The 144,179-nt window shown below is 39.5% G+C and overlaps 8 protein-coding genes across 16 annotated transcripts; 5 read left to right on the top strand and 3 right to left on the bottom strand.

Annotated features, from left to right (window-relative positions):
- Positions 1-3,167: 3,167 nt before the first annotated feature.
- LOC140757774 (uncharacterized) lies at positions 3,168-9,481 on the top strand. Its single transcript, XM_073093649.1, has 11 exons — positions 3,168-3,564; positions 4,575-4,652; positions 5,431-6,037; positions 6,111-6,327; positions 6,816-6,972; positions 7,284-7,451; positions 8,060-8,160; positions 8,301-8,326; positions 8,421-8,657; positions 8,957-9,003; positions 9,148-9,481. Exons 1-11 carry the CDS (start codon positions 3,526-3,528, stop codon positions 9,328-9,330), a joined length of 1,860 nt encoding a protein of 619 aa, XP_072949750.1. The 5' UTR covers positions 3,168-3,525; the 3' UTR covers positions 9,331-9,481.
- Positions 9,482-13,524: 4,043 nt separating this feature from the next.
- On the top strand, positions 13,525-32,578 carry eag (potassium voltage-gated channel protein ether a go-go). 4 transcript variants are annotated; one of them, XM_073073173.1, is made up of 15 exons: positions 13,525-13,933; positions 20,385-20,488; positions 21,088-21,208; positions 21,675-21,787; positions 22,621-22,751; positions 23,867-24,010; positions 24,923-25,318; positions 25,563-25,986; positions 28,343-28,542; positions 28,708-28,960; positions 29,256-29,467; positions 29,612-30,058; positions 30,171-30,434; positions 30,586-30,717; positions 30,922-32,578. In XM_073073173.1, the coding sequence occupies exons 2-15, from the start codon at positions 20,410-20,412 to the stop codon at positions 31,030-31,032; spliced, it is 3,027 nt and encodes a 1,008-aa protein (XP_072929274.1). In that variant the 5' UTR covers positions 13,525-13,933; positions 20,385-20,409; the 3' UTR covers positions 31,033-32,578. The 4 variants fall into 4 exon arrangements, with proteins under 4 accessions (XP_072929274.1, XP_072929284.1, XP_072929294.1 ...); XM_073073183.1 differs by having other exon boundaries at positions 13,526-13,933; positions 22,621-22,752; positions 23,877-24,010; XM_073073193.1 differs by having other exon boundaries at positions 13,526-13,933; positions 23,867-23,989.
- Positions 32,579-34,104: 1,526 nt separating this feature from the next.
- Positions 34,105-45,359, bottom strand: Akt (AKT serine/threonine protein kinase). Its single transcript, XM_073073213.1, has 7 exons — positions 44,688-45,359; positions 42,261-42,429; positions 40,794-40,991; positions 40,142-40,396; positions 38,800-39,003; positions 37,342-37,662; positions 34,105-36,712 (listed from the first exon to the last, which is right to left on the bottom strand). The coding sequence occupies exons 1-7, from the start codon at positions 44,978-44,980 to the stop codon at positions 36,638-36,640; spliced, it is 1,515 nt and encodes a 504-aa protein (XP_072929314.1). The 5' UTR covers positions 44,981-45,359; the 3' UTR covers positions 34,105-36,637.
- Positions 45,360-50,103: 4,744 nt separating this feature from the next.
- LOC140742323 (protein stoned-B) lies at positions 50,104-67,249 on the top strand. 2 transcript variants are annotated; one of them, XM_073073235.1, is made up of 16 exons: positions 50,104-50,200; positions 51,215-53,545; positions 53,621-55,146; positions 55,241-55,409; positions 55,535-55,686; positions 55,843-56,011; positions 56,168-56,383; positions 56,635-56,779; positions 57,149-57,277; positions 57,683-57,788; positions 58,417-58,585; positions 59,601-59,715; positions 61,114-61,277; positions 62,430-62,584; positions 63,288-63,495; positions 64,041-67,249. In XM_073073235.1, the coding sequence occupies exons 2-16, from the start codon at positions 51,246-51,248 to the stop codon at positions 64,177-64,179; spliced, it is 5,862 nt and encodes a 1,953-aa protein (XP_072929336.1). In that variant the 5' UTR covers positions 50,104-50,200; positions 51,215-51,245; the 3' UTR covers positions 64,180-67,249. The 2 variants fall into 2 exon arrangements, with proteins under 2 accessions (XP_072929336.1, XP_072929327.1); XM_073073226.1 differs by lacking the exon at positions 50,104-50,200 and having other exon boundaries at positions 53,447-55,146; positions 55,846-56,011.
- A 1,382-nt stretch (positions 67,250-68,631) lies between these two features.
- On the top strand, positions 68,632-76,434 carry LOC140742333 (uncharacterized). 3 transcript variants are annotated; one of them, XM_073073245.1, is made up of 7 exons: positions 68,632-69,000; positions 70,048-70,138; positions 70,425-72,893; positions 73,054-73,348; positions 73,430-73,712; positions 73,948-74,053; positions 74,408-76,434. In XM_073073245.1, exons 2-7 carry the CDS (start codon positions 70,070-70,072, stop codon positions 74,420-74,422), a joined length of 3,237 nt encoding a protein of 1,078 aa, XP_072929346.1. In that variant the 5' UTR covers positions 68,632-69,000; positions 70,048-70,069; the 3' UTR covers positions 74,423-76,434. The 3 variants fall into 3 exon arrangements, with proteins under 3 accessions (XP_072929346.1, XP_072929361.1, XP_072929353.1); XM_073073260.1 differs by having other exon boundaries at positions 73,433-73,712; XM_073073252.1 differs by having other exon boundaries at positions 68,632-68,875.
- Positions 76,435-77,531: 1,097 nt separating this feature from the next.
- Positions 77,532-97,405, bottom strand: eEF1gamma (elongation factor 1-gamma). Its single transcript, XM_073073272.1, has 10 exons — positions 97,281-97,405; positions 97,016-97,165; positions 96,848-96,914; positions 95,570-95,712; positions 94,854-94,994; positions 87,653-87,820; positions 86,830-86,972; positions 86,239-86,408; positions 78,817-78,959; positions 77,532-78,070 (listed from the first exon to the last, which is right to left on the bottom strand). Exons 1-10 carry the CDS (start codon positions 97,290-97,292, stop codon positions 77,933-77,935), a joined length of 1,275 nt encoding a protein of 424 aa, XP_072929373.1. The 5' UTR covers positions 97,293-97,405; the 3' UTR covers positions 77,532-77,932.
- A 174-nt stretch (positions 97,406-97,579) lies between these two features.
- Positions 97,580-108,001, top strand: CanB (calcineurin B). 3 transcript variants are annotated; one of them, XM_073073552.1, is made up of 7 exons: positions 97,580-97,747; positions 97,981-98,020; positions 98,420-98,455; positions 101,256-101,419; positions 102,433-102,567; positions 103,005-103,130; positions 105,688-108,001. In XM_073073552.1, exons 1-7 carry the CDS (start codon positions 97,745-97,747, stop codon positions 105,706-105,708), a joined length of 525 nt encoding a protein of 174 aa, XP_072929653.1. In that variant the 5' UTR covers positions 97,580-97,744; the 3' UTR covers positions 105,709-108,001. The 3 variants fall into 3 exon arrangements, with proteins under 3 accessions (XP_072929653.1, XP_072929645.1, XP_072929662.1); XM_073073544.1 differs by having other exon boundaries at positions 97,582-97,747; positions 103,005-108,001; XM_073073561.1 differs by lacking the exon at positions 98,420-98,455 and having other exon boundaries at positions 97,587-97,747; positions 103,005-108,001.
- A 607-nt stretch (positions 108,002-108,608) lies between these two features.
- Positions 108,609-109,565, bottom strand: mRpL14 (mitochondrial ribosomal protein L14). The gene is made up of 2 exons (XM_073073572.1): positions 109,306-109,565; positions 108,609-108,925 (listed from the first exon to the last, which is right to left on the bottom strand). Exons 1-2 carry the CDS (start codon positions 109,487-109,489, stop codon positions 108,657-108,659), a joined length of 453 nt encoding a protein of 150 aa, XP_072929673.1. The 5' UTR covers positions 109,490-109,565; the 3' UTR covers positions 108,609-108,656.
- Positions 109,566-144,179: the final 34,614 nt, after the last annotated feature.

Raw genomic sequence — 144,179 nt, forward strand, 5'->3', positions numbered from 1 at the left:
AACCAACCAACCAACCAACCAACCAACCAACCAACCAACCAACCAACCAACCAACCAACCAACCAACCAACCAACCAACCAACCAACCAACCAACCAACCAACCAACCAACCAACCAACCAACCAACCAACCAACCAACCAACCAACCAACCAACCAACCAACCAACCAACCAACCAACCAACCAACCAACCAACCAACCAACCAACCAACCAACCAACCAACCAACCAACCAACCAACCAACCAACCAACCAACCAACCAACCAACCAACCAACCAACCAACCAACCAACCAACCAACCAACCAACCAACCAACCAACCAACCAACCAACCAACCAACCAACCAACCAACCAACCAACCAACCAACCAACCAACCAACCAACCAACCAACCAACCAACCAACCAACCAACCAACCAACCAACCAACCAACCAACCAACCAACCAACCAACCAACCAACCAACCAACCAACCAACCAACCAACCAACCAACCAACCAACCAACCAACCAACCAACCAACCAACCAACCAACCAACCAACCAACCAACCAACCAACCAACCAACCAACCAACCAACCAACCAACCAACCAACCAACCAACCAACCAACCAACCAACCAACCAACCAACCAACCAACCAACCAACCAACCAACCAAAGGCTGATATAGAATTTCCAAAAGCAGTGAAATAGGCATTTCATTATTTTTATCCAGAAAGTCAAATACAAAGTTTCATAGTAGGTGTTTGCTTCAATGTCCCTGTAGTTCCGGGACTAGAATAGGGCTACGGTATCCCCTGCCTGTCGTAAGAGGCGACTAAAAGGGGGCTTCCGGGGTTGCGGGCGGCAAGAGTGGGAGCTCGAACCGCCCGGCCAGCGGCCCCGGGAAGGACGACGGTATGTGTGGTCGCATACCGTCGTATACACCAGATGGTGTGGCGAGCGTCAAGCTCACCTGGGCGGAGCCCGACGGGGCAACGCGCTTAGAGGACTCCGGTTGCGTTCCTTTGGAGATCCCGGAGCCCTCAACGCAGCGCAGAGGACAGCCACCGGGGGGGTTTTAGTGCGGTAAAAATCCCACATAACTCGGCGTCGCTCCCACGTTGTCGGGTACCTTTTGAAGGTTTCCCCCTCGACAAAAAAAAAAAAAAAAAAGGTGTCTGCTTCAAAAACAAAAGATGTTCAAACAATATTATCCTATTTTATCCTCGTAGTGTTCATTTACGCTATAAAAGGAACCTATTTATTAAAGTCCAGCACGCTTAAGTTCAGCGGTGTCCCTTTGCGTTGATCTCTGGCTCATTTAGTCAAACAGTCATCTCGATGTGTATATACGAGTATATATGTACTGGCTGACCCGGCAAACGTTGTATTGCCATATAAATAAAAAAATGTTAAAGGTGAACAACTCTTATCACTTGGGGTAAAAAAATAGATAGTGGCCGATTCTCAGACCTACTGAATATGTATATAAAATTTGGTGAAAATCGGTGAAGCCATTTTGGAGGAGTACGGTAACTAACACGAGAATTTAATATATAAGATATATTATTTAATGTATGTGTAATCTCCTCTTAAATTCCTTTATTTTGACACCCTACTCGATAGGTTTGGTTAACTTTTTTTAAACGTGTCAGTATTTCGCGAAAAATCCACCATTTACGGTTTATAAAATATGTAAGTTCAGTAATTCAAAGTTTCGGTCATTATTTTACCTCGTTAGAGGTAGAATTTCATTACTTTTATCCAACAAGCCTGATACAACATTTCATAGTGTTTGCTTCAAAATTGACGATTGTTCAAATGAACTTTTAACCCTTATTTTACCCTCTACGGGATTGATTTCTCGGAGGGGGATAAATAAGTGCGTCCTTGTTCCTATCCAGAAAGCCAAATACAAAATTTTATAGTAGTTGCTTTAAAATTAAAGAATTTCAAAAAAACTGTTTTCCCCTATTTTACCCTCTTAAGGGTAGAATTTCCAAAATGCTTTTCTTAGTACTTATTCACGCTATATAGAGAACCTATGTGCAAAATTTCAGAACTGTAAGGTCCTTGGTTTAGGCTGTACGTTGATTTCTGAAAAATGAAAAAGTCATTTAGTTAGTCAGTCAGTCAGTCACCTTGCTATTTTATATGTATACAAATATGTTTTTATAATCTCCGTTTAATTTCCTTTCATTTGATACCCTACTGGATAGGTTCGGTTAACTTTTTTTTTTATTGTGTTACTATTTCGCGCCAAAAATCCGCCATTTTCATTTTTTTTTACTAAAACCTATCTAAGGACACTCGGGTCATTGAGACAAATATAATGACACCTTAACTGTTGAAATTCATCCAGCCGTTTGTTAGATCGGATCAAATAAAGAAAGACAAACATACAAGATACGCGCGAAAAACATAACCCTTCCTTGGCAGTCGGGTAAAAAGTAGAAAAGTAAATAAATTCTAGTGTAATTTAAAAATTTAATCATGTTTAGAAGATTAAATAAGGCATCGCTCGTAAACTGTATTTTTTTTCGTTATATTATTCGTTATGAAACAAAGTCTTGATTATTTTATTGTTGTTATGATGAAAAAGGGATAAATAATTAGTTTTTGGTAATTCTAAGTTTCTTTTATTTGAAAGTTAATCGATTATGGTTTCTTTCAAATGCTTTGAAGCCGCAAGCTCTAGCCGTCACGTGGTCGTACTGCTGCATACAAATGTTAATGCGATATTGGAGATACTATATCTGTTTCCTATAATCTTGCACCACATTTTTCGTATTTTCGCATCTTTTGCAAAAGAAAAAACACTTTATAATGTATTTATAGTTCTGGTTTTGCACAATAAGTCTAGGAAATATTTATAAAGTGGTTATTTAGCCTTTCCCATGATGTAAATAGCGATGAAACCTGAAAACGTTTAATAATACCTTGTGCATACAGTTATCATCAATATTAATACAAATCACGCTACGTGACGTCTAACCACGCTAAAGAGCGCGTAAAATGGCGGCGATCAAATGTGTCAAATTTTATTGATACTTTAAATATTTTTTAAAAAAATATTTCAAACACTAATAAAATTGTTTATATTTTTTAATATGTTAAAACGATGTGATAAGTGGTTTAAAATAATAAAATAAAAATGTGCATATTCCCTATTGTGACGACTATATATTGTGTGTAATATATATCTCATCATTGCCCACCACTATTGTCAAACTCAAGTCTGTCAGTGTGTCAAATGTCAGTTACGTTTAACAAGAATTACTATTATTTACGATCATAATAATACTGTAATTCGTTTATTAAGAACGACTATATTCGCCATTATTAGTACTGTGTCTTATTATAGGATAAATATACTAAAGTCTGTGCTCTTGTGGTTCGCGTGCAATTCAAGTTCTCCGTGACAGTGCATTCGCAAGGGGAAATACCACATTTAGGTTATGGTGTACTGTGGTTTAAAGTTATTGTTTTGTAGTAAAGTTTTCTGTGAAGTTAGTTATCAACATTAAGCGTCTTTAAGTCAGCGATAATGAGCTCGGGCGGCGTCGTGCAGCCGCTGCTGTTGGAGGTAATAATGGATAAAAGTTCCTTATTCTTTCTGAGTTAAAGTTTATTAGTACATTGTGTGGACAGTAACATTTCGATGTTATCGTTGAAATTAGGTTACTACGATAAAATAAACAAATCATACACTAAACTATTAGTTAGATGTAGATCCAAAACCATTCCATTTAATAGTACATTGGCTTCAACATGCTTCATGTTGGATAACAAGAACATTTAGTTTTCGTCTCATTAAGAAGAAGATTATTTATGTTGAACCAATGGAATCACATTCAAAACTTAACAATTGTAACACAGGTTCACGTGGTACATCAGATCGGATTATAATGTTTTTTACATAATTATGGTTAAGGCCAATGTCGCACAGTGTTGGTAAAGCTATGACATACAAATAAATATTTTATTGACAAGTTGAACCACAGGACTTATACATGTTTTTGTTTTTTTTTCTTTTGACAAATTTGACAGATTTGTAAGTGCTCACTATTGCCTATGAACATCTATAACTAATTTCATATAGAATGTTGCCCTTTTTGAGAACTAAGACAGTCAATAGGTAAGTCAGACACCTTCCACACCTTTCTATCTAAATGCAAGAAGTGCTTGCTAGATATAGTATAGTGTGGTAGATATGTGGCAGTGGTATTTTCTCAGTAACTTTACAAATTCTACCATTTCAATGAAGGTAGTAGAACCTATTGTGGTTAGACTCCGGCGGCACCACCAACACACCTATTTATGCCTCATAACAGCAGCGTTAAATGCTGTTATGAGGTTAAAAGGGGACATACTTTTCCTAGGCATTCCAGCTTAGTCCTCAGGGGTAGCAGTGCATCTGTGGTCGACCTCAGGTAGGAATATCTAATCCTATCAGGTGGACTGCATGCTCGTCTGCTACTCCTATATTGTATAAAAAAAATCTTTTTCAAGTATATTAGTACTGGTGGAATACAGTGGATGGGCTATTGTTGCACAAACAATGTAGCTACATGTGATGATCATGAATTGTTGCAGGGGCAGGCAGCTGCGGCGGCCGGCGCGGCGCTGCACGAGCAGCTGGTCTCCTACACTGACACCATATGCGGAGCACTTGTGAGTGTCATTACTTGTTGAAACTATAATGGTCTTCTGCTACAGTAATAAGTACATAGAGATAGTTGTATTTTGTTTTGTGAGGTAACTTAATTTGTTTATTAATTCAATAGAGTAAATTATAAATTAAACATTAAAAATGTTACAGAAATTGAACAAAACAATGTAAAGATTTTATAAATTTGTTATATTGTTATATTAATATAATATAGTCAACTCTTAGTTCTTAGTTAACTCAGAATATAAAATCAGTTGTAAATTTTACAATTTAACAATGTTATTTGTATTATTAAGGGGTAATAATATGGTTGTTATCCATTATGATTTGGTTAGGATATTTTACAATGTAAAGGAAAATACCAGTCATCGCAAATGGACAAAATTCACATACTACTACTACTAATAACTGTGAAGTAGAAACCATTAAAGTAGAAATTTAAGGGGAACTTATTTTGACAATAAAATTGATAAAAATGTTATGTAATACTAGATTGATGAATTAGCATCTTATAATTTTATTACTTTATTTATATTGATTCCCACAAATGCTGGCCTTAAACTAATTTAGCTCATTTTTTTTTAAATCAACTTTTGCATTTATAAAACCAGAACAAAGATTAAGTTCTGGGTACGATAAAGATTCTACTAACGTAACTACCCATTCTCTACAATAAACATATTTTTCATTGTAAATATTAAGGGGACACCCACTTTTAATCGTGATTTTATTAATTAACTATTGAGATTCCTGGGATATTTACTGTGCAAAATGATGCAGTCGCAGGAAACGCGATCCGGCGTGTGGGGCGAACACTCGTATGCCCGCGCGCGGTCCGGCGCGCCCTCGGCCAGCGTGCGCGTGTTGCTGGCGCAGCGGCCGCCGCCCGACGACGACCGCGTGGACGTGACGGCCGCCCCGCGCCCGCCGCCGCGCCTGCCGCACGACGACCTGAGCGACGACTCCGAGCCCGAGCCCGACGCCGACGAGGACGACGACTGGGAGGGGCGCGTCGCGGCGCACCCGCCGTCGTCGGCGCACGCGCGCCTGGCGCTGGGCGCGCTGGGCGTGCTGCGCGAGGCGCGGCTGGCGCGGCTGGCGGCGGCGGGCGGGCGCGGCGGGCGGGCGGCGCGCGCGGCGGACGTGCGCGCGGCGGCGCGGCGGCTGCGCGCGCTGCTGGCGCCGCTGTGGGCGGGGCCCGGCGCGCCCGCGCTGCGCCCGCCCGCCTGGCTGCACGCGCAGCTGCAGGCGCACCTGCCCGCCGCGCACCGCCGCCTCTACGAGGACATCCTGGCGGAGCTGCGCCGCGACGTGCCGCGCCTGGCCGACCGCCTGCTGGCCGCGCGCCTGCCGACGCCCGTCGACGACCCCCTCGCGCCCGATAAGTGTGAGTATGAAAGCATCCTCGGCGAGCCGGCGGCCGAATGCGGGAAGACGTAATGACTTGTGCGATCGCGCAGGTGGCGAGTTGCGCGGGCCGAACGAGCCGGGGCCGTGGCTGGCGTGGGTGCGGTGCGGCTGCGAGCGCGCAGAGACCCGCTGGGAGCGGCGGCTGGGCGCGCTGCTGCACACGCGCGTGCTGTCCGCGGCGGGGCCGACGGGGCCGCCGGAGCGGTGGGCCGCCGCCGTCATGCACTCCCTCAAGCAGGCGCTCGCCGATGTGATCGAAGATGCAAGGTGACAACTCCGGCGACCCGATTTTTTATTATGAGTACGAGTGATGTCGTATAATCGATTATATAGATGTTATTAATAGTTAAAAAAATTATATCTGTTGTTTATAGAGTACGGCAGTTCGTTAAATTTAAATTAATTCACTCACAAAAGAATACATAGTAATATAACATTGATAAGATCAGTCCTATCAATTATATGCATTAACATCAATTCGTCACTGTCCCACAGCACAGGTCTACTGTTTGATAAATTATATTGTTTTTAAAAAAATTGGGTAATATCGTTGTTATTGAGATTGAAATGTTTTTTTAGCAGCACTATCTATTGGTATAAGCTATCGACTTTAACAATAAATGTTACCTATAAAATCGTTACCATCTACGATCGTTAAAACAATAGCTGCTTTACTTTGTCGTACTAACGTTCGTCGGTATACAGTATCGATCGATAATGAATACTGACTTGTACATCGTCGGGCGGCGGCGCAGGGGGCGCGCGGTGATCGTGGGCGGCGCGGGCGCGGGCGCGGCGATGGCGGCGGCGCTGGCGGCGGGCGGCGCGGCGCTGGCGGGCGCGCTGCTGGTGGGCGCGGCGCCGCACTCGGCCGAGGGGCCGCGCGCGCTGCCCGACGACGCGCTGCACGAGGTGCGTAGCGAACGACCAGGCGCTAGTAGGATCGAAGAGGTCCTTTGCTCGGATGAAGTCTTCATTTTACCATAGATTAGTAAAGATTGCTCACTCCTAACAAAAAAATGTAACCAGTTGTGACGATTGAAATTGTCACTGTCATCTATTTTCGTGTTTGAAAAATATTTAAAAATGTAGTTTATAGATCATTTGCGAATGAAACGATATTTCCTACTTTTTGTTCGATTTCGTGCTTTTGCACCACTTACGTATTCACTAGTGTAACAGTAACTCATATATAGTATAACACGTGTGCGGCGTGCGCGCAGGTGTCGGTGCCGACGCTGGTGGTGGCGGGCGGGCGCGGCGCGGGCGAGCTGGCGGGCGGCGCGCGGCGCGTGCTGGCGGTGTGCGGCGCGGACGCGGCGCTGCGGCTGCCGCTGCGCGCGCGCCGCCGGCTGCGACTGCCGCAGCACGCGCTCGACGCCGCGCTCGCTGTGAGTATGCGCGAACGCTCGCCGGGCCGTTCGAAACGTTGTTGTCGCTGTCGTCCTATCCCGCTTCGAATTAATCTATTAGATTGACATAGTCATCGATCGACATAAATTATTGGAATGGATATATCTTATTCTCCCACAATTTATTTTTTTGTTTTTTACCACGTTTTTAACACGCTTTTTTATTAGTTTGATCTGTATGTATGTAACTATGTAACGTAATCTTTGAACTCGATTTCTACCCACTTTGAACGGCCCGATTAATTTGAAATTTTGAACACTTATCGAGAACCGATGACAATACATAATTGTTCTCAAGAATTGTCAAGACTTACGGTTTTCCTTGTGCAATTTTAGCGTGGTTTTTAGTTTTTATATATTTAATTACCAACTTGTTAGTTAAGGTTAATTTACAGATAATTATTATTTATTTGTCATTCACAATTTAGTCCAATGACTCCTTGTGTCCTGACGGACCTGTACGGAGAAGATATTGAAAATAACATTTAATTTCAAAAGGAAGTCGTAAAAAAAAGGGAGTGAGTAATAAAGTAGGCGGGTATTCATTTGTATTGTAAAATAGATGTTCGCTCTTGTGTATGTTCCAGGAGGAGATGGCGCGCTGGGCGGGCGCGCTGGGCGACGCGCCGCGCGACGCGGAGTACGCGCACCTGCCGCCCGCCGCGCCGCCCGACGCGCTCAGCACCGGGTCTGGCGCCCTTCCTACACCTTATTCAGATTTAAATACTTTTGATCACGTTTCTTAAAAAAAATATATAAAAAGTTCCACATAACTTATGTTTACGAATGAAATGATCGATCTAATCAATGTTGAATATATATTTACAGGATAAATCGAGCGGTTGAGTTTGTAGGTGAGTATTCTTTTTATGTTTATAATTTTGCACTTAGCATGGCGTGTACCGGATGAGTTGGTGGTTTATTTGCGTTTCCCATTATGTATGCCAGAGGGCCGGGTGGTGGCGCGCGTGTCGGGCAGCACGCCGCTGCTGCTGACGCCGCGCCGCGCCGCGCCGGCCGCGCCGCCGTCCGCCCAGCCGCCCGCCCTGGCCGCCGCGCCGCTCGCCCTGGCCGCCGCGCCGCCCGCCCTGGCCGCCGCGCCCGAGCCCGCGCTGGCGGCCGCCGACATCATGCAGCTGCCCATCGTGTTCGCCGACGATGACCCCCCCGCGGTCGCGTACTCCGGTCAGTACCTTCATCAGTTAATGACAGTTTTTAACCGTGCCTGAGGGTTAATAAGGTTTTTTCCCGGATTTACATTATTGTGTTTCCGATCAATTAATGAATATTTCGTTATTAAACTTATACAATTACTCATTTAGAACGTTCTATAGTCGAATCTGCCCCGAACGTTCAGTCTTTAAAACGTCAGCTTTAATTCTTTTTTTCAAGTAGATCGTAAAAGTAGTAGTAATTGTTGCTATAGACCTCACAGCGAAGCTGAATTATGAAGAGTAAAACAAATGATTGATTTTTCACCACAGATTCTAATGCGGTCGACAAGCCAGTGACGGTGACTAGCGGTGCGAGGGTGAGTGTCGTCGGAGCTTCTTCGTTTATTTTACATCGGTTATGGTGTGGTGCCATTACTTGTATAAATATTTTATTGAAAAATAATTGTTTTTAAGCCAGCCAGCAGGCGTATAATATGGTAGTAACAAAGTTCTCTGTGCAGGGTGGCGGCGCTATTCGCTACACGCGCGTCATCGTGGCCAAGCGTGGCGCGCGGGGCGTCGGGGCGGGCGGGCCTCTGCGGGGGCCGGGCGGGGCGGTGCGCGGGGCGGGCGGGGCGGTGCGGGGAGCGGGCGGCGCGGCGGCGGCGGCGGGGCGGCGCGGGCGCGGCGGACGTGCGCTTTGAACGCAGCGCAACGCAACGCAGCGTCCTGTGTCCCGTTCTAGGCCACGTCTACGAGAATTAACTATCTAAACTAGATACTTTACTATTATTTAGGCACTAAGTGAGATACAGGCTGATGTTCGAATACAATAAAGAAATCCATTTTATTGTGCTTTTTGTTTTTATTTCCTAAATGTTATTTTATTATTAATATCTGAACCCAGAAAAAAGAGGTCTTCGTCCAGGTTACGAGATGTCATTGTGGAAACAGCCATGTTCGGCGAAATACAAAACACCTGACTCGGCATTCTTTGTGCCGGCACCTGTGGCTGCAATCTTCAATCGGCAAAACGACCTTCTATTAATTATCAATCTTTCAAATATTTAATCTGTCAATTTCAATGTTGACAATCTCTTTGGCATACTTTGGTAGGAAAAATGTAGATAGAGGAGTGGTTAATCTGAATTATTCAAAGAATTAAGAAGTGTTTTTCAAGTTTTAAAAATTAGGTTAATATTATACGATTTTAGACAAAAATTATCGCGGAATTGAGATATTTTATTATGTAACGGGTACTCACGATATGCGTTTTTTATCGGCAATAAATCATATATTGCAAACCGGTACGGGCCGGAATGTGTACATAAAATACCAGATCTTGAACGTACTCGGAAAAAACGTGAAGTTACCTGTGGGTCAATAACGTTCTTAACAAAGTGTCGGGACGTAAATGTTATACCGAAATGTGTTAGAATTAAGCCGCGTAATGACATACGAGGATCCGAGTCCATTCTACGTACCGCGAGTGAGAAACTTACGGAAACAAATCCGAAATAATCGTTTTATGTTGGACTGAATTCAGTGTGAGTTGCTGATTGCTCCGTATATATCTGGATTGCAGTGCAGTTTTCGACCTGATTGATCGTATCACTTTTTAACCGAGTTCAAAAAGGAGGTGGTTATTAATTCGGCCGGTATCTTTTTTTTTATGTATGTTCACGAAGGTGTTCACGACTCCCGAACTAGCCGACTTCAGAAATATGTAGTAAACCAACATTATTTTTAATTATTTTTTGTAGTGACATAGAAGTCGGTTGTATTTTTTTGTTAAAATTTTTTCTACAAGCTAAACGTACCGCAGAATTATGTCAACAAAAACATAATCACTACTCGTAGTTGGAGGTACTTCAAAAACAACAAGATCGTAATACCCTCGGAAAAGTTGATATTTCTAAAAATGTTATTCATTTGTCAAACGCCGCCGCCTTAAATGTACTGAACAAAGGGCTCAATTTTGCATTGACACCGAAGCATATCCCGTATGAAAAGATAATAGGAAACATCGAGGAGACTATTAATAGAAATAAAATACCACCAAATGACGCTGAGGCTCTCAGACAGGATGTCTCCATCATACTAAGGCAGTCGAAACCCCCATCATCCACGTAACACCCGAAGAACGGTCGGCGATTAGGGAGTTACGTGAAAACAAAAACATACTCATTTTAAAATCAAATAAGGGCCATGCGACGGTCGTTTTAAACGTTGCGGATTATGGGCAGAAAATTACAAACCTTTTATGCGACTCATCCATTTACCAACTAATCAATTACGACCCGAATGCTAGAGTGACACGACATACGCGTAAAATTATTCAGGAATGTCAGTCTATATTAAGGGAGGAAACTGTTAAATATTTACTAAAACCCCGTATAATAGTACAACCACCTAAACTTTATGGCCTACCAAAAGTTCACAAATCCGGCGTCCCTTTAAGACCTATAGTCAGTCAAATTGATTGATTCCCGGCATTTCGTGAATATCGTAAAAGACATTAAGCTAGAAAAAAGCGATTGTATTAGTTTTGATGTTGAATGTTTGTTTACAAACGTTCCAATCACTGAATGTCTACAGGTTGTTACGGATGGTTTTCGTATCCACACAGATTACGTCAAATTATTAGAACACTGTCTCCGGTCTGGTTACTTTCTGTATAATGGGGCAATATTTTCTTCAAATAAATGGTGTAGCTATATGGGCAGTCCAGTCGCTCCAGTAGTCGCAAACATATGGATGGAATACTTGGAGGGGATAACCATTGCTACTGGGCCTAATTGCATTAGAGTTTGGAGAAGATGACGTTTTTGCCATCTTAACAGGAGGACAGGGACAGGTAGAAAGTTATTTAAATCACCTGAACTCTGTACATGCCAGTATAAAATTCACTTGCGAAATGGAGGACAATGGGAAGTTAGCATTCTTGGATGTCGCATTAGAAGCCCGCCCTGATGGTACATTTAGTCACGCAGTTTACCGGAAACCTACTCACACGGACAGATACCTACACGGCACTTCACACCACCACCCAAGACACATAGCTTCAGTTACAAAGTCCCTTACGAACCGGGCCTATGAATTGTGTAACAAAGACCATTCGGCGCAGAAGTTGGAACACCTGGATAAGGTCCTGCGTCTTAATGGCCACGCACCTATAGCCAAACGACCAGAACGGAGTAATAAAACAGCGTAGTAGAAAGGCACTCCGCATATTTTCCGTATGTGAAAGGTGTCACGGACAATAAAAAGCATATTTACGCGTTTTAAAAAGCTCGTGGCCTATCTTCGTTCCTCCAAAGATGCTATTCCATACCAGTGCCCCGGGGTCTATAAGGTTGACTGTAGCTGTGGTAGCTCTTATATTGGGCAGACAAAACGACCTATATCACAACGTATTAAGGAACATATCAGTGCAGTCAAAAAGAATGACCTGAAGAAATCTGCGGTAGCCGAATACATCCTTAGTTCAGGTTCTAACCACTGGATAGAATTACATAAACCTCAGGTGATCTCCACAGAGCGTCATTACTTTCCTCGTTTAGTAAGAGAAGCAATAGAGATCAAGAAACATCCTAGGAACTTCAACAGAGAAGATGGTTTTAAGTTAGCCCAAACTTGGAATCCAGTGGTTAGTTTATGCAAGTCACAAATAGTACAAAGTAGGTTTTTTTTTTTTTTCGAGGGGGAAACCTTCGAAAGGTACTCGGTGCCGTGGGAGCGACACAGAGTTATGTGGGATTCTTGCCGCACTAAAACCCCCCCGCAACCGGAGTCCTCTTAGCGCGTTGCCCCGTCGGGCTCCGTCCAGGTGAGCATGCCGCTCGTCGCACCGTCTGTTGTACACGACGGTATGCGACCACACATACCGCCGTCCTTCCCGGGGTTGCTGGCCGGGCGGTTTGAGCTCCCACTCTTGCCGCCCGCAACCCCGGAAGCCCCTTTTAGTCGCCTCTTACGACAGGCAGGGGATACCGTAGCCCTATTCTGGTCCCGGAACTACAGGGACAACAAAGTAGGTACGGTGCGTAAGGATACTGTTAGTGTTGTGTGTCGTGATATGGAACCTAGAAAAGAAAAACGAACTAGACGTAGGGTAGATAGATTAATTTACCACTAGTACTTGTCAACGGTGTCTCCCACCACCGTAGTTTCGCCGTGACCACGATCCATGCAATTGGGTCGAAATATCGGTAATAAAAAACGCATATCGTGAGTACCCGTTACATAATAAAAATAGGTTAATATTGATTTAATAATAAATAATATTTAGTATTTTCTGATTTTCAGCTGTTATTTCAAACAATTTTAGTATGACCAGCTAGTCAATAAGTATCTGGTACAAAATTATAGGTTCATGCAATAAGTCGTTCTCCGTGCCCATCTGATTCCATGGCTAAGAGGTCGTACGGAATGAGGGCAATAACATTATGGTTTTCCCACAGCATCAAAATTGTCGTTAATGTGGGTAGTAAAATATTGCAACCGCCCACCGGCGGGTCGAGCGAGGCGCCACGGCGGCTGCCCCGGCGGCGTCGAGGAAATCCAAGTAGGTGAATACGTCGCGGGAGAGGCAACGCACCCGGCACGGAGCGAGCATCGCGGCGTGCCCGCGGGGCAGTCGATAGCGGCCGACGACGTCACTCGGCGGCCGTAAGCGGCTTAGCGGCGGCACGCGAGCGGCCAGCGCGGCGCGGCGCATGCGCGGCCGCGGCCCCGGCGGCAGTGTGCCGCGCGCCGCCACGCCGCGAGTCCGTCGCAGCGCCCTCGCCCCGCGCCCGCTCCGCGCCCGTCCCGCGCCCGCCCCGCGCACGCCGCGCGCCCACTGCGCCAGCACGCCGCGCGATCAGCGCTCCCGAGCCGCCAGCGCGAGCCGCCGGCGCCGCGACCGCCGCCGCCCGCGCGCCGCCCGGAGCCCGCGGAGGGATGTGAGCGCGCCCCGGGCACGCCGAGGCCGCTTACGTAACGCGGCAGCCGGCGTGGCGCTGCGGCCCCGGGCCCGCGGCCGCCTCGCGTAAACACTATCGATCCGGGCCGACCCGCTGCACGGCTCGCCATGCGATCGTATTATTGTAGTTTCGAGGCGCCGGGCACGACTCGCGCCTCGTCCGCTGAATCGATGTGACCTCAAATCACGTGAGCGACCTTAATGTCAGGGAGCAAATTATCCTTCGTTCGTGGTTATAGTAAGCGATGCCGTGAATTGACTCGAGTTTGGGTTTCATCAGTTATGTCGATTACGTTCTATTGTTAACCCTAGGGTTTTCATCCATCGTTTGGAAAACCTAGGTAAGTGACCGCTTCCTAATGCTTAATCATGTATCATATATCTAGAGACACATAGGTAGATACACGACAACCATCAATAATTAATTACGACTTTGAATATTCTAGCATCTATTTACCTGTAAGATTGGTGTTCTAAATTAGCGTTGCATGGAAAGAAAAGTGGAAGCGCGAGTTACGTCCTCAATTCATAATGAAATGTATTGATTGAACTGTTTCCTGATTTGTTCGTCTATAGAGAACGTAAGAATAAGTAGTATTAGAAGCCTACAATATTACTCCCTGGATTACCTACCACAATTAAAACAGTAATGAGATGATGATATTTTTTTAATTATCCTCTGTGAATGAAGACTGTGATGAATTACCATTCTGTGGTTCACAGAGGCACTGTAGACCACTGTAGCCACTGGTGGCGTTATGCTTAATTAACCTGTCCAATATAAGATCGTGAAGACCCGCGAGGAATACAGCCCGAACGTAACGGTAACAGTATAATAGGTAATAGTTTGTAACACGATTTATATTTTATAATATGTATGGATAGTTTAAGCAGACACTTCAGCACGTATATACTTTAACAACAAGTTCATGAAAATAAGTAGTAAAAGTAGGTAATATGAAACTCAAATGAACGTGCAGGCCGACAGATCAAAAAGAAACGTCGTCATAAGTGAACCTATGCGGCACGGAAGTGAAAAGTGTATGAAAAACAAAATAAGTGTGTTGTTGATATGTAAGAATTACATTACCAATTACATTACCTATGAAATAAATTAAGAAAGTAGCACCATTTCCGCGGACAAGTCCTGCGGTGTTAAAAAATACCCAGGGACGTAACTGGAAAACATTAAAGTTGTGCGAGAGAGCTATTTAACTACTTTGCTTTTATTTTAGTGCTACAATAAGATGAAGAGCTTACAATAAGATGAAGAGATACTATTTAATTACTGCTAAAATCCATTTATGGGATGATTTTAAAAGAGCCCCTCAATGCACGTCAGTGGCCGCTTGTTGCACGCTCTCAGCGCCGCGCTCGCGTCTCCGCGCTACGAGAGTGCTACGCCGAGCTGCTACGACAACTACGCGATAACCATCTTTCATACCTCTCTGAAGTTCATAATTTCAACACTTCTCATCAACTCAACGTCTCAACGTGTCGCGGACCCTTTGGCAGTTCAAATATAATTAAAAATACAAAAATATAGTAATAAATATATAATCTGTTCAAATGAACTGGTAAAAGTCGCTTGTAGATTAAGTAGGTATTTTTCATAGCATTATCATTTTGTTATATTATTAACTCAGGGTTTCCATATTATTTTTGACTTGTTCTATCTCGTGGCCTCACTTCGCCTAGCGGATCCGCCGCAGCCGACTATTCGGTCTAAAAATCCTCAGATCATGATAAAGAATACGCGCATTGGCCCCAAGTGCAAATAATTTACTGAAGCGGTAAAAATTCAGATCGACAAATTTGAAGCTAGTCCTTGGCACGTGTGGACCTGAAGTCTGCACGCGACTCTCTTGCAGTGCTCCACTCCAGCATATCAAATACTGCATGATCGATACCGTCTGCATAGCTACCACTACGCCATTACCGTATTACTGTTTACACATAATATTGTTACAAGTACATTAATAATACACCCCGCTGCTGCCGCCGGACAGGTAATTACACAGCGCGGAAATGACTACCGCATAGGTACGTGTGACCTTGTTCAACTATAGGTTGTATGTTCTCTATACACAACTCTATCACGCTCGACTTGACTGCTACAATTTTATTAAGACCTAGCACTATTGCTTTTAGTATTTACAATTTCAATCTACAACTGTAAATTTCACTAATCATTGAAAATATTCTGTAACAATTTTATTAAACTATAAACTTTTTTGACCACTTAAAAGTAAGAACGCTCTAATCATTTCTTCGCAATCGCCGCGGGTGAGTTATTGTATTTTTGTTGATTTTTTCAAGACTCACGAGATCGCAGTTTTATACGGTAAACAACCGCCGCGGTCACGTAGTGGCCGTAGGACAGAAAGAGATCAATACATGTTGGCCATCATCACAGCGGAAACAGCAGATAATCGCAGAAATAAATCGCAACGTGAATACATCACAATTTGAAATTTTCATATTCTAAACGGTTTTATTTAGCTTGGCCTGTGTGTTTGGGTCAATATTTTTTTTATGATCAATACCATACATTGCTAAGGAGAGTGGCGTGATGACTGCTTCTTGAAGGTCCTAACCTTGCGAATTATTTTTAAGCTTTTAGTACATTATTGACATCATTATATTATTATTTTTTTCAATAAAAGCGTTTAAAATATATGTTTTTACTTATTTTATTCTATGTGAGTACGTACGGCTCCTCGTCCACGCGTCCGACGGAAGAAAAAGTTTCTATAAGTTCTAAGCCTTGTGTCTCTACAGGCTCATATTTATATTTTTAATATTGTGCTTGTAGTAATAATCGTCTTATTCAATAACAGTACTAACAATTGTGTCTTTATCAACATTTTGTTAAAATCATATTACTTATATAGTGTACTATGATTCTGTAAAAATGACAAGAATATGTAATTTTTACAAAATCTCAGAAACGTTGACGTCTACCTGCACGCGCATGGCTATTGCTTAACGGCATTGCAATCGATTACACTACTTAGTAACAAGAATAGTAATTATGCCTACAATAATATGGCTTCAGAAGATCAAAACCCACCTCAACCTACCTACCTACTACTAAGTATTTGCTAAAAACACAGTATAAACTAAAAATATATAATTTAAATTATAAATAAAACACCATTCAGTAATGATAAGAAAAATATTTCTTGTTTATTTCCTAGTAAAGTTATGACCACTTTGTCCGTCTGTCTATTACCGTCCGTTTAGTTTCTCAGTTTTTGATCGACTACCGCGAGAATTCTGAGAGGCCCTACCGATACATAATAACGATATTGTGAGACTCGGACTATATCTCTACAGTGAAGAGCTGCTCCAGCTTAAGCCGCGGTGTCAAACACTCGTAAATGTGCATCAGATATAAGTCGACTGAAGCTTATCTTAAAAGATACGAGTTTTTCTACATAAATTATATTCTAATGTTTGTGCCATAACTGCTAATACATTGAGTTGGTTTAAAAGACCATTCTACATTTAACGCAAAAAAATCTCTGTGGTTATAGAATCGATTAATTGAAAATTACCATACTTATAATAGTGTTATGTATTTGAAAAAAGAAAAGAATATAGAAATAGCGCCAAGTGACAATAATTGTAAATACCTATGTGGCGCTCGACCTATGTACCATAATTTAAAAAGCAAAATCGACATGATAATCATCGAAGTAAAAATGTAGATAGAAAAAGAATTATAGACTCAAACGTTGATCATGTACCCTATCATACATTACGTTTATTTTTTTCTATAAAAAAATCTTTACTAACAGTATTGCAATTGAGTCAAAACTAGACGCAAGTACTAGACGCAACATACGAGTAGAATTGTCGTGTGGTTGTGATCGATCGCCGTTCCCGTAGTGCGCGCGTAGAGCCCGCGTAGCGCGTTCGTAGCACGGCTATGCGCCTCCGCCCTCCCGCTGCAAGGACCTGTGTTTGGTATATTTATGTTTCCTCCTTTGATTTGAAACATATCAAATTTATAAATTCTAAAATACATACATATCTTTAAATCTCCTCAGGATTATAATAAGTTACATAAGGTATTTTTATATAATTTATAAGGTAAAAATTGTTTGTTGTTAGACTGGAGGAGCTCTAACATTACCAGATAATAACTACTTCTTTATATATTACTCGAATATTAAAAGCAAGTGAGATTTCCGATTACTGTACAAGAGACCCGACTTTGCCTAACTAAAATCTAAATCCTTAGCCTAAAATCGCGTACCCTTAATAGCATAATCCCTATGTACCAGTAATAATGTGGTTGCATTTCATGCTATAAGAATACAAACTGAAGATTCTAAAAATATTCTGATGACATAATAAATTTTACATAAACACCCATACTAAATAACTATATACATACTATAACTATATAAATATACACTCATCTACATGTTACAAAGCGTTCGCCACCGAGTCTAATGAAAATTGAAGAAACCATTTCTATTGGTAGGTATATAAATCTTAATAAATAATATTTACCCCTAATATTTTTCTCAGAGCACACTTTTTAAATAACTTCTTATATACATAAAAAATATATATAAGTCGTTCGCCTTTTCTTAAAAGTTCGATATAAGTATAGTGACAATTTAGTGTGCGGTGGTATGGTAGTGTGTGCGCGGAGGGTGTGTGCGGCGCTGCAGGGTTTCCGGCCTTCGCGGTAATCGCGCCGCCTGGCCCCGTGCACTCAAACAGACATTCAATATTGTATGTCATGGGATATAAAAAATATTTTCTGAATAGCGTTTCTGAATATTCGTTAAACTTATAATATCCTTCGAGTCCCATAGAGCTCAAAACTATATTAAAATTTAAACATTGCACTTGAAGCCTTGTACCTTTTACTAAAAAGGCTGTGCAGAATTGAATTAAGTGTAGGTTGCGACAGAATGAGTAATATAATCAGTTTAAAAATAAGTAAACCATAACATATAAATATCTTTCTAACAATTATAACGATAAACTTTATTGTATGCTGAACAATGTTTTTATTAAAATTTAAACCAAAAGTCTAAAAAGTATTTACCTATATCATGAATTTAATCCACAATACAATTAAATCAAACTTTCACTAGTCTACTCTATATCGGGTGAATTTTTCAAATAGGCCTTCAGGGCCAAATCCGAAACTATAAGGATTACCGAAAAATGCTGAAAGGAGTTACGAGGCCGATTTTGATAAAAAAATAAAACTGTATCATTTCTTTTTTAAAATATCTTTTTCTCTGGTCGGGAATTAAACGAGTTCATTTTTTAAAAAATACACCCTCTACTTTATTCCACTATCTGATAGTGTCGCTTATAAGGATCAAATTCTGGGAAACAATGTTATGTGACAAATTAAGGGAAAAGGAAAATTTTAAAGAAATTACATATTTTTTTCATACATTGACATACTAATCCTTAAGGATATATTATACATAACATATAACTTGTGTATAATCCTTTGGGACTATACATAAAACATAACATCAAAGAATTTGTTGGTTAATCAACTAATTATTCGATGTTATGACCATTAAGCTTAGTATGACGAAGTAATACGTTGGCAACTATGATCCCGCTGTTTTTAGGCTTTATTTTTTAATAAAAATTGATAACGGATTAATTAGTAAATACTTATTTTTTGTTGTTTACAACTTCGTTTCAACGCTACGATGTGATTTTCTATATCCCTTTGCTTAGTAATCACTCAGATTTGACTCGAAAAAGTCATTCTTGGAAATTGACAACTTTACATCTGTATTAAACGTAACTCCGCGCATAGCAATTTGAAAATCCATTATAATGGTCCTAAAAATAGCCTTAACTAAGTCGAATATAAAAATATAATATCTTGCAAAACAAACGTCCGTTTTCTAATGATTTGAAACATTAGACCAAAAAAAATGTTAATACGCGAAATATTAAAATTAATGAATGGCGGGAACTTAACTGCCAAATTAATAGGGAGTATTTATGTATTTACTTAAAATTCAGGCTTTACCTTTATTTTGTCATTTATCATTACTTCCCATAATTTGCTCCTTATAAGCAACACTATCAGATAGTGGAATAATATAGCGAGTTAATTTTTTTTTTCAAAATGAAATCGTTCGATTCCCGGCCACGAAAAAAGATATTTAAAAAAAGTAGTGATGCAGTTTTAGTTTTTATCAAAATCGGCCTCGTAACTCCTTTCAGCATTTTTCGCTAATGCTTATAGTTTCGGATTTGGCCCTGAAGGCCCGATTGAAAAATTCACCCTGTATAGGTAAATAAAGAAAGAAAGAAAGAAATATTTATTTGTACTACAACATTATGTGACATAAATAAAAGTAAACATAATTTTAAAGGATTAAATGATATAAATTAAATATTTTTTTTCATATAAGTACAATGTATCTCCATTAAGTAATAATATTTTAGGTAATAGTTAGGTAATTCTTACATAAATAATATTACATAGAGTACACATGTAATTTGTGTTGTAATCAGGGAAATAGGGAAATGTAGCCACCATTTAGGAAAGATAGGTAAGTAAATTAAAGGTATCAATTGTTTTTTCATCTTACTACTCAGTTTCAGCTAATTGTATAATTTATTATAATATTATCACTTATCAGTGTAAGTTATCAAATTTTAAGTAGATACATACATGTGTGTATATTGTACATAGTTAACGCAAATGAATAAAGAAATACTTAAAGGAAAGTCGTAATGTGCAGCAGTAGGCACCCAGAGAGTGACGTGCGAGGCGTGTTGCAGGCGGCGGCGGCGGCGACGCGGCGGCATGCCGGGCGGGCGCCGGGGGCTCGTCGCCCCGCAGAACACCTTCCTCGAGAACATCATCCGCCGCTCCTCCTCGCAGCGTCAGTACACTATAACATATACCAGTTACGGCAACCGCCTTTCACACACCGACCATGCCGGCCCCGCCAACGATCCACGCTTTCAGGCCCCATCCAGTCATATTGCACAGTACTTAATATTCGACAAAGATAGCACCACTTCCATACTATATGTGTCATCTTAATAGTAATTGCGTTGATATGTTCTGGATCTCACGACCGTAAGATGAAGCAAACATACTTAAATAAGTCGTTCTAGCTCCATGCTCAAGAGCCTATGACCGATTTCAGTTTGACTTCAATTGACCAACTTCGGACAACTATCTGTGGGATGCGCAGATTAGTAAGCATCGTATAGATGCCCACTTCTGCTTCTTCAAAGGGATAGTTGATCTTAGACACATAACTTAGGACGAATCTGTAGCCGTGTATCCGAAGACGCAATTCAGCAAACGACTGATCTTTCCGACGTCGAAAACATGTAACAAGATTAAGTAAAAGTACTATTTCCATAATGTTAAAAACTCAACCACGTAGAAAACTGTTTCAGCATATTATTCAAGTTCCATAACGATAGCGTGCATGTGACAACTTGAATTTATAAATTTGTCTGTGAGCAGCCGACAGCAGCTTCCTGCTGGCGAACGCGCAGATCGTGGACTACCCCATCGTGTACTGCAACGAGACCTTCTGCAAGATGAGCGGCTACAACCGCGCCGAGGTCATGCAGAAGTCATGCAGGTACGTACTGCGCCTACTTCAATGCTACGAACATGCTTAGCTAATATTCAACATGATCGATCCGAACATACATACTCTATGGACTATTGAAGTTGTTTTTCTTCTTATGGAAGAGAAAAATAAGGTCAATATCACAAATGAACATGTGGCCTGCATATAAATGCGCAATCTCATTTTGTTATTTTTGTAACGAATGCATTATTCTTTACAAGAATAGCGGTAGTAGAGTAGGTTATCTCGAATTCGATTTGATACTGTCTCCTTTTTGCATAGGGTGAGTACTGGAGGATGTAGGTGTGTATAAAATATAATTTAAAGTTTGCTTAACAAGCTCTTATCACCTTTACAAGCTCTGAAAACCCAAGCAAGCTTCAAAGAAGAACTACACACTTCTTTGAAAGTTTCTGTTTATTTGATCATGTTCGGTGTGGTGGGTAACTGACAAGCGTTTGTTCGTCGGCGGCAGGTGCTCGTGGATGTACGGCGAGCTGACGGAGAAGGAGGCGGTGGAGCGCGTGGACCGCGCGCTCGACCACCACCTCGCCGACCAGTTCGAGATCCTGCTATACAAGAAAAACCGTAAGCACAGGATTTACATCTTACCTAGAACCAACTGTCTCACCATTTATGCTTGTACTGACGTTTATAAAACAAGCAGCAGTGTGTCCTGAACTGGTCGCATTTGCACCTATTATTTTACGAAACACATGGCTGTGGTAAAAACGAAATACGTATACGTATAGGTACATGATGGTATTAAGTTTTCGAATGATATGACAAAAAAATATATTTATTTATTTTATTTATTTATCTATTTATATGTTAAATTACCGAGGGTCGTGCTCAGAACATTGTTGTGAGGGGTCGTGTACTATGTTTTCGTTTGTTTACATCAGAAGGGTTTTTGAAACAGTTTGTTTACTGGCTAACTCTGTGTAAAATAAAACCAAACGAGGGTCAGTTGACATTAAGCTAACGGTCGCGGGGATCGGAACATTGCCAAAAATTAAATTTGTTCATTTAACATGCCCTTTTATATGAGCCAAAACATCCGAACGGAAGGAAGACATAGAATTTAATTTGAAACATGAGCCACAGCTGGCTACTGTAGCATTATTTTTGTATACTTAAAGTAGATAGATAAGTAGGTACTTGTTACTTATTTAGTTCCATTAAACTTAATGGAACTACTTAAATAAGTAATCTTGGATTATATTATCTTTGAGATCCTTGTAGATACCGGTTCTTCCTCTGATGGAACTGAAGGATCCGTCGGCATTGTTATACTTACTTAATCAGTAACAAATGCATGTATTGCAGCGCTTTAAGTGCATCCCTATCGACTACAATTTTTATAATAAGCAACAAGGAGTGATGAGTGGTGAGTGTTGAGTGGTGTGTGGTGTGCGCAGGAACGCCGCTGTGGCTGCTGGTGCACGTGGCGCCCATCCGCAACGAGCGCGAGCTGGTCGTGCTGTTCCTGCTCACCTTCCGGGACATCACGGCGCTCAAGCAACCCATCGACGCCGACGACCCCAAGGGTGGCAAGTATCCATTCTACACTCTACTCTTATGTACACCGTTGACTTATAATGAGCCAACAAATACAATATGATAAATATGATAATAACTAATTGTAAAAGGTTTAGGCAAAGTAAAAACAAAATAACAAACTCTACGTTTAAGTAGCTTCTATTATGGTACATTTCGGAATGTCACATACCTGTCTTTATACTTAAACCTTAAACAAACATAATTAAAGCTTTTCCCTCGCAAAAATTCCAAATCCTAGGTAGGTATGAATACAAAAACAGTTAAATTATGTAGATGAGAACTGATGGTTCGAATGCTTTAATGCGCATCTCACTCGGACTTGACCCACTTATTTTTTATGGGAACAGTGTCATTGCGTCACGTTAGTGGACGACTGGCACGCTCCTGCGACGCCGGAACAATCACTTATCCATGAGATGGATGATCCGTTATGAATTCTCTGATAATACTACATGAACTATCACACGGTTCTCAGATTTATACCTTTAAATAATAAAATAGGTATCTAACAATCCTAACATTTACATTTTACATGCCATTGATACTTACGTTTGTTTTGATTAATAAAGTAGATCCTCGAATAATTTAATTGGAGCCACAAATTAATAAAAATGCTAATTAGACTTATTTCGGTTAGCTGTGGTCGGGAACGTTTCAACTTTCAAGTTATTTCCAGAACGTAACAAAGTTGGTCAAGTGCATGTCGGGTCATGCACGGTGGTTTCCGATATTTATATTATTACTTTTTTATATAAGTTATGTTATATTTAAAATGCAATTTGTGTATCATGAACACTTCAACACACTACTAACCTATATGTATATAGCCGTGCTGCCGGTGCGTGCGCGTGTACCTGTTGTAATATTTATGATCTTGCCCTGATGTGCCTAAAGAAGAAAAAATTAAAAAAAAAATCGCAGCAAACTAAAATGTATGAAGTACCAAAAATAACTGCATGGAAATAACTTTGAAATAATACGTTCTCTAAGCGAAATCATTTTATGTGTGTCTGTGCGTGTATGTGTCTGTATGCATGCGTGATCGTGTGTGTTGGTACTGTTGGTCGCTGTGCTGAGTTTAACCGGTGGTGTGTTGTGGGTGCGGGCGGCGCAGCGGGGCTGTCGAAGTTCGCGAAGCTGGCGCGCAGCGTGACGCGCTCGCGCTCGGTGCTGGTGTCGGCGCTGCCGGCGCTGAAGGAGCCGGCGCGCCAGAGCCAGCTCGCGCATGTCAGTACCCCCGCACACCATGTAAACAAGCACGCTCTTTCTTCTTACCTTACGCCCTTGGACCGACAATCTACCGCCGCTCGTCCTTTACACACTCTTATATTACATACAGATATTACTTTTGTAACCGCGAACTGTATACTTATCTTTATGTTACTTTCGTTTTACTTTTTTGCATGCCCTGTGATTTTCGGTCCATTCCTAGCATAAGTGAATATTAGCCCTAAGTATGCCCATATTCTGTTCATCCGATTTGCCTGAATCAGTACATTTTAAATCTTTCAGATGCGATTCCACTCGATTTGCAGGGTGAGAGCCATCCCAGAGAGCTATTGGTCTTGTTTTATCGATTGTACGATACGCAGCTAATTGAATGATTCGATTCACTGAATGGAAATGCAGCTCACAAACGTTTTGAAGGCTTGAAAGCATGTTTGAACGCTAAATGTATGTACTTAGTAAGTTTTTGAACCACTTTTTCACTTCGCTAAAACGTCCTACTCCTTTTAAAGCGAACACCGATTGCACCTCGTACTATATTGACGTTCGACTCACTAAGTATATGACACTCTCTGACACTGTGGTTCGCGCATTATTAATATTATTGCATTCTTTATAAAAATATGCTACATTCTTCGTTTATATTGGTTGTAACGTGTAATTGTACTCGAGAAACGCAGCTCTTACCTGTAAATACTTTTGCTTATGAACACCGCTCAATTGATTTGTGAACTTATGTTCAAATTGGGGGAACTTTACTTAATGCATTCTTTTCAATCTTATGTAGGTAATATCAGGTATGTTAATATACATATTTTTTTGGGGTATGGTTTGATGGGATTGTAGTAAATCACACCAAAAGGGTAAGTACTAGGAATTGATAATTGATGATTTGCGAATGTAAGGCGCTAACGCGAGGCGGGTTGTCGGCAGGTGATGTCGCTGTCGGGCGACGTGCTGCCGCAGTACCGGCAGGAGGCGCCCAAGACGCCGCCGCACATTCTGCTGCACTACTGCGCGTTCAAGGCCATCTGGGACTGGATCATCCTGTGCCTCACTTTCTACACCGCCATCATGGTACCCTACAACGTGGCCTTCAAGAACAAGACCAGCGAAGACGTCTCCCTGCTAGTCATCGATTCGATCGTCGACGTCGTATTTTTCATCGACATCGTGCTAAACTTCCACACGACGTTCGTGGGCCCCGGCGGGGAGGTGGTCAGCGACCCCAAGGTCATCCGCAAAAATTATTTCAAGTCGTGGTTTCTCATCGACCTGCTCTCTTGTTTGCCGTACGACGTATTCAACGCATTCGACCACGATGAAGACGTAAGAACTATCAGCATATATTATACGAGTAGACATAATACAATATCAACGACTAACACCTTCATTCATCAAACTCAATATTGGATAATTATATTACCAATGAGATCCAATTTAAGCGTGCATCTTTCATAAAGGGCACCATAGTGTAGATACGTAATAAATTTCATGAGCATTGTAAGTATAATAAAATGATAAGTGTGTGAGAGGATCCAGAAAGCTGTAGCATTAAGATGTGTTGTCGCAGGGCATCGGCAGCCTGTTCAGCGCTTTGAAGGTGGTACGCCTGCTGCGGCTGGGGCGCGTGGTGCGCAAGCTGGACCGCTACTTGGAGTACGGCGCCGCCATGCTCATCCTGCTGCTGTGCTTCTACATGCTGGTGGCGCACTGGCTGGCCTGCGTGTGGTACAGCATCGGCCGCTCCGACGCCGACTCGGGCCTGCAGTACTCGTGGCTGTGGAAGCTGGCCAACGTCACGCAGAGCCCCTACTCGTACGTGTGGTCCAACGAGTCCGACGGGCCCGAACTGGTGAACGGCCCGTCGCGCAAGACCATGTACGTGACCGCGCTGTACTTCACCATGACTTGCATGACCTCCGTGGGCTTCGGCAACGTCGCCGCCGAGACCGATAACGAGAAGATCTTCACCATCTGCATGATGATCGTGGCAGGTGCCGGAATTCTTCTGTTATTCGCCGGAGCACGCGCGGGCGGGGGCGACGTGCGCGCAGTGCCGCTGCGCCGGACGCCGCTCCCCCCCACCTCCGCCACTGTCTCCCCTCCATGTCCTCCCGTCTGCCATCATACTTTCATACATTTTTTTTTACCCAACTTAATTTGTTTTATTTTTATTTTCATTTTCACTGGTAACACTCATTCAATGATGTGCTGCACGGTGTGTGTGTAATGTATATAATGTGTGTGAGCACGTAATTATAGTAACAAGATTGAAATCATTGCAGGTATTCTCCCACTGATATGGAAAAAATCATATAATTCTCAAAAATCTTAATAGAATCTGACTCAATATAACTACAAAACTACATTTTTCGAGTCAATCAAACTTCAGGGAGAAACTGATACGCCCATCTCTTAGTCTTTGTCAGTTACTACTTATATCAGGTACTCCAGTTACTAGCTGTAATACCAAAGAAATATACAGGGTGAATTTTTAAAACGGGCCTTCAGGGCCAAATCCGAAACTATAAGGATTAGCGAAAAATGCTGAAAGGAGTTACGAGGCCGATTTTGATAAAAACTAAAACTGCATCATTAGTTTTTTAAAATAACTTATTCCCTAGCCGGGAATCGAACGAGTTCATTTTGAAAAAAAATACACCCTCTATATTATTCCACTATTTGATAGTGTTGCTTATAAGGATCAAAATCTGGGAAGTAATGATAAATGACAAACTAAAGGAAAAGCCTCAATTTTAAGAAAATACATATTTTTTATATTAATTTGGCAGTTAAGTTCCCGCCATTCATAAATTTAAACATTTCGCGTATTAACAATTTTTTGGCTCAATGTTTCAAATCATTCGAAATGGACGTTTTGTTCTTCAAGAATTTATATTTTTATGTCCGACTTCGTTAAGGTTACTTTTAGGACCATTATAATAGATTTAACTTTCTATGGGCGGAGTTTCGTTTAATACAGATGTAAAATTGACAATTTGCGAGAATGTCTTTTTCGAGTCAAATCCGAATGATAACTAAACAAAGAGATATAGAAAATTATATTTACTGTTGAAACATAGTTATAAACAACAAACAATAACAATTTACTATTTAATCACTTATCTATTTTTATTAAAAAATAAATCCTACAAACGGCGATAATTTACTTGCCAAACTATTACTTTCTCATACTAAGCCGTATGTCACGGTTATAACATCCAATAATTAGTTGATTAACCAACAAATTCTTCAATGGTATGACTTACGTATGTTTCTAAAGAATTACACATAAATCATTTGTTATGTATAATCCTTAACGATTAGTATGGCAGTGTATGGAAAAATATGTATTTTCTTAAAAATTTTCCTTTTTCTTTAATTTGTCACATAACATTACTTCCCAGAATTTGATCCTTATAAGCGACACTATCAGATGGTGGAATAATATAGAGGGTGTATTTTTTTTAAAAATGAACTCGTTCGATTCCCGGCTAGGGAGAAAGATATTTTAAAAAACTAATGATGCAGTTTTAGTTTTTATCAAAATCGGCCTCGTAACTCCTTTCAGCATTTTTCGCTAATCCTTATAGTTTCGGATTTGGCCCTGAAGGCCCGTTTTAAAAATTCACCCTGTATATAGGTAGGTGAGGTAAATAGTCTTCTTAGTACAGGATTTTCGGTCAAATTCCTAAATGAAAGGGTACCTATATCGCAAAGAAGCAATAAAACTGCGATCAAACAAAAAAGTCAATTAAACAAGTTATACAAGTAATATACAGGAAGTAAATTTATATTTTGATTACCAGATTTTTATATTTATAATTTGATATTTTTCTCATATATTTCTACTTGAGTTATGGATACTCTACTCTCACTCTGCGTTAGCTGTTTTCCTTATAAATTCTGTCATAAATCAACAGATCTTTATCCATAGAAAATATTGGATTTATTAGGCGTCTATTTGGTTATTTGTTTTGGTTGGAGTTGAATGGGCGTGTTATTTTATATTATGTTCAATACCTTTCCCTATTCTCCCCGTGCAAGCCCACGAAGTGTCGGTTTCAATTTCGACATGGTGTGTGTACGTGCGCTGGCACTGAACACGCTAAGTCTCGTTATACAAACCTACCTTTAAAGAAGACGCGAATACGACCGACTTGGAGGCAATGATAGTGAGGAAGAATTCACGTATAATCATCACATCATTGCTTTCAAGTGTAACGTGCAAGGTACGAGTAAATTGCATTGCAGCTAAAAATAACTAGCAAATAATCCGATATAAGTAGATCGTAATCGTCTAATTAAGCCAACGTCGTAAGTAATCGTTTAGCGTGTGAATGTTCGCAGCGCTGCTGTACGCCACGATATTCGGCCACGTCACCACCATCATCCAGCAGATGACGTCGGCGACGGCCAAGTACCACGACATGCTGAACAACGTGCGCGAGTTCATGAAGCTGCACGAGGTGCCCAAGGCGCTGAGCGAGCGCGTCATGGACTACGTCGTCTCCACCTGGGCCATGACCAAGGGGCTCGATACCGACAAGGTAAACAGTAAGTTTGGCGGTCACGAGGTCCTATAACAACGTACGGCACGAACAATTCTTTGATCGATTATTTCAGGAAGTGAAGCCTAAATAGGAAAAAGTTAAAATTCTTCAAATGCCACCTCGACGTTCGTTCTCGTTTACTTACACTCGTGCGGTACGCAGGTGCTGAACTACTGCCCCAAGGACATGAAGGCGGACATCTGCGTGCACCTGAACCGCAAGGTGTTCAACGAGCACCCGGCGTTCCGGCTGGCGTCGGACGGCTGCCTGCGCGCGCTCGCCATGCACTTCCAGATGTCGCACTCGGCGCCCGGCGACCTGCTCTACCACACCGGCGAGTCCATCGATTCGCTCTGCTTCATCGTCACCGGCAGCCTCGAGGTCATCCAGGACGATGAGGTCGTCGCAATACTTGGTGAGAATGAGTTCTTTACGCATTTACTACAATATCGTAACGCATTCTGTCGCCTATTCGAATAGCGATATACCTTCAGGAAAGGCGATGATTTTACCTATCTACCATTTACGTGTCCCTCAAACAGAGTTAGAATTTTTGGTGCAGTAGGAACGGTAATGCCACCGAACTTATCCACTTTTTCCAGAAAAAAAAGATTACTTAAACTCTTCTTATATTGAACGTTGAGCCATAATCAGCACTGAAACGAGGCCTGTCGATGGCGTAACAATGTGCGGTGGTATGGCGTGTGCAGGAAAGGGCGACGTGTTCGGTGACTCGTTCTGGAAGGACAGCGCGGTGGGGCAGTCGGCCGCCAACGTGCGCGCGCTCACCTACTGCGACCTGCACACCATCAAGCGGGACCGTCTGCTGGAGGTGCTGGACTTCTACCAAGCCTTCGCCAACAGCTTCGCGCGCAACCTCACGCTCACCTACAACCTGCGCCATCGCCTCATCTTCCGCAAGGTCGGTCAATGTCTTTTATATTTCTATACGCCAATATCGTTTAGATCTTAGTTATTATTCGATTTCATGTATAAACAATAACATTAAGTACATCATTTACAATTATATTTTACTTTATCGGTATGTGCATGATTAAATGCTCAGGTGGCGGATGTGCGTCGTGAACGGGAACTTATGGAGCGGCGAAAACGCGAGCCCCAAGTGGAGCAGGCGCAGGATCACCTCGTCCGGAAGATCATCTCGCGGTTTCGGCGCGAGCGCAGCGTGGCGGCCGCGCCGGGCCCCGCGCCGCGCCCCGCCGCCGCGCCGTCCGACGCCGAGCGCGGCGAGGGCGCCGACGAGGGCGGCAAGGCGGGCGGCGCGGCGGCGGCGGCGGCGGGGGCGGGCGGCGCGGCGGCGGGCGGCGCGGCGCGCGGCAAGTGGGGCCGCATGCTGTCGGGCGGCTCGCTGGACGCGGGCGACGCGCCGCGCGCCGCCTTCACGCGCTCGCTGTCGGCGCGCGACCGCCCGCCGCCCGCCTCGCTGGCCGCCGTCGCCGCGGCGGCCGGCGACGCCGCTGCGCCCTCGCCGGCGCCCACCTTATCCTTCAAGGTGATCTCTCCGGTTACCTTTCGCATTCGCCTTCTTCGATTTTGCAAGCGGGCTGCATGCCCTCCGACTCTTATATTATACGTGTTTTGATGCATCTACGATAACTCCGTAGACTGCATTTTCACGCGGGCGAGCCGCCAGCGTGTTGGGTGTGGCGGTGCGACGCGACGCCATCGACGAGGAGGCGCCCTCGCCCGGTCCGCCCACCGCGAGCGCCGCGGCCGCGGGCCCCAGCGCCGCCGCGCCGCCCGCGCCGGCCGCCGCCGCGCCCGCGCCCGCCCCCGCGCCCGCCGCCAGCGCCGCGTCCTCGCACGACGCCGCGCTCGCGGAGCTTCGAAGGGACGTTCGTACAGAAGTACAAAGGCTGCAACAAAAGGTATCCGACCGCCGAGAATAAATATTTGCGTTTCATTTTTACATTCTCATTCCATTAACACTCAAAAATAACGAGACCTTTCTAAATACAAAATTAAACTTGCGCGTTGAATCAATAGAACGAAGGGTATCGAACGATGGTTATTGCGTAGTTGGGCCGCGTGGAGGAGCTGCTGACGCTGCTGGCGGCGCGGCTGGGCGCGGAGCCGCCGGAGCCCGAGCCGGCCGCCGAGCGCGCCGACAGAAACGATTTCGCCTCCAGCACAAGAAAACGAAGATCGAAGGTACTCACAATCGATTATAAACAAGGTGATCTCTAACATCTCAACCTACCATCAAATTCGGAAACACGTTTGAGGGCGTAGGTACCTATATATGTTTATTTGTACTGACTAAATCCTCTTAAAGTACCTAATCGCTTATCAGAACTAATTTCCACGAAATTATTTCATGAAAATGACCTGTGATATTTCGCCCCCCACGAGCAGGGCCGAAGCAAAGGCGCCGCCCCGCAAGCGCCGACGCCGACGACGCCGGGCGAGTCCCCCGGCAGCCCCCCGGGCGGCGGCGCGGCGGCGCGGCGGCGGGAGTTCGTGTAGCGCGCGGCGGCGGCGGGCCCCGGCCGCCCGCGCGCCCCCCTCTGCCCGCGCCCGTGCGAACCCACAGACCTTTAGTGAACAGCTTCGTTACGTACGCTATGTGTTGCGGTTGGTGACTTAACTTTACTAGATCCGGTGGCCGAGCCCGTCGACGCCGAAATGCTGCGACTGCGGTCTCCCAGTGACGTTAGTAGAATGTGTTCTGGTACGTCCCAGAAACCACGGCGCGATCTCCCGTCCTCGGCCGACGGACTTGTGAACCCCGAGTGTTGTCGCTGGAGCCTAGTGTATATCTTGTAAGCGCATGCCCCTCGCTCCCAGCAGCCGCTCTGTACATAGCCGCCCCCGGCCGGTGCGTCGCCGCCTGCTTCATCGCTCTTCACCTTGAAATTACTTGTATTTTTTTATAGAAATTTACTGCCTATAAGACAAAAAGGCCTGAGTATTGGATGTTAATAACCTACATTGCTTTACATATCCAGTAGGTAAATTCTCATACATCGATCCCGAGATCATGTATTTTTCGTTAATACTGAAGTTTCGTTTTCGTTAATATGTACTAAAAGGATATCCATTTATTAGCGTAAAATGACAAATGAAAAGATCAAGCATGAAGTTGTTTTGTGAAGGAAGGAGGCGAGAAGCGGCGGCGTCGTGTTAACTGCTCCTACCGCGTAGGTTAGATTATCCTTATGTGATAGAACTTTGTAAATGTATTATAAGTGATACACTGACATCACGTTCTAAAAGCAATATTTCCTCACATTTCTTTCACTATTCGTATGACGTTATCACACAAACGACCAAGTATTTTCTTACGAACGAGTATATTGTATGAATACAGTTTATCGACTCTATATTAATATTTTGTACGCTTCCAGTTGACTACTTATGATAAAAGAATTTACCTACCTTTGTAGACGAACCGATATTATGTATTGTGTACCTTCCTATTTATTCTTGATTTTAAAAGATGTTAATAAATTCAAAGGTTTTTTTCAAAAGTTAAGTACTTAATCCTATATTACAATGTTTATCTACTTTGACCACCGACTTCGATTCGGTTATACATATCTAAGAAAAATGGCGCAATATTATATGATAATAACGACAAATAACGAAGTTACGTAGAAGTTGTAACGGTACAACGCTTTGTACAATGTGCGATATTAATTAGGACGAGCATCGACGCGACCGTCCGCAGCGCCTGTTGTTTATGAAATTATTTATTGTTAACGTTTTTAAAGTTTATTCGAGAGCCGGAGACCGCGAGCGGCCGGCGGAGCGCCATCTATCGCTCGCACGCCGTAGTAGTCGACCAGCCAGCCAGCCATAACCCATCGCGCACCCTAATAAACACATTGAACAACTTCAATGGTCATCGTATTGAAGGAACTTTATACTGTAATGAACCACACCGTCCTACCGAGCTCCGGAGCTCGTGTGGGCGCGGCGGCCGCGCGCGGTCGGCGGCGGGCGATGTCGCCCCACGCTAAGCTGCAGCTCCTATTAACTTTTTATTGATAAATATATTGACACTACAATTTCTACGGTGTTTTATTACTCAACGATCACGACCAGTATCCCTTACACACCCTCTTACCAAGAGTGACTTAATAAGATAGCATCCGTGAATTTTATATGACCTCGCTCTCGTTACTCGTAAGACTTACACGTTTGGAGGTCAATATATTCATGAACAACTTCGAGAGAAGTCCTGTCCTTAATAACCGCTGTAACAAAGACATTACCCATGTTCTCATAGACTTCGGAGGCTCTACCGCCAGCGCCACACCTTTTCTGCTTAATAACAGCAGTATTCTGCGGTTTTGTGCTGTAGTAGTGTTGTAAGAGACATACTTATCCTAGGTATTCCAACTAAGTCCTCAAGCGTTCAAAGAGGAATCTAATCGTATCTGGAGTTGATTACAGACAGCCATAGACTGCAGTAGCCATATCAACTAGACTGCTTACTCGTCGCATAGGTACTTCTAGATTATAGAAAAAATACACAGGACCGTTTTAATTATCCGTTAATCTTGCCTTCCTCATAAACGTATGTCAAACATTCGGGTAGCACACGTCTTGCCGTCAGCGAATTGTGCATGTTCATTATCGCATTACGCAGATTACTTCCAACACGCTCCGCCGGCGTTGTAGGCGTCGTTGGGTAATCGAAATATAATATGTACAACAACGCTGTTCTTAGTTACAAGCAGATAATCTAATAAGTGTTCTATCGACGCCTACATGTTAAATTACTTTCAATGTCATCGTACCTATAGAAGGGTAGGTAAAATTGGAAATTACAATCGATCCATTACTGTAAAAATCCAATAATGATACAGTAATTATAAAATAAGTTTATAGCAAAAACACAAAGTCTCAAAAACACAATATTTAATATACCTAAACTATTCGCTAATATATTGGAATATTATAGAGGATGGAAGTTTACTACCTTATCGTATATATATATATATAGGATATCTAGAAGGGGTTAGTGTGAAGCTAAATCAAAGGTCGTGAGGTCCCAACACTTGTCCTTCGGCTACCATCTTGAAACTCCTCTATCAAAATACTTAGTCATTTTCTGTAAAATGACTAGAATAATTCAATTTGAGGCTCTTATTGTTCTTACATTTTTGTGTGTGTTCAGGCAAACTATTCAGTTTGCCTGATAGAGCGTACAATTATGTTTCAAGATGGCCGCAGGCAGAGGGCCAAGAGTTGCGACCCCACAAATCAGAATTTACAACCCCATGACATCCAAAAAATAAAATTGCATCCTCTGACCATTGCAATCCAAATGTAACATTTTAATGGACTAATTCGTTCGTCATCATGCCCGTTGAAGTTATTGTGATTCGAATGTCCAAAAAGATTCTCAGTTGCCAATATCATAACTACTCAGTTATTTAGTGCAGCTAGACTTAGTTGCGTAACGAGTATTGAAACTGGTTTTATATACATTGTACACGATCAGCTGACATTGTACATCGACAGCTTCTCTACTGTTCTGCAGAACACAATACGCGAGGAGAGGTCGTAATGGAAATAAAACACACGCAGTTTAATCCTAAATTTAATATATACAAAAGGAAACGTCCGCCCGCGCCGCGCACCGCCGCGGGCTCTCGCTTATTTAAAGAAAATTTCATTTATAGTTTTATTCATAACTCAAAGCCACGTATGCTGTATAAACAAGTTGTTTATTGACTCGGCTATACATGAATGTTAAAATAATAAACGTGAACTATATTTCCAAAAACATTTAACATTTCAGAATAACGAGGAACGACGCACGGCCCCCAACTGCTCGTCGTAAAGCCAACAATAAAATATCGACGACAAGGCTTAAAAATTAACTGGGGTGTATACACAAGTACCTATAAATAAATCTTATATAATTTCATAATATAAATTTCTGATTTGTGTAGTACCGGACGTCGTCCTAACACAGTTACATGTGGAATAATTTTCAAAGGTCACAATATAAAAGCCGATATTAATGAGAAGTTAACATAGTTAGCGATGACAATGTACGTTGGTACGGTTCAATAAATAAGCACTCGACCCCGAAGCCCCGAGCGGCGCGCACGCGGCCAGTGCGCTCGTCCGTTCCTAAACAATAAGCATTTAAATTACATTTATGTTAGTGCATTTCATACTTGGGCTTAATAATTTTACAATATACAATTTATTTATCAAAGGGGAATCAACTAACCTACCGTTACATGCCGCGCGCACCGGCCGCTGCCGCGGGCGGAGACGTTCATTCTTACAACTTTTTACATGTGCATGTGTTCAGTTATTACATTTCATTTAGGTATCGTAAATGCAAGGCGTAGTCATACGGATTCATGCAAACGTTGTTTATTATTTTAATGGAAGTCAGTGGCCTCTACATCGAATAGACCGCAGCCTCATTCTCGAGTTCCAAGTCACGGACAATTCGTCGTTAACTCGTTCTTTATACAAAATCAGTCAAACTAATTCCCTGACGGGACATTTATCAAAAAATGCTCTACTAGCAAGTTAGATTAATCACTTTAATAGCTTCTTCGTACTAGCCACCTGGCGTCAGTGTCCATGCAACGTAGTAGTTTCGTACATCCGAGCCAGAACTGTGTCGACAATTGTAGTGTTTTGTCTCCATCAGTACATTTATAGTCATTAACACAAAATATAGAATGGTAATCTGCAGTTCCATTGAAGTCGCAAATAATATAAATGATGATCATCCTCTCTTAACATAAGACTAAGGATACATAATTAGAAATGTTAAGATGCATTTAAACCAATAAAGTAGCCAAACAGACTTCTAACGTAGGACATTCCCTTCTTGTTAAGATATTAGTCATAAGACTTTAATTAAAGGATTGCCTAAAAAATAAATACAAAAGTTAATTATGACACAACATGTAACAACAAAAGCAATAAAATCATTAACTAAAATACAAATTAGGATTACATTACATCGGCAACATTTATGATTTCATTGTTATACACACTTTTCACAAATTACAATCAGCCATTTGTCCTTCCTAACGTTCATGTGAACAAATTAATATTTTTTGGAAGTCTGTCCAGTTACTTAATCCATAATGTAAATGAAAGCTACAGAAGTGTCGGTGGCACCTTTCGAATCTTACGACGCAAAATAATATAAAGTGAACATTAGCTATTTAAAAAAGTTCTGTTTGGAAAAGCCGAGTGCTTTTTGAGTACATTAGTTTATAATTATTTTTTTCCATAATGCATTCCTGAAGCACCCGATTAATCATGAATTCCATATGAGAATGGGGCACTACTTATCATTTGCGATTTATCAAGTAAATTCTCAGATTATTATTTTAAAAAAATCCCGCCCTTGTTGCTTCATTAAGCGGCAGTCATTAATCATTTACACATACATATTTTTAATCCGTTTAAATAGATGCGATCTTTACCGTACAACATTTAGTTGGTCTTGAAAGGCTGAGCGAGTGTCGCCGCGAGGCCGCCGGGACACGAGTGGCTCGCACCACTCTCTTCCAGGTTCAAACCTGAGACTGATTGTTCGTTGACGATTATAGTACTTATAATAATTGAAATGTAAATACTTCGGTGCCATCCGGCGACACAAATCTGACCTACAATTTAAAACCATCGCAGCAATTGTGTTGAGAGCGGTCTTATTTCTGTTAATTTAGTCCCCTCGGAGTAAATACACTTTTTTATTAATGCACCAGTGTATTTCTTAAGATTCAGCCGCGAGTTTCGGGCGGCCGGTCGCGGGTCGGACGAACCGTGAACGAGTAACGATTAAAAATTTGATTAGAGAGCGGATTACGAGCGAGGGTCGATCGATCAACCTGAGCGGTGTCGCCGGATGTACAGTTCCAAGTTAATATAATTTATATTGAATTAGAAAGCAAACGTTGACGCATGTTCACGTAACCGGATAGTTCGAACTGCGCACTCGAGCTGGTCGCGCGGCGCTGCTGACGTCACTGCGGCCACGCCGCTGGCGCGGGTGTCGGCGGGGCGCTGTCGCAGGTGTCGCGGCGCCGGCGCGGGTGTCGCGGGCGCTATCGCGGGTGTCGCGGCGGCGCGGGCGGCGCTAGTGGCGGCGGTCGGCGTGCGCGGAGTGGTGCGAGAGGTGCGACAGCGCAGAGTGCGCCGACGACGAGATGTCCTGCGAACACACGCCGATTATACATTATATTTATAATAATAATAATATAACAATAACTTTTTATTTCGATTTTTATTAATACAGTATGCTTATTTCCTATGTTAGTGCCTAATAAGTACAAAAATACAATGTGTTTCATTGCCGTGCCATTCCACTAGAAACAGCACAGCAAGGCCCCACATGGCTGCAATTTAGCCTATGCGCAATCATATTTACTGACTTCTTACATTTAATTTTATAACTTGAAGTATATAATTGTATTCAGATGCAACTACATTAAAGAATTGATAATCTGGAAAGAAATCAACGTTACGAACAATCTGCTTATTTTAAGGTTTCCGTTTTATGGCTATACTGTTTTGCAAATGTAATAAGTAATGGAGTAATGTGGAAAAATTATTCAGGTATGTCTTTACATCATATAGTATTAAGTGTATATAGTATTAAGGGGTTTAGTTTTTCGTTTTTATTTTGTAACTTAGACTGTAGTGGATGTTCAATAATTAATTATCCAATTAAAATTAAAATGTAAAGTAAATAAACATTTAAAAATTGTAAAAATAAAAATAAATTATAAAATTAAAAGTGTAAAATCGAATTAAAAATATACTATAGACACAACGGAGTACCTGATAGGAGAACTGCGGGAAGTGCTCCTCCTGGATGCGCTGCAGGTGCGCGTCGCTCTCGGGCGGCGTGAGCTCCACGCTCTCGCCGGTGAACTCGGAGTCGAAGTAGCGCGTGTCGGTGTCGTCGGACACCTGCGGCTTGAAGGGCGGCGGGATCTTCTTGGCGAGCAGGTCGGCCCAGTTGATGGTGGCGAAGAAGGGGTGGTGCATGATGTCGAGCGCGTCGTCCGGCCCCGCGCCGAGCCGCCGCGCCGGCTCCTTGCACAGCAGCGCCGCCAGCAGCGCGCGGCACGCCGCCGACAGCGTGCGCGGGAACCGCACCTGCAACACCGTTCATGCAGGCGAATAAACCTAAGGGAGCCTTTCATTTCCGGCTATACGTAATTAATAACTTATACTATGAATTCATATCGTTTATAAAATCTAGCCATTAAGAATTACATATTGGTATGGATTTTAATATTGATGATTATTGACAAAATTAAATATATTACATTTAAGTATTTTGATTATTTTGGTTAAAGTGATGATATTAATTACTGAAATAATAATAATATATTTTTATTAAATTACTTTTCTTTGTATTTTTATTATATTTTAATGTTTTTATTAAGTACCTAAATATACCCCAGCCAAATTGGAATAATATACCACGGGCCAAATTGGAAAATATCAAAAACAATACGGCATAACAAGTGACAATCAAAAGTTTAAAAATAAACTATATGAATATCTCGTCAACAAGTCCTACTACCACATTCATGATTTTTATAATGAGCATTTGGTGGTACGGAAGCCTCCACGTGCGAGTTCGACTTAACTTGGCGAATTATTCAAGTTTGATTAGCGAAAAATAATGTTGATAAAAACGAAGACTGTAGACTGAGAAAAAATGTATTTCTTTAACCAAAAATCCAATTAGTTTTTAAAAAAAAAACCTTCAACTGTGATATTATATCATTAAGTAGTGTACTTTATAAGGACATACTCATTAAATTTTAAGAAGTAATTAGTAATCATATATGACAAACTCACAAGAAAATACAATTTTTAATAGACCATAAATATTATTGTACGTGAAGTATGCTGTATTTGTCTTTTTAGGAAAAACTTATGAAATGTTCCAACAAAATAATTAAAATGAAAAATAAATTAAATGAAACTTAAATAACATTATAAAATATTCGTAATACCTAAATAATATTTGATGCTACATAACCAAATATTTCTTTTACTAAACATGGATTTATTACAGCCAAAGTGATAAATTCGGATATTATACATAATAAACAGTCATTATGTATAATAGCTATTCGATCACTTTGACTGTAACAGATACACTAAATCTAGAACTAAACTGAGGGTCTTAATATTATCTCTCATTACTAGATTCTCTTTAAAACAAAAAAAGCTCCATACAAACATTTGATACGGCAAGCATGCAAGTCGAAGACTAACCTCCTCCTCGAGTATGAGCGAGAAGAGCACCTCGTGGTCGCGGTTGTAGAAGGGCAGGCGGCCGCACGCCATCTCGTAGAGCACGACGCCGGTGCCCCACCAGTCCACGGCGGGCCCGTAGTCCGTGTCCTCCAGCACCTCGGGCGCGAGGTACTCCGGCGTGCCGCAGAACGTCTTCGTCGTGCGCCCGTACGTTATGTTCACCTGCGACACGTTCGTTGAGAGTTCGTCTCGCCGTCGACGGAAATTGAACGGAACTTTATTTTTCAAACTTGTAGAAATGTACCTAGACTTAAGCTAGTCACGAGCACGGGTTCTTGGCACGAGTCACGTATTGCGACTGACTTAAATCTAGGTACTATACTACAGAACGTTTTCTTATGAGAATGAGAAATTCTAACCATATAAAACCAGATACAAAAATCTTAAAAAGCTTGTTTTTAATAATCCCTACTAATTTAGGCAATCTGTTTTAAGGTATAATTATAATATAAATGAAACACCTTTATCATATTGATTCATAGACTTTGTGTCAATTCACAAAACACAAATTCTATGAATCATCATAACGATAAAAAATACTAGCAAATAAAAAGTTACAGGCGGCATGTGTGAATCAGCCGTCCGAGCAGCCCAGACGCAGGGGGCAAACTGAAAATCAGAGCCATGACGCAGTTTACCTGCACGTGGCACATGCTGAGTTTGTCCCTTTTCGTGGTCGTTGCAACACATAATTTATTGTAATAATTGAATGTACCTACATTTGATTGTCCTTTTGTTGTTGTTTTATTTTTTATTTTTTTCTTTTGTTTTATGTTATTTTTATATTTTTTGTCTCTCTCTGTTATAGTATTTCACTTGTGTTCTTTCTTTCTTATCAAATAATTATTAAATAAATATTATAAACCCTAAAAGTTATATTTAACTGTCATTAAAACTAATAATATCAATAAAAAATCATCAAAAGAAAGTGCTTAGCCAATACTTTAATGGCAAAGTCTGAAGAAATTCTACATATCTATACATATAAATAAAATTGGAGTGTCTGTTTTTAATATTGAAAAACCGCTTTTTACTATATGCATATGAATATGCATATGGTACATATACCAAAATAACATTTTTTACAATTTTTGTCTGTCTGTCTGTTTCTTGGTTTGTTCTGGCTAATCTCTGAAATGGCTGGACCGATTTGACGGGACTTTTATTGGCAGGTAGCTGATGTAATAAGGAGTAACTTAGGCTACTTATATTTTAGAACTACCTGAGCCCCTGTTTCTTTTTATCGCGGGTGAAACCGCGGGGCACAGCTAGTAATAAATATAGTCGCGGGATCGGTCACCTTGCAGAGGCCAAAGTCGGCGATCTTGATGTGTCCGTCCTTGTCGAGCAGGAGGTTCTCGAGCTTGAGGTCGCGGTAGATGATGCCCTCGGCGTGCAGGTAGCCGAGCGCGGACACGATCTCCGCGCCGTAGAAGCGCGTGCGGTCCTCGCTGAAGGAGCGCTCGCGCGACAGGTGGAAGAACAGCTCGCCGCCGTTCGCGTACTCCATCACGAAGCACACGCGGTCCGCCGTCTGGAACGAGTAGCGCAGCGCCTGCCGCGCGACACACGGTTAGCACCACCTCGCTCATTCTACGTTCGAACCCTTTGCGGTTCGACTCCGGCGGCATCACCGCCACGACTATCTCTGCCTAATAACAGCAATGTTAGGCGCTCCTGTGTTCCGTTTTAAAGGGTGTGGCAAGGGAGACATACTTTTTCGAGGCGTTCTAGCTTAGTCGTCAGGGGTAGCGGGGCATCTGTGGCCGAGCTCCGGTAGGAATATCTAATTCTATCTGGGGTTGATTACAGATGTCCATGGGCAGCAATAGCCACTTACAAGCGGCTGAACTATACGCTCATCTGCTACTCCTATATCCAAGGGTCAAACTATCCAAAGATAAACTACTATTATTGGAAACAATGTTAATTTGAATAAATAAAGATATTACCGTGAGAAAGGGGTGCTTGGTTTTCTTGAGCACGTGATTCTCGGTGATGGTGTGCGCCACCTCGTCCTTCTGGATGATGAGGTGCTTCTTAAGGATCTTCATGGCGTACAGCTTGCCCGTGCCCTTCTCGCGGCTCAGCACCACCTTGCCGAACGTGCCCTTGCCCAACACCTTCACGAACTCGAACTTTTCCAGCGTCTGCAATATTTACGTTATATTGATTTTATTGTATATTTATATACTATAGCTGTTCACACAGTCGACAACTCATTCTTCAGCTGCTAGCTGAAGACTGAAAAATATATCAACAAACAATGTTATATGGTTTTACAAGTATTTAAAAAAAGACACTCTTAGCTGTTGAACCTACCATGTCTACGTACTATATAAGGTTTTAATATTTTGACATTTTCATAAGGAAAAATTGCAGTGTACATGAGGATTTTGTTTAAGCCATAATATTGTCGCCATGGCTCCATATATGTATATGAATAGATATACAAATTGATTAATGTAAAAAATATATATCCTGTTTCTACTTTTACCTAATGACGTCAATAGTTAATATTATTTAAATTAATTAGAATTTTCAAGAACAAATAAACATGTGCGGTTTTCCTGCTTCCGAAACAATATGAAGATTGCATCAGACAAATCTATTAATTAGAAGCAATGTTGCTGTTATGAAATAAAACAATATAATTATTTGCTATTGTTGTTTCCTTTAATAAGCCCGTCTGGTGCGTCAGTGCGTTAATTAAACACTTATAATTAACTTCATTGAGATCATCATTTTTGGTACAATTATTTTATTGAATTATAAATATTTTTCAATTTTAAGATTACTCGTTATATTGTGGTAGTTAAAAGTCACATAATATTACCATGCTATTTTTTATAATTAAATATCAACCCTGTCAATGACAAGGCTGATGCTCATGCAAGCCTCAATTTGAACTCAACGACTACATCATTACAGCATATTAATACAAAACACTTTATTGTTACAGTTTTAACTATTGGAGTAACATACATAACAATTTTATTATAAATTTATCATAACATGATAAGTAAAAATAGTTTGAAATGTGGTAGAACCCTTTGTGGTACTACTTAGAAGTAGCAATACCTTACTTATTTTTTTGCCTAATAACAGCAGTGTTAGGTTCTGTTGTTTGTGTTTGTAAATTATATGTTCGAAAGGTGGTATAATCTGACTTACCAGACTGACTCATTGTCAGTTCACTTACATATGAACTGAGCATTATAGTCCTCAAAGCTGGCAATACATGCGCTATAAGCTCCATAAAGGGGCCACTAGCATTATGTGTAACCAAATTCATGGGGATGTTACCTTCATTCGATATGGAGTCGGTTCCAGATGTGCACCAGCTTTACTTTCCATAAGGTGGTCTGTATGCTCCTTCGCTATTATACTACGTGTTGTGTGTGGCGTGTGGCACTCACGATCCTGCGGGGGTCGCGGAAGCTGGTGCCGAGCTGCGCGATGTCGAGGTCGTCGGCCTCGGGCGGCGCGGCGCTGTGGCCCGCGGCCGGCTCGCCCGCGCCGGCCGCCGCGCCGCCCGCCGCGCTCAACTGCGACGACACGTACCGGATCGCCGCCACCCACTCCTCCCTGCAACCGCCCGCACTGCGTCACCCACCCGACACCGCCGCAACCTTCTTCACATATAAAGGTGGGAAAACCCTTTGTGGTTCGACTCCCGTGGCACCACCGCCATCTATTTCTGCTTTATAACAGCAATGTTAAGCGCTGCTGTGTTCCGGTTTGAAGGTTGCGGAAGAAATATCTAATCCTATCTGTGGTTGATTACATATGTCCATGGGCGGCAGGAGCCACTTACCATCAGGTGGACTGCACGCTCGTCTGCTACTCCTATATTATATAAAAAAAATACTAATGTAGTTCTAATATTTTCTATTCTAGAGACCCCACTGACTCTAATATTTCTGCCTAATAATGTCTATATTGACCACTACTATATCCTGGTTTGAAAAGTGTGGTAAGGAAAGCATACTTATTCCGGGCAGAGCAACATATGATATCAAGTAGGACTCTTGAACCATCAAAAGCGGTGGCTAATTATCATCAGGTAAACCAGTTTGCTATTTTTTTCATTGACAATATTATTTGTTTGTAATTCCATTGATGTAACATTTACTAAAAATGTATTTAAGAACTTATCTTTGTATGAAATCTATATAATAAATGTAAGTGAAGTTTATATTTGTATAATTAATATAACAGCTTTTTAATAATTATAAAAATAAATAGTGGAAAACAATAATGAAATGTTTTAGGAGTGTTTATATGCATTATGACTATTTTCTGAAGAAGTAAATCCCTGATCTTCATTTGAGCTTGGCGTGAAAACCGGAGGCTATAAGCTGTCATCATCACATAAATTTAAATCAGTCTTTCTAAATACCCATTTCCTTTCTCAGATAACTATATCAATGTCTTATAGATAACTATATATCTCATGGTTTTGTTCATATAGCTAAACTGCATCAGGTTCACATGAATTTTAATTACCTATAATAAAAATTAGAAATACACAAAATATAGTCATATCGGTTTAGGGTCAAAATATGACTAGAAGTATTTTTTTAAAATGTGAATGATAGTATAGTAATTAGTAATTATAACATAAGTATTTGTCCATGACCTCAACAGACTAAAGCCTAGTTGTGTGTAGTAAGCATCTATACCATTGATTGTGTTAAACATTTGTTTCCATACAAACATTGCCATTCCCTGCAAAACCAAGAGGCATTGTATTGTAAAAATCCATTTTAAGAAAACATCATCAGCCTAAAATTCAAATCCTTTTCATATTTTCTAATAGTATTAAGATTTTGAGATCGGCATTGATTAATTATTCATAGTCTAGACATTTGCAGACCAGTTTTATGTTATTTTATAGTTAGCGAGCAGGAAGTATTAAAATGAGTGAGAAGACCAAATATGCAAACATACTCTTTGAAAAACCCAGAAATTAATTATGTATGGAAAACAACAGAAGGAAAACTAATATTTTTACTGTCTCGAAACTGGGTTAAATTTATTACATTTTAGGAAGTTATTGCACACTTACTTATATCAATGATTTTGTTTATCACTGTTGGCTTCATTGAACTTTAAAATTACTTAGGAAGTATATTAAGGGGCCATTCAAGTAAATTATTTAAAACCACAACATGCACAAAACTAAATTTTCTTTTCAATTCTTCTTATCACATTTATAACCGTAAATAATATGTCAATGTGTCAATAAATAATGAAGTCACAACTAAACAATGTGGTCCACAAATGGATAAACAACAGTGATTCAGCATCGCTGGGCCTGGCTGTAGTGTATGTTAACACAGCACGCACCCGCATTTACACCAGTCACTTCTCAGCTACTAATAGACATTTTACTGTACTGGAATCTGTACTAGAGTTTATCAATAGTACAGTTAATACATAATTGGAAGTATGATAGGGATAGTAAAAGTAATGTCAATTAATAGATATTGACATGAAATAATTATGTTAGTTTTGTTTATAAAAAAGTAAACATTACAAAAATGGCCTTCTATCAATGTAGTTAGAGACATAATATTTATGATGTGTTCATGTAGGAAGTAAACACATTGCACAACAAGTCCCAGCTGACAGAAACTGACAACATGACAACTTGTACGTTCCACTTAACAATTTACTTCAATTCTCATTAGAAGCCTGTAATTGTAGGGAGTCATTAATTTGAATTCATAACATGGTGAAACAATGTAAACAAATAAGTTATGCTCCTATGACGTTTACTCGCGTGTTTATTATTATGATGTTAATTTAGGATAGGCCGTAAGGATCGCGAGGTGACTCACCGCTCCTTCTCAGTGTAGACGGCGAAGTTGCGCTCGATGACGGTGGTCCACTGCAGGCCGCGGATGGTGAACACGTAGGGCCGCGGCTTGTCCACGGCCATGATCTGGCAGTCGCGCACCGTGAACTTGTTGAGAGGGTCGCGGTAGTTGTTCCGCTCGGGCTGCGCCTTGAACCCCACCAGGTCCCCGTTGTCGAACAGGATGAAGTAGCGGTCGCGCCAGTTGCGGATGTGCTCCCCGCGCTTGAGCAGCCAGCCCTCCTTCACGATGTTGCCCGGCGCCGCCTCCGCCATGGCCCGCGCGCTCGCGACCTGTTTGATAACAAATCACCACCGTCCGCCACACCACCACCACGTTTCTTTCCGCGACGTGCCGCGCGTGTTTCACCTGTGCTGAATCGCGCTGTCGGCGCTAATACTGAACATTTTTCTCTTTTTGGTCGTATTGATACACAGATTTTAACGTTTTTCCGCCTTAGGAAACGACACGGATTAGCGACGTAGCCTCGCGGTGATGATATGATGAAATTTGAAAGTGCTGTTTGGTACAGAATGGCGAGCACTAGCGTATACGTGTTTTGACTCGAGTGTGAAAGAGACGTCCGAGTAATTCGAGTCGCACATGTGTCTTTTCATTTAGCTGGCTAATAACCTATTTTGACAAATTAGCCCCATATGTCTGCCGCTAGGCGAATAAATGGCGTTGTATGTATCATGTTTTTTGTTACGTTCCAATTTTTGTTGTTTATTTTACTTCTTGTTTACGCTCAAAAGTGCAAGTAATAGGAATACTTATATATATTTTACTATTCTTATTAAAAACATTTCAAATCGATCGTATCATCTGAGACTGAAGATTCCTATGAAGATTTATTAAATGCAAAAAATATCATCGTTTTTTTCTACTTTTTAGTCTGAAATTGAGCTATAAGTTATTGATAATGATAGAGTTCTCAAGATAAACATCAATTTTGACAATAAAACAAGGACAACACTACGGTTACTTATTACCCGTCCATTGTCGTCGTCCATTAAGATAAAAATATATGTTATAATTCGCCAAACTTTTTTGTGCTGTTGACTGCTGTGGCAGGGCAGCTACTCGCGATTATAATGTTGTATGGTTATCAAAACTACCTAAAGGTAAAAAAATAACGATTAAATGATTCAGTAATGTAAAAATTATATATTTATTGACAAATAACATATATTATAATATTATTCATGGACGTCATTAGTCGTGTCAAACTGACAACTGACAACTGACAACTTAGTTGACAACTGCCACCGGCACTATGTTACAGCCTCAGAGCAATGAAGATAGCATAGAGCCCGGGTAAAATAACAATTACATCGCGTATACTGTATCTCTTTTACTTATGGTAGTGATAGTGCACAAAAAGAGACATAAATAACGCTCCATTTCGTTTCTATAGACGTTGTCACGAGTTAAGATTTTGCTAATGATGGGTATGTGATCGATATTAATTACTTGTATAAAAATGTACAAGTAATTAATATCGATCGATTAATAATAAATGTATCGATTACATTCTGATAAAATATTTTGTTACAGCCGAATATCTATCATATACAATATTTATAATGAAAAGGATAACAGTTTATGGTCAATATTGTTTTTAGATATAATTTAATAAATATAAATATTATAAAATGTGTTTGGCGGTCGCGTCTGTCGTATGAATTGAATATGTACTATAGAATTGTAAACCTACAACATAGATTAGTAAAGATTACTCACTCCTAACAAGAAAATGTAACCAGTTTTGACAATTGAAATTGTTATTGTCATCTATTTTCTTGTTTGACAAATATTAAAAAAAAAAATGTTTTTAGAGCATTTACGAATGAAACGATATTTCTCTGCACTTTCTCTTGTCGGCATTGTTCCGCGTAAATCACACCATGACAGTCGGAGATGTAATGGGAAAACAGTCAGCCATGTTACTTATGTGTCAGGCATTTAATATTTTCCTTCAATTACATGGCGGTAATATATCTATACTTATCTATGACCTACAACTACAAAAAAGTCTGAGATGTCATATCTCTACCTCCTACGGTTGAGTCGCCATAATTCTCAAAATAATAATAAAAAATTATTACGCTATATTTCTTGAGTGTATTACAATAAAACATTTAGAGGAAGATGATAGTTGACTTTGACGTTTGGATAGTATTTTTAAATTTGTACGTATTATAAGGGGACCAAAGGTGACCATTTGATGTTAATCGTTTTTATTTTAGTGACTTCAGAATAGATCGAAACAAACAGCCATGTTTTGTTTCATTCCCACACATGAAAATTTCACTATTTACAAATAGCATTTCATGATGAAATGCTATTATATGAAATGCTATACAAATAGCATATACAATATATAAATAGCATTTCATGATGAAATGCTATTTGACAATAGTGAATAAAATGTAGTTGGTTAGTTTTTATTCTAGTTCGGCTTCTATCATGAAGTTATAGGTAAATATGGAGGCCACACTTAGAACAAAATCTTGAGGCAAATACCTACGTATCTCCATCCCGCTTTCTGTGGGCCGACCTCTCTTTCTAGTGTGGACTATAGTATTGCTATCTTCTTCTTTAAATCTCCTAAAAAATTCTTAGAATTAGTCACCACACTAGCCTTACCAGAAGTTAAACACTGTCAAATAATTTACCTTTAAATAAATACTTGAACTATGATTAGTTCAATTGAAAATCCCAAAATCGTAGGTCACGTATGCATATCTGGATTGGCAATTCAACGAATTATAATCCCATTTCTTAAGGATTCGGTAATGTGGCAACATTGGCTCTATGTGCCAAAATAAATAAAGGTTACCCTACTTAGACAGAGAGGGTCTGCCCACAGAGAGCGAGATGGTGATACATAGGTTTTGCTTCAAGTAGGTATTCGAAGTGTGTTCTCCATATTTACCTATAACTTCATGGCTTCTATGCTAATATTGTTCTGAGACAATTATTATCCCATCTCTAGCCATGTTCGACTGACACTGACTGATAGTTCAATTGACCGGTGTCACAAACGTAATAACTGAAAATGGAAAAAAAGAAACAAAGATACGTAACATATTAATAATTATGAACTTAAGAACAAATTAGTAAAAAAAATATTGTTAATGTGACTTTAATAAGTAAACACAATGTTACAATCCTAAAAATAATGAAATGAAGCTAATGTATTCCTATGTATATGTATCTGATAGATTACTATACTCTTTGGTTACCTGTAGGTACCTACATCATTAGGTTGGTAGTTAAGCTAAGTTCCTGCGTCTTTTTAACTTCCACATTTCGTATATGTATTTAAATTAAAAATATGCTTGTGGCGTATTGTTTTGAAATTATTCGAAATAGCAAGTTTTGTTCACTTGAAAAACTTAATTTAGGTTTATTTACGCATCATGTCAAGTTATGCACATCATTCATATAAAAAATATCATGGGTGCACATGCGTTGAATCACCCGGGGGCCTCGAACACTAAAATGAGTCTATTAGACATTAAATCAAATCAACTTCTTAGACTGGGGGCCTCCATTCAACTTTCCGACTCGGGCCTTGGACGACCTTAGTTCGCCACTGCTCAGGGGTATCGTCTGTGGCCGACCTCCGATATCGGAATAATCTCACGTGGGGTTAATTACAAATGTTCATGGGCGACAGTGGGCACTTACCATCACTTTTGCATTATAAAACATACCAGTGGAAACAAGTTCCCTTACTCCTAAAATACAAAAGTTGATTATTTTAATTTCTTTGTCGGCTACATATTTTTCCATTCTTCCTCTTCTTTTCATGTTATAAAGCGACTTCAAATAAGAAGGAGGTTTCTCAATTCGGCCGTACTATTTGTGTTTGTTCGGGGATGATTTCGTCGTTTATGAACCGATTCTGATGATTTTTTTGTTGGAAAGAAGATATGTCCAATGTTCATTATAAGGTAATCAGGGTCTAGGAAATGATGGCAGACCAGAGAAATCGAGGGGAACTTTCAAAAATCGTAGAGGCGACTAGTGCGTTTTGTAGGTATTTTCATTAAGTATTTTTATTTATTGTATGTTATATTAATATATAAATGTTAATATGTCCTCACTAGAAGCTGTTGGACATAGTGGAGTACCTGGCGATAAAAACCAAGTACCATCTGGTAGTCGAAAAGCTGGAGGCGCGTAACGCAGTAAACTTTAGTTCATTTGTTGTACGCGTTCCAACCGTCAATCGACCTTCCTGAAGGAGGAGCTATGGCCGAAGGGAGTTGTGTTCGAAAAGTTCCGTGGACGGAGAGGACCCCCGGAAGACCCGCGTCTTACGTCGCCGCAAATGCGTGATTTTAGTTATAAGTATATATTAATATGTATGTCTGTAAGGTATATATGATATGGACTTTATATTGTTTGAAATAAATGATTAAATAAAAAGGATCGAAAATTAAAAAAAAAATACAACCGACTTCTAAGTCACTACAAATTAAAAAATAATTGAAATAAATGTTGGTTTAGTACATATTTCTGAAATCGGAGCTCATATTGGACATGCTGTTTACGCTGTCATCCAACGAAATATATTGAGCGCCGACTTCAGAAATATGTACTAAACCAACATTTATTTCAATTATTTTTTACTTTGTAGTGACATAGAAATCGGATGTACTTTTTTGTTATTTTTTTTATAGTTTACACTTTTGTACATTGGACTATAGGTAGAGTTTTAAAATATAATTATATTGTGTAATACTAGGTTTAGTGAAAGAGCTTGATGATATCGTAAGATACCTATTATAGGTTCTACACCAAAATTCAGTTGTCCATCTTGCAAATCTGGTTCCTTGTCGTCAGTTTTTTTGAGCCCTTAATCAAGTATATCATGCATCTCATACAGGTGTAGTCTATTGTCGTCTGTTTTGTTTCTTTATAATAATTAGCTACCCCTACCTAAATGTCCTTGTGAAGAGTGATTGGAGCGAAAACAAACTGTTCTTTCTTTATTATTATTAATTTATTCATTTTATTGTAATATACATGTCTATTTGCATATTTAATATGAGTTATTTTTTTTAGAGAGAGAGAGAGAGAGAGAGAAATGAATAATTAAGTAATAAAAAACTTATGTTTACAAAATAAAAAAATCGATATAACAGACAATGTAATAGGTAGAAAGTCTATGTATAGATTCGAATGGCAGATCATCGTTCATGACATTACGTAACAAGTGGCCCAATGAGATCGGCGAGCGGAGACACTCGAAGTGGTCGGCGGCGCAGGGTGGGGGAGGACGGGGGAGCGCGGTCGAGGGCGGCGGCGGGCGGGCGAGGGCGGCGGAGGGCGGGCGAGGCTGCGCGCGCCGCGGCACCAGAGCGGTCGATACGCCGCCTCCGCGCTCCGCTCCGCGCCCGGCCGTCGCCAGTTCCGAGCAGCAGGCGCCCCGAGCGCACCGTACGTACCGAGCCCGTGTCTATCCGTGTGTTGCGATGAAGGTATAGAAGCCCTCTATCCGTAGCGCGCTAGTGTTATGACTTAGCTGTAGGTAGCGGCGGCGGCGGTCCCGGTACGTGTCCGTAGCTAGCCGCTATGTGTGTGTCCGGCGCGCCGCCCGGGGCCTCGCCCTTCCTCCACCATCACCGCACGCCCGCCGGCTCTCTCAGTCCTCTGCATGCCTGAATGTTCTATCTGCGTCGAATAGCCGATCACTCGTCACCGCTTCCTCAAATTCACCCTTTTACGACCTTTTGTAGCTATTGTTCACCATATTTACTTAATTGATGTGTAGAGTATAATCAAAATAGACATAGGAACTTAATTACTCGTTTGTCATAGTATTAGTATTTACTAGAAACGTTGTTTTCTATCATATTGCATGGTCACACAGTTTATAAGGCGCAGGAAAACCATAACCATAAGACTCGGAACTTACAATAAAGAACGCTAGCCGATCAATAGGATAACAGCGTAGGTGGTCTACTTACCTACCTACTATGACTTGCGCCCTTAACTTTTCGACTCCATCCGGTTGTCTGCAAGTATTATCTAGAGCCTACATCTTTCTCGAATGCAATCGTACGTCATTGATCGTAAGAAATTATGACGAAACTGGATGACATCCAGCGCCATTTTTATATTTGTGCTGTTAAGATAACACTTGATTTAAAATTTATAAACTTGTAAACCTTATGAAATATAAATATCATTATATTATAATTTTGTTGATTCTTCAAATACTTCCGTGGAAAACTAATTTTTAAGTATTAGAAATCAGTACTCAATTAAAAAGATTGGATTTGGATTAGATAGTCATACTTTGGTTGTAAATAATACTTAAAATATCTGATATTAATAACAAAATCTTCATAATTATTGAAATGTACCTACATTTATTCCAACATTTCTCAAAACCTACATGCCGAATATTGACTAACTTATGTAACACAAATATCATGATTATATTAACGAATGATAGCGCTTCGAGCATAATCTATTTGTTTTTGTTTCAGCAACGCAAACCGAAGTCGGCAAACTCGTATAATGCTAAAATTACCCAAAGGTCTTAAAAAGAAGAAAAAAGGAAAAAAATCCAAGCGTAAAGAAGAGGAACTTTTTACCGAAGAAGAGTTAGAGAAATATAGAAGAGAACATCAACAGCAACCAGAGGAAAACGGAGAAGCAGCATCTAAAGAAAATGAAGAATGGTCCAAATTTAAGGATTTAACAACAGGAATCGACTCTGTGCTTAAGAAAACTCAGGGCGATTTAGACCGAATTAAATCAACTTCCTTTTTTCAACGCATTCCAGCTGGCCCCAAGGAAGTCGAACCCGTTGAAAAGGAAAAGCCACACAGGCCGGTAGTTGAAATCACTGAAGCTGATTTTCCACACTTAGTCCAAGCTGCTGCGGCTGAAGCGGACGACGGAGACAAAAGCGATTACGGGATAACTGACGACGAGTCCGAGGAAGAAGACCAAGACGACATCTTTGATACATCTTACGTTGATGCAGTTGAACGTGGTGAAGTGAAACTCGCCTATGTTCCCGATTCACCCGAAGATTTTCAGGATGACGACATATTCGACACTTCCCACGTTGACGCTTTAATTAAAGGACAAGAAGGGAAAAGTTCTAAAGGCAAAAAAGCCTTAGATATTGGAGTTGCAGTTGAGGTTCTTACAGGACGTATAGATAATGTGACTGTAACGACCACAAAACGATCAAAAAGAGTAATACCTGGAGATTTATTACTTGAAAGTGTTGATGCGGAAACTTTGCCTGTTAACGTAACAGCAAAAGCACCTGAACCGGTTGAAAAAAGTATTTTAGATGCTGATGAGGACATACCGATTACTACACCTATAGACCTCAGTGTATCTTTACATACAACTCTTCTACAACAAGCCAAAAAGAGTTGCGAGGAAAAGCCAACTGATATTGATAATTCTAACGAAGTCGCCGTTGAGGAGGAAGAAGTAGATGAATTTACTTTATTGGCGGCGGAATCTTTAGAAGCAAAAACAGAAGTTGCAAAAATCGAGGAAAGTGAAATAAAAGTTGAGCCTGTTTTACAAGAATCTTGGTCTGCGTTCGAAGCAGATAAGAACGAATCTGTATTCGCAGATTGCATCGCTGAAGACCAATTTGATGTAATAGATCCCTATATTGATCAAGACGATCCTTTTGATACAAGTTTTGCGGATGCTGTTATTCCTTCTACGAACTTAAATAACGTAAAACAAGAACCTGTTATATTAGAGGATGATGATGATTTTGATCCACGTGCAGAGGAGGTGCAAATAAAATTAAATAACAGGAGAAAATCATCTGTTCGGATTCATTTGACTGATCCTTCTGGTGAGAGGGAGTCTATAACATCGGATGATATAATTGAAAAAGAAGTAAATCATACCCCACGGGATTTGCTTGGAGGTAGTACCACTGATTTGACACAATTAGGTGACTCGCCATTAGATCCAGTTGATGTAAACAGTGGTGAAATTGATCCATTTGACACGACAATCGTTGATAAAATTGTAGCACCGGGAAAGGTTGAATTAAAGTTACTGGAACAAGAACTCATTGAATCTTCTCCTGCTCCAATTCCTATTTTCAGGGTCCCAAGTGACCCCGATTTTGACCCTCGAGCGGACGAACCAAAGAAAACAGAAAGACGAGCATCTCGACCTGAAAATCTCACTGTCAGCAAAAGTGTAGTCTTTAATGTTGATGGTGTAGAAAATCCTGACCTTGACTTAAAAACAAAAACTTCTAAACCTTTAACACCATATTATACCAGAGAACGTTCAATTACTGAAGACAAAGACGAAGAAACAGAAAGTGCTGATAAATTACCCGAAGGATTAACGAGGACTCATTCTGACGAAGACCTAGCGCCTAATATTTCATTTCAAACTAAAAGGAGGTATTCTGAGTTTCAGAAACCTTCTCACGTCAAAGTTAACCTAAGAGCCTGTGACCTTCTCCACGGTGAAAATACCGAAATACCCGTGAAAGTATTAACACCATCGGGACCTTTGCCAACACAAGACATCTTAGAAGAGTCGGAAACTGACCCTTTTGATACATCTTTTGCTTCTAATATCGAACCTAGTAAAACGGAATTGAAGTTATTGGCAAAAGAGTTTTCCTGTGAGGAATCGAACGATTTTCGTTCATCAGGTGGAGATCCAGACTTTTTGGAACCTTCTGACGATATATTTCAAGTAAAAGCTCTTACGCCTGAACCTTCCGACGTCAACCGAGTTCCAGAAGAAGATTTTGATCCATTTGATACATCTTTCGCAGGAGATCTTAATCCGGGTCGGACCGAACTCAAATTACTAGAATCAGAATTTTTGAATTAAAAGAAAAATTTGAAGATAGTAAAAATGGCTTTCAATCCGTTCTTAAGTATGAATGAACCAGCAGCTCCAGTTACAACGGATGTACTTAATCCTTTTATGATGTCTGATGCAGAACCCGCAGAAGCATTTACCGGTGATAATCCTTTTGCTGCCAGTAACCCATTCTCTGACTTTGGAGGAGGGTATGAGCCACCAGCTGGTGATACTGTACCGGTTGACATATTTGGTACCGCCGATCCTTCAGGTATTGGTGCAAAACAATTTGAAGAAACTCCTACGTTAAATGTTTTTGACAATCAATTAATGGAAAGTGATAAACTGGTAAAACCAACCGAACTCGAACTTGTATCTACATTAGTAGACTCAGATTTCACACAAGCGGCCGATACGCACGAGGTTCAACCGCCAGCTCGTCCGTTACCGCCGGAAACGCAAAACTTAATTCTGAGTGTTACCGGACAAATGGAATTCACTAGTACTCATTTATTAGATCGGATTCCACCAACACGTACTCCTAGCCCAGTATCGGTGAGAGATATACACTCACCAAGCCCTACACCGGAACCGGATTTACTGGAAGATCCAGTGGTTCCCGAATCTACCGATCTAAATCGTAACAAAGCGGCACCAGCGCGTCCTCCTCCAGCGCGCCCGCCTCGTCCTGCGCCACCCAATGCGCCCCCACCGCGGCCACAAGCTCCGCCACAGATACCACAAGCGCCAGCGGACGATATTAACCTATTCGACGCGCCCGTCCCTGTGGTAGTAAAACCAACAAAAGAAGCAATTTTAAGCCTGTATTCTGCACCCAAGAAAGAGGAGAAACCTATAGATTTTCTAAGTGATGACATTTTGGAAAATATCCCTGCAGATACAGATATGCCGCCTCCTAACGTATTAACCTCGTCAGTAACGTCAGTTACTAACGAACACACAGAATTACTTTTTAACCAGACTCCAGCTAGCGCAACAGAGGTCGGAGTTATTTCTTCAGATACTAGTGCAACGAATGATTTATTTTCAAGTTCAGTTAATCCTGTTGAAGATACAAGTGCGCCAATGGATTGTACAGAACCTTCGGGGGAAGAATTCGCTCCTGCAACTCCTGTTGCTCCTGTGCCAATGAACTCTTCACCGTTCGCTGATGACACGGATATGACGGCCCAGACACCACAAGCAGTTGAAAGTGAGAAAAATCCATTTGAAACTGCCGAAGTAGATGACAATATTACAATGCTTGATAACCAAAATATTTTCGGAATGCCAACTAACGACGTATTCATGGCGTCTGAAACAGACTCGCAAGTCAATATTGAAGAAAGCTCACTGCCAAAAGCAAGTTCTGAGATTTCTGATATGGATGCATTTAGTACTGAACCCGTAAAAACATTCGATACTGCACAATCTAACATATTTGACACAAATCAAATTGATATTCCCAACGAACAAGTATCGAATTTGGGATGGGATACTGGAGACGAGATGACCCAAGAAGCGTTCCCCGAGTCGCAGGATGCTTTTGATGCCTTTTCTGCTAAATTTGATTCTGCTCCAATTAATCATATGAACACAGGTAAGTTTAAGAGCAAGTATTATAATAATTTATACACCGAAACATTGAAAGGTTAATATGCTGAATATTTATAAATCGATTTCTCATTACTTAGATGCATGGGGTGATGATGGAAGCTCTGATTTGGGACCTGGAGGTTTTGAAGCCGAAGCATTCGATCCATTTTTGAGCATGGGTGCGCCGCCTCCTCCCGCCGCCACTCCGCGGCTCGATCATCAGGACTCCCGCGATTCTATTGATGACACCTTCTCGGTGTTTATTAGGTAAGCTTAATATCGTCTAACAAAAAATATGTCAAAATTTTCTATCTTTCATATTGAACACCATTTACTTACCAATCCCTCGGCACCCTTTTTTATTTTGCATGAATTATTTTTGCGGTTTGTAGGCCTAAGGAAAATGAATCAGGTGTGCAAGAATCAGCTGTTCCAGTGTTAGCTCCACCACCTCGCCCTCAAGCGCTACCGGAGTCACCGCGCGTAAATCCTTTCGACAAAAGCGGATTCGATCAGATGCCGGCTAGTGTTGAACCTGAAGCAGGTACCTACAAGAACTTTATTTATAATATTTGTAGCGTTACTTCATTATTTTTGTATATTAAGTATTTAATTTTGATTTACCTTGAGTACTCTATACTAAGTTTTTACTCTTCGCTTATCAAATAATAACATTTAAAATCCATTCTTTGTAATATAGCAGAAGACGAGCGGCGGCGTACAGGCAGCGGCGGTGAAACACCTCCGACGCCCTTATTTGACGAAGATGTTTCTGTTCCATTGGAAGACTTTCCACGCACCAAGTACACAGGCCCCGGCTGGGAAATGCATTTGCGACAACCTAACAAAAAGAAAATCACTGGGCAAAGGTAATAATTGCATTATCCCATAATTGTGTCCATTAAATGTGTAGGATTTAAAAGCGTTAAGCAGGTAAACAGTGTCTGTCTAAAGCTTTCTTAAAAATTAGATTGAAGCGAAAACATCGTGTTCCGTTGTGTAAATGTTCCGAAATCATTGTGTAGGTTCTGGAAGAAGATTTTCGTGCGGCTAACATACCAGGGTGACAACCCGGTGGTGCAGTTACTAAACTCGGCCACCGACAAGGAGCCCTTCCAGGAGCTGCCGCTGCAGGCCTGCTACTCTGTGTCGGAGGTGGGCGCACAGCAGTTCGACCAGTTCGGCAAGATCTTCACCGTTAAGCTACAATACGTCTTTTACAAGGAACGTCCAGGAGTACGGTAGGTGTATCATTAGGAACTGCATTGTTATGTAATAATTAATTAGATATTTAAGTATATTTCAGCATATTGTCTTGTGATTTATTCCTGAATAAAAAGAAGTAACAGGTCGAAACGTAAAATGAGATTTGCAAAGATGGATATCATAATAACTTAACATCACAAACACATCATGTGTTGTATGATGTTTGTAAGTACTTACGTGTTTTTTCTTTGAAATTCCTTTAACGAGGCATCCTATTTCCATGTAGTCCAGGACAGGTGACTAAGGCAGAGCGCATCACGAACAAGCTGTCGCAGTTCGCCGCGTATGCCATCCAGGGAGATTACCAAGGTGTCAAGGAGTTTGGGAGTGACTTGCGGAAATTGGGCCTACCTGTAGAACATGCACCTCAAGTAATGATTCATTTCAAAAATATTTCTGTATATTTGGTTACTAAGGTAGAGTTAAGAACATAAAATAAATATAAGAAATTATTATATTTATCAGACTTGGGAGACAGGAGGTATTTTTTTTCAGTTGAGTAATATTTTATCGGAATCTATTTATTACTCTTCTAACTTCCTCTAACTGCCTACTTTTGACATATACTTAAACGGGGTCTTTAGAAGGGTCAAGATCTTTGTAACTTTTAGATTAATACTTTAGCTAGGTGTTGATAGATTTCACTCACCGTAACTCGTAATATAACGTGTTTGTGAAGGCTTCCTCCCTTAGGTCTTTCTGAGACTTGATGAGGATATTAAAATGTGTGGTGTTGGCAGGTGTCGCAGCTGTTCAAGGTGGGGTCGCTGTCGTACGAGGACGTGAAGCAGTTCTCGTGCTGCGTGGAGGAGGCGCTGTTCCGCCTCTCCGCGCACCGCGACCGCGCGCTCACATACAAGATGGAAGAGGTGATTGGCCACTCTGTTAGATCCTTATGATTTTTAATATAATATACCTGTATTAAAATGCAGTAAGCTTTAAGCATAACAGATATCAAGAAAAAACACTCATAAGAAAAGAAATGGACTGGAAACATAAAAATATGGTGAAATGAAGAAGTATGAAATTATTTAATTTATTTAATAATATGATAATGTCGTGTCTTTATGAAGTGTCAAATATTTTGTAGACCTAATAACTTTTTAATACAAAGAGCATTTTAGCATTTTTTAATTAATTTCTTATGAAAATAAACAATCTCAATGAAAGAAGTTATAAATCTGGAACTGCTTGATTGAAGGTATCTTCGACAGAATAAGTATCTAATTACTTAGAATAAGAAATAATGTGGACCTGGCGTGTATGGTGGACAGGTTCAAATAACGGCGGTGGACGAGCTGTGGGTGGAGCAGGACGCGGACGGCGCCGTCACCAAGCAGATCGCGCGCGTCAGGCTCTTCTTCCTCGGCTTCCTTAGTGGTCAGTACCATGTAAAAAACAACATCATCAAATTTCGCCAATATATAGAAAAGTCGCGATATATGAACATTTCCGTAAGATATTTTATATCACGGCGTGCGTAAATTGACGTTTTACGCACGCTTCGCGTGCGCAAAACCCCCATTTCCGACCCCGTAATATAAAATTTTATACAACACGCGGACGAAAAATGTTTTTCTGACTCGTGTGATTGCAGTCCTCGCCTGCGGCTCGGCCTGCAAACTCACACTTGTCAGAAAAAAATTTTTCGTCCTCGTATTGTAATGTACTATTACGTGTAAATTTTTTGTCTTACTACCAATTGAGTAAGCAATAGGTACTTAACTGCAAAATTAAGCAATTTCATCGTGATTACTATGTATTTAATCAGTTCAAAATATTTCTTATATCAAATTTCTTCAAAGACTGAAATAACAAACAATTCTAATTAAAACACATAACCTTTCTGAAAAAAGTAGCCTGTCACAGTTTACACGATATTAACGACACCTCATATGTTAAAATCCGGGAAGCCGTTTGAACTGTAAGGTGTACCAAAGCTTGCGACATACCTATGCTCGAAAATATTACCATCTACTGTCGGGTAAATAAGGAATGTTGTATGAAGGCATGCCGGACGTGGAGCTGGGGGTGAACGACCTGCGGCGGCAGGGGCGCGAGGTGGTGGGCCGCCACGACATCATCCCGGTGGCCACGGAGGAGTGGATCCGCGTCGAGGACGTGGAGTTCCACGCTTGCGTGCAGCCGGATGCCTTCCACGAGTCGCAGATTATCAAGTACGTCACCAATTCACACATACGGTTCAACTCCCTTAGCACCAACGCCTATTTCTGCCTTATAACAGCAGTGTTAAGCACTGCTGTGTTCTGGTTTGAAGGGTGTGGTAAGGGAGACATACTTTTCAGAGGCGTTCCAGCTTAGTCCTCAGGGGTAGAGGCGCATCTGGAGGCCGACCTCCGGTACGAATATCTAATCCTATCTGGAGTCGATTACAGATGTCGATGGGCGGCAGTAGCCACTTACCATCAGGTGGACTGCGTGCTCGTCTGCTACTCCATATTACAAAAAAAATCATGCTCTACAAAGTCATAGCTCTACATAGTCGTCTTAAATTGAGATCTTTTCTGTTTTTACTCTTTTACCGTCTTTTTAAAGTTTGTAATGTACAATCTTCTCACTTTTATTAGTAAAATTAGAAGTCTGCAGGTATCTTGTTTTATCTATTGTGGAAAGAAGAAAAGTATATGAATATTTTTGATTATGATAGAAACCTTTCAATAATTTGCTATAGTGTATAACTAAAACATTTGAAGATCGTTTGCACGTCATACTATATTATGTTCTTATGTACGGAATAAATATTTCGTTTTAGTATCGACCTATTATTGCATTCGCGTACTATTATAGTTGTCGTCTCTACATGATTGAAACCTCAATAAAATTACTTCTTTCTTTATTTTATCCTTAAGGAGATTTTAAGGATATTTATAATATTGCTAAAAGCTAAACACAATTGCTAAAAAAGGTCGTCAGAACCAAACAATCAAAGGTTACCGAATCACAGGCGTACTTTTTACACTGGGGGCCTCCATTCAACATACCGTCTGCCGGCCTCCGACGACCTTCGTCCGCAACTGCCATTTGTTTTATTTATTATTAATCTTTTACACAATTTAAGTAGCTAAATGTTACAATCACTTCCAAAGAATTTAAGTGGGAATTTAGGTAATAGTGATCCGTCGGTTCACTGGAAGGGTATGGAGGGTAGTGGTACATGTGAGGTGTGTTCAGGTTCAAGCCGCCGGACGCGTGCTACATCGAGCTGCTGCGGTTCCGCGTGCGGCCGCCGCGCAACCGCGAGCTGCCGCTGCAGCTGAAGGCCGTCTGGTGCGTCACCGGGAACAAGGTACGACGCTAAACCTCGCTCCACGAGACTCCACTGTGCATTACCCTTGCACAGTGGAGTCACAGAGTCAGTACTTAAAAATCGTTACGTCAATATATTTTTTTTATTTCCCACTCCTAAAGAAGTATGACTTCATTACAGATCGCCAGATGGATTTTTTAATATACTCATCGTTACTAGTGAATATTACATGTTTCCGTATTTATTTTAATAGTTATTTTTCATCACCAAATACAAATAAGAAATTTATCTATATTATGATATATATTATAGCAACAGTGATGTTGAAGCGTTGCCAGTCCATCTTTAGAATTAATAGGAGAAGAGAGTTGACGAATTCTAGCGTTAAGTAGGTGTGCAGGTTTTTATTGTAGGGATTATCGATTTTAGTTTGAGAAGTTTGGATCGGTTCCAAATATCAGATTGCGGTATTTGAATATTTTCTGTTTATATCATTTCTTGACAAAAATGTTAATCAATGTTTAAAATTAGATTGGATTGGATAGTCACAGATATTAAAATAATTGAATAAATTAACAAGAACTTGAAAAGAGTTTTACGCTAACATGGTTGCCTACATACGAGTAGTACGATTAACCGTAATTTCATGTCTTCGACGTATAACCCCCGTGTTTCATTTCAGTAGGGCTGAATTACCTATTAAGATAGGCAGCTTTCTACAGGTAAGCTGCAAACTTCACGTTCTGTGGGTTTCAAGATCCTTTAGATTGAATATTAATCAACTGAAGGCTTTGAAGTTATAGCGATGTCTGGGAGGGTCGGGAATTATATTAGAATGGATTTTCCAACTCTAATATCAATATAATTTAATTTGCAATGCTTTTGCAAGATTGCTTAGTTATAAATTAAATCTGGATTTCTTTTGCACATTACGTCTAAGATTACTTAAATTGTTGAATTACAGTAACTAGCCGGTTTTTTATAAATGCGGTAAATTCATATCAATCTATTATTCAAAAGATACAAATAGCATAATACTTACGTAGTAACTATTTATTAATCTATGATAATACTTAAGCGGAATGTTTACGTATACGACAAAAGCGAGGATTTTTAACAAATCTGATAATTTTCAATTCCAACCAAGGCTGTTTCAAATATAAATGCGGTAGAACCTAACATGGCTTGACAACATCGCTTCACTTACCTATATTATAAAAGTGTTAAACTTTGCTTTTTTATTCTGAAAGTATAAATTATAAAGATAGTAGTGACTTCTCATCACAAAGACACGTCCTTGTGATGAGAAGCCTCACGAGGCTCACGAGGTTCGTATGGTACTTCAGCTATCAAAAAATGTTAATTACAAATGCATTACTTCTCATCAAAAGAATGAGGCTCGTATGACACTTCAGTGAGGAGCATGTGTGTGTGCAGGTGGAGCTGCGCGCGGACGTGCTGGTGCCGGGCTTCGCGTCGCGCAAGCTGGGGCAGGTGCCGTGCGAGGACGTCGCCGTGCGCTTCCCCATCCCCGAGTGCTGGATCTACCTCTTCCGCGTCGAGAAGCACTTCCGATACGGCTCCGTTAAGTCTGCGCACAGGTAAACACGACACACACGAAACTCACACCCGCTTCACACACGGTCAGAGCAAACTTAGTTTATGATTTGTGGTCAGACATATTTAACGCACGAATCGGTCATAGGATTTATTAGCGACCAGTAACAAAATGAATATTTATTTGAAACAATGTACAGAAAGTGAGAAATGTGAAGGTAAAAAAATCTGACTAATTGAAAACCTCCTTTCGTTTAAGTCGTTTTTTAAGTCGATTAAAAAAGGTGGATATGACATGTTCTTCAAAATAGGTGCAAAAAGACCTCTCCTCCAATACCGGCGATGTATTGACGATTTCTCTCGTGTTACAAATGCCCATAGGCGATAGTAGCTATTTTCATCATGGCCTGCGTATAAATAATTACTTTTTATTTGAACTGAATATTATGTAACAAATCGTGTAGCTACTCTTCTCAAATATCTGTAACTCCGTTGCTGAAAACACATTGAATCTTAGGCTCAACGAAAAACATTTAACCCGTGACCTTAAGAAATATAAAACGAAGTTGAACTTTTAACCGTCTCTGCGAGGTTTTGTTCGGCGCGTAATGAGTTCTATTCAGTGTATTTCAAGACCCCTCGCGGAATGCCGACCACGTTAATAATGGGAAGATTGCTAGCGGGCTCTCCGTAATACATTGTATGTTGTGCTTTGTTACGAATAAAATTAAATCATTCTGCATTTCTGTAACCTTTAGTTGCTGTGAACTTTTACTTGTAAAAATATATCGGACGTAAGTATGCATATTATGAATTTAATTTCGAGGTTTCTATTAAATACTGTATTTATATATTATACACGTATGTACCTATCGATGTGTATGAATTATCAATACGTAACATCGCTTATCCTTGATAATATTTTCGAAGGTTGAAGAAGAATATCAAGTAGATAATTTCAGGTTTTAACTTCGAAAAGAGGAGGAGGTTCCGTGATCGGCTGTAGGTTTGTAATTTTTTCCTGGCTACATTCGGAAAGTATGACTAATTGACCTTGCGTAGCTAGTAAGTAGTTCGTATTATAAAAAATATTTTCTTAGTTAATTTGACCACAGTAGACATTGTGACGGACCACCGTAGACATTGTGACGGACCACCGTAGACATTGTGACCGACCACCGAATACATTGTTGCAGACGCACCGGCAAGATCAAGGGCATCGAGCGGTTCCTGGGCGCCGTGGACACGCTGCAGGAGTCGCTGATCGAGGTGACGTCGGGGCAGGCCAAGTACGAGCACCAGCACCGCGCCATCGTGTGGCGCATGCCGCGGCTGCCCAAGGAGGGACAAGGTTGGACTAACACTTAACCTTACCTACCCATTAACGGTTAAAAAATCACTTTATGATATGGATCTGCTTTCAGAAATGGGAAATTTTGCCGTCAAACAAAATAGCATCCTGTATTCTTATTGTTTTATATGAATAGTATGTTTTTCTTATCATACTTTTGAAACAGCAAAAACACACAGCAGCATTTAATAAATAGGTGTGACAGTGGTGCATCCGAAGTTGAATTACAAGGGGTTCTACAATATTTAAAACTAATTTGTAAACGACATTGTATCTAGGACACTAGTTTTCTATAGATCGATACAGAGTCGATTACATATAATGATTTGCAATAATTGCTCATCGTCAGAAAGATTACTAAAATGCTCGTTTGTTATTTCGACAAGAGGAATTTGCCTTTCAGAAATCACATCCAATTTTCAGTTTACAAATCACAACCAATTTGTAGATATTGATTTTTAATTTTTGCAATAATCATCATCAACTCATTACTGTCCCACTGCTGGGCGCGGGTCTCCTCATAATGAGAAGGATTAGGCCATAGTCCACCGCGCTGGCCAAGTGCGTATTGGTAGACTTCACATACCTTTGACATTTTTTTTATAAATCTCTCAGGTATGCAGGTTTTCAGCAAGCAAGTGATAATTAATTTTTGAAAGAAGGTAAGCGTGTGTATATCTACCTATCTTTGCGATGTCCCCAGGTGCGTACACGACACACAACCTGGTGTGCCGCATGGCGCTGACGTCGTACGACCAGGTGCCGGCGGAGCTGGCGCGCGTGGCCACGGTGGAGTTCACGATGCCCGCCACGCAGGTGTCGCACACCACCGTGCGCTCCGTCTCGCTGCAGAACCACGACGGCGAGCCCCCGGAGAAGTACGTGCGCTACCTCGCCAGGCACGAGTACACGTGAGTCGAATTTCATTACTAATGTGAGATGTACTTATCTAAACTACTTACTTTAAAAGTAAGTAAGTAAAATAATGATATTTTTTCTAGGAATTAAAAAAAATAAAAGATTGGATTAATTTACAAAGTATGGAATTTCTCCTGGTAAGTTTATTTAAACCTGTGGTAGGAGAGTCCGTTCTAATCTGTGGTCGCCTAGGTTGCTTAAATAAGGCGACCATAAGAGTATAGTTTTATTTCGTAGTCTCGGTTCAAAAATTTTTAGTAATCATCCAAAATTAATTAGTAAACGACGTTTGTTAGATTCAAGATATAAATTTTATTCTCTAAATTAGTATGCATTTATTAAGGCAATGGAAAGTTTAATAAAATAATTGCATCGTTAATTGATTTAGTTACACTCATTAAAATGATCTTAAAGCGTAAGCGTAAAATAAGTTTTAATCCTAAGGAATTTTTCAAAGGAAATACCCACTCAAGGATATAATGAAAGCTTCAATGCTGGTGATATTAGAGTAGCAAGTATAAGAGTGTCGTTGTTGCAGCGTGGGCATCGAGCGCACGTCCGGGCAGGCGGCGCCCGCGTACTCGCTCGCGGCCGCCAACCCCGCGCCCGCCGCGCCCCCCGCCCCCGCCGCGCCCGCCGCGCCCAGACCGCCCTCCTCAGACTCCGACTCTGACTAGAAACCACAACGGTCTCTACTCAACTCGTCAGACTAGCGTCGTAGCTAGGAACTCACGGCTCGGGACGTAACCTTCAGGGTGACGCAATTTGCCCAACAGACCCTAACTATGTAATATACGTGAGTCAGCAAAAACAATTCGTCACGATTTTCAAACTTGATTGATTAGGAAAATTCTCTTCACCTCGCTACAGCTATGACGCTACGAAGCTGCTACACGGCTACGCTCCTGTGCGCTACGACGTTGTCCCGGGCTAAAAGCTACGACTACGCGATTGTTGTAGACATGTACAGCTTTCTTCGGAGTTATAATCGAATGATTCAATAATTCGGCCTTTTATAGAGTTGTATTAGCAAAAATAACTTTTGCCCAGAATTGAAATTTATAAATACTCTTAACATAAAACCTGTATAAATAAGGTGTTACATAAAACGCTTCATGAGCCTATCAAGAAGCGACAGCGTCGGTTTAATGGATTTATTCAAGTTACTTTAATACTCAAAATTTGATACATCATTTAAAGGAAATGCTTTGTAAAGTTACGTAGATTTTTAAACCAAACATAGACACTATGATATTAAACATGATATAAATACCATCAAATTCTAAAATAATAAACAAAAATCAATCATAAAAATTACTCAATCTACATGATATACATACATACTTATAGAGAACTTCTTCACAGGCTCTACCGTTTCAAACTGTATTCAAGAACTTTTGACCATATTACTGCGCCTATCCATTGGAATGGTATCTTGAGGTCTAATTTTTTAAATGACAATATTTAGATTATTCATTACATTAAAATAAGCATAGAATTCGGCAGCTATTAAGAATTTTATGTACTAACACATTTACAAATTTGCTGGATATCCAGAACTCTTATATTTTCATACTAAAAGTGGTCTCAAATGTAAAGGACGTGTAGATAATGAAGTGGAATAAAGATGTAATCGGCATGACCATCGAAACGATGGTGAATATGACTCACATATTATAGACATTAATAAACATGTTACGATATCCTTTTAAGAATTTATCGCTCTGAAAATGTAATCACTGTTTCTGCAAAATTATACGTATTTAATGATTATAATATTATGAAGCTTGTAGAGCAACGGAAGGTCTGGCGACCGCGGACCCCCGCAGTGGCACCGCAGTGGCCACGTGGCATCTGTAAATAAGAATGTAAACTCACCAGAGAGCAAACATATTTTTACCATTTGTCCTGGTAGGTATATCCACACGGTACAAACGAAATTATTAGACAAATAATTATGGTATCCCGTATTACTGTTAAGAAAATTATCGTTATAAAAATATATTTAAACTTCCGAAGGATATTTAGGTACATTGACTCTACTTTCTGCACGTATTGTCCAACATGGCTATGAAATGCCGGCTGTATTCGTATTCTTTGCGATTTATTTGTAGGAATACTTGTATACATTTGTTCGTAAGATGAGGCCGCGTAGGTCGTTCACCGACACGTAGTGAGCAAAGAGAGTCGAGTGCATTGTACATAGACAATATTAACATTATAGAGTACAATAAGTTAGAGTAATGTTTCGCACGAAACTCCACCGATGTGTCTAGTCGAGTCTTCTATATCGATATCAATATTATATACTTATTTATTTAGCGGTATAGAGAGTATACCAGTATTTAAAGCGTAAATGTATGCTCGTATTAATGTGTATTTCGCAGTTTAACGTATAAATGAAGTGAGCATATCGTGTGTGAATTCCCCTCCGTTTGTAAGCTTGCGTAGGCGTTGATTCCATTAGTCAAATAGTAAAGAACCTACTTTCTGTGTTAATAAATTAATATCCAAACAGAAATTAATTTAGTTTTTTAATTTTAAATTAGGTATTTATTTTGTATCATTAGTATTCTACGGCAAATTATAATATTTTAAATTAGTTCTTTTTAGGAAATTATTTGTTATTCTCAAAGTATTGTTATATAATATGCAATATTAATATTGCACCACCGATTATATAAAGAAATTTAATATTATTTATTTCCCTTACGTATTTTACTTTAGAGTTAAGCCTCCAATTGTGTTAGACTAAGAAAGAGCCTTCTTACGCGCTGTCGCTCCGAACGGGCGAAGCATTTATTAGTGTAACTGATTTGGAGCAGGCTTTGATAGATCGAGAAATTGAAAATTCCACCTTAACATTAGCTTGGTTAATATGACAGCAAGCAGTCGTGCCGCGGCGGCGGCGCGGGGAGGCGGCAGTGGTCCTCACGGCCCACTACCAGTCATTGTGATATCATTTCCAACTTAGTTGTTGACGTTGTGTAGTTAAATATAGATGTTTAAGCAATACTAATTAGTTAAATGAAATACGTTTATTATTCTACATTATATTCATTATTACACTGAAAACGGTACGTTGAGCACAAAGTCCTACATAGCGTGCTATCCGAAGCGCCGTTTGCGAAAATATCAGCCGAAACTTATTGGAAGATGTGGTTCAGAAATATATTTGTGTCTAACGTTTATTAATTGTAGAGACATTCTGAGTTCAAACTGGCATATTCGTGTCTAAATATAAAATGAGTTTCCGCATTAAATCCGAGCTTCTTTTACCAAATCCTTACATAATGAACTTGCGTGACTCGGCGATGTAAATCGTCTCTGCTTCATTGATCAGTTCCATGCCAGCCTGAACTCGGACCCAGTATAACATGTACCTATATCTAACCTATTGCATGTAAGTTGTTGCCGTTCAAGATCACAATCTTTACTTGCAAGGAATACTGACTATATATAAGATATTATCATATTATATAAGAGCAATGACATTATATGGTTACCCGAGGATACGCAAATATAACATAGTTGTAAAAACCTCTATATAAACATAGATGTTCTATTGATTGTTGTGTCCTTGCCGCGCCGCCCACCGCCCGCCCGTCGTCGGCGCCGGGCGCGGCCCGCCCGGACCGCTCACCCGGCCCGCCCGGACCGACCAACCGGCCCGCCCGGGCCGCCAGGCGAGGCGCGCGGCTGGACCACCCTATGTTTTGTTGTCAATAAAATTACTGCAATTGTGAATTATTGTATCATTTATATTCCTGTTTACTAATACCCAAAACGTTAATAATTAATTAAGAAAAAATCAATTTCGAGAATGTACTTTTTGAAGATGATATAGACAAGAATAAGATTTCATGATTATCATAATTACATAATTTGACTGTTCGCATAACATTAAATGTGTGTAACATTACAATTGTTCAAAATTAAAAGTATAAATAAAAAAGGGCTTGTAAGCACTCCCTGTACTACGTCACTTGATTAAGTTATATTGATAATCATTTTTCTAAAACCTTTGAAAAAATAAGCAGCTTTGTAGATATGAAACAATATAAGACTTGGATAAATCCAAATATTACACACTCCGAAGTCTCGGATCCATGTACTTAAATATTATAACAAGCACAGGAACTGTTTGAAGTTGTAACATGTACAATGTCCTAGTTCGATTACGAGTTTTCCAGAAAAACAACAAAACTAAAACAAGATTGAAAACGGGTCCGTCTTTGTTATTCGTTTTTGTTGTTAAATATTTCGAAATAATTTAATTTTCTAATACAATAATGTTAACGGTATGACTACGAGTATTGAATATTCTTACCCTATCTTTATCATGTTCTTGAAAGAAGAGCAATTATTCCTTCATTTTTAATTCAATGTACTGCATAACATACAAAATCGGGAAACACGTTAAGGCTGTATACACACGAACTAGTACTTTTTATGGAGAATTGACGTAACACGGAATTATGTGAGCCAAGAGAATTATAAATTGTAAAAGCCTTTCCAGGAATATAATTTTTTTTTTTCAAGAAGTAAAAAAATGAACCCCGTTAAAGTTATTTTTTATAGTGAAACACATCAGAATTTTGTATCATCCCTTATTTATGACAGAACCGGAAATCGATAGAGAAATTTAGAATACAGTAAATTAATTTAGTATAAAGTAATACTAGGTCCTATTAAAGAGAAACTACTTAGGATGTTACTAGTACGTGATATTATGTTCTGAATGTACTGAATGGCAGAATCCTTCTTATGGTTATTGTACCATCAAAAACATAGAAAATACAATGTAGACCACAGAAATACAGGTCTGTGATGTAGAGTCTTGTATAATCATAAAATAAACCTTTTGGCGCAATATCTTCCGCTTTTTTTTTTAAATTGGTGCAACATCTTATTTATAACAGATTATAATGATAAGAAAATAATGTTGTGTGTCCCAGGGTTTACAATATCTGTGTCAATAATGTCAAAGCAACAAGAGTTCGGAGAGAGGGGCACTGCGCGTGCGTGCGGCGGGCGCAGGCGCGGTGCGGCGGGGCGCCGGGGGGCCGGGGTCGGGGGTCGGGGGGTGCGGCGCGCGGGGGGCCGGCGCGGCAGGTCCGAGCCGCCGCTGCGCCGCGCGGCCGCCGCCCGCCCAGCGCGCCCTCGCCCGTCCGCGCGCTCCGCCGCCCGCCCGCGCGTCCGCCGCCGCGCTCGACGTGCACCCGCTGCGTGTCGGCACGCCGACGCCGAGCCCGCTTCCCGGGGCCTCGCCCGCCGCCGCGGAGTGCGCGCCCACGAACCCGCCCGATCGCTCGAGGATCGATCGTGATATCAGGAGCACCGGCGGACTCTACTGTCACCCTACATGACTACGTATGTACGACCGACGGTCGCTGAAACCCCGCGAACGTCGACGATGCCCGTAAAAACCCAGATGTGATCGAACCCCATGCGTTATGGCAGTAAATAATGGCAGGATTCGATTTTGTAATAAACAGGTGACGCGAGAGTTCGTAACCTAGATTAGAATTGGTGTGTTTTAGTGTTTTGAGACTGCCTCTCATTTAGTGTTAGTTTAATGTGGCTAGTTTAACCCTTTAGAATAAAGAGTGACACACTGCTGTGAATTTAAAAATCGATTTACGTTTCGAAGTATTGAAAAGTAAAATTAGAACGGTTCAATACATAACCGATGAAATGTCACAACATGCACCCCACACCCCTGCGGCAGAAATAGTAATTTGCACTTTGTGAATAGTTAATTAATGCCTCGCTGGAATACTAGCCCGTTGTGACTTTTAAGATGAAACTTCCTTAATTGTTAGCGATTCGATTATCCTAAAATAAAATATATTTTTAAGTTGGACAAAAAAAATTGTGCATCATCTGCATATCACATGGTTGGCCACATGTGCCTAAATGTGCATTGTTAAATGTTATATGTTCAGATGATTATAGAAATACCAGTTCGAAAATTAAGGAAAATGAGATAAATATGAAAATTGTTAATGACCTTAGGTATATTCCTCTTAGTAAGTAGACAACGTAGTTGACAATCTTGTAAATATCTAGTATCCAAAGGATATACGAGTACTTATGTTATATATTATTTATATAATATATATATATTTATGTTATGTTATATGTTATTTATACGCTCCGTATGGTACAAACCCTTTTCATGACACGATGGGGTCATTCACCAAATATTGGAAAACTATCTATAATTTGTCATTTATCATTACTTCCCAGAATTTGATCTTTTTAAGCAACACTATCAGATGGAATAATATAGAGGCTGCATCGATATACTACTAATAAAGACGGTATTTTTTTCCAAATTAACTTGTTCGATTCTCGGCTAGGGAAAAAGATATTGAAAAAAGCTGCAGTTTTAGTTTTCATCAAAATAGGCCTCGTATTTCCTTTCAGCATTTTTCGCTAATCCTTATAGTTTCGGATTTGGCCCTAAGGGCCCATTTGCAAAATTCACCCTGTATACTATACCGAGCACGAGGTACATGTGTGGTGCGTGTGGTTTGCAGGTGTAGGCGGTGAGGCGGGCGCATGGCGGCCAGCGGCCGGCGCCGCGGGCCCGCGCCCATCGCTTCCTTCGACCACGACGTCTCTGATGAGGTAATCCAACAGACATTTACCACTTGTTGTTGCTGATCGATGAAAATATATTGTAGTTATAGGTATATTAATATTGTAGATGTAGCTATGTACTATTCGAGGTACCGCGCAGATCTCTAAACGATATTAACATCTCGAGTTTGAACGTTGGTGTAAGTATTTGCTCGTCTTCATGCTCACTTAGAAATTCTTAAATTGTAATATTATTGTAAACCGTTATTAAGTTTCAATTCACTCGTATCCCGTTTGACTTTGATAATAATAGAATATTTTTGTTAATTTTCAGTCAAGTCCAGAGACGAAGCAAACTTTTCGTCTACCAGAAATTCGCGAGGACCCAGCGTGTTCAACGAGCAACGTTACGACAACCGGCGGGGACGTCACCACCGACGGCCTCGCGCCCCCCGAACAGCGCGCTCGCTCGCACTCCTCGCCCGCTGTCCAAGTTCACAGCACCGCCGTGGCTAGCGGTGGCTTGCAAACGCCGGCTGCGCCCCGAATTGACATCTCCCGAGCATCCAGCTCCAGCCATCAAGATTCCCGGGACAGCTCTCCGGAGCTGGCTCTGTTCGCGGGAGGCGGAGACGACGCGCGCAATAGACTCGAACTTGGGTTCCGAGAGGACGGAGCTCTCGAGTTGCGTTCTTCCACGGAGGAACTCGCTTTTCTGGAGGGAGCTCCTGGCGCTCCGAGTGCTAGCGGCGAAGCACGATCGGCACCACCCGCCGCGCCTCCCTCCCGTCGACATTCACGCAAAGACAGTCAAGGTTCGGAAGCGGCGTTATTAGGAGTATCTGGGCGAACTAGTCGCCTTTCTAGCGTCGGCTCACAGTGCTCCGCCCATTCAGCACTATCAGGGTTCAGTCATACGAGTCGTGTATCCCGACTCTCTGTAGTTTCAGGAACATCCCGTTCACCATCTCCACATAAAATGTTACTTGAAACATCATTTTGCGGACCAAAACCAATTGAAACTGATCCTGAAATATGCGCTGCTGCGGTGGAAGAGCGACTTTTGGAAATCGCAAAATTAGCCAATGAAGAGAAGCCACAACAACCAGTGATAACTACGCCTACCTCGGCTCCTCCACCTACTCCTATCCCAGTAGACGCCCGTGATCGTCGTGAAGTGCGCACAGAGGCTACAGTGGAAAGTGCGAGATCGAGATCTGCAAGCGTAAATCGTGTTGAACCTGTCGTGCCTCCTCAAAGTACAGTAATAACTACACCAGCTCAAATAACTATTACCCAAGATGAAGATAAGTTACAAAAAGAAACAAAGAATCGAGCGAGAGCCGAAGAGCGACGGGCACGTTCTAGAGAACGTCGGGAACCGTCTCAACCTGAAGTGTACAAAACTAGAAATCGTTCAAAAGATATCATTCGTATAAGATTAAAACCTGATAATGAGTATGATGATGACGATGATGAAAGTGATCATACATTAATAGGCGGAGAACCTGCCCGAAAACCAGCCTCATTAGAACTTACCGATTCGTGTATAAAACCTGCGCGAATCATTGAACCGGCACCCATCAGTCCTCTTTCTGTGCATCGTCGTCAACGCGACAGTCGGACGCCGTCACCAGCCGGTGTTCCAGTCTCGCGAAAATCATCTTTCTGTTCGTTATTCAAGTCTCGTGAAACCATAGCTTCACCTGATTCACCTTCTGACGCCTTACGAAGAAAGAAGAGTTTAAATGAAGGACGATCACGTAGCAAGAGTCGAGATCGATCGACAACACCAAGCTCGGCCGGTAAAATGAAGGGTTCCGTACTATCGCTATTTAAAACTCCAAGAAAAAGTGCAACATCGCCGTCTCCAAATTCAAGAGACGTTTCTCCGGTAGTACAACCTCAAAGACAGTTTCCACCACCTTCAATTCCTCCGCCGCGCGGGGAAAAACTCAAATATTATGAAGACACTAAGGATGGTATTATTCATATACCTCTACGAACACCACCTGACGAAATAGACAAGAAGCACGAATCGGAGGAGAAGATTCCCACACGTGATATTATACGCCCGGCTTCAGCGCCCCAGCCTCGCTCGCTCCCTGAACGGCCGTCTTCCGTTACTCCATCACTTCCTTCAAAACCAACTCAACGTACCGTTCTACCAGACGGAAGTATTATTATTCCCTTACATTCACCCACGGAGAAGTCTGGAGAATGTGCATCGATGTCGAGTGTGGAACCAACTCCGGAGCCGGGACCGAGTATATCGTCGGGCGAAAGAGAAGAACGAACAACACTCGAAAGAAGCATGGACGAGGGTTCCGAGGGTAGTTCTGCGGAACCACGATCCAGTAAAATTACCCTCAATGACGTCGCACCGAGCACGGCTAAAATCGACAACGCCGAGTCAGATCGACCACGAAAAAAGGAGCGAATTATTTTCACAACTCACGTCGGTAGCAGGGAACAGGTGTTTAGCACTCAATTTAGTATAACAAAGACACCGAGCGTCACAAGCGAAATTTCTGAATCTATACCTAGTTTCTACGAGAACGAAGACGTGCGACCCAGTACAGCTGCGCCAGTCCTACGGGTTACTCATATAACGACTGCAGAAATGGGGCTGGAAATGGGATGTGCAGAAAAAGTGATGGAAGACGTGGTGGAGGCGGCGAGCGGGTCGGCGGCGGGCACGCCAGGCGACGCGCCGCGGGACTCGTCCGAGTCCGAGCCCAGCTCCGAGGCCGCGCCCGCGCGCACCGGCAACGACGTCGAGCGGCGGGGACTCGTGGTCCAGGTGAGCCTTACATATTTATGGATATTTATCGATACCGGTCTTATGCCGGTCGCGGAGGAGCCGATTCGAAGCATACATGGGTTATAGTGGACCGATCCGTTAACTTGTCGATATTCAAGAAAACTTTATAACTTACATAGTAACAATTTACGGTCACTAGGAGTCGTTCGAGGAGGAGTTGCCGTACGTGCCGACGACGCTGCCGCAGGAGCGGTCGGTGGCGCTGCCGATGGTGCCGGTGCGCGAGCGCGGCGGCGTGCGCGTGGCGGGCGTGCAGCGGCCGCGCGCCGCCCGCCCGCCCGCCGCGCGCCCGCCCGCGCCGCGCCCGCCGCCCGCCGCGCCGCCGCCCGCGCCCGAGCCCCGCATCCGCATCCAGCTGCCGCGCCGCGCCCGCGCCGCCTCCGCCTCGGGGCCCTCCCGCCGCGACCGCCCGAGGACTCGCAGCGGGGGCGACCGTTAGTATCGCGACGTTTCCTTGTTAACGGATTTCATGAATATGTTGCTCTGATTCTATGCTGATAGATTTAAATTTTCAGTAGGTGGGGAGGCTCGCATGAAATCTGATTGGATCGACTTCGAGGATGTGCCGGAGAGGCGGAAGCAGCCGAAGCGCATCCAAACCCTGCCGGCGAGCGCGGCGAGTAGCGCCGTGGGTGGAGCGGACGGCGGCGGAGGTGTGGGAGACGCCGGCGGCGCCGTGGGCGACGGGGGCGTCATGTTCAGCTACGTGGAGCCCGAGGAGTGCCGCTGCGAGTGCCACGCGCGGCAGGATGACGAGCTGCCGCTGCTCAACGATGATGGCCAAAACCTTCATGTCAGGTATGCGATGTCGGCGTTCTATCACTGATATTGGTATGGAAATAAGAGCGGGCAGTAAGCACGCACTCGCACATGAAATATGTACCTAAATAACATAAGTCTCAGCCCTCTAATCGTAGTCGTAGCAGTATGTACGTGTCCACATTGACCATTTAACATGCCGTGGACTGCACATTCGGTTGCTATGACGTAAGTGATGTATGTATGTACTAATAATTGTGTTTATGTCGGGCAGCACCTCGTCCCTGGAGTGCGAGGAGGAGGCGCGCGTGCGAGTGAGCGTGCACATCGCGCCCTTCACCGCCGACCTGCCGCTGCGGCCCGCCACCACGCCCGACTCGGTGAGTTAATCTTATGGCGAAAATTTTCAACATTCTTTTGGATACGTGTTATGTACAGAGACGTCTACGGGCCATTACCATTTAATCTATCTCTGATAAATCTTTTATTTACCTACCTGATGTTTACATCTACGTTGTTGTAATCTATAACATGAACCATTAACATGCAGCTTAATAAATAAATACGCAACCATCTCTATTGATATACTCGTATAATATGTATGGGTACTTAGTACTTACGAAACATTTTAATAATAAAATTGTCATTCTTAATCGACACCGTATCCATCTTACTTCGAACTAGCTAAATTAAAGCAGCTGTGTTGTAAACTAATGTTCGTGTTTTGTCCGCAGTCCCGACCGCAATGACCGCGGGCCGGCCGGGGCTCCGCGCGCCCGCCGCGCCGCCCTCCTCTACGAGTTTAAAGTTTTATAGCATATATTCTCTATTGACTCGAAGCGAGATGTTATCATTTTTGAGATGTAAATTTACCCATTAGGTATAAATTTATAGCGTCGTTTGTAACTCTCCTATTAGCCACCGTTGATCTTTGCATTTTTTGATGTTTATTGAACTGTTCGACGTGTATAATATTTCGGTTATGCGATAGTTTCGTATGGTATTGTATGATAATAGAACGTATTGTAATGTATAGTTCGATCGCATGGTGTATTGGCGTAGATGCCTCGCCGCATTGACCGCGACCAAGGAGCCAGGGGGCCGGGGCGACGGCGCCGCTGGCGGCCGGACGTGGAGCTTTGTGCGGAAGTAGGGCATGATCTTAGCTACGCCGGGTGCGACCTATATACAGAATTTAAGAAAATTATATCAGAATCTATTTATATGTTCGGTACCTCACCGTGTTGAATTACCTTAAATGTTCTTGTTGTGATCTGATTCAACTTTTTTCGTATTAAGGAAATAAAGCAATACCACCAGCTTATACCTAATAGAACTGGTTGTTTATATTAGGAAAAGTAGAACTTTATTGTAGATTAGTAAGGAGGTACGTAACTACATGGATCCTCCTTTAATTATAAGATGGCTTATAGTGGACAACCTAAATCAAGCTTTCTTCCACTGCCGATAGGTTTAAATTTAGTTATTTTTCAGATACACACAATTCTGCTCGGTGAAGCTAGAATCATGCCGGATTTGACATCAATTGTTATAGAGATGTAGCTGTGCAATATAAATTTTACAAAATTGATGCACCGCTTGTGGTGATTTTGCTCAATTCGTCTCGCGGTCGCTTGCCACTCGCCGAGGCTCGCACCGGCCACGCCCGCGACACGTGATAAGGCGGGAGGCCAATCTATCAATATTGTATTAGGCACATGGTTTGAAAAATAGAAACATTTATTAACAGACGGTGTGACAGGCTACTGGCTACCCTGTGTGTAATTAGGTACCTGCCATTAATATAGTTGTGAGAAGAAGTCTTGAAATTGTGAATCGTGAGTGCACCGAGATGTTTTTTGAAGTTACGCTATGAGAGGTTTACGAGAGCGATGTTTGTACTCATTCCTACTCGATTGTCTTATGATCTATGAATTGTTTTCTCAAATATTTCAACAATAGTTATATGTGGCAATACATAACTTGTGTTCGTTGCATGCTTATAGATTACGAATATTGTAAAATAGTTACAAATATTGAATTATATTGTACGTAAAGTCTAACGTTGTTACTGCTGCGAAGGCGTGCGGCCGCTCGTCGTGCCGCACTCTTTCGCTACAATCAGAGAGCATTTATCTTTTGTCTTATATCTGGATGTTTTCACTTATACTCTTTTGATGTAATGCTTCGACACTGTGGTTAGTGTATCTTTGCCGCTTCATCCTTTTAACTTTCTATTTGCTAAATGTTGCAACTTTTAACCCTTACATCGTATACATACGCTGTGACATTTAGCTATTTCAATTTCCAGCGTAATATAAAAGACGCGTAAATGATCAAGTTTTTTTACATTTAAAATCTTACAGGCAAAATAATCACATGAAAACAGACATTTTAAAAAGAACAATGTGGAATTCCCGACTAAATATGTCATATTGATGTTAAGTAGGTAATATTTAACATTCCCCTACGAACCCGCATTGTATCCGCGTGGTAGAGAGTGGTCCAGTGAGTTTCAAGACTTGCGAAATATTTGCAGTTAAATTCAAAAGTCGAATACATGCCTGATAGTGACGACTGTTGTTAATAAGAGTTGCATCATTTAGTTGCTCGCAATTATTACTTAAGCGAGTTATTGTGACCTTAGTTAATTGGAGACGCAATAATATATAAGAATGTATGTACCAATGTTAAAGAACTTCTACAGTTTAGGCAAAAGTCTGAAATATTAAATAAAATATAAATAAAAATTTTGCTTTCCTTTCTGCCTTTTATTCATTACTGAACACTAAATTTTGGTTAATGTTTAGTAATTGGGTAATCTATTAGGTGTATCTAAAAATATTTATCATAAATACCACAAAATTATATAATGTCATGCAGAAAATTAGGATACTTTTATTCATTATTTCTAAACTCACACAAGAAGTTATACTTCTGTGGCGTATTTAATTAAAACGAGCGCGTAAATCAATATGTGAACACCCAGGTTAAAGCATTTCAAAAATATTTTGTCATAATATACTTTTATAGGCAGTGTTTTCTACAAAACTTTATTAATTTAATCATAATTTAATAGCCAACTTTAGGGGATTCGCTAAAACGGTCGCGTGCACGAAACGGATTTGCCGCGTGAGTTGAAAAAACGCGCCTACAGACTCTACCTCATAAGTGGCGGGAAAAGAGTTAAGAATAAATAAGTAAAGTTGTACGAATTTAACAAAAAAATTGTAAGAATATATTTACAATAATAAAACAAAAATAAATATTTCGTTTCGACCGGATTCTCATGAGCATTGACGAACCCGGTCATCTTTGGAGCGCTGTAACGAAATAAAAAAATATTTAGGGAAAAATTTCACTTACTTGCTTATAAATTCTTTAATTTTTAATTTAGGGTAAAAAGTTATATAAACATATTTGTAGGTAAAACAATTTGCTAGAAATTATGACTACGCAAATTTTTTGTAAGACGCATAGTTTCCGAGATATCGCAGTGTTTTTTCAAGATGGTGGCCGGGGAACAAGGGCGGCGACCCCACAATCTTGAGGTTAAGCTTCTATTGACCCCCCACACATGTCCCAAAAATAAAATTGTGTCCTCTAAAAATGAAATTTTCGGTCGGTTACAGAGCCCTCCATCTGAGTTAGACTCGCAAGTAGCCAATTATTTAATACAATGCTATTATCACAGTATAAGGATATATATTATACTGTGCTATTATGCACCCGCGTCAATTTTACTGTGTTGACTGTTGATATTTATTGCAGTGTTTGTAAAAATCCACTATTAATTAATTTTTAAAAACATATACTCGAAAAATTATAAATTTTGGTTAAAATTGAATAAAACGAAAATTAGTATAAATAAAAAACAATTTTATTTTTTACGGTTTTCATACAAATGAGAAAATGATAATTTTAGATAGTGTTTATAAATGCAGTATTATTTTTACAGTATAAATAAGACACTGTTCTCGGTTGCACCGGCGACGTGGAGAGCTGACACTATACAACCGCGGGAAAGCCGCCCGCGGAAACTACTCATACAACATACTCAGACATACATTGGAACTGTATTCACTTAAACCTTATTTATAAAATGGACACCAGAGTTTTACTTCCTTCATTACTAAAAAAAATAAAAATATAGTTTTAAAAATTGTTATGGCGCAATCACATAACTTTAGTTTGTGTGTGTTACAAAAGAGATTTTCCGAAGTATGTTGTCGAAGTAGCTTTGCATTGCGGCGGGGTCTTCACTTGAAGATCTTGCCCTGGTTGAACTTGCGGCCTTGTTTGTCGGTGCCAGACCACGAGAAGTAGTCCTGGACTAGTTTCTTTGTCTCCTCACTGGCTGGGTCCAGCTTTTTCCAGTCATATGACTCATAGTCAATCTGTAACGAACAATTATATTGAGTACGGAATAGATAAGTTATGAAATATGTATTTATTTACACCTAGAAAATAATAATGCACTCTCATCCAATCTATAGTCGTCACAACATAATAGGCCCATTTTGACACATGCCTTCACTAGGCTCTAAGCTTGTGACATACAAATCAATAACCTGAGGAACCGATTTTTAAGACAAGTCGATTACAACCACACATCATATACACACACAAAACTCGAAACAATTATGGAAGCAGAGTCAGTAAGATGTTTTAATTTTTTTTCTCTAAATATGATCTATAATATAATCTATAATATAATCTAATTTTATGCGGGGTTTGACTATGATAAGTCAAACCCCGCATAAAATTAGATTTCTATTTGAGATTGTCCACAGATGCATTGCTACATGTGAGGACTAAGTTTTAATGCCTTGGATAAGCATTTACTGCTGTTATTAGGCAGACATACGTGTGGCAGTTGTGCATCTCGATTCGAAGAACTTGAATTTGAATTTGAAAGGGTTCCATCCAGTGGCGGACTAAAGTCGTCAGAGGGAAAGAATGGAGGCCCCCCAGTGTAGAAATTTGATTAGATTTTAAAAAATGACAAATATGTCAGATTTATTCGCCTATGATTTGGTGACCTTTTTTTTCGGTGACTGATACACATTTCATAGATTGTTTGGTTTTGACGAATTTTTTTTAGCAACTGTCTGGATTCAGTACAAAATGTGTGATAGCTGACCTGCCAGTCGGGCGAGAGCGGGAAGGCGAGCTCGTGTCCGCGCCACACCCACACGCCGGAGATGGTGGAGTTGTTGTCCTCTCCGAACAGACACACCGACGCGAACGCCTGCTTGCGCATCTTGTCCAGCCGCTGGAACATACCTGCAAACAACACAGATTCATCAATAACAACCCATTACTGTCCCACTGCTGGGCACGGGTCTCCTCTCATAATAAGAAGGATTAGGCCATAGACTGGCGCACCGCGCTGGCCAAGGTGTATTGGTAGACTTCACATGCCTTTGAGATTTTTTTTATAAATCTCTCAGGTATGCAGGTTACCGTACGATGTTTTCCTTCACCCTTTATCAAGTGATAATTAATTTCAAACAACACAGATTAGATATATTCATTTAATAATAATAATTCTAATTCTGAAGGTGCTAGAACCCTTTGTGGTTCGAATCAGGTAGGAATATATAATCCTATCTGGGGTTGATCTGAATGCAGCTGTTATAAATTTGAAAAAGATGTTGCAGTAGTATCTGTATCATATCTCAAGGAGTTCTAGCAACGTGATGATCCCAGTAAGTTGAGGGATTTTGAAATTGAACTCGAATTTGAGATGTGTAGCGTTATTATCTAGTTATGATATTAAGTATTGTAGTTAACAACATATATTCAAGTAGTAACTAAGGCAATATTTTACAATTTATTCTATATTTATTACATTCATTCTAAATGTAAAAGATTAACTTATAAACACCATTGTTCACTCATTCAAAGCTACAATTCAAGAAGTTTTACATAGATTTTGGGGAGTGTGCGCAACAGGTTCACGAACTAGTTCCCCCAGCCCCATTCTATCTTCGGACGTCCAGACGCACGGCAGGCTACCACCCCTATCAAGTCGACCTTCCTTTGGTTCGTACGAAGCGTTTTGCCTCGTCTTTTCTAATACGAACCGCCAAGGAGTAGAATGCCCTGCCGGCTTCTGTGTTTCCCGACACATATAATCTAGGAGTCTTCAAGTCAAGAGTGAATAGGCTACTTCTAGGCAAGCGTGGCACATCTTAGGCCTCATCGAAGCTTACCATCAGGCGAGATCGAGGCCAAGCGCATGCCTATTGTTAGACACATCACTACAGTGAATGGCCAACACTAGCTGTCATGTAGATAAGTGGTATTCGGCGCGCTTTTCGATGGAAAGAATAAGTTGGAAGTTTCGCAAGTTCGTTGTGCGTATTACATATTTAAATAGTTTTTGCAAAGTTATCTATTAGAAATCAGAAGTGAAATAAAGTACTCACGTGCATAGTGGTGAAGTTGGCAAGGTATTAGTGTAAAGGTGATGTTAAAATACCTACTGGTTGCGGGAAAGACGCTATAAAACAAATTATACTTTTATTAACACTACTAACAATTAATGGATGCAATAAGTGTGCTACAATTGCTATATCAAACTAATTTAGTTCGTGTGAATAACTTTGTATCGAGTTTTGATGTGTGTTCATGTTATCATATCATGGGAAAAACTTTGACAAGTTTGAACATGTCTGTCGATGCGGACGCGCGCTGAAAAAAAAAAAGGCATGCTGAGCGTGTTGCTTGCTGACTGCAGATTATGACTGTCTTGGCTTGCATGCTAGAGCGGACGTCTTATGTATCAAATTGAGAATTCGGTGAGATTAGTCCATGTTATTTACTATTGACTGTATAATTAGTATGAGTTATTGATTAGTGAAAGTACATTTTGTGGAAAAGAAAAGAAACTGAGTTATTGATTGATGAAAGTGCTTTTTATGATTAAAAAATATATATATATATATATATATTATATAATATGTACAAGAACATTAACATAAAATAAGTTGCGCCTAACCTTCAGCTTCATTTGAAATTTAAACTTCATTTATTGCATTGGACAACATTATTAATTAACTTAACTAAAATATATATTTTGCTATAAAAAAAAATACAAAAATAATTATTAAGAATACTTAATTATCAATTAAAATGGGTCGCCATAAGAGAAGATATAAATCAGTTAGCAGCAGTAGTTCAAGTTCAGAAAGTGAACGTAATGTGGAAAAGAAGAAAAAATACAGAAAGGAATTGAAAAGGAGTAAAGACCGCATTGAGGCTTTAGAAGGCCTTGTCTGTGAACTGCGAAGGAAACATAACGATAATAGAGAACACTCACCTCATGTTGCTGGAAACTCTATGCAAGCTGTGCGCTATGTGGGTCGAAATGATTTTATACCTGAGTTTGACCCCCAAAAATCTGCTGTCTCCATAGAACACTGGATTAGAAATTTAGAAGGTATATCTAAAATGCATGCATGGGATGAACGCACCTTAATTTGTAGCTGTACTTCAAAGTTGCGTGGTTATGCCAAAGGATGGTATGAGCAGCAAACATCATATGAGATGAGCTGGAGTGAGTGGAAAGCGAAACTGATTAAAGCTTTTCCATTCACAAGAAACAAATTGACTCAAATTAGAGATTTGGTTAATAAAATAAGATTACCGTCTGAAAACCCTATTGAATTTTATTATAACAAACTGAGTATTGGTATGTCATGTCAACTAGGGGATGATATAATTACTCAGGCTATCATTGGAACTTTAGGCGACAAGCTTTTAGAAGTTGGAGCTCTGTCAGCTGGTTGTCAAGATACAACTTCACTACTGAAATATTTGGCAAGTTTTATGAATGCAAATAGTACAGAAACAAAGACAGACACAAGCAAGCTCAGCTCGAGTAAGGTCCTCAAGTGTTTTAAATGTGGCAAGGATGGTCATAAAGCTTTTGCATGTCATCGTTCAAGGAAACATAAGGAAGATCAAACGAAATGTTCATTTTGTAATAAACCTGGCCATGTTGAAGCAACTTGTTATCGAAAGAAAAATCAGGAGAAATATTGTTCTTTCTGTAAAATTAAAGGCCACAATATAGAAGAGTGTAGAAAACGAGCAGCAGGCTTACAAGATAAAACTATAAGGAAAGTTCATTCGGTAAGTTCTGATTTCTCTGATAGTAAATACTTTAAGTCAGTATTTATTAATGAGATGCCGGCAAGTGCATTTATAGATTTCGGAAGCTCATGCAATATAATCAAACAAAGTGTTTGTGACAAGTTAGGTTTGAAGACTACAACCAATGACACAATTGTAATAAAAGGATATGGTGATGCTATGACCTGGCCAAAGGGAATTACTACAGCATGTTTAACAGTTGACGGTGTTAAGAAACAAACTGAATTTTATGTTGTACCAGATGCAGTACAAGATTTTGACATTTTGGTAGGGCAACCATATACCGAAGCTTCAAACATTGTAGTAGTCAAAACATCTACACAATTAAATGTTTTTGATAAAGAAATGGCGCTGGAAGTTGCAGAATTATGTCAAAATTTAGAAAAGGTACGCTTATATCCTAACACTTCTGTGACATTGAATCCGGGTATTAATAAAATTACTGTAAGAACGGAACCTATGGCAAGTGGAATTTTAAAGGTCAGACAGAGTGAGCAAAGACAACCTAGGTGTGAAAAGAATATTATAGGTGAAGAAGTTGGAAGTGAGGATGGCATGGCAATTATAAAACTTGTCAATATGACTAATGAAGCAATGTCTCTTAAGAGTGAAGAGTGTGTTGCTCGTGCTGACTTACTTAATACATGTAAAGAAAATACTGCACCCAAAATAGGGGGTCATTTATCTGAAAATCAGCATTTGACTCTACAGTCTGTCCTTAATGAATATCAGGACTGTTTCTCTGGTGATGGCATGGAACTTGGAAATTGTCAAATCGAAATGACTATTAGACTGATTGAAGATAAGATTATAAATTATAAACCATACAGGATATCATTTCATGAAAGAGAGATTGTTAAGCAGATTGTTACTGACCTGTTACAAGCTGGAATCATTGAAACATCTACGTCACCATATGCAAGCCCTGTGCTTTTAGTTAAGAAGAAAGAGGGAGGTTATCGCATGTGTGTAGACTACAGAGCACTGAACAAAATAACTGAAAAGGAAAGATATCCTTTGCCAGTTATACAAGATTTACTGGATAGATTAGTAAACAAATCGGTGTTCTGTTGTTTAGACTTGGCAAATGGGTACCATCAAATTAAGATAGCAGCTCCATCCAGACCATTTACTGGATTTGTTACACCCGATGGTCAGTACCAATATCGAATGATGAGTTTTGGATTATGCAATGCTCCGGCAGTCTTCCAAAGGGCCATGAATGAAATATTAGCTCCTGTTATTCATAAATGTGCTGACGTGTACATTGATGATGTTATTATTTGGGGGGAAAATGTAGATGAGTGCTTAGTTAATCTGAGAAATGTTTTTAAGTTAATTAATGCTGCAGGTGTCAAGTTAAAACGAAATAAGTGTAGTTTTCTGACTGAGACTGTTGAATATCTTGGTCATTTAATCTCTGCGGGGAAAATTCGTCCAGCTCCGCACAAGATAAATGCAGTAGCTAATTTCAAGACACCTTACAATGTCCACGAACTTAGGCAATTCTTGGGATTAGCAAGTTATTTTCGCAAATTTATAAAAGGATTTGCGACCATAGCTAAACCTCTCACAATGTTAACAAAAAAAGGAATTGATTGGAATTGGGGACCTGATCAAAGAGAAGCTATGGAACACTTAAAGGACATGTTGACTGCTGATCCCGTCCTTACTATTTATAGCCCAGAACGTGATACGCAAATCCACACGGATGCTTCAAAAGTAGGACTTGGTGGTGTACTTTTTCAACGCCAACAAAATAATGAATGGAAAGTTGTTGCTTATGCAAGCAGGCAAACATCTGCAACTGAAGCTAAGTATCACAGTTTTGAACTGGAAGCGCTTGCCGTTGTCTTCAGTATACAGAAGTATAAAGTGTACATTTCAGGACTCAAATTCACTGTTGTGACTGACTGTTCTGCATTGAGGTTAGCTTGGTCAAAACGAGATTTGTCGCCTCGCATTGCACGATGGTGGCTTGATCTCCAGGAATTCGATTTTGATGTAGAACACAGACCGGGGGCTTCAATGTTGCATGTAGATGCTCTGAGCAGAAACCCTATATTGGTACGCCACATTCAAGAGAAAGATTTTATTAATGCTTTGCAAGATGGAGATGAAGATATTCAAAGGTTAATTGAGAATTTGACATTAGAACTTAACGCTAACAAGAATAAAAAAGATGGATTGTCTAAAAATTTCAAGATTTCGAATGGATTGTTATGTCGAATTACCGATAATGGTCCAAGACCAGTGTTACCTAAGAGTGCAAGATGGCATATTATGAAAATTTATCATGACAACAATGGACATTTGGGACTTGAAAAATGTATTGAGTCTATACAAGCTAAGTATTGGTTCCCAAAAATGAGGAAAACTATTGGCAAATATGTGGCAAGTTGTATAGGTTGTCAATTTACCAAAAAGCCTACTGGTAAGCAGCCAGGATTAATGCATCCTATTCCAAGGGTGTCTATCCCATTCGAGACTCTCCATGTGGATCATCTGGGTCCCTTTTGTAAAAGCAATGGTAAGGTTTACATCTTTGCCGTTATAGACGGATTTACAAAATTTGTATGGCTTGAGGCAGTTACGAGTGCAAATGCTAAGGGTGCTATAACCTCTCTAAACAAGCTAAGCCAGGTGTTTGGTTACCCAGCACGAATAGTGAGTGATAGAGGCACTGCTTTCACGGGAAATGAGTTTAGGGAATATTGTAAAAATCAGGGTATTAAACATGTGTTGAATGCAGTGGCCTCTCCCCGAGCAAACGGACAGGTCGAACGTCTTAATCGCACAATCCTTAGCTCTCTCACAGCTTATATGGGTAATGAACAAAAAGGGTGGGATGTACACCTCCCCAAAGTACAGTTAGGCATAAATTCTACTATTAGTCAAGGGACTGGTAAATCACCGTTAGAATTATTGTGTGGTTTGAGACCACGGTTGGCAGCTGACCTTCAAGGTTCAGTTTATAGAACAGACCTAAAAGAGATGAGGGCAGACGCGGCCAAGAAAATAAATATTAATGCATCCCAAATGAAAAAAAGATACGACAAAAGTCGACGGTTACCCAAGCCAATCAAAGTGGGCTGCATGGTTATGGTGGAACGAAGGATTTTAAAACCTGGTTTAACTAGTGGTAAATTAGTACCACGATATGCCGGACCTTACAAAGTGACAGCTGTGTTACCTAATGACCGGTATCAAGTTACATCCACCAAGAACGGGAAAAGAATATATCAGAATATAGTGGCTCGTGACAAGTTGAAAGTCTGGCAGGCCAGATGTGTGTCATCCGACGAGAGTAATATTACTGATGAATAAATTAATCTTCAAATGTCTTTTATTAGCTTTATGAGAAAACGCCGTTAAGGGCTTAAATGGTTGGTTTGCTAACTTTAATCTCTGTAACAAGGTCTACAATGCCGCAAGGGGCGTACATTTTACAATGCCGCAAGGGGCGTATATTCTACAATGCCGTAAGGGGCGTACATTCTACCATGCCGCAAGGGGCGTACATTCTACAATGCCGCAAGGGGCGTACATTTTACAATGCCGCAAGGGGCGTATATTCTACAATGCCGTAAGGGGCGTACATTCTACAATGCCGCAAGGGGCGTACATTTTACAATGCCGCAAGGGGCGTACATTCTACAATGCCGCAAGGGGCGTACATTTTACAATGCCGCAAGGGGCGTATATTCTACAATGCCGTAAGGGGCGTACATTCTACAATGCCGCAAGGGGCGTATATTCTACAATGCCGTAAGGGGCGTACATTCTACAATGCCGCAAGGGGCGTATATTCTACAATACCGTAAGGGGCGTACATTCTACAATGCCGCAAGGGGCGTATATTCTACAATGCCGTAAGGGGCGTACATTGTACACTGCCGTAAGGGGCATTTATCCAACGCTGCTGCGAGGGGCTTATTTTAGACACTGCCGTAATGGGCGTTTATTCGACACCGCCGTAAGAAGCTGGTGATTTTAAGTGCTGAGATGGACTCATTATTTGTGACAGCCTTTAGGGGTTCCCATAATTATGATATGATGGATACGTCAAAAACATGCTTCTGCAACATAACAAAGTGGTCCAGTATCGAACAGATCGAAGGTGCGCTATTCTAACCAATCTCCTTCGGGGACGAAGGAATTGCAGGATGGCCGAACTGTTAGACACATTACTACAGTGAATGGCCAACACTAGCTGTCATGTAGATAAGTGGTATTCGGCGCGCTTTTCGATGTAAAGAATAAGATGGAAGTTTCGCAAGTTCGTTGTGCGTATTACATATTTAAATAGTTTTTGCAAAGTTATCTATTACTATCAACTAATAAAAAAAAAAAAAAAAAAAAAGATGATTGTAATCTTAAAATTAAATCAAAAAACACTAACCAGTGATGAGATTGCAGCTCATGAAGACCTTGGCGAGCTCATCGGGGTACTTGTACTCGGCATACCAGATGGAATAGTTCTCGGGGTCAAACTTCTCCCAGAAGTATGGGATGGACTTGGCTTCATCCTCATTTGAGTAGCACCGCTTGAAGTCATCCATGTTGAATGTGCTGTAATTTAGAGTTGCATTGTTTTAGTTATAGTAGGTTAAAGTTGAGAAAAAAAACTCCAGTATGTTTTCACCTGTGAATTTTACTGAGACAACTTCAATTCACATATGGTTAGTGGCATAAATTAGTATTTTGATAAAAACACTTTTTATTTCAGGATTGAACAATAATTAGTACACCTAACCTCACCTTTAACGTAAAAAATAGTTAATACAGGCTTTTTAAAGGTTATTTTATATATTCTAGCGACAATTACTTGTTAAAGCATTGGTTACCATACTGATAAAAGGAATATTTGTGATCAAGTCTTTATAATCTCATAAGTCTATGAGATAGGACTAATATGTTTTAAAGGATGCGCCTCACGTAACATGAGCCTTAACAATGTTTTTGATTAAAAGATAAACTGAATCAGACATACCCTTTAGGGAGGGAATCGAAGGGATCCTTGGACTCTTTAGGCTTCTCGTCCAGCTCATCGGGCAGGTCAGCTGGCTCGGGCTCCTTCTTCTTTGGCGCCTGTTCCTTTTTCTCTGATTTCTTATCCTTCTTATCACCACCACCCTGATTCATAAAATCATGTCTAGAAAATTTAGATAATCTTTCTGAACATTAGTAGTGCCATCTTTTGATGAGAAGCAGAAAGTTGGCAGAAAATAGACAATAATAATATTAGCAGTTTAAAATAGAATGTGATAAAACAATTTTGGCACACAATACATCCATCCAATCATGAAAGTTTTATGTAATTTATATTTGATGTTTCACATATAGAGTCCATTGTTGTTGATTTATATAGCAGCTCATTGGTTAAAACTCAGCCTCCTGATTGAGTGGTCTAAGGTTCGAATCCAAGGCGTCCACTTTAATTCTTAATTCGTCAAAGTTATACATATTAGATACAGTACAGTTAGATACAATACAGTTATACATATGCATATTAGAAATTAATTTACACTTACTTTAACAGTGAAGGAGTTGTGAGCGAATCTGCATACTTAAGAGATTTAAAATAAAAGTTTTCTATGATATGTTTAATTTAATAAATGATCTGGGCTAGTGCAGGAACAGAGGCCTAATTCATGTCGTTGTGAGGGTTGACGTGAACGCGAGGAAAACCCTATTCGTATAGGCTCCACATTTTCGTTTCTCGTGCTTTTCTATCAAGATTCCCGCGAGAATGTGGAGTGGCCTTAAGTGGTGATGACGATAACTTGGTATTCTTCAAGTAGTTCATAGCTTACCTTCTTGGAGTGTGTGAGCTCCTGGTACTTCTTGGGGTCGAAGACGGGCGGCTTGTCAGCCAGGGTGACGGGTCCGAGCACGGCCGACACCTGCGGCTGGTGCGCCAGCGTCAGGAACCAGCGCTGCACGTTCTGCAGCTCCTCGCGTATGGATGGGTCAAGCACGTGCTGGAAGATTACAATCATATGTTTGTTTATGATGAATTGAAATCAAATCTATTTTTTTTCAAAATAGGTTCTTTACAGAGCAAGTATTTTGCAGGGCAGTGTCGGACTATCAAATTTGTTTGATTATAGAGTACTGCCTAAGACTCCTTATCGTTCGAATGATTTTACGAAAGAGTAACTTGACTATGTTGGATTACAGGGGGTGATGGATTAGACAGGGGCTGGATTACCATGGGTCCACTGTAGTATCAATATGTTAACATATATTATCTAATTATGCTCTGTAGCAGAAATTATGTAACATCAGCTTTACTGTAAACTATATGTTGAGTACGGGTTTGCAATAAAAACTCCAATTGAATTTTTCTTCCTGTATTTTCTTTTCTTGACCATTTACAATATTCTTCTATTTTCCGGAGCGTGCCGGACCCTATTTTTAGCCACCTTAAGTGGCAAAGTGAGTGTTACAACCGACGGGGGGCTAACGCAGCAGTCGCTCTTATTCCCGTCTCGCTCACTTCCTATAGCCCTCTCTTTCTAACACGCTATCTCGCTCATACATGTACCTCTCTTTCTATCCTAGGGGTTTTTATATTTTTCCTTTATTTATTTACATAAAACTTATTTCTAATACATAACAAAACGTAATATAACATAAACCTTAACTAAATAACAATTTATGCATTTAAAAAACAATTTATAATCACAACTTAAGACTATTTTATTCGCCGTCCGCAACATCCTCCCCCCGGCGCAGCTCCGTCGTAGCCCTCCCTATCTGGAGGACGGCGAGCTTCACCACGGGCCTCCTGAAGACTCCTCCCCTGGTCCTCACGTCTGCTGAGCGAACGATGCCGTCGGGTCCCTCGTGCACTCGCTCGACGATGCCGCGTGGCCATGTGTTGCGGGGTAGCGTGTTGTCGACCACGATGACCAGGTCGCCGACCCGTAGTTGTCGTGATGCCCTTGTCTCTTGTCCTCGAGGTATCAGCGTCGGAAGGTACTCCTTGACCCACCGCCCCCAGAACTGGTCCGCCAGCGCCTGTGCTTTTCTCCACACGCTGCGGTCGGCTTCCTCGCAGGGTCCCGTCAGCGGCAGCCCGGTCGACGACCCAATCAGGAAGTGGTTGGGGGTTAGTGCTTCTGAGTCGGCGGGATCCACGGAGACGTGCGTGAGTGGCCGAGCGTTGACACAGTACTCGGCCTCCACCAGCAGCGTTTGAAGGACTTCTTCTTTGGGTGACTTCTCGTTCAGTGTGGTGCTCAGCGCGGTCTTGACTGACCGCACGAGCCGCTCCCATGCCCCGCCCATGTGCGGAGCCCCCGGTGGGATGAAACGCCAGCTGGTTCCATACTGTAGACAGAAGTTATGCAGCTCCGGACCCCATGCCCGGTACGCGTTTCTTAGCTCGACGTCAGCACCTCTGAAGTTCGTTGCGTTATCTGAGAAGATCACCTGTGGCCATCCTCTTCTGGCGGCCATCCTTCGGAGTGCCATAATTGCCGAGTCGGTCGACAGCGATGACACCAACTCCAAATGCACTGCTCGTGTAGTTAAGCAGGTAAACAGTGCGCACCATCTCTTCTCATGTCGGCGCCCAATAGTGACTGTTAGGGGGCCGAAGTAATCCACGCCGCAGTAGTTGAACGGTCGATGCCCTGGACTTGTCCTCTCTTCTGGTAAGTCCCCTCGTGGCGGTGTTTGCGGCGTTGCTTTCCTTATTTTGCAAAATTGACATTCCTTAGCCATTTTTCTTACTGTCGGTCGTAGTCGAAATATAACGTATTTTTGTCGCAGCTCGTTTACGACCCTCTCGTTGTTAGCGTGTCCGGCGTTTCGATGGTAGTCCATCACTAGTAGGCGTGTGAAGGGGTGACCACCATCCAATATTATAGGTCGGTTCGAGTGCGTCGACGTCTTAGAGGCTCCTATTCTGCCTCGGGCCTTCAGTGTTCCTTCTTCGATGACGGGGTCCAACTTCGCTAGTTTACTATGCCGGTGTAAGTGTTGTCCAGCCCGCAGTCTACGTAGATCTTCGCCGAAGGAGTCCTGTTGTGCTTGTCGTATCCACCGCAGCTCGGCGTCTTGTATGTGGGAGACTTCTAACAGCAGGCTTCTGTTCTTTGTTCTTAGCTTCTGTACGTAGAGTTGAACTAGCGCTGTGGCCCTTATGAGTCGTCTGTAGGCGGAGAACCTCGTTATGTCCGGCAGGCAGCCCATGCGGTCCGTGATGTCGTCTGTGGTGATGGTGTACGCCGCCTCTTCTGAAGTGTCACTGCTTGTAGCTTCGGTAGGCCATTCCTCCTCTGGTAAGCCCAGGAATGACGGCCCGGTGAACCATCGGTCTGCGCCAGTGATCTTCTTCGTTTCGATTCGCGTGGCGTCGTCGGCTACGTTGTCGGCCGTGGGCACCCATCGCCAATCTTCCACTTGGGACAGCTCGCCTATCTCCGCCAGTCGATGCGCCACGAACGGTGTGTACTTCTTCTTATCGTTCCTTATCCAATGAAGTACCGTCTTGGAGTCCGTCCAGTAGTAAACTCGCCCTGGTTTCCATTCGTGTTCCTTCAGGATGGTGCTCGCCATACGCGCCCCGATGAGTGCTGCCTGTAGCTCCAACCTGGGAATCGTGAGTAACTTCAACGGCGCCACCTTAGCCCTGCCCATGACCTGTACGACTTCCACGGTGCCATCCTTATGGGTGATCCTCCAATACGCCGTGGTCGCGTAGGCCTGTTCACTCGCGTCGTTGAATATGTGCAGCTGTAGCTCTGAGCTCGGAGTCATGTCGCGGCTGTAGCAACGTGGTAAGGCCAAGTTCGAGATGTCTTGTAGTCCGGCGACCCATTGCTGGAACTCTTCGGCTTCCTCCCTAGGTAGCTCTTCATCCCAGCCGACCTTCTTGACCCATAGTTGCTGTAGCAATATCTTCCCGGTGATCGTATACTGGCTTACGAGGCCCAGGGGATCGTAGATTGACATGACGGCGCTCAGTGCTTCACGCTTGGTCGGTGCTCGCTGTTGACACTTGACTTCGGTGGGGACCCTCTTAATGTCCGTATTGAAGCCTATGGTGTCTTCGCTCGGGTTCCACCTTAGTCCCAGGGTCTTCTCCGACTGGTGTGTCGTCAGTTGCACGTTGACATTCTTCGATTTCTTCGTGTCGGGAATACTCGCGAGGACAGCTGGGCTATTGGAGTTCCATCCCCGCAGATTGAAGCTGGCTTGTTCGTGTACATGAATGACGTCCCTTATGACCTTTATAGCTTCCTCTTCTGACTGAAAGCTATCTAAATAGTCGTCCATGTAATGGCGTTCCCTTATGGCTCGCGCAGCTTCCGGGTATCCCTCTTCGTAATCGGCGGCATTCTTGTTTCTCACGCTGTGAGCGAGGTACGGCGAACTCGAGGCCCCAAATATCATTGACGTCATCTTGTACTTGCGCGGGGCTTCACTGGACTCGTCCCGCCACAGGAACATCTGGGCTGGTTGATCTTCGCTACGTATCTTCACTCGGAGGAACATTTCTTCTATGTCCGCCGTCACCGCGATCTTCTTTTCGCGGAAACCAAACAGGATCTTAATCAGAGACGCCAACAGGTCGGGCCCCTCCAGCAGGTAGTCGTTCAAGCTGACTCCGTTAATCTTGGCCGCTGCGTCGAATACCATTCGTATCTTGTTTGGCTTGTTAATGTTGACAACCGCGAAGTGAGGTAAGTACCACTTGACGTTACTTCTTTCTTCGTTGCCGTCGCATGCTTCTGCGTAACCTTTCTTCAGCAGGTTAGCCACTTGAGCGCTGTATTCCTTCTTGAATGTGGGCTCATTTTCCATCTTCTTTTCCAATGTGCGTAACCTCTTGTATGCTTGCTCGTAGCTGTCGGGGAGTGTGGGGTTGTCAGTTTTCCAAGGTAGACCCACTTCGAAGTGTCCGTCCTTCCGTCTGGCGGTCGCCTCGAAGATGTCGCTGGCTCTCTTGTCGTACTTGTTAATCTTCTCTTTCGTAGATACGCCGAGCGAGTCCACGTCGAAATGCGACTCGACGAGCTTCTGTAACTGTATGTCGCCCGTGCAGACGTGAAGCACGGCCGCCTGGTCCTGATAGACGAACCTCCTAGGTACCGACCCATGTAGAACCCATCCCAGCTTTGTTCTTGATGCGGCAGGTTCGTTCTTCTTGCCGGCGCGCAGCTGTCGGGACACTATTAAGTGCCAATTGTCGGTGCCTATTAGTATGCGAGGTCGAGCTTCCCCCGTGCTGATTTTCTCCCTTACGACTCGCAGGTGTGCATACCGCTCCAGGTTCTGAGGTACGCGCTGATGATGCAATTGAAGTCCCTTCACCGTGCGGGCTGTCACGGAGTATGCTTCATGTTCGTGTAGACCTTTGATTTGAATCTTGACCGCCTTGCTGTCGATTCTTCTTTGTTCATTGATACCTCTTATGTTTAGAGGTTGGTTCGGTCCGCCGCTGGTGAGGTGACTTGCCAATTCTTCATCTATAAGGGTTACTGTAGACCCTTCGTCCAGGAGGGCGTGCGTCCTTATCTCCCCCCGTGGACCGCTGAGTTTTACTTCACATGTCTTCAATAGCACCGCTCTTGGTGCCACCTTTGATGTGACGCTCATGACCGCTGCGGGTGCACCCTGATCTGTGCACTCAGAAGTCTCCACCCTCCTGGCGGGCTCTGCAGTCTTGTGTAGGATGGCGTGATGCTGCATGCTACACCCGTCGACTCCGCACGGCTTCGCTCTGCATGTGGTTCTACTGTGTCTTCGTGTCATGCATTTGAAGCATAACCGCTGTTCCTTCGCCCAATTCCACCTGTCGTTGATGGTGAGTTCCTTCAGCTGAGGGCACTTCGGAGTGTGATGGCTTGTAGACTGGCATCGTAGACAGCTAGGTGCTCGCTCTTCACGCGTCGATTCACTCGTAGAATAGACCTTCTCCCGAGGTGCTGTCCTCCTTACTGGCCTCTCCCCTCTGAGAAGCCCCGGAGCGCTGTTCCTCGCCGTGTGCGTGTAGCGTAGTACCCTGTCTGCTTCACCCATCAGGAACTCCGAGAGTATTGTGATTTCGTCGCTGTATGCAATCTTCCCTTCGTTGATCGCCGCGTATTCCGCCCATTTGCTCACCAGGTGAGGGCTTAGCTTCTCCATTACATCCCTTATCAGTAATGGATTTCGTAGATAACCACGGTGGTCCACACTCTTCATAGTGTAGACGACGTTCTGTAACTTGATGGCCAATTCATTCAATTCGCTGCTGGAGTTGCCGACCTTGGGGAGTCTCTTCAGTTCTTCCATTGCTTTATCGAAGATATATTCAGGTCGACCGTATTTCATTTCTAGCGTCTTCATTATGCTGTCCGGGTGAGTCGCCGTGTACAGTTGAGAGAGCACTGTCTCTCTCGCTTCCCCACGGAGACTGTTTCGAAGCCGCAATAAATTTTCTGTGGCGCTGAATTTGTAGAGACGCGTCGAATCTTCTACTGCTGCTTTGAAGGGTAGCCACTCCATGACGGACCCGGAGAATGCTGGGAGCTCCGACGTTTGCCGCGGCGGGGGTCGTACGTGCATCATCTTCTCTAAGGCGTTTGCTAATTGTTCGATGCCCCTTCCCCTCTGCCGAGGCCGTTCCTCCCCCCGTACTTCTAACGGGGGAGGTAGGACCTCCTGTTCCCTGTGTACTTGCGTTCCGGCGTGTTCGTGGCTCTTGTTCACCCAGTCGTGTATTCTTTCTTGGTCGCAGATAGTTTCCCCCCCCTCTTCCGCTTCGATCGCAGAGATTTCCGCTTCTAGCCGCTTCTTTACTAGCGTCTTCTTAAGTTGTATTCTTCTTTCTTCTAATTCAGCTAGCTCCTTTTCCGCTTCGTATTCGACTAGCCTAACTCGTGCCGCGACGCTGACCGACGAACGATGCGAACGTATACTGGGCGCCGCGCTATATGCCGGAGACGTGGGCCGGCATATAGGCGACTTGGAGCGCGACGGTATCTCTTGCGACGTGGGGTGCTCGGGGTGTGCGGTGCTGCGTACAGGTGAGCGCTCGAGGACCCTTCCTGGTGGGATCCTCCCGACGGATGTTCCGGCGGGCGTCCCGGTGAGGACTGCGGTCGATGGCGATCTCGGCGATTCTTCATATATACGGTGGAACAGCCCCCGCCCACCTGGCGGAGGGTGCTCCGATTCGCCGATGCCGGACTCGGAGTGGGTCTTCTTGCTTCGTGTGTTCATTGTAGACGCGCTGGTTGCTTCTTTTTTCTGTATCCGCCGATCGAAGGACCAATGTTGAGTACGGGTTTGCAATAAAAACTCCAATTGAATTTTTCTTCCTGTATTTTCTTTTCTTGACCATTTACAATATTCTTCTATTTTCCGGAGCGTGCCGGACCCTATTTTTAGCCACCTTAAGTGGCAAAGTGAGTGTTACAACCGACGGGGGGCTAACGCAGCAGTCGCTCTTATTCCCGTCTCGCTCACTTCCTATAGCCCTCTCTTTCTAACACGCTATCTCGCTCATACATGTACCTCTCTTTCTATCCTAGGGGTTTTTATATTTTTCCTTTATTTATTTACATAAAACTTATTTCTAATACATAACAAAACGTAATATAACATAAACCTTAACTAAATAACAATTTATGCATTTAAAAAACAATTTATAATCACAACTTAAGACTATTTTATTCGCCGTCCGCAACACTATATATCTAAATAAAATTGGAGTGACTGTTTTTAATATTGAAAAACCGCTTTTTACTACATGCATATGAATATGCATATGGTACATATACCAAAATAACATTTTTTACAATTTTTGTCTGTCTGTCTGTTTGTTGGTTTGTTCTGGCTAATCTCTGAAATGGCTGGACCGATTTTGACAGGACTCTTATTGGCAGGTAGCTGATGTAATAAGGAGTAACTTAGGCTACTTATATTTTAGAACTAGCTGTGTCCCTGTTTCTTTTTAACGCGGGTGAAACCGCGGGGCACGGCTAGTCAACAATGTAAAGTGTACATAGGTGTTACCTGGAAGGCGTGCAGCAGCGTGGTGAAGACGACGATGTCTGCGAGCGTGACGCGCTCCGTCACGAGGAAGGTGCGCGTGCGCAGGTGCGCGTCCAGCTGCTTCAGCGCCGACACCAGGTCCGTGCGCGCGCGCTCCACGTTCTGTACACACACATTAATGTTTAAGGTTCCGTACCAAATGGGTATATATAGAAGTACTGGACGAGTATGCAGTCCACCTGATGGTAAGTGCCTACTACCGCCCATACACATCTGTAATAAACCCCAGATAGGATTAGACATTCCTACCTGTGATCGGCCACAGATGTGCCACTACTCCTGAGGACTAAGCTGGAAGGCCTTGGAAAAGTATGTCTCCCTTACCACACCACACTTCAAACCAGAACACAGAAACGTTTAACACTGCAGTTATGAGGCAGAAATACTGTTAGTACTAAGCGTCCAATGTCTGTCCAACTGTCTTAAGGGCAAATGGTCAAATGATTTTAACAGATATAAATATTTTCAATCCGTAAAGTAAATGAGTTTAGTTTAATTTTATTTTTAGAAATATTTCTAATTTAAATCAACTTTCCTGTAAAATTTACTCAATATTGCTTAGTAAGGATTACTTATTGCTTTCAAGTCTTGAAATTTTTTATGAAATTTAAGTTGTTTAATATTTTATTCTTTAGGAAGACACTAAGGCCGACACCATCTTTATATAAACACCATACCTGCTTGTTGAATTGCATGATGCCCAGGTATGGGAAGACCCATGCGCATGAGGCAGGCAAGAGCTCGCTGTCGGCCCAAGAAGCCCACTGCCACACCAGCGCTTGTGTAGCCAAGTCTCCTCCACGAAGGGCAGCATTTGAAACTGATATATAACAATAATTTTATACTAAACAATACTACTCAAGAAAAAAATTTAAACCTATTTTTTACCACTTTTATGAGATTGACATGTATGTATGTATGTAATGCGATCTATGAACTCAATTATTACCCAGTTGGAACGGTTTGATTAATTTAAAATATTATAATAATTATCAAGACGGATGACAATATATGATTTTAATAATTTTATCCAATTCTAATTTTGTCTCATCAGGATCATTAGGATTTATAACGATTTTCCTTGTACGGTTTTAGTGTGGTTGTAGTTTATAACTATAATTTCGATTAAAGATAATATTGTATAACACTCCCTAGCATACAACAGAGCTCATCACCCTTAAAAATTTATGATCATGTTTGTAAGTTCATTTAGCAAATTCTAACTATAAAAGGAATGGAACAACGGTCTACATCTATTTTTGGCTGGGTCCAGCTTGAAAATTAAATTTCTAGACCACCACTGTTGTACAAAGTAATAATAGCAATTTTTATTAATATTTTTCCAAATGAAGCAATTATTTTGGATTTAAACATAAAAATCATATGGAAACAATGTAATGTCATATTTTTAAAAAATTTAAAGATTTTGTGTAACAGCTCACAGAATTTTATCAAGATAATTTCCTGTATGAAAAATTTACATGATAATTCAACTTACATGATGACATGCCAAATATAATTGTGCAATATAACTAAATATGTAATATAGAATTAATTAAATGCTGTTATGTTAACTCATATAGTGAAAAAACATAAATATTAATCAGCTGATTATCATATGGGACCCTGGATTACAAATATTTTGCATCATTTGGGATATCAGAATGTAATAACATATTTTCATCATTTTAATTTATACTAAACTTCATCATGGATTACTTACTATGACTTATAATGTAAATACTGATTAACATAATTTTAATTGAAATAGATCAGCGGACATTAGTTACAATTAGTAAAGATCGTCAGTAACAGGAATATTTATCGTATACAGTTCATATTATCCTTGCTAAGGGTCAAGGCACCCTTAAAGAGTAATGAACTGTAAGTCACTAACATGCAGGTTATACTTAGAGTAACGTACTTATACCGCTGAAAATAGTGCAATGACTCACCGTAATAAGCAATAGCATTGCTCTCCGTCAGCAGAACTTTCCCATCGGCACTTTCATACGCTGGCACCTAAAATAATCGCAATTATTACACGTCACCTTAGAAAACATCTGTGCAAGAAACTTTGTCACTACACTTAAACAACGTAGCACTAACGCAATATCACTCACTTTGCCGGCCGGAAATTTCTTCAGAAACTCATCTGACTTGTTTGTTTCTCCGAATACAAAGTTAGGAGCGACTTTAACGTCAGCTCCGGAGTACTGTGCGGCGATCAACGCCTTATAGGCTCGGAAGTTTTCCGGATAAGTGTAAAGTACCTGCGGAAAATAAAAATATCATACATTAGCCGACCAAAATATTTAGCTCTTTTATTCATCATAAAGTACAAAACCATTGGATTAACAGGATAATTAAAGCTTAAATTCTACCTACCCCGGCCGCCATCGTTGAGTTTTACGGAAAGAGAAAGATATCGGGGAAGGGGAAGGGGGAATGACGTGACATTGACATTTGTTAAGGTTCATTCAAGCAACTTCCACAAAAAAGCAACCCTGTCTTTAAGATTTAACGCTTTTTATAAATGATTTTATTTTATTACATTTTATCACATAATAAATCATACTACTGATAATAATTGCTTAAATATTTATAATTATTAGTAATAATTTGTTTCAATGTTTTAGCAAATTTGCATATTGACTGTCAGTGTGTATTATCTGTCAAATCAAAATGAGCGCTCCCTTCATCTTTAATCTGTAATTTTATTTAGATCGATGCTGTGTCCTGTTCAGGGACGAGTATTTCTTTTACAATTGATTTTTTGAGAATTTCGGCTTATTAGTGTTGTCAATAAATAGTTTCTGCTACGGGTTAATTGATAACTTAAAACAAGCAAAATGGTATGTATTCATGGTTCGTTATTGAACCGATTTGCATATATTGCAGATATTTTGCAAGTCCTCTGCAGCGCGGCTGGGTGTTGACCCGAGATCGCGTAATTTAACAAATACTGTTTCCATTTCATAAATTAAGACTAACTCATTAACATTGTAACAGTTACTTAGACGTTAAATTATAGTGTGACCTGTAATTTTACCGCTCGAATTATTTGAATAATAATTTCATTTTGCAGGGCAATGAAAACTCAATTCCTATGGAACTATGTTCAAATTGTGAGTACCCGCCACTCGCTTATTTAATTTTCCTTTTGTCTGCAGTCTGATCACTATTCAGTGTGTAACATTGTCGCATGGCAGATCGCGAACGAATCGCAAAATCGCATTTTATCTACCTGGCTGCCCAGATTTGTTTCGTTCTATGAATCTTGGCGTTAACTTCTTCTAAATCCTCTTGAGAATTAGCGATACACCTCTAAAATTGCAAATAACTATCAACTTTTCCTTAACTACTTAATTTCGTGTTAATTTTAAGTTTCCTTTTACTTATGAGTATTTTTATTACTGTATCTTCCCGCATTGTTTTAATAGAGTCCCGTTTCCTTAAGAGTTAGTGGACACATAACAAAGTGTGAAGTAAAGTGTGAATGAAGCATAACAAGACATTTGTTTCAGCGCGTGTTAACTGCATTGATTTTAAGGTGGAGAACTGTGAGTGTCGTAGAGTCACTCGCCTCCGATGCCATATTCATGTTGACACACTGCACGTACACACCACATATCCAGAACAATTTTTTAAAACACCCTCTGAGTAATAATTGGCCGTAATAATTCTTACACTAATTGACCAACAACATGTATGAGTCATAAGTAACTGTAAGCCCATTGTACAAATAATGTAATGAAAGTCAATTAATATAATATGAAATGTTTTTCTGAGTATGATTTATTCTTGGCAATGGGATATAAAAATGAAGTTTAATTATCCTGGGGCCAACTTTTTAATTATTCATGATAAACAATAACTTATTCTATCTTACACAAAATATTACAATTTTACTATAGTTTTTGTCTTTAAATTATATTGCTTAAATCTTTAGAATATAAATTATTCTTCATTCATGACTACATAGAGTACTGTACTTGCACTATATTTTATTTTCTTGTGTTATTTTCTTTTAAAAGTTGTATCTGTTGCTTTCTGTTTTATGGTTTTCTCTGCTTTTTCTTTTAGTTTGTTAAATAAAAATTGTTCTGGATGTACATAGAACATGGGCTGGTTGGCTAGTGCATCCGCGTCACACTCGCCTCTAGAGAGCGTCATCACACTACATTGTGAATGTTTGTTACGATGGTTAGATTGTTTTGTAGATCTGTTTGTGGGCTCCGAGCATTGTGGCTTGTGGCCAGGACCCATATCATGAGTCCATTGTAACTTGAGCAGTCTATGGAGCTATCCTTTATTACCATTACAGACCACAGGTTAAAATAACTAACACATGCAAAGTAGATCTTGTGCTACTATCTCTTTTTAATGGATATTTCATATAATCCAATTAAAAATACACAAGGATCTCAAAAATTTAACAATGTATGCCTTGCTATGAGCGATTATACGAGGCAACATAATATTCCCCGAAATGTAAAGTTCAGTAAGTGATAAAGATAGCTGCATTGACAGTGCTGACTGCAATAAAAACTCATGATGGTACCGGCCACAAGCAGCATTGCTGGGAGGACTAAACTGTTTCCGTGTGAGATCTGTGCGCGCATGGAGGAGGTCAGGCAACCTTCTTCTTAACTGTACTATTCAAAGAAATTCAGAAAAGATATCTGGTGACATCTTTAAGATATTTTAAAAAAAATCTTATTAAAAAATGAAAGATAAATTTGGTATTTTGGGAATAATTAACATGCTGTCTTTGCTTATATTAATAAACTAAGAGGTTTTTCATACCCTCTGTTTAATGTGTTGTCTAATCATATACCTAATAAAATGATTAGATGTTCGCCTCTTGTGAGACAAGTATCTTAGGCGTAAATAATAGAGAGGAATTCACGCATTTAAATTTAAGCGTGGTCGAAAAGAAGTGTCAGAGTTAATGGCGTGAAATTCTATTTTAAAAAGGTATGTTTCACAAATAAAAACTGGAGATATTTTATGATAACCACGCCTGACCTCCCCTGGCTTTTAGTTTTGTGTTGGCCCTCCCATGTTGTCCCCTCGCGGGGTGGCAGACAGCGGGCGCGCGGTCCGCTCTGGTCGCCCGCGCACTCGGCCGGTAGAACGCTTTGTATGTTTAATTATAGCCTCGTAGGTACCGTGCGACGCGAGACCGTCGTCAGGAATCATTATGAATTCCCATTGTGTGGGTAACATACGTGTAATAATTAATTATATCTGGCACATGTAAAAACTGCAACGTAACTCGGCGATTTGGACGTATCGCCAATGCGCTACTGGGTTTAATGGGGTCGTATTGTGCTGGACCTAAATATAGCAATTTCGTAGTTCCCCATATGCTTAAAAATGTTCACGCCAAACGAGCACCATGCTGTGAATAGCGCTGACTTTATTGTAACAGGAATAGCATTCCGTATGCCGACGAACACGGGGTCTACGGGCTCCGCATCAGTAATTCGATATTTATTCGAAACTCATTCGATGAGGTGACCCCACGGTAGGAACAGTTGAGTCACTTTGGCATACAAAATATTATTTCAATCATAAAGATGTGTATAAATTAATCGAGTAAAAAATATTATGGTTTGAACCAACATGAAAAATTGGGAAAATTATTCAGTTAACTGTAATTTGGCGTCCCGTTATCGGAGTTTTGTTAGGCGGACTCCGTTTCAGGCGAGATAAATGTTATCGCTAAATTTGCACGAACGGTAATGTTTGTGAGTTGCAGCCTTGTTCCATGGTCTAGTTATGTGCAAAGTAGTAACCAGGCTCGCGCGACGAACCAACGAAATAACCGCGCAGACAGTCAGATCGCGTTACCATTTCATTTTTGATCAAGGTTTTATACTAGCTGAATTTATAATGATTTCATACTACAAAATAAGAGATTTTTAAAGACATATGCGTATGTCTATTAATTAAACATATCTTACATCTTTTGGCTAGAAACAAGCCACTAAATGCTGGCATTATCCGACTTCGCACACAAATTAAAAGTGACAAGAAGTAATAAATTGGCGACAACATTTGCCCCGACATATTTGATCAATGAACTGGAAACGCGACCTGAATATCTATATTGAACGGGTATATTGTACTGTATGTTAGATAAAACAAACGAACGGCAATGTTGCGTCTATTGGGCTATAAAAACTGCCTTCAAGATAATTTAACTATCTATTTGAAATTGCGCTTGTTCAGAAACGTAAACTAATAAGTAATGAGTTGTTGTATAAATCGAAACATGTTAGCTCCGATGTAGCAACATTGCCGTGTCGTGATGTCCTTTGGGCAATGTCGTGATGGAATGTTGTGCGGGGGCAGTCGACGCGGACGAGATCCGGCGGCTGGGCAAGCGCTTCCGCAAGCTGGATCTGGACAACTCTGGCGCGCTGTCCATCGACGAGTTCATGTCGCTGCCGGAGCTGCAGCAGAACCCACTCGTGCAACGCGTCATCGATATATTTGACGCTGATGGGAACGGCGAGGTAAGGCGGTCTTTTACTTTTTGACTTTTTTATGATATAGGGGCGGCAGAAGAGCAATTAGTCCTCCTGATGATAAGTGGTAACATGAGCACAACTCATGGACATCTGTAATCAACAATAGATAATATTAGATTCCTACCTGAAGTCGGCCGCAGATGCGCTGCTAGCCCTGAGGAGTAAGCTGGAACGTGGAACGCTTCGGAAAAGTATGTCTACCCAGCTACTATCACACCCTTAAAACCAGTACGCAGCACCGCTGAACACCACTGTTATTAGACAGAAATAGGTGTGGCGGTGCTGCTGCTGGAGTCGAACCACAAAGGTTCTACCAGTTCTTATTTTGCCTTATTTAGAAAACGCCTAGTGGTTCGTATTTTTTATTTTTCAATTCATAACTTTATTAATTTAGAAACACTACAGCTGCGAAGTATATGCCTCAGTAATGTTGATTAAATACGTAATGTTCGTTTATTTAGCTGAAACTGAATATTGAATAGATCTCAATGGCACAATTACACTTATTTGCGGCGGTTCCACTTAGTTCTCGGAGCAGATGACGTATGTTCACTTAATATGAAGTGGAATGTATACTTTGCTTTGTTGTGTGTGTCTGTGTTTTGTTAATGTAATTGGGACTTTTATAAAATTCATGTAGGAAACGAATATGCGCCGCCTGATGGTAAGTGGCTACTGCGATCTGATATTTGCTACAGATGCTTTGCTTCCCCTGATCACTAAGTTAGACCGCCTCGGATATGTCTCCCTTTAAACCAGAATTAGCAGCGCTTAACACTGTTTTTATTACGCAGAAATAGGTGGATACCTAATCTTTAATTAGTTTATTCGAGAATTTTCAATCACCTTAGAATTTAGGAAGGCTATGCATCAGCTGTAAAGAATTAGACTGAAGGTTTTCGTCATTAAGGTCTCTTAAAGGTTCTTAAAGCGCAGTCAATCTTCTAAAAAGTTTTGTTACCTTCAAAACTACAAGATTCTTATGGTTTGTTTTCCAGGTGGATTTCAAGGAGTTCATCCAGGGGGTGTCTCAGTTCAGCGTGAAGGGTGACAAGCTGTCCAAGCTGCGCTTCGCCTTCCGTATCTATGATATGGACAACGACGGGTTCATCTCCAACGGAGAGCTTTTCCAGGTCAGTACACATTGAAATATGTTTGTATTATTACTTTTCGCTATTAAATCGGGACGCTTCAAGTATCTACGCTTTTCGGAACACAATGCGCATGTATTCTGCTTCTACATATGTTTGCGTTTATGTGTTTAATATGTATATGGGTCTCCAGAAAAACTTTTCCGTTTTTGTGTTGTAAAAACAGTAATTAAGAGATCATGTGTTATCAACACCAAATACCATTGAAGTTTAACCAGAGATCAAACATAGATGCCACGATATGCCAGATCATTAAGTTAAAACATTTCGTAGAAGTTTTCTCCGTTAAAATACCTTTCAAAATAAAACATCGCTGGTCTTACAAGACAGAAACGAGCGTGTCTCCCGACGTCAAACCACGACGTGTTTTACCACCTTTAAATTTAACTTTTTGTAGATAATCTATTAATCAATTGCAGGTACTTAAAATGATGGTCGGCAACAACTTAAAAGACACACAACTTCAGCAGATTGTGGACAAGACGATCCTGTTCGCGGACAAGGACGAGGACGGCAAGATCTCGTTCGAGGAGTTCTGCAACGTGGTGGGCAACACCGACATCCACAAGAAGATGGTCGTGGACGTGTAGAGCCGTCTCGCTCCCACGCGGCCTCTCGCTCTAGCTAGAACACTATTCAATCGCGCGGCGGCCGCTCCGACCAGCTGCGTTACGCTTTTGTCCACCGCCACCGTCTCCAAGCCGATACCGATAATGACTGCGGCGAAGTAGAGTACATACATTTACTATAGCCGCTTGTCCACCGCACGTCCGTCACCCGAGCACCGTCATCCGCCGATATTTCGAGTAGATCGGCGTGACCGCTAGATCGGCACCGACATTTTGACGGGCCGATGTGCCGGCAATATAAAACACATTGGCAACTTGTCCACACTCTGCCGTCGCACGCGTGACAGCAGGAACAAAATAAACCGGTGGATATCGGTCGCGGTGGACAATCTATCGCCGTCACAACATAATTAAAATCGGCCCGAAATAATCTCGTTCTCGGTGGACAAACAGTCTTACTATCGCTCGAACGGTTCAAATTTTGTTCAATTAACCGATATTTTATAATGCTATGAACGGTTATGGATCCTAAACGGATTTAATTAAGCTTGACTTGAATTAAATACGTTAAAGGCGCGGATTTCAAACGTACATCTATTTATTCTTTCGTTATTTCTATGTAATTATGTTTTATTTAAAAGACATTGATATCTTATAAAGCATAATTCGTTTAGGAATAGTCAATAGTCAACGGTTTTGATATTTTGGTAATATCGCTTACGTAAGGATACTTTTTGTTTCGGTTAGCATTGTCGTAAATGCCCCAACACGTGAGCGGTGCCGCCGCGTGTCGTTATATTCTAATGTGGTGCCTCTTATAATCGCCTTAGCTCGCAGCCTTGCAGAAATAGATTACAGGCCTCGAAGACGCGAGCGACTATTCATTTTATCACAATAAGCCAAAGACTATAATGGTGTGACGTTACTCTCATAATCGCGTCCGTAATACAACGGTAAACAATTGCTGTCTCCTTAGCCCGTGTTTGCTCGTTATTAAGACTATTTGTGGAAAATAATATAATAGCTCAACAAGACAAAAACGTTCGCCATTGAACGTAGGAATAAACATGTTTTATGTAAAGCGGAAGTCTTATTCAATTTAAATTTTAATTGTCATTTGTCGTCGCCTTGAAGGTTGAGGATAATTTACTTATAAAATACTTACAAAGGTCGATGTAGTGATAATGTTTAGACGGTTTTAGCCTTTTCGAAAGGTGCCCATAGCAAATTGCAAAATACTAGAAATCAGACAAAAATACGTATTTTTTGTGTTTTATTGATTTTTTTAAAGTGTAGAGCATATTTTTTTGCGATTTAGGTACAGTGATTTATTAAAAAGGGGAAGTTAAATAGAATTGTACGATAGCAGCGTCCGCGAGCGGCCGCCGCGCTCTCTATCATAATTTCATCCATAAATACTTAATATAAGACAAACATGCATATATTTACTTTTATTCTAGATATACAACGTTAGAACTTTTATCGTAGTCAAATGAAGTGTAATTTTTTTATTATTATTTGTTGTGGTAGTTTTAGTTGGTATTGTTATTTAGTGTTTTATTTTATACACATTATCGTTTAGGTGACGGATATCATCACATTAGGAGCTGTTCACTGGTCGTTCTTGTATCTTGTAGACGTGTGTCGTACTGTAGGCGTGTAACTGGTAAATGTATACTGAAAAATACATCTAACGAAACTTATAACCGTATCTATATAAAAAAAATATTAATTTAAAATGTTTTGCTAATATTGACGGTAATTGTTATAAAAGACACCAAAATTATGAAATAATAATTTTCTGTAAATTACGACATTAAGCATACCTAATGAAAAAGTAATAATTATTACCCATTCATATGTGCTTACCTTATTCGGATATTCGTGAATTGAGTGGAATTAAGATTTATTAATATTTTCGTCACTATTTTTTTTCCAAATGTAACTTACTCTAGTGCTCAATATAGTGCCATAATACAAAAATGCTATCTACTCAAAATATACGTAATGTCTATGTTACGTTTTTGTTTATTTAAGATATTAATATCTCTCTTATCACTTATCGTTTCACTCAATAGCTGTGATTTAAAAAAAACATCTGGATGATAAAATTATTTAACCAAATGTATAAATGAGAACTCGGCGAACATTTATCAGTTATATAACACTACAACGACACTCGGTCATTTATCCGAATGTAGTTACTATCATTGTACCATCTAATGTTTTTAGCTCCTACATTCTTCCAACCCCCTCCCCCAAAGTCCCAAAATCAAGAATTATGAAAATGATTTAAGAATAATGTTTACAATCTCTTGTTTATATCTTTTGACTGTTTTTTTGAACTTTAAATGTAACATTAATTGATAATTTATAATCATGGGCCTTATATGCCAAATTTTGTTACGTATACTCAAGATTTAAAAAAGATTTTTAATAATTATAGTTACGTTTGAAGTTTGCTTCGTATTTATCATCCCCCGCTCATCCATACTGATCCTCCCCCTCCTAATAATCCCTCTCCCTCCCACAGATCCTGCGCGCTCTCCAGTGAGCTCCGTTGCCCAATGTTACCACTTGTCGTCCCGATCCACGCCCGCTTGTATCCACAGATAATAAAAAAGACATTAACTTGTAGTACACGAATTTATCCTTATTTCAAATTAGTTTCACTGTTTCTATCCAATCGTATTTAGGAATTTACTCATTTCGACGTATCGTTTGTCAGTGGATATAAGCGGGTGTCATAGCAACGCCAACAATTGTACAAATGAAATAATTAAATATTAATATAATATATTATTCTTAAATAAGTTATAGTTCTGTATATTATACATTTTTAATATTATCGTGTCCAGTAACAGCCTTTTCGGGGCTCTGAAGGCGTATCTCTGCAGGCCACGTGAGCTGCGTTAAGACTTAGCTTTTAAGTATGATCGCCGTGGATGTATGCCTTTATAAAGTTTATGATTATCTATCTTTCGTCTTAGCTGCGGGCAGTGTTTGGCAAATCATGGGAAAGATGTCGGAAATTTCTGTGTAGAAACAAACTACAACAAGATTTCTACAAATTAGGATAGCCGCGTTATTTATTTATTAAAAGGTGTTGTTTCGATTAGGTAAAAATTCTAGGTAGTCTCTCTGTAATAGAATAAAAGTTAATCTATTTGCTATAAATATTTTTTCTTACATATAATATATCTTTTAATACCTTAGTAATGGTTTAAATTAATATTCCATCGTTACTAAACTTAGATCTGTTCAATGTTATTACTTGTTAGTCATACTTTGCGGATGTCCACATGTGAACAATTGATATATCTATATATTATATTATTTTACTGATGATCGGTAAAATTGCGCCCTCAGAGAGAATAATATATTTTATTTATAAAAAAATACAAATTATAGTTTATCTAATATATGTAGTGAATCTATGTATTTTTAAATAAAATCCGCAAAGTAAGATTAAATGCATTGATAATAAATAATATACAAAATTAATCTGTCCTTCACATATAACGTCTTCTCTTATAATATATAGTTCATAATTATTTAAAATGTGGTCGGTATGTACGTACGAGAATGTCTTTAATAATATACCAATGTTTACTTTAAAATGGACCGTGTCCGGTGACTAAACTTAAATTTGTTGTATGAATATACAATACGGCTGCTTTGTGAATGAAGCTGAACAAACTTATCATCGAGTTAGTCAACAATCACTAGTAGTGTCCGACCGAAGGTCCATTTCTGTCCGAATCCGACGTCTGTTAAGGCCACATCATTCGGCCTCAGCCGAAGATTTAAAATCAGTTGCAACGTGGCCTTATTGTCCGAAGTTTTGGCCAAATCCGCAGCTTCGGTCGGAACCTAATTACGAGTTAGTCGCTGGACACTGCCCTGTACTGCTGTACTGTAGAGCTGGATGGCGGCACCTCACAATACTTTAGTAGCAAGCGCACTTGAATCTTAAATATCTAGTCACGGTTGTTGTGCATTAAATTAAATATACAGAATTTTATCAATCGACGGAAGCAGTCCCCTGCAACGGTTTGAACGAGTTACATATATGTGGCTTTGTATGAATTTGAAATGTCCCGCGCCAGTCGCGGTCGCGGCGAGTTGCAATAAAAGTGTAAACTAGAATATTATAAAATACAAAATAATGTGCCTCGTATCTCTTGCTATAATTGTTTGTAGAAGTGTTTTATTATCGGTGTTAGTTGTACTGTGTACATGCTAGATAATGGATTTAAGCACAAAATGTACTAGACTTATGGCAATATATTAAATCATTATGTCTACCTGTAGGTCGATTGCCTTCTCTTATGATAATACTGTTTATATTATTATGTTATATGGATAATAATTACTCTGTTGTTAATGTTCGCTAGATGATCTTACTTATTACTTATCTACTTATCTGCAAGAAATTGGGGCTTTGTATTCAAAATTGCAGCAAAATACGTTGAGTGAAGTACCCTTGATTTATAATGGTATGTTTCCACCTGTAATTAGATCTACATAAGAACAGTGGATCTTATGTAGGTGTATATTATGCCAGTGTGCTGCTGTAAATTTTGTTTAGATTTAAATTTGTATTATTTATCAAATTGGCGCGAAAATATAAAAGATCAGAAGGTATTAAGCTTGCCATCTTTTTTATTCTTGGTGATTTACAATGATTGAAGCATAATGTTATCGCCAGGGTTGCCCCGCGACTGGTCCTTACTGTTCAGTTGATCTTGTGTTGTCTGCTCATATCCATTGGTAAGTAGAGTGTCCTTGTAAGTCTGTTCTCAACTGGAACTGAGTATAAGTTTTATTAAATTTTCAAATTTCAATGAGATTTTTTATTTAAATTCCCTTTTAATTATTACACCTTCTAAATCAGGATATAAAAATTGCTTTACTAGAGCAGAACATTTAAAATAAATAAGGTACTTGGAGGTTTTGAGTTTTATTGAGAATAACATTTTGTAATATTGCAGTATTATATAACCCTGCAGTAATTCTGTAAAGGATATCCTTTGAATAAAAATATTTTAAACTGATTAAGTAAAATGTGAAATGACACCAATATCAAGATAAAGACTTTGTTGGTAAAGGTTTTCACAAATGTTTCAAATTCCTAAAAAAATGTTATGTACCAATGCTTCTATTGTTATAGATTTAATTAATTACAGGTATCTAAACAGTTAATCATGTTAGAACCTAGAGATGGCACATTTTTTGGCTTTTAGATTTATTGTTATGTTGAATAGTTATTTTTTACATACAGGCAAAAACAAACAGAGCAAATGAAGTGGATTTTTTGTGTTTGTAAAATAGCAAACATGATGTCTAATAGATCCATGTAAAATAAATAGCTAAATGAAAATCATAATTGAAGAATTTATGCAATAGAATATTCTCATTTAGGTAACTTAGCAAAAAATAAGAAAACAAAGATTTAATCTAATATTTACTAAAGATACTTATTTACACATAAAATCTAATTTAGACAAATCTGGTGGCTATTCCTAATAGTTTGGTATAATCAGCTCCTTTCGAGTGTGTTCTTTCTTTGAGTATGGTGCGCAGTATGGTAGGGATGGGCACATGGATCCGAGTGCCCAGGGGGGTTCCATTGTCATCTATGAGGACCACATTATTGCTGTCAAATTTAGGCACTTTGACATTCTGTTTTTGTTTTAAACCCACTAGAATGCCTTTCTTTTTCTGACCTTTGATCGCTACCATCACTCTGTCTCCTATGTAGCCCACACCTGGAAATTAAAATGGTTTGTTGCATTAATAATGTTTTTTGTAAATATGTGGAATATTACAGAGGTTTATTATACTATTAACAACATCAGTGCTTATTTAAAATATTGCTGTAATTTTTATTTTTTGTGTACTATAAAATTTTAGAATTATTTCCACAAGTTTACTAACAAGACAGTTAATCACATTGGTTTACTCATTTTGCTAAATCATCTATATAAATGTTCTTTTATACATAAACTTAGAATTAAATTTTGATCTGACTTCAAGAAAAGAACAGGAAATTCTTAATTCAATTTACTTATTTTATTAATTTTATAAAGCAATGGTTCATTAGTCTTCTAAATACAAAGAGTACAAAAAATAGGCATAAAATACGTACGTTGCTTATTATAAACACAAATAACTTTGGGTGGTTTGCCCTCGGCCATGGCTCGCTTGCCGATCTCCGAGTTGTCCACCACCCTGAGCCGGGTGAGCAGCCGCACCTCGTTCAGGCACGCCGTAGTGTGGAAACCGCATGACAGACCATTGGAACCCAGGTTATTCAATAAACTCCTGAACATTATGAATAATATGTATGAAGTAGACCATTCAAGAAGATTTAAAGAGGTTATGTTGTTAGTTCTGGTCGCTTGTCAATGTTATGTCACTGTCAATTATTTTGTCAAAGATGCTCCAATTCATGTATCCAGCGTGTTTAATGTTGATTTATTAAATTTTAAGTAATAATGAGAAACTAAGTATACAATTACCTTTAATATATTTTTATTAAACTTAATAAAACAAAAACAATATAAATAGCAAATGGTTAAAAAAATGAAAATTTTCCAAGCAACACCTGGTGGTATTTAAGTTATTGATATTTCATAATCCTGTCCATAGATGGCACTAGTAATGTAAAAATTAGTAATAAGGAGTAAATAATATCACAAAATAAAAACGATAATACGGTCATGGATGGCGTAGGTATAAAGGGGGGCTTTAGGGAGTTCATACCTCCCTTAGCATGAGTGAAAATAAAATCGCGTAATTATTTTAACCGCAACCTTATTCTTAAAGGCAGGGAGCGATCTAGGGGAGGCTAACTGTATAGGTTACTATACTCTTTGAATGCTAACAAGGCAGGTAATGAGGGGAAACTGACGGCGTAAAGAAGTAAAGTTATTGATATTTAATTAATTTGTCGCTGTTGCATAATCTGGTAAAAACAGTTGGAACGTTTTCTTTTTTTATTTCACCAACTTATTTCCCCAAGTTAGCGGCGGTACAAACCTCCACACTTCGGCACTTCTAATCTAATCTAACGACGCGTTGTAATTATAAAGGACGGAAAATATTATTTTTTGCCCCTTTATTTAGATTATGTTTAGAACTAATATTTTTTTTTTATATTTGAACCTGACGATAAAGCAGACGTGCTACCTGATGGAAAGTAGTTAACGTCGTCTATGGACATTTACAACACCAGAGGAGTCGCCAATGCATCGCCGGCTTTGAAGGAGACTTCTTTTTGCACCTTTTTTGAAGAGCCCCATGTCATAGCGCTCCGGGAATACCTCAGGAGGAAGCTCATTACACATCTTACACGTCCGTGGTAAGAACGTCCGTTCAAACCGTACCATGGAGGACCGCCACGAGTCCATTTGGTGTGGATGGAACTTCATCCTTCGGCGAGTGGTTTGATGGAGGAATGGTGACGTAGGCACCAGGATATATAGAAATATAAATAACTACTTATATCGGGCCCTACTCAGTGGAGAATAGCTACGGAAATTTATGAAGATTATGGTTATCCGCTATAGGTACCTATACCATGTTTACGGTAACCATTGTCTATAATATCATGTGCCACAAATGAAATTATTTAACGTCTTTGAGCTGCTTCTGTGTTTTTTTGTTAAAGCAGGAAGCTGCACGAATTGTGATTATGTTCTTATGATGTTTGTACTTATAAAAACGTATATTTTTATGATTTTTACGTTTTATTTAATATTTTGTTTTTACATCGCACTTAATCATTGAGATGAATTAATTAGCCAACCGTTTTTTATTTCTCGAGACCTTTCGTTAGACCATGATCTTATGTTGAAACCGTCTTTTAAATCACGCCAACCGCATTGATATGCGTACCTGGCAGTGATGCAGGACTGCACTATTTGTAGAGTCCATCGCCGTCGGCGCCAGCGAAGTGAGGTTGCGCATGATCGTCGCTTTCGGCTTTGAAATATTTACTATTTGGCAATTAATTTATTATTATGAACTTATGAGTTTCAACACTGTTATTCTCTTCCTACTAGTACCAAATGTTACAAAATTACAACTGTTACAACCAGTTTTACCCGGGTAGGTAGGTACCTAGGTACTTTCATGAAAACATTAAACCAGATGTTTGAGGGCTATTTATTTTTCTAATTAATGTTTAGGTATGTATATTATTAGGCATATGTATAATAACTAAACACCTTAACCTTAGGTAATCTTAACGCACACCTTAAGATAAGCCCGCCAAAGAAGTATGTAAGTAGGTCACTTAAAAATAGTCTAGCAAGTAGGTACTTAGATACTATGTAGAAAGTGCAAAAAATTAATTTTATTTTACAACTATTACATCAATCTAAATTAAGATAGATGGCAGACAAAATTACAAGGATTATTGGATTTCAAAACCAAATGCTGATTAACAATACTTACATAATACGTATTGTTTTTTTTGTACCAATGATAATAAAAAGGCAGGTGAAGTTCCTCGCGAACGCGGTAAGCAATCCGTAGGTTGTTTCGAAGCGACGAGTGGTGTCGGCTTACCGGCAATCCGTTATACGGCGCCAATTTCCTCAGGAAGTCTGTCACCGATCATCCAAAGTTTTCCAAATACTCATTTTTATTCTCAAATCAAAGGCGTATTGATTACAGGATCGGAGCGGAGGTGCTATTGATTGAGGGGTCGTTAGGGCGCATTCTCGATTACAGCCTCCGTCGTCAATGATTAAAGGCGGTAACCCAATAAGAGCGGATTGTGAGCGCTTATCGGAAACAAAACAAAAGAGTGGTGGCTCGATTTACGTCATTAGGGCTCGGGCATGACACCTCAAAGCTTTTAATGTTCTTTAAGGCAGAGCTCGCATCCGCCGCATTGTGCGCGCCATTGTGCGCGCTGTCCAAACACGGCCTCTTCCGGATCCATTACACGCTATCTCCGACCCGAATGGAACTCCGCCACTACTGTGCTTTGCTTTGTATTAATCCGAATTGAAATTAAACTAGTGGAATTATTACTATTAATATACAAGACAATACCTACCTATTATGAGGAAATCGTATGAAAATATAATTGCCATAGATAGCGAATATTTATTGACCTAAAGGTTTCACCTAGATATCATTGAATGGTGCAGCCAGTAAGAAGATAATAAATGGATCAGAATATCGTTTGTCTACCTCATAAGATTTTTAAAAGGTAAATGTTTTTAACATTTGCGCCCTGTGTAAAAAATGAACATAATCAATGTGGACGGAGAAAATATTTGAAAGCTTCGAGTAAAATTGTATCTATCATACTTACATTGGTAAATACTTTGCAGGAATATTTACTACTACTTACTTACCTAATAAATGTTGATGTCGATGTAGAGTCATTAACATTGCTAATGTTGATTACATAGCACCAGGCCTGTATCTTTAGGCTCATTTATAAGTAACTAATACAAACGACTTTTTGAATACTTAAAAAATATATTTGCTAAAAGTTACAGGTGTTAAACAGGACGTCCCTAGCAAGCCCCGCAGTGCCGACGTTACGTTCCCACGAACAAAGCGCGGCCGTCTTAATGTTGTTATGGCTTGTTGTGGGTATCGCGTCGTGTTTTGGTAGCTCTATTGTGATTAGATTAGATCGGGTGTCGTCGTCAATCGATCCTTTTATCACATTGCCTGAATTATTGCTGATGGAACTTTAGAAGCATAGTTTTCGATTGAATGGTTTATTTTGTCTTTGATTGAAGTGTTTTTGGTAGGAATGTGCTTAAGGTTTTTTTTAATATCCTATCTCCAAATTATATTTTTATGCTTAGGTATCCGATCGAAAATGGATTTTCAACATTTGTAAATTTTTTGTCCATACGATCTGTTGACCTATTTTTGATGTAATTTTTATATATACAAATGACAAATATTGTACTCATATTTAAGTAATTATACCAGCAATTGATATTTCGAATTTGTAAAGGATTTAAAATTAGTACACAAATACATTAGCACCCGTGTTTGCAATGTGCGAATGTTGGTAAAAAATAAATGATCGAAGAAATTAAGACAATCTGGCAAATTTTCTATTTGTTTCAACAATTGTTTGTTTGACAATATAAGATTTATGTGTAGGGGATCATCCTAGGTAATATTACGTTTTACGTTTGTCATTTAGGTAGATTGTAATAATAATAATAGAGAAATAGGCATTTATTATTGAGGGAGAACTATTGATGTTGAAATGGACTCTACATAATTCTATAAGTATATTATATTTTTTGACAATAATGACTTTTAGTTTCTTTTTAAATTATTTAGATGAATGTAAGTGCTCCATTCAATTTATGACTATATTTTTAAAGTCAGATACAGCGGGTACCGAGTAAAAATAAAATTCATTGATTTTGATTAGGTTTTAAGCTGAAAATATGATTATAGTAGTATGAATTTCGACATGGTTATACGTCTGGGGCCCAATAAATAAAAGAAGAAGAGGGGTCATAAGGAAACCTACTAGAATTCTCTACAATATTTTTTGATACAATGGAGGATTTTAACCTTTTAAGTAAGAAGAAACCCATTCTAGCAGCTTAAGATATAAGTAAGTAATGGTAAAGTATAGTTAAATTATTGTCGGAAGACTGTATACTGCATGCTAGGTGCCAAGAATTTAGGACAGAAAAAATCATAAGATCATAAAGTGCTAAGTATAAATATATTTGAATAATGTAGCTAACTCTTGGATATAAACCTTTTGCTTTAACATTAGTAGTATATAGCACGAAATGTAGAGTATATTACTTGATTAACAATTATTACATGTTATAAGTTACAAAGCCTTTAGTTGCATCTTTTATGTATCTCATTACTGGGTAGGGGGTTTTCTTTTTGGACAACTCTAGTTCTTACAACTCGGGTACGGGAGACATATTTTTTATACGTTGCTGCGTAGATTAGTGCAATTTTGGTATAAACTGGTTAGTTGTTAATAACCAGCTTTAGGTACTTTTTAAGCCGCTGATAAAACCATAAATATTTCTTAAACGCTGATGCGTAATCGTAACAATCAGACCCAAAAGCTTGAGTTGAGAAACGAATAAGTGTATGAAGTGTGTAAAGTCACGGTCACTCGATTACTTTTTGACCACGCCTGAGAATTCTTGACTTTGTGGGTCATTTAGAAACTATTCATCAATCATTATTCATGTCTTTCTAGATAAGTTAAATCGTATGGATTCATTTTTATTTCAAGGTGGTAGAACTTATTAAAGTTCTATTACGCCAACTCTTATTTATGATATAGATAGGTGTAGCTTCTTATATGTGGAAGGAAGAGTTAAAGTAGACTTATATATAGTATACTTGATGCTCAGATCGTCAAGGGTATCTAACAATCATTTGTCTTTGAATTTAGATAACTTAGAAGTTTTGTTTGGAATTGGATACATAAAAACAATTTTATTCAATACTAGCTGTCCCGGCAAATTTTGCACCGCCTCAAAATCTATTTATCAAATATATTTCATATAAAATATAGCCTATGTTACTCGTGGATAATGTAACTTTCGAATGGTGAAAGAATTTTTAAAATCGGTCCAGTAGTTTTTGAGCCTATTCATTACAATGAAACAAACAAACAAATTTTTCCTCTTTATAATATTACTAGTATAGATGACGGGCTTACGATTATACTATCTTTTGATGACAAATAGTACCCATACCCGAATGTGTTACAATGTTTGGTTACACATTAGGTTTAGAAGAAAAATGTCTTATATGTGCCTTCAGATAAATCGTTCATGCATTTATAAATGACGGTGCTTTAAATTTTCAAACCAAATTGACTTTTATAACGGTATTGCGAAGTTTTTATAATTCTTCAGAATTCCTCATTTACAGCAATCTTCAAGATGAGTATAGTACATTATACTTGTACTTATTACACAAGTTTTTAAACGAGGACGCATGATGATTGTATCTGCTCCACATTCTCGTTTGTAACTCGTGGAGAGTTGTAAAGTGAAAGTATTTCGAAATAATCATCCTTCTGCCTTCATCTCGTTTTTTATTTCATTACAAGATGATAATGACGGCTCGGAGCCGAGATCAAAGCAGCAGTCGATTGATGACTTAATGGATCCGCGGCAGCGAACGCGAGGACTCGAAAGGTGTTTACATCGTTCACTATCGTCCTTCCACCTCTCAGTCACATTCGCGAGACGCTGAATTATTGTCGCCATTTTGAAAGAGGTGGCGAATCAAATAATGGAGAAATAATTTAATCAACGGCCCCGTTCGCGGTTTGGATCGTACGGGGTCGACTTAGGGTGGAATTTTGTTCGCGGGTCTCGCGAAGGGTGGCGAAAAAAGTGTGTGGTCGTGTCGTGTGTGCAGCCGCCTTAATAGGTGGGAGCGCCCCCGTCGGCCCCGCGGCCGCTCCCTCCGCGAGTCTTTGCGGCCGCAAATTGAAATGAAATTGCATAATTCGCACGCAGCCGGCGACGGGCGCGGGAATGAGGCGTTTTTTGCGCCTAATGAAGTCCATTTAGAGGCGGCCGCGCCGCGCCGGCAATGCGCCCGAGAAAATAGCGAACGCCGTAATTGTGAGCGCGATGTGCACGAATTACTGTTATTATTTAAATGTCAGCTAAATGCACCGGCTCTGCTCGCTGGGCTTGAATAACAACGAGCTACATTCGAACAACTATTTTGACTTAATTTTGTATCGTTTGGATGAAACATATTTAAAATATTAGGGAAATTAATTTACGCTTTGTAATTATTCATACTATAGGCATTTATTTTAATACCAAATTATTTAACACCAAATAAATTACAGTAGTTAGCACAAAAAAATTTAACTATGAATAATTTACTCACCATTTATCCCAAAATATTTTTTAAAACATTTTATCAATCCAAGGGTACAGGGGTTTACAGGGTGGGTATTTGATTTATCTATTGTGGGATAGCAATTAGACATGGATACTAAATATCAATTCTTCAAGTTGAAATATTATTTGAATAATTCGAATAGAATTGTCGCTTTAGGCAGCAAACTTAGTGTAAACAGCTCTACACTTAACTGAACTTTATTTTTTTAATCGTGCCGCACGTAACCTGTTACCTTCGTTCAAAGAGATTGTATAAGTAAAGTAAAGTTATACCTAAATGTAGAGTTATTTTCTTGCGCAAATTGCAGTGTGTTGGGATAGGTATAATTAATGTTGGCAATAACGTGTAGTCTTCGAAATCTAAATATTTGTACATATATTTTGAAATAATAATTTAAGCGTTTATTAAGTATTTAAGCATTTATTACCTTTGAACTAAAAACTGGTGACATTAGTACATACCTAAATGACACCGCTAAGGAACACAAATGATTCCGTCGGCAATTTTTTATGACAGTAGGTAATAATTTATTTTACTAAATATACAAGTCATCTAAAAAAATATATACCTACAGCCTATATTATGACACGTTTTTGGGGTCCCTACTTAAAGAGTAAAAACGGAACCCTATTATTTAGTCTCTGCTGACTGTCCGTCTTTCACAGGGCTCTACCTCTGGATGTGTAATAGACAGACACTTTAATTTTTATAAGACCGCTATAACAACATATACTTTAATAAAAAAATATATAGGATTCCTTTACAAGAAACCGAAGAAGAAGGAAATTGTTGGTTGGTTTTCGGTTTATTTATTGAAACATAACATAAGGTTTACGTACCATATTTGTCCCTGAGAAAACTATTTCCCACTATTAATATATTGACGGTACATAGTAAATACACCTATGAAAATATTATGTATATCAGAAACACAATTATATGTTTAAAAAAAAGTAACCACCATAACTTTAATAGATACTAAAAATATAAATAAATTAGTAATTCCTAAACATAGATTATGTAAGGTGGCTAGATCTTTCATGGGTAACTGAATTCACTACTACAATAAAATACCCGACCACATTTTGAATCTCATAGAAAAAAGTTTAAACATGTCGTTAAACGAACGCTATATAAAAAAGCGTACTATAAACTAAGTGATTATTTGACTGACGGTGTAGTTGAACGGTGTGGTCTGAAGTAGTTCCAACTCCACATGGACCATTAGATTAAGTTTAACATTGTAAAAAACATTTTTTTAAAGATGTGTGTTATGGAGTTTCTTTCGCCGCTTCTTCTCCATAGCATAGCGAAACACCTTGTAAAGTGATGGTAGTTGTATTGACATTCAAAAAGTGCTCTGTAAAGAACCTATTTTGATTAAAAAAAATGATTTGATTTGATTTGACATATTAACGTCTTACAATACCTTCTTTTATAGATGCAATAATAACAAATACTATAAATACTTTTTAAACGTTTGTGTTAAATATTTCATAATGGTGGAACCGTCGGTGTGAGATCGACTCGCACTTGGATGTGCGGTGGCCTAATACTTTTTAATCGGAGTAGAAGCCCGTGCCCAGCAGTGGGACAGTAATAACATGACGACGATATGTAATAACTTTTTAACGATTCATCATTTAACTCCATTTTAGTAATTTGAATAAATATGTCACTTAAATATGTATGTAATATTGATTATATTAATTTCCAAGAGTTCTAGGTGACTGGATAATATATTACTGTATGATTCAGTGGTATATAAGTAGTAGGAGGTACAGAAATTGCTTCTTTCTGTACCTACTGAGTGTTATGGGTTCGATGTTTGATAGGAATCGTCCTTGTATTAGGAATGCTTTTTTCACAACTAAAACCCACCTGTATGGGTCTAAGTTTCCATAGCAGGTAGTGTAGTGTGTAAGTTCTTTATAACGTAAGTTTTGACAAGTTAAGATAGTTTAGTAAGCAAAGTTTGTATTACCTACTTTTTATTTTAGATTGAAGTAGTCAACGGGCATGCTGTTCACCTGATGATAAGTGGTCACTGCCACCCATGGACATCTATCTATAACCATCTCCATGTAAAACAGACGTTCTATCATGTGCGATGCTATTCTTAAGTAGGTACTCAGATAGTTGCTTCAGATAGGTGCCCCGTCGGGCTCCGCCCAGGTGAGCTTGACGCTCGCCACACCGTCTGGTGTGCACGACGGTATGCGACCACACATACCGCCATCCTTCCCGGGGTCGCTGGCCGGGCGGTTTGAGTTCCCACTCTTGCCGTCCGCAACCCCGGAAGCCCCCTTTTAGTCGCCTCTTACGACAGGCAGAGGATACCGTAGCCCTATTCTGGTCCCGGAACTACAGGGACACGTAAAATGTACCTACCGATGGTATAACTTCTTCGTTCGAACTATACTGGTTCCTTTGTTTTAATAAATAAAAACGCGTCTTCTAGATTTTTTTCTCGCTCCTGCTCTATATACGAAAAATACTCTTATACAAAAGGATCAATCAAGAAGTACTTAAATTTTCAGTATCTTAAAATTAAAATATTACAAAAAATAATTTGTGTTAATAGTTTCTTATTCGTATTATTAGCATGTTTACTATATAAGTTTTGTTTGCTATTTTTTTATAATACAAGAGTAGCAGACGAGCATGCAGTCCACCTGATGGTAAGTGGCTACTGCCGCCCATGGACATCTGCAATCAACCCCAGATAGGATTAGATATTCCTACCTGAGGTCGGCCACAGATGCGCCGCTACCCCTGCGGACTAAGCTGGAACGCCTCGGAAAAGTCTGTATCCCTTACCACACCCTTCAAACCGGAACACACACAAAATTACAAGCAAAGTAAAAAAACAAGTAATGTGAAGATGGACAGAGGCTATGATATGATATGAGGAAAGGGAAATGCACAAGACCAACAACAACATGATACACAGGTGATAGCAAAAAAAAAGAAAAAGAAATAGTCCCATCTCTTCCTTCGAATGTCAAAATTGCGGGTCCAATATGGACTCGTTTAGTAAACGACAGAATAGAATAAAAATATTCCGATAAAAAAAATCGTAAGATAAACTGAATAGGCCATAGTCCAGCGCATAGGCCAACTGGTTAACTTTACATTCTGACGCTTTTAAAACATTTAAAACTTTTTTATAAATCTCTCAGACATATAAATTATCTCACAATGTTTTCTTTCAGCGTTAAAGTGCCCGATAATTAATTGCTTTGGCGGCACTACCTACCAACCTACACCATTTTTTCCCAATGACAACAGTGTTCAGCGCAGCTGTGTTCTAGTTCGAAGTACGTGGCAAGGCAGACATATCTTCTCAAAGAATTCCAGCTTAGTCCTCAGGGGTAGCGGCGCATCGCATCTGTGACTGTTCGGTCTTGGCATGGGAGACTAAAGTTTATAGCACTTGGCTGTCTAAGCCTTTTATGAAGAGTGTATCGTTAACTTCAGAGAGAAATAAGTCTAGTAAATAACAGAGGTAGGTAAGAATATGACTGCATTCACCATGAGTAGCGACGCAAAGTTTATGTTAAAAGTTTAATATATGATTTAAAGTTGGTGTGTTACCAAGTTTAACTCGCGGTTTGACTCCAGAGAAACTACTCATCATCATCAACCCATTACCGTCCCACTGCTGGACACGGGTCTCCTCTCATAATAAGTGCATATTAGTAGACTTCACATACCTTTGAGATTTTTTTTTCAGGAATCTCTCAGGTATGCAGGTTTCCTCACGATGTTTTCCTTCACCGTTTAGCAAGTGTTAAATTAATTTCTTATACGCACATAACTTTGAAAAATCAGGGGCCTGGGATTTGAACCTCGATCGAGAGGCCGAGTTTCTTAACCACTAGACTATTACTGCTATAAATAGTAAATTAAACTACTACGTCTTCATATTTTAAACATTTTGTGTTTTGGTTTGAAGGAAGAGGAACGCGAGGTAAAGCTGGTGTAGAGGAGAGAAATTTATACGAGCAGTTCCAGCTCAATGTTTTCTCGCGTTTTGACCTTTTAATAATAAAAGTTAATAAAGTGATTACAATTGACTTAATTACAATTGTAACGTAAGAATAATTATGAAATATAAATATATAATACATTATAGTCATCGTCTACTGGCGTCTGCCAACGTTTTCTTCTTTTACACCAGAATGAGTAGGCCAAACTATGATAGAGTCGATAGGCTCAAAATTGATTATGTAATATACATATGTAGGTGGGTACACATTTAAATATATTTTTATCGGCATGTCATCATCATCAATAGTGATAGCCTAGTGGTTAAGAAACTTAGCCTCTTGGTCGAGGGGACTGAGGTTCAATCCCACCTCTGATTTTTCAAAGTTATGTGCGTATTAGAAATTCATTATCACTTGCTTAAACAGTGAAGGAAAACATTGCGAGGTAAGCTGTATACCCGAGGGTTAAAAAAAAAAAGTGTGTGTGTCAGCTACGACGCACGATTGGAGTTTACTCCTTACGAATGATAATTATGATATATATCGAATAGAAAAAAGGGTAGGTAAATGAACGCATCTGCTAAAATGATAAGAGAAACAAACATATATCTGTAATTATTCGGATTATTTATATTACTTCAATAATGCGTATTACATAAAGTATGTTACAAAATAATATAAAATAGCGCCATCTAGTGGCAAGTTTTATAAATTGTAAGTTTGCAAGTTTATCAATCTATGTATTTTGGTTCCAAATATTATAATGGTAACTTAATATAATTGTTTATATTAAAGTAAATTTTAATATAATATAATTATTTATATTTAAAACAATGTTAAACGTTTTATAACTTAAAACTTAATAATTATAATTTCTTTGCCATCTATAAAATATCCTTGTTGCAATTTATGGATGAAATTTATATGAGACTCAATAAACATGTTATTATATGTAATTTGGATTGTTTCTGAATGTTTTATAATTCTAGAATTCATTTAAAACGTATTGCTAATTTTATATAACTTATTTTGAACATAATTCATTAGCAATAATTCTGTAATAAATATTAAATAATACTGTTTTGATTTTGCCCGTTTATCGTTGATAGATGGTGCTGATCAATAATGCATCCATTTTTATAAGTTAAATTAATATATCAGTAACTTACAAAAGCCTCTTTATGTTAAAAACTTATTTTGCTAATATTATATCTTATTCAATTGCTTACTGATTTTATATGTTACTCTTCTTTAAAAACGTTCATAAAAGATTGTTAATCATATTATGGCGCCAATGTTCATATTTTTCACAGTGTTTATAAATGATCAAACCTATAACTTAATTTATGCAAAAATGTAAACAAATTAGTTAATGACGTTTTAATGTTTTATATATTGCTAATTATTTTTATTGTAATAATTACTTTCATATGGGATTTGAACTTACTGTATTTTAAATTAATAAAAGCACTCTTGATTCATATTTTGGTTACCGTTACGCCTCAACTTTTCGTGTTACACTTGATTTTACTCCTCATAAAATTTCCGTACCGGGCCTTATAACTCAAATCGTTTCTTAAGGAGTAAACTCCAAAAATCTCGAGGCTATGTGAAGTCTATCTATACGCACTTAACCGTCGCGGTGAACTATGGCCTAATCCATCTCATTCTGAAAGGAGACCCGTGCCCGGCATTGGGACAATAATGGATGGATGTCATAGTTATTGGTAATTATAACAAGTTCCTATCAAATATTTTACTTACTTTACATTATTATAAGCGTTTAGCCAGCATTTCAACTTCAACTGTCTGGATTGGGATTAGAACCTTAGGAATCAAATCAAAGCAATTTTTAAATACATATTTTATGTTTATTATTTTATCTATAAATATTTGCGCGTACTTAACAAATGAGCTATAGTCATAACTGTTCATACTAGTTCATAGGTATTTTTAATAAAATTGTGGTTTGTCGCTCAGTTTGCTAGCTACTCAAAATATTCTTTTAGATTAAACTGAAGTTAGATTTAAAGAATAGTAATATCTTTCTTCTTCATTGGTAGGTACCAATTCGTCACATTATAGCATATAATGAAAAAAATCACATAAATTATAACGAAAAGGACCATTATAAGATGTCCTTTTAAAATAAATTAATATTATGTGTGAATCATTACAATGGAATTATCGTGCGTTCTATAACAGATGTAAACTATTCATAATAAAGGTATTTAAAATATTCCTTTAATGTGCCTATTTGCACGACAACAAAACACAGACATAATTATGTCACTGGACGCAGGTATAAAAAAATGTGAATGGTTTTGAGTAATTTATAATATTAAAAAATATGTATTCGTATTCACGTGGCCCATCGCACATGCGACGGGAAAGGAAACGATGGCGGAGAAGGCATGACGCCTTAAGAGCACGTCATGATTAGCGTCACGGCATATAACTCGGTCGTGGTATAATACCAAAGTGCGCCAATAGATGTTTCACATCAAAAATATTTTTAATGTTGCTAGATCACAAAGATCACAAACCTAAACACACCGGAAAAAAGTAGTCATATCCGTATTCAGTCGTGGTTTTTCATTGATCGCACCAACGTTGAAGTCAAAACCACTCCCAGATAAGCAATAATAAAAAAAAAATCGTAAATAAAAAGACTATAACAATTTGAAGGTAAAATTGACTTTTGTTTTTTTTTTACTACAATAACACTGAAAGTAACAAATAAATGTGTTACATAGGTTTAAATAGGTTTAAGGCTGTCATCTATTGATAACTACGGGAATCGATAGTTTAACTTACCTTCCACAGCATGGAAGCTTGTATGATTTTTTTTTATAATATAGGAGTTACAGATGAGCATGCAGTCCACCTGATCGTAAGAGGCTACTGCCACCCATCGGCATCTGTAATCAACCCCAGATAGGATTAGATATTCCTACCTGAGGTCGGCCACAGATGTACCGCTACCCCTGAGGACTAAGCTGGAACGCTTCGGAAAAGTCTGTCTCCCTTACCACACTCTTCAAAACAGAACACAGCCGCGCCTATGACTGCTGTTATTAGGTAGAAATAGGTGTGACTGTGGTGCCGCCGGAGTCGAACCACAAAGGGTTCTACCAATTAAGACAGTTGCAGTAGGAAACCTATCCAACTGAAGTTCGCATATGACGTTGCTTAACTGTGTTGATCGATTTCGATCTACACAAGCTGCGGAGCTATGACAGCTTCAAGAGAGTATAAAGTTTAGGAATTCACAATTCACTAATGTTCTCATTCTGAGAATGGTTATATACAGTAGTGACTAGTGTCACTGTAATGGATATAGGTCATTTAGGATTAGGTACAATTTAGATCATGCACCACAACATTGGGTTGATCGGTTATTCTATAAAAAGTTGCATCTTACTAATAAATAATCCTATCTGGGGTTGATTACAGAGGTCCATGGGCGGTAGTAGCCACTTACCATCAGGTGGACTGCATGCTCGTCTGCTACTCCTATATTATAAAAAAATAAACACTAATAAATGAAGGGACACAAGGAATATGTTTTTCTAATATACTGCATGTTTAAAAATCGGATATAATCTAATTCGTCCTTACCCTAAGAGCACACAGGCCCCCGACTTCATGGGGCAATATATTTGTTTACATGACACATATCTATTATTTATTACAACCTGCCTAGGGACCCAGGTATTTCTTAAGACAGCCCTGGGAGTCGCAAGTGAAGCAGTCCGAGGTGATGATGTCATGTCTCAAGAGTGGCCATTGCCAACCTTCACATCTGTAGTCAATCATAGCGCCACGGTTCCAAGGGTCCCACTCACCATTGATAAAAGTGTGGGGATCCTGCAAGTTTACATATCGTGTGACGTGCAGTACCGGGCTTATTTGGACGTTAAGGCCATACCCCAGGACCTCCGATCGGTTGGAACTTTTAAGCTTGCGGAGGGACATAGGTTCCCTCTGCATGTTCTACCGGCTTTACAATGGTGAGTGTTCCGAAGAACTATTCAACCTGGTGTCTACGTCACCATTCCTCCATCGCACCACTCGCCGTAGGATGAAGTTCCATCCACACCAATTGGACTCGTGGCGGTCCTCCACGGTTCGGTTTGCCCGGACCTTCTTCAAAAAAGGTGCTCTTCAAAAAAGAGCTCTCCTCCAAAGCCGGCGATGCATTGGCGACTCCTCTGGTGTTGCAAATGTCCATAGGCTACGGTGACTACTTTCCATCAGGTAGCCTGTCAGATAGTCTGCCTCAAAGTTTAGGTATAGTTGTAAAAAAAAAGAAATGATAATTAAATCCTTTCTGTAATTGTCTCTTCGTAACTACATCCTTAAATTCAACATCCTGTTGTTGTAAGGCAAGTCATATCTGGCGACCGTGCATTCGCAAGTGACCCACGACTGGTTTTGAAGAAGAGAAGTTTTTGAGAAGAACCTATTTCAATCATATCGTAAATTGTCAGTAATAAGCCCTGTGATTAAGTATACCATATTGTTAGAGCGGTAACACGGATTACGTTTGAAGGTGGTAGAACTCTTTGTGGTTCGACTCCGGCAGCACCACCGCCACACCTATTTCTGCCTCATAACAATAGCATTAAACGCTGCTGTTTTCTGGTTTGAAAGGTGTGGTAGGGAGGGAGACATACTTTTTCGAGGCGTTCCAGCTTAGTCCTCAGGGGTAGCGGCGCATTTGTGGCCAACCTCAGGTGGGAATATTTCATAGTATGTAAGATTACAGAAAATGACATTTGTATGTGATAAAAATAGAGTAAGCAAAACACGGCCGTTTTATCACATCACTAAGAGTATTTTTTTACAAATCTTCGAAAGTTTTATACAGCATCGTCAACTCAATCCATTAGTATCCCGCTAGCCACGGGTTTCCTCTTAGAATGAGATGGATTTGGCCAGGGATTACCGCGTTGGCCAAGTCCGTATTGGTAGACGTAACATTGGTCATAACATACCTTTGAGATTTTTTTATAAATCTCTCAGATGTGTAGGTTTCCTCACGGTGTTTTTTCCCGTTTAAGCAAGTAACTATTAATTTCTAATACGCACATAAATTTTAAAAATCAGAGTTGTATGCCTAGGACTTGAACCTCGGACCCCTCGCATGAGAGGCAGAGTTTCAACCTCTAGCCTATCAATGCTTATATACAGCATAAATAATTACATTGGATCCACTACTTTTTATCATAATTCACAACCCAACCCATATTTCTATCAGTGTCCTATGACAATTTGCTTCTAATATACTAAGCAATAAAATTCAAAGTATTAAATTCTGGTAGGAATATAAACTTCGACTGAACAATTTTCTTTGGCGAAACTCAATTTTCGAAGAAAAAAGATATATGAAGAGTATGAAATCATCCTCTTTATGGTATTAATGTGGTTTGTTCTTAATAGTTTTTAACTGAAAATTGCTTAAAATTGTTTATATAGGACTTAATAAAAATACGCTTTCCAAATTCACACCGATTTGCCAAAAATTGTAACTCCCTTACCTTCCTTACCCATTATTCAAACTAGAACACAGCAACATTTAAGTATTTCTTTTATTTCAACGTATCTACAAATTCAATAATTATAATTTCGTTTACTTTTCCTTATTTCACCACGTTATTGATAAGCGTTAACCAGATTTTAGTTAGGGTGGGTTGTATCATGTAACTCTAACATTTACAGAAGCCTAACCAATCTTCAAATCCATGGTTAAAAAAATAATTAGATGTACCATTTTAGTTGAGGTTGAAATTACGTCATAACTAATACTTAACTTTAACCGCTCGAATTCGATGGGTTAAAGTTACTGTATTTGTCAATGTCGACTAAAAATTGCGGTGACAGCGACACAAATGACATTAATGACAAATCGATTGATGCAACACAGAATTTTAACATTCCATCGCTACCGTTAAAGTTACTGTTATATTTAACTTTAACGCAAACTTTAAACACAACACAAACTTTTAACAAAAAGCCTGGCTTTCGCTGCAACCCACCCTTTGAATTGTATAGTTAATCCAATATTTATCTGAGACCTACGTACTTATACGAAATTAAATCAAATCATAGCAGTGATAGCCTAGTGGTTAAGAAACTCGGCCTCTTTATCGAGAGGTCCGAGGTTCAAATCCCAGACCCTAGCTACCCCTGATTTTTCAGAGTTAAGTGCGTATTAGAAATTAATTATCACTTGCTAAAACGGTGAAGGAAAACAACGTGAGGAAACCTGCATACCTGAGATTTATAAAAAAAATCTCAAAGGTATGTAAAGTCTACCAATACGCTCAGCAGTGGGACAGTAATGGGTTGATGATGATGAAATCAAATTACTTCACATTATTCAAAATAGATGTTTACATAATTATTTTCGAATTTTAATAACCTACATACAACTACTTCGCGTAGTTTTATTATGGAGAAACCGGCGAAAAATACTCCATAGTACACATATATTAAAAATACCAACGATAAAATACATTATTTGTTTTTTTTTTTTATTTTTTTCACATAGAATTTGTTTGATTACCTGTTTCATACTTTACTCTGGAAATTTGCGATGTTACCTGATATTTTATTGTAATAGCGAATACAGTTCGTCATGAATAATTTAGCCACCTAACACATTCCATACCTTCTTGACAAGGAGTGCTAGTAATTTATTCCCGCATTTCATCGTCGTCAATCTGCTAAGCATGGGTGAGAAGGGCTTTGGCCATAGTCCATCGCTATGGCCAAGTGCGAAATGGTAAAATTTACACACCTATGAAAACTTTTCTAGAACCTGAAACCCCAATTGAGAGGTCAAATTCCAACCACTAGGCTATCCCAGCATCCCGCACTCAGTGCCAGTAATTATTCCGCGGCGGTTTGCATATCGCCTACTTATAAGAAAAGCGCTCGGTTTCCTCACCTCGGAAATCGGGACTTGATTAAGCGCGCGGCGTATCGTTCAGGAGGGCCCTTCACCGCACTCCGGCCCTTGGATGGAGTGAGAGGTGGCTTCGTACCCGCAGGTCTACTATGACATGAAATATGTAGATTCTGTCAAAGTTTTGGGCAGATTCTATGGTGTTCTTACAGGTCTGTTCTGGACAGGCTTTACTATGAAAGTAGTAACTTTTCAGTAAGTAGCCAAACTTTCGATGCTTTTCGGAATAATTGCGATCGTTGTAGGCACCTACCTAATAACTAACTCCTAGATTATATTTATCGGGAAACACAGAACCATTTAAAAAAACCAGAAGTTATTTAAAAAAACAGAAACAAAGCCAATGCGCCGTAATCAAACCCTGATGTGATTGGCGTTCTTCCTGGGGTAGAGTCCTATAGTACTATAGATACAATATGTTGCTTCTTTGCAACTCCTGAGGACCAAGCTGGAATATAAGTTGGTAATTGACTATTCTAACTACATGTGAAAAATGAAGAAAAAGTATATGTTACACACACAGGCGCACATAGAGGGGTTTAGGTCATATCTTACTAAGCTGACCAAGTGCAAGTTGGTAGACTTTAATCACATTTGAAAACTTTTCTCAAAAAGTTTGCTTTAGAAGTTACATCCAAAAATCCGAAGCACGTCTACGTTTCCGATCTCGGATCCGAGATTAGAGATTGAATTGAGTTTTTATTCCCGTAAAACCTTGTAACTTTGAAGTACTCTGTAAACCCTGTACATTAAAGTCACATTGAAATTAGTTAATTTATTTCCTAAATTAATCATTACTGATCAAGAAAGAAATAAAAAAATATTTCAGAATCAGATAATAGTACGTAATTCTTGCAAGAATATTTATTTTATAACTACAAAATAATATAATGTTTAATGTGATGTTATAATTCATATTTGCAACATTTTGGCAACATTGTGGTTAAGTTCATTCAGTGGACTTAAGAGTTAGACGCACTAGTGTTGTCACTTCAGTACGAACGAGTTGAAAATTTGAATTTTGATGCACCTGCGTGGAAATTTGGTAAGTTGAAGTGAACTTAAGGTCAAGGGTGTTGACTGGAGGGCGCTGAGAGGCCCGATATGATAATGAGTGGAGCGGTAATTGATCGCTCATCGACTAAGTAAAATTAAGAACAGTTTCTTACGTAGAGGTATTTTTATTGCAGGTTGAGTTAGTAACATTATTTTGTATTTGATACTAGTAACAAGGTGTAATTATTAAGAATGAGTATATCGGCCGCAGGCATTCCTATGTTCCACTGTTGAACACAGTTCTTTTTCCACAACTAAGGGAAAACAGAACACTTCACCATGGTGGATAGGTAGACAATTAATATAACGTCTTAACTTAAACTTAACTACCATTCACATGGGTTATAGTAGCAGCAACAAGATTTAAAGTTTAACGGAAATTTTAAAATAACATAAGAAATATTACATTTTAACATCTTATATTATAATCCATCACGCATTCAGTTCGAAATTTCTATAGTAGATACGGTTCATATGGTTGTAGTAGCAATCGATCATATAGCCAACTTAATGTACTACAGTCCAGGTCACACCCAGACAGCCCTAACCAACTCCATGTAGAACAATGGTTCTATCTGAAACCGATCACAGCAACTTTTGAGACTAAGATGTTCTCCTGATATATAAATCAGCCGTTTTTCATAGATGCTACTTTCAATTTCATAAGATCTAATCCGCTTACACATCTTGGTAGAGTCATCATCATCATCATCAACCTATTATAGTCCCACTGCTGGGCACGGGTCTCCTCTCAGAATGAGAAGGATTAGGAGAAATCAGAGGTGCTTGCCTGGGAATTGAACCTCGGACCCCTCGATCGAGAGGCCGAGTTTCTTAACCAATAGGCTATCACTGCCTTGAAGTCACGTCGTTAGAGTCACAGAAACCTAATTACATATATATAAATATATATACAAAAAATAAAATGTTTGTAGCAAACCTGATATCAATAGATTACCAGTTTCAAATTTTTTTTTTTTAAATAAGTTGTGGTTCTAGTTATGCTGACGGTACAAAACCTGATTTACCTTTCTCATTACAAGTGCTATGTACTTAGCTGCCCCTTCTCTTTCTTTGTCAAACTACTTTTATCTGGCATTTACTTCCAGATATTTTATGGCATCTTCGGATATTTGTGATTATTATTTGTATTTTATTTTTTTACGTTTCTAAGAATAAATGAAAAGTAAGATTCTGTCGCATTTTTAGCTAAATGACTGACTGCTTAATTTTTTGTCTATCTGTACTGAATGATCTCATATCATACATATATAATATCAATTTTCTGTTGTTTTTCATTCTATTACAAAATATTATAAACCAGATTTCTAGTAGGTTTTTATCTTAAGTTAAACTCAAAGTGCAATAGTGCAAAATTGTTCCCATATAAAGTCGTGTAAATCAGCCAATAAAAACAATTTCCCTATTTTCTCGTGCGAGAATGTTTTTTTTTCCTGGGAGAAGAGAAATGACATCTTTGTGATGGATAGTTAATAACCGAGGGCTTTTTAAGGTACACAGATTACTATTAATATGCTTTATTTACAGTGCCAAGGATTTTTTGCTTTTCTGTGAAATGATGGGGTGTTAATGATTTACATAATATGAGACGATTCTCTTGAGATTCTGTGTTCTATGTGGAGTTAGATGCAGATATCAATGGGAGCACGTTCACTTACCATCCGGTGGACTGCATGCTAGTTGCTACTTCAATTTTAGTAAAAGTACCAACATCGACTGTTAATTTCGTTTCCATCATGATCTTCCGCATTTAGAATATCTACAATATAACAGAAAAAAAAATAGCATAACAACTACAAATAATGGTCGTTGAGTAAAGAACGTTTTCAAAAAATGTAATTATCGTCACTAAAATTTAAAACCAACTATGCATTGGAATAAATTGTTCCTCATCCCTTACAACTGTTTAATACAAAAGTCTTTTGTAATTGTAACAAGCGGGGTAAGAGATACGCCATAACGAGAGTGGTCCATTACGTGTAAGTTGTAAACAAACACTGAACACAAAAGTACCAAAAGTATTTGGTGTAATGATTTTAAAATGGCAGGAGACGCGTGGCTAGGGATTGTCTCCAACAAAATGATCCCATATTTCAGCCGCCGCACTTACCACGGAATATTATACGCTAAAGGCGGGAATAATCAGATTCAACGAGGTTTTAATTACTATGTACTGCTGGGTTCATTTGTACTATGTATTGTAGAACCCCAAACCGAAGTAAAATGCGCCTGAAAAATAATTCGCGTTTTAAGCAGCGAGGAATATTTCCCCAATGATTAAAGCCGAGTCGCTCCACTCCACACTCCATTATGCGAAACTGTAATCATACAACTATCCGGCGAGCGTTACCACGTAACGCGACGTTATCGCAAACCGGTAAGTTTGCGTTACGTTACCTTTTTATTTCCGTCACGTTTTGAACGAAAACGCGACGTAGTTTCGTGGAGACTAGCGTTGACGGAACGAGTTCGCCTACATAATTATTTAAGTTAATGATATACTACACCTTTCCTACTATAAATGATTTCTTTTTTTCGTGCGCGCGAAAGAAATGGCGTTAGGCGGCTTTGCTTGCGAGCGAGAGGGATGGATGCAGTGGGGGTGGTGCCTCCCTCGGCAGCAAGGAGGCTCTTTTGGATTATAATATTGTAGAGTCCACGGCACTCTCTTTGAAGCCGGGCTTTAATCTTGCTTACTTATGTACCGCGGAGCACGCCGCCTCGCGAGCCGCTCACCGGGTACTTTACAGCTATATATTGTAAATTCATTTTCTTTGCTCTAAGTGAAACGTGTTTTAATTGAGAGTTTTGTAAAATATTTTGTTTTTTAATATTTAGGGTGCACTGTTTTTGTTTTATTTTTTAGTTGAAAAACACGTGAAGAGCGAGTCATATCTGAATATATTTTACAAAATGACAAGCCTTTGGTCTCCTAAATTGTTAAAGCAACTGAAAATTTTGATTGATTTTTATTAAGTCCGTCTTCAAATATCATAGCAGATGTCTTAGGTTTAAAGTTCCATCAAATTTATACATCTGGCTTTTACTTTTAATTATTAATTTGTGTCTTCTTAATTAGATAAGACTGATTTACATATGCTCGATACACTATACTCTGTTAATAATATTAAATACCTGTAATAAATTAAAACTATAAATAAATGAAAATTTTATAATAATGTTCTACAATAAATAACTTCATGAATATTATGTTAGAAAAAGACATCCAGTAATTTAAGTGCTGTTTTAAATTCTGCATGTTTAAGCAGATTTAAGGGTGTTAGAACAAATTATGGTTCGACATCATGCACCACCGTCACACCTATTTCTGCCTAATAACAGCAGCATTGCTGTATTGTTGTTTGAAGGTAAAGGTAAGGAAGACGTACCTATTTGAGGCGTTCCGTATTCGAGGCTGATCTTAAATAGGAGTTTAATCTTATCTGGGTTTGATCTACTATACCATAGGCAGCAGTAGCCACTAACCATCATGTGGACTGCTTGGTTATTTGCTCCTTACACACTATAAATATAAAGGACTGAAATGGTCCACCAATGAATCATGTAGCACAGTGGTAACCAGATCAGTTTGCAATGTAGAATGTTCGATCGCCGGTTATTCGGATTATTTATCAATGACTTTTGTTTTTATGCATTTTACTTTATGTAATACTCTACAGCCGAATACCTCGTCTGCAAGAAGAGGTATTTGGCTGCAGAGTTTAATAAATGTAGAAAACTTTCATATAACAGTTACAAAAAAACTTTTTTTTATGCTCGCTCAGTTATGTTATCAGTTGATTAATTAAGTTTGTTCTTAGAAATACATACTAAGATATGGGCTCAACACTAAACAACTTTTGGAAAGATTTTAAAACTATAAAAATATAATTTAAATAAAATGTAATTGTTTTATTATTCTATCATATTTCAAATACTTACCTAATTTTGTTGTTGTTTTTACCGACCAAATTTAATCTTTTAGGTCATGCCGACGTGAAAATTTATTCAAAATTAGAAATAAATCCTCTTCAGAAATGTTAGATGTATTTTATTTTATAATATTAAAATATTTGGTTTCCTCCTAAAAGTAGTAATTTATTTTATGATAAAGTAATTTTGATTGAAACTAGCAAACTAGCATACATTGTACGCTCTACCTCATGATAAACATAATATTTTTTAAACCATTGACACAAACACTGAAAGTTACTCCAGAAAGAGATTTCTCTTGATGTACTTAAAGTATTATACGACTATGAAGACGTACTTTCCGTTCCTACAAAGGTATAACATCGAGTTATTCGAAAGAGTCACCAAAACCCTACGAATATTCTAAGCAGTTGTTTGATGGCAAACGCTTACCATAAAATAACGTCTTTGTCGGCTTATGATATTAAACACAAATATCTGAATGTTTTTATAGTTTTCGCAACAGGTTTTATCCTGTTGAAAACTTTTTCTTCTTGGTTCTATTGAGTAATTTCTTTTGATCGAGTAGTAATCTTCTTTATATTGCAGAAGTAGCAATCGTGCATGAAGTCCACTTGAAGACTGGTCACTGCTGCCTATGCATTGGAAGTCGGCAACAAATATGTTTCTACCCGTTAACACGAAGTTGGAGTATCCATTTTAGATGTCTCTTCCATATAGAATGTGATAGAATCTTTTATGGTTCGACTTTGGTGGCACTACCGTCACACCTATTTCTATCTAATAATAGCGGTGTTAAACGCTGCTGTGTTATAGTGTGAAGGGTTTGGTTGCGGATACATATTTTTCCGAGGCGTTCAAGTTTAGTCTTCAGGGATAGCGGCGCATCTGTGGCCGACCTCAGGAAGGAATCTAATCCTATCTGGGGTTGATTACAGATGTCCGTGGGCGGCAGCAGTCACTTACCAGGTGGACTGCATGCTCATCTACTTCTCCTATATTATAAAAAAAAAACATACTGTTCAAATTAGAACATAGTAGTGCTTAACACTGCTATTAAAAGACTATCGCTGAAAACTTTTTAAGATACCATCATCTTTTAACTACGGCAGTTCCGTCGCCATACTTTTCTAATTGCTTTATTCTTGTTCTCGTTTCAAAGTAATTGTATGGCAGATATTATGTCAAGAATAAGCTGGGAAAACTAGTTAGATAGTAATTAGGGTGAGCAAAAGACTTCGCGCAGGATTTATTTCTTCTTTTTTATTTGAAGGGGGTTAAGCGGTGAGAGCAGGTAGGGAACTAATTCGTTTTCTACTTTCAGTAGCTATTTGCCTGAATTCTACCTGTATTTAACTGAAATCAATCACAGATACGTTGCTACTTCTAAAGGCCTCATGGAATGCCTGCCTTTGGTAAGCATAACATGAAACACCTTAAGAACTAGAATATATAAAAGAAGTGGTAGTACATGATAATAATATTAAAATGCTTGCTGTGTCATTTATACACCATTTATTCAGTTGTTTTTTAATTTTATATTTCAAGAACATCCTACCACATGTAGCGTCTTTATGAATGTTTTTTAAGGTATTTCATTGTAGGTGCTTAATAGCATATGTGTTCGTTGGTACTTTAAAATGGTTAAACCTTATTACAATATAGAAAAATTATATCATGTGTGTTTAGTTTAGCCAAGAATAAAATGAAACTTTGGTTTCGTATTAACATTAAAGTTTAGGGTTAACGTTTAATTATATTTAACGCATCGACTACTCGTACAATTGTAATATATTTTACTATGTATAATTCAGGCTGAAACTGAATTCCAACGCAAATATATAGTGTTTGGCAGACAGGTTTGTAAGAGTACCCTTATGCCTTCGGTCATTAATAGAATCAAATACTTTGTAGTGCACTATCAAAGAACACGCATGTGCACTATCAAAGAACACGCATACCTTTATTGGACGTAGGCACGCACTTATAAAAGAGGCGTAAACTCACATACCTTTATGCCATGTATACACATAGGGCTGGCTTTGTTTACATACGAGATCTGAACATTGAGTATAAAACAGATGGATGAAAGGCCCGCAGAGTGGGCGCGGCTTAATGAGGACCGCGTCTGTCATAATGGTGTACTTGTGATAATTATCAACGTACATAAGATAGACATTTATAGGAGTATATGTAAACATAAGAACCGGCTGTGCAGTTAACTTTGTATGTAAAAGTATATAAAAAGAGGTTTTGTTTAGGTTTTTTGTAACGCACGTGCTCTTCGGATTGTGTTATGTTGAGTACAAAACATAAAAACACAAAGTTCAATGTCTTCTGGATTGAATTACATCTACGAGTATGTATGTGTGGGAGACAGATACAAACCCAAACAAGTACTTGTATTGTGATTGTGCGTTTCAAATAGGTGTACGATAAAAATAAACAGATATACATTATATACAAATAAACAGAGAAGTTAAGTAAGAAGATAAGTTACAGCTATCTATAGCTATGTATGTGTAGTGTTACTATGGGTAGTAAGTAATTTTACATGTAACGGGTATAAATGATACAACACGTGACGCAGTGCGTTTAAGGTAAAAATTACTCAGTTGTATCAATTGTACCGTTGTGGTGACAACGAAACCACAATAGCGAGGAGGTAGTGTTAACAGTTAATAAAGTGGGTTCGTTTTACACGTTCTTTCTCTCTTTGCTACGCCATATCGACATCAACAATAACTATCCTTATTAAAGAGAAGACAAATAAACAACATCGTAATGGAAAACATTCCAGTATACCATGTTTAAGGCACTTGATTTAAAAAACGACTAAATAAGTATACTTCCATGACACAAGTAGGTAAATATCTATTGTCAGACCCAGAACAATATTTATCATCATCATCATCAACCCATTACTGTCCCACTGGGCACGGGTCTCCTCTCAGAATAAGAAGGATTAGGCCATAGTCTACCGCGCTGGACAAATGCTACAGCTACATGCTACAACAAATGGATATATTTTTTTATAAATCTCTCAGGTATGCAGGTTTCCTCACGATGTTTTTGTTCACCTAATTAAAATTAAAAAATTATAGGTACGTGCCTGGGATTGGAAACCTCGGAACCCTCGATCGAGAGGCCGAGTTTCTAAACCACTGCACTAATACGAACGATATTTATATTATTATTTATTTATTTAGGTTAAGTTTAAACTAAGCAGGGAAGGAATGAGTAACTATGTGTATGGCAAACTGTCAGGATTACCATTGTATCACTCGTTTTCATCGAGAACATTAGAGAAGCATTATTGATTAAAAATTAAAAGTATTACTTTGTTTGTATCTTGTATCATTGTATCTTGTTAATGTAAACATACTTAGATAGACATATAGGCATTTGATACAAATACTGCGACACTGATATAGAAAAATAAAATAAATAAGTTGCTACAAGTACGAATGTACTTATTTCAAAAGTTGAGTGAAATGAAATACAAAAAGCTTTGTTCGCTAAGTATTTTTATTAAACAGACAATATAAGATATGCACATAAGATACGCGTTTGCAATTACCTGATGGTAGATGATTACCGCGCATAATGAGAGGGTTAGTCCTCTTTAAAGCCTTTACAGACGCATTTTCATAGCCTGTAAATTTAGTAGGAACGCTGCATATCATCTTGATACACTTAATGACAATCTTGGTACCTACGGACTACATTAGTACCCTTGGTTTGTTCCCCTATATTTTAATGCTACTATCATTAGTTCGCAAGAAGTTATAACAAACATTAATTGTTCAAAATAATTTATTTCTTAAAAAGGAAAGATGACTGAAATCTTTTGAGAAATGGATTATCCATACCTGATATTTTTTCGGGAAATAAATTACCCTACCATCTTTAAATTCCTCATATACTTAAATAAGGTATATGAGGAATTTAAAGATGGTAGGGTCATTCCTGTTCCTGCAGCACAATTGCCATACCCTATTTTGTCTTTTATCATCAGTGAATCAGTGATAAACGAGATCAATTTCTGTTTGAAATACGTAATGGTCGGATATCTTCTTATGAGGTATTTAGTTTAGCGTGGATCAGTGGCCGGTTTGCTTTGTGACCTTTCACTAAGTAATAATTTAACATTGAGGCCGCTGTATGCTACCTTGGTTTAAATATGAGATACGAGTTTAGTGTGCTCTAATGTAATATAATCTTCACTTCTAATGTATTCCATGTAAAGGAGCTCTAAAAAGAAGGAGCTCCTTCAAAGCTGGCGATGTATTGGCGATTCCTCTCGTGGTACTAGTGTTTATGACGTCGGTAGACTCGGTACCTACATTTCATCAAGTGACCCGTCTTCCTAATCTTTAAGTTAACTTAAATACTAAGAAATCTAACTATACGCGGCTGTGATAGATAGTGACTAAGATTAATAATTACGTTTTACACTGTAGTTATTCTATATTTACGTTTAAATTGGATTAAACAATTATTAAAGTTCTTTCCGACGCTGCTTTTTTACATTACGCGAAATGCAAGTAGAAAGGTTCTAATTCTTGTATCTACATACGTTTTGTAAATTAAGAAGAAGTCTTAGTCTGTCGGTAACATTAATATACATATCTATTAATTACAAAATCTTACATAGAATGATTTAAGGAGATGGTTTTGATTGAATACTTCAGGCTTTTGAAAGCACTGTTATACTTATTATAAAGAAGTCTCGATTCATCTGCTAGAATCACAGAAAGTCTACCATTAAATATTCTTATCATTCAACCATCAGCCCGTATAAATTTAATGTTGGTCAAACAAATGCCTTCAAAATAAACTAAGTTATATCGTCGTTACCGCACTTGCTGTTCGTGTTGCAACACACAACTTGTCAAGAAAACTCTACAGCTCATCTCCTGAATAATCCCTTATCATTTCCTTCAATGATCACAAAAATCTATAACAAACTTAATTGATGTATTTGAATACTAAGCACACATAACATTTCCATGAAAGAGAGCCTTTTCCTAAGATTCGTTTAACGTCAATATAATTAGAGGAATACCGTGCGTTAAGTCGCAATTTTTCCTTCCCGAGTAATCTATATAATTCTTTTTCCGTCTTATAATATAGAATACAATCAACTTTCATCGGTACTCGCTATGAGATAGAGCTCAAATTTGGGGCAGCAATTGTTTGCGGCTGCCCAAAATAGGGCCGTCAAAAGCGTAAATTGCTTCATATTTGGTTAACTTTGGCTTCACGGATGTCACTTCCAATATGCTTCAATCTATTATTAAGAAACGGTTTATTATAACGGTATATATAACGTTTTTGTGTAGCCTAGTTTACGAAACAACAAGAATTAAGGGCTTGGCCTATCATTGCCTATAGATACTAACTTATTATAAAGGTTTATAGAAATACTAATATACTAATGTTATAATATGTGAATTTGTAAGATCATTGTGAGGATAAAATACACGTATTCAAAATCTAAATTCCTAATCTAACTTTAAATAGGTAAAAATAATTGGCGAACAGCTACTTAGGTGTCGGTTAGCTAAAAATATAACTTAAGTATGAGATTGTTACATTTTTTAGGCTGAAAGGGTTTAAACTATCCTTGTTTTGTCTTCCCGTAGCACTCATAAAACAAAGTATTTGCATACGGCGTTACATGACAGAGTCTGGCTTGGTTAAAAAAGGAATTGAGAACGAAACAAAAATTACCTTTAACATATCTTAAAAATACCTACTTAACTAAATATTTGATGCAGTTCTTACGTCCTACATTACAACATCATTAAAAAGAATACACGCATTTTTTTCTGATTTGCTTACCTAGTTTATCCAATACAGGCTCAATCGTAAGACTTTATTCGTATTTTATTAGCAGAGAGTTACCGGAGTCGCATCCCTGGGCACCGTTTAGAGTATTAGGGCTCCTTGTTCGCGGGTAATTCGATAATTCACGATAATTCACGATAATTCGCGCCGCCATGTTGGCAGCGCCGGCACTACCACGAGATTTAACTTGTGGCTTTTATTGCGAACATCACTACACATATAACTATTATTGGATAAAATTGACGATTAAATGTATTGACAATATTGTGTCAATGTGTTATGAATAAATGAAAAAAATATATTGTCTTTATGTCGCAAACTAGAGTCATGCTCAGTCGTGGAACAAATGCGTTAAAGTTACTAACGATTTGCCGTAAAATACAAATAATAATATGAAATAATCCTTTACCGAGATAGAATTGTAAAACGTTAGATTTTGATAAGATTTGGTATAACATTGGTTCAGTGGTAACTTCAGGCAAGTTTAAGTGGTACTTCTTGTAATAACACATGTCCTAAGGTTGCAGTTACCATTTAAAATAAAGTAAACTTATAAGTTGACTTTACTTTACCGCATTCTTCACATTAGAACATAGCAGTTATTGGTGTGGAGTTATTGCCTTGGGTGACGTTTTTATGAGATCAGTTTGTTAATTATTTTAAACAAGTGGATATTGTAATACTTGACTCCCGTATACAGCTGTGGAAAGTAAAAGTCCTTGACATCAACAGATAAGTCCTTAAAAATAAATAACCTCTATATACGAATGATTGCTTATTAACAGCACACTATATCCCCATTTTAGTCCTTGATTCGGTTAGGGTTAGGTGTTAGGGTTCCTTTCCTACGTATAACTCGATAATAATTGGAGTCCGCCATTTTGCAGAGAACCCTCCGCCAGTTATCCAATCACGAAAGTGGCAGATGGGGCTTTTAGTACCATTGCTTCTCAATTATCAACCATTTTGTAGTTTAACTACATTTTGGTGTCAAAATATTTTGATATTTTTGATTACAAAATAGAAGTGTGTGGAAATTGAATATTTTAAAATTACATTATTATTTTGTGTGTATTTATCGAATAATGGCGTAAAGGCGCAATGTTAATTACATATGTATCTATTTCGTGGACAATGCAATAAGGTAGCATCGTCGCTCACGGGCAAGTAAAAAGTATACAGTTAGCATAGTAGAAAACTTGTAGATATTACTTGTAGTATCGCAGAATAAACAATCCATTCTTTTTGATAAATACTTAGATACAGTGGCTCGATGTAACACTTCTTTAAGAACAACATTAGTTAAGTACGTCACTAGGAATTTACTTGTTAAGACACGAAAAGCAAAATCCTTTGTAATGACTATTAATGTCCAGCCTTAATAGATGCATTAGATCTGTTTTAAAACTTGCTCTTGAAGTAAAATAAAAAATAGCTGATTAATTCTAGAAACAGCGGGGCCTAGCTAGTTATGTTATGTTATGTAAGTACCAATATAACATACTTCCTCCACGGCAGCCGCACCCTCCGTCACTCCCTTCACCGTTCGCTATGAAAAAGCTCTTTTTCCATACAATTTAATTTCCAACATTCAAAGTAAGGGAGCTTCACAATACGTTATTAGAGGTTTAGCAATTTGAAATTGGATTATGACAAATTCTCTTTGAAACATGCATCGAACATAAAATACGACGCTTTGATTGTTCGAGCGAAAAAATCGTACGTACCCTCCATTAAATGTATTGAAGCTTAAGAGATTGGAATCTGCTGAATTCTAGAGTCATGCGGGTCTACTTTTGTTGGAGACGATTTTTGAAGATGAGGCATTTTATGATTATTTTTCAATAGGAAAATAATGCAATGAAAAGTCAATTGTTAAAGTTAAGGACTCTATATATAACATTGTGCACGATGCGGGTAATCCTTGAAAAAATAAATACGGACACTTTTATTTTGTTGCGGCAAAGTATCTACGTCTAACTTACTTTCAAAATTAGGAATACAACTATAGCCTAGTTAGTATTAAAACTAAAAATTGGACTGCTTAAAAATAAAACCTTTTACTCTCAGAATTTACGAATCCGAAGACATTGCATATGTTAAAATTCGTGATGGCCTATGGGCAGTAAGGCGTGCCAAAGAATTTGACATAAATACATACGCAAGAAAAACATAACACTGCGCAGCCTTGTAAAAAGGCTTTTGGCATATAATTCTTACATTACAACTTATTTACTTGAAAATATCATACGCCGTGCATTCTACACAAAATGCCGTTATACCATGAGTACTGAATACCCGAGTACCGTCCCGCGTTTCCGCTCCACGTGTTCAAAGCAATACTCATTAAAAAGCGGACAAACTACATTTTCCAGCCCACATTCATATACCTCCGATACCTACATTACATATTCGTTATTCGGGGAGTAAATAAAGCCTACATAGAGGGTATTATTCCCCGAGCACTCAGGGTACCACATGGGTTGACATAATTATGGCGTAATGCATGCCTACCCGGCGACGTGTGGGACGCTGCGCGAATCTCTTGATTACTGAGCTCTTAATGAAGATGACGCGGGCTAGCACGCGCGTTGCGACGACGATGCGAAATGTCGCGTCGACATATATATATCGATTCCTAAATATTGTTGTTTCAGTAGCCCATAATGATAATCTTGATTAATTTAATAAATTCAATGTATAAGTGTCTTAATTTAAAAAAATGATTACTACGTTTATTTATTTAGTAACAAGGATATAATCTGTGTGCTTATAACACTATTAAAAATAGATACACATTTGCAAATACGTTAAATAAAGAGCTGTCTATCTAAGTACACTAAAGTTGTGTAGCGAAATCATTTTATTTAAAAATGCCAAAATTAGGCAATTCAGTGCCTTTTTCTTCAGTGATTCTTCAGAATCTACTTCTTTTACCTAAGTTATGACCTGTTTAAGAAGTGTTGGTAAGGTATCGAACATATGTTTCGTGAGAGCATGCATGCCCGCGCCGCTCGCTCCCCGCATTACTTGATAGTGCATTTTATATATTTTTACATTTGCGACAAAACGTTCATTACGGAATGCATTTACTAACGAACGAGATGAATCTCGCCGAGCACATAGAGGTGCGCGGGAGCTTCTTTAAAACCTTAGACTGATTTTTTATTTACCGTCTTATGTACTAAGGTATATAAAGAGTCATGTCGTAAACATTGTTTAATATTCAACTATGATTTGTAAGAATGCACTGATTAGAGATTGTTTTGAAAGAAATGCTTAGTTAGGTTCTTTTTTCTGTAGATAACGATAGTACCTAAGTACGTAAAAAAGTATTGTGATCACCAGATATTAATTGGCTACTGCAGGGCATAGAAACTCGAATGTAACCGAATCGAAATAGAAAAAGCGTCTTTTCTTGGATTGATCACAGAGGCTGCGCTGACCTGGAGGGATCGGTTGCAAAGGCTGTTATTAGCATCCTTGTCTAAACACACACCCTTTATGCCAGAACATAGCAGGTATAGTAGCTTCTATATGGTGAAGCTTCCTCAAAATTCTAGCCACGCCCAGTTTTGAAACATAATGTAGAGACGGCAGCTACGTTTTGCGTTTACATAGCTCCTGGACCAAGCCTTACAAAAATGGCCGGGCACATAGCGCGAGGCTTTGTCTCCGGGTAACGACGTAGTTCCGCCCCGTAACGATGTCCTCCCGGTAATGACTACCCCCCGCCCCGTGCCCCTCACCCCCGCCGTCATCTCAAAACAATGACTACCAGTAGTTTTACATAGCCCCTATAGAATATCCGTTAGTTGAAGGGATGGACCATTATGTAAATGAGTCCCTTAGGGAGGCTGCAGCTATGTGCCCCCGAGTAATAGCTACCGGTAAAATATTGAGGCGTTAAGATATTAGAAATACCTATTGAATGACAGACGACTTGTGATTCAGCAATATCTTAATTCAGACATCCATTATTAAATGACAGATTATTTAACTTATTATTTTTATTTAATTTAATTGATGTTACCTTTTTCCTTTATATATTTACAAACTAAATCTGATTATATTTTAAATTATTGCTTAAAATAGTTAAAGTTGAAGGTGGTAGAATTATTTGTGGTTTGACTCCGGAGATATCGGCGTTACACCCATTTTTGCCTAATAACAACAGTATTAAGCACTCTGTGACGCTTTGATGGATGTGTTAAAATGGACCTGAGGTAGGGATCTAGCGTTATCTGGGATTGATCACAAATGCTCTTCCAATGCCCTGTCCATTTACCATCAGATGGTCGGTTGCTACTCCTATATTATAAAAAATCAGTGAACTCTAATCTAAAGAGTAATGTAACGGCGAACTGCTTTACAATTTGTCTGTAAAAAGAAAATTCAATAGTTTGGAAAACTAAGTTACATAAAATGTCAAAAACAAATAATGCAGAATTAAAAAAAGGCAACAGTGCTAACAGCAACCCTAGCGTCCCCCCGCGTAAGAAATCTGCATGCTTAAAGGAAATCAGGCGGCAAGTTATTCCATATTCCTATGAACTTGTTGACGATCGCTGCCTACATAATAAATCAGGTCTTGGGGAGCTCGGGGGAATATTTTCCGAGTACATGCTTTATATCGTTGCGTAGTCAGCACATTACAATATAATAGAATTGCATAATAATGTAATGCTTTAATATAAAAGTTTCCACGACAAGTGAAAAGAGGTTAACAACATATTTTTGTTCTTAAGGTAACTTAGGCAATTTTAATGCTATGGTATACAATTTATAGCTTTTTAAGATCATAATTATAGTTACCTACTATCAGTTCCAGATATACGTACGTTATATGTATATAACACTATACAAAAAATTACGAGTTGTCTTGCAAAAGGAATGTACCAAAGCACTCATTTACAAGAATATATATTTGTAAAGAAATATTATGTAAATAAATAATATATAATATCTGCGACACTACACATTTAGTATAAAGATTACTAATAGATAAATCACGTTGAATGGTCGTGAAAGTTACTAAAACAATGGAACAAATTGCAATTCCATGCAAAAGACATCAACGCACACATTCGATAACAAACTGTTTTCAAAGAAATTATTCACAAACTGTCATATTTTTTTAACTAATGTTGATATTAAAGGCTATTTTAATAAATTTGTCATTGTTTCTTTCGTACAAATAGCCGACATATAGTACAAATCAATGCTTACGCTTTATGTGTGCATAATATGTCCATTCTGCAATATTTGTGTTTCTTAAGCTTCAAATAACTTGACATAATGTGACTGAGTATGTAATAAGTATACTTATTGTATTCAGAATATAAAACAATAAATATTAGTTGGAAAAAACAACAGCGCTTATCAAGAGATCACACAAATGTTATTTACCTTGTAAACAGGAGCACGGTACCTTCACGCTGTCATAAGGTTAGGAAAACATGGTTGAACAACGCACAATTCTACCTACTTCAAAGACCTTCAAAGAAGTCCGTTTGAATTACAAAAATAAAGCTATCAATGTGAAGACGGAGCTCAAAACCCAGCATCATTATCCGGAGGCTGGAGTGGACCGCAAAGTAGGTAGCGCTGAGTATATAAATAATACAACAAAGTAATGATGACTTCCAATTTCAAAGCGAGGTTTTTCTGAAAGGCTTCCTTTGAAAGCTCCTTCGTTAGGGGCGAGCCCCGGGCGGAGCCGCCCCAAACAAAATAATATGGAAATGCGAAATGAAAACATCAGAGAACCCGATCCACTCCAATCAGCTTTCTAAACATCGGAAAAATATGTTTTTATACTGCCTGCCACAAAAAGTATATCTACTTTTTTATTTAAATGGAATCTACATGCAATTTAGGCTCATCTATTGCGAATGGTAGATATACAAGTAAACTAGTAGTAAACTTTGCTGTGTTCTAGTTTGAAGGGTGTGGTGGAGACATACTTTGCTGAGGCGTAGGCGACGCGTTTTTCCTCCGTAGTCCTCAGGTCTCGCTGAGAACTACGCTGAGGCCACTGATGCGCTGCGCATCTGTGGCCGACCTCAGGTAGGAATCGACTCCTATCAAATCAAATATCCACGAGCAGCAGTATCCACATAACATCAGATTCGTTTCAGTTCGTCTTATACTCCTATACGTATTATAAAAAACTCTACAACCCAACTTCATAACGTTGGTATAAAGGAATTCTCAAAACAGGCGATATGCCAGTGAAAGTAGATTAAATTTCATACAATAATTCGTAATCTCATTATATGTAGG

The sequence above is a fragment of the Epargyreus clarus genome, unplaced genomic scaffold (assembly GCF_041222505.1).
Source record: "Epargyreus clarus isolate Ecla_fem2 unplaced genomic scaffold, WU_Ecla_fem_2.2 ptg000001l, whole genome shotgun sequence".
NCBI lineage: Eukaryota > Metazoa > Arthropoda > Insecta > Lepidoptera > Hesperiidae > Epargyreus > Epargyreus clarus.

What these genes read in the sequence shown, in the direction of transcription:
- LOC140742323 (XM_073073235.1), top strand. Translation starts at nt 51,246, where the DNA reads ATGCTAAAATTACCCAAAGGTCTTAAAAAGAAGAAAAAAGGAAAAAAA. An exon ending in TCACATACAAGATGGAAGAG is followed by an intron (nt 57,278 to 57,682) that starts GTGATTGGCCAC and finishes TATGGTGGACAG; the next exon opens with GTTCAAATAACGGCGGTGGA. An exon ending in CACGAGTCGCAGATTATCAA is followed by an intron (nt 58,586 to 59,600) that starts GTACGTCACCAA and finishes AGGTGTGTTCAG; the next exon opens with GTTCAAGCCGCCGGACGCGT.
- LOC140757774 (XM_073093649.1), top strand. Translation starts at nt 3,526, where the DNA reads ATGAGCTCGGGCGGCGTCGTGCAGCCGCTGCTGTTGGAG. An exon ending in ACACCATATGCGGAGCACTT is followed by an intron (nt 4,653 to 5,430) that starts GTGAGTGTCATT and finishes AAAATGATGCAG; the next exon opens with TCGCAGGAAACGCGATCCGG. An exon ending in CCGACGACGCGCTGCACGAG is followed by an intron (nt 6,973 to 7,283) that starts GTGCGTAGCGAA and finishes GCGTGCGCGCAG; the next exon opens with GTGTCGGTGCCGACGCTGGT.
- eag (XM_073073173.1), top strand. Translation starts at nt 20,410, where the DNA reads ATGCCGGGCGGGCGCCGGGGGCTCGTCGCCCCGCAGAACACCTTCCTC. An exon ending in CATTCGACCACGATGAAGAC is followed by an intron (nt 25,319 to 25,562) that starts GTAAGAACTATC and finishes GTGTTGTCGCAG; the next exon opens with GGCATCGGCAGCCTGTTCAG. An exon ending in ATCGCCTCATCTTCCGCAAG is followed by an intron (nt 29,468 to 29,611) that starts GTCGGTCAATGT and finishes TTAAATGCTCAG; the next exon opens with GTGGCGGATGTGCGTCGTGA.
- CanB (XM_073073544.1), top strand. An exon ending in ACGCTGATGGGAACGGCGAG is followed by an intron (nt 101,420 to 102,432) that starts GTAAGGCGGTCT and finishes TTTGTTTTCCAG; the next exon opens with GTGGATTTCAAGGAGTTCAT. An exon ending in CCAACGGAGAGCTTTTCCAG is followed by an intron (nt 102,568 to 103,004) that starts GTCAGTACACAT and finishes AATCAATTGCAG; the next exon opens with GTACTTAAAATGATGGTCGG.
- eEF1gamma (XM_073073272.1), bottom strand. An exon ending in TCATGCAATTCAACAAGCAG is followed by an intron (nt 94,995 to 95,569) that starts GTATGGTGTTTA and finishes GTGTGTGTACAG; the next exon opens with AACGTGGAGCGCGCGCGCAC. An exon ending in CGCTCTCGCCCGACTGGCAG is followed by an intron (nt 78,071 to 78,816) that starts GTCAGCTATCAC and finishes TGTTCGTTACAG; the next exon opens with ATTGACTATGAGTCATATGA.
- mRpL14 (XM_073073572.1), bottom strand. Translation starts at nt 109,489, where the DNA reads ATGTTCAGGAGTTTATTGAATAACCTGGGTTCCAATGGTCTGTCATGC. An exon ending in TTGTGTTTATAATAAGCAAC is followed by an intron (nt 108,926 to 109,305) that starts GTACGTATTTTA and finishes TTTAATTTCCAG; the next exon opens with GTGTGGGCTACATAGGAGAC.
- LOC140742333 (XM_073073245.1), top strand. Translation starts at nt 70,070, where the DNA reads ATGGCGGCCAGCGGCCGGCGCCGCGGGCCCGCGCCCATCGCTTCCTTC. An exon ending in ACCACGACGTCTCTGATGAG is followed by an intron (nt 70,139 to 70,424) that starts GTAATCCAACAG and finishes GTTAATTTTCAG; the next exon opens with TCAAGTCCAGAGACGAAGCA. An exon ending in GGCGGGGACTCGTGGTCCAG is followed by an intron (nt 72,894 to 73,053) that starts GTGAGCCTTACA and finishes TACGGTCACTAG; the next exon opens with GAGTCGTTCGAGGAGGAGTT.
- Akt (XM_073073213.1), bottom strand. Translation starts at nt 44,980, where the DNA reads ATGGCGGAGGCGGCGCCGGGCAACATCGTGAAGGAGGGCTGGCTGCTC. An exon ending in GTCTACACTGAGAAGGAGCG is followed by an intron (nt 42,430 to 44,687) that starts GTGAGTCACCTC and finishes GGGCGGTTGCAG; the next exon opens with GGAGGAGTGGGTGGCGGCGA. An exon ending in CGCTCATACTCGAGGAGGAG is followed by an intron (nt 37,663 to 38,799) that starts GTTAGTCTTCGA and finishes ACGGTGTTGCAG; the next exon opens with GTGCGGTTCCCGCGCACGCT.